This window comes from Eleginops maclovinus, chromosome 5, assembly GCF_036324505.1.
Source record: "Eleginops maclovinus isolate JMC-PN-2008 ecotype Puerto Natales chromosome 5, JC_Emac_rtc_rv5, whole genome shotgun sequence".
Taxonomy (NCBI): Eukaryota; Metazoa; Chordata; class Actinopteri; order Perciformes; family Eleginopidae; genus Eleginops; species Eleginops maclovinus.
In genome coordinates, this window is record NC_086353.1 from 21,413,728 (window position 1) to 21,557,906 (window position 144,179).

A 144,179-nucleotide genomic window follows, 5' to 3' on the forward strand; every position below is an offset into this window, starting at 1 on the left:
TCTTGAACATGTCTTCACCATGATCCTGAGTCTTCATCATGTCTTCACCATGATCCTGAGTCTTCACCATGTCTTCACCATGATTCCGAGTCTTGAACATGTCTTCAACATGATCCTGAGTCTTTATCATGTCTTCACCATGTGCCTGAGTCTTGATCATGTCTTTACCATGATCCTGAGTCTTCATCATGTCTTCACCATGATCCTGAGTCTTGATCATGTTTTCACCATGATCCTGAGTCTTCACCATGTCTTCACCATGATCCTGAGTCTTCACCATGTCTTCACCATGATCCTGAGTCTTCACCATGTCTTCACCATGATCCTGAGTCTTCACCATGTCTTCACCATGATCCTGAGTCTTGAACATGTCTTCACCATGATCCTGAGTCTTCATCATGTCTTCACCATGATCCTGAGTCTTCATCATGTCTTCACCATGATCCTGAGTCTTCACCATGTCTTCACCATGATCCTGAGTCTTCATCATGTCTTCACCATGATCCTGAGTCTTCATCATGTCTTCACCATGATTCCGAGTCTTGAACATGTCTTCAACATGATCCTGAGTCTTGAACATGTCTTCACCATGATCCTGAGTCTTCATCATGTCTTCACCATGATCCTGAGTCTTCACCATGTCTTCACCATGATTCCGAGTCTTGAACATGTCTTCAACATGATCCTGAGTCTTTATCATGTCTTCACCATGTGCCTGAGTCTTGATCATGTCTTTACCATGATCCTGAGTCTTCATCATGTCTTCACCATGATCCTGAGTCTTGATCATGTTTTCACCATGATCCTGAGTCTTCACCATGTCTTCACCATGATCCTGAGTCTTCACCATGTCTTCACCATGATCCTGAGTCTTCACCATGTCTTCACCATGATCCTGAGTCTTCACCATGTCTTCACCATGATCCTGAGTCTTGAACATGTCTTCACCATGATCCTGAGTCTTCATCATGTCTTCACCATGATCCTGAGTCTTCATCATGTCTTCACCATGATCCTGAGTCTTCACCATGTCTTCACCATGATCCTGAGTCTTCATCATGTCTTCACCATGATCCTGAGTCTTCATCATGTCTTCACCATGATCCTGAGTCTTCACCATGTCTTCACCATGATCCTGAGTCTTCATCATGTCTTCACCATGATCCTGAGTCTTCATCATGTCTTCACCATGTGCCTGAGTCTTGAACATGTCTTCACCATGATCCTGAGTCTTGAACATGTCTTCACCATGATCCTGAGTCTTGAACATGTCTTCACCATGATCCTGAGTCTTCATCATGTCTTCACCGTGATCCTGAGTCTTCATCATGTCTTCACCATGATCCTGAGTCTTGATCATGTCTTCACCATGATCCTGAGTCTTGAACATGTCTTCACCATGATCCTGAGTCTTGAACATGTCTTCACCATGATCCTGAGTCTTGAACATGTCTTCACCATGATCCTGAGTCTTCATCATGTCTTCACCGTGATCCTGATTCTTCACCATGTCTTCACCATGATCCTGAGTCTTCACCATGATCCTGAGTCTTCAACATGTCTTCACCATGACCCTGAGTCTTCATCATGTCTTCACCATGACCCTGAGTCTTCATCATGTCTTCACAGTGAGCCTGAGTTTGTGTGCTATTGAGGACGTCCTGCCTCATTCCTGTTCCTCAGACACTGTGCCCGAACGTTGTGTTTCTTTGGCTACAATTACCTTTTTTGCACTTTTTATTTACTTGAACATATGTCTATATAACTATGTAATGCAATCTAATGTAGAGCAACTGTCAATAAATGGAATTTTCCCCTATGATTAATAAAGTGTTTGATTGGTTACTTTGATTTATTGATGTTCTTGGCTGTGCTAAACCACTGGTACGATCCAAAATGTGAGGAACAATCTGGGGAACAATGAACAACTTTTGCCAGACACATAAAATAAAGAATCATTTATTTAACTTGTATTTCAATACAGTCAGTGTCATTCTGTTGATGTGATAATGTATGTAGCCTGGTACTGCTACATGTGTGATTATATATGGCACATAAATGAAATAAAATGAGTGTATAAACAAGCAAGTGAGAGAAAAACAGAGAGAGACAGCAAGACGAGAATACACATTATTCAAAATGAGTCAATGATTACGACACTCCTTGGGAAGTGGCTGATGCAGATGAGGCTCTAAAGCAGAACATGGGAAGAACAGAGCGAGAGATAATATGAGGAGAAAAGGTGGATATTTAGGTGCAGTTTTTACAATAAAGCTTGGTTTTAGAAAAGGAAATTATGTTCCACTTTAATGTTCCAACATGAACAATTTGTATTACGTCTTTTACTGTCTGACTTTCACATCGACAAGGCTGCAAGGGAGAACAGACCTCCTGGTCGTATAGGAGCTGTAATGTGTAATGGCCCTTTGTGAGTCTGTAAAGAGCTCCAACTGTTCCCTCAGCAGCACACATACTCAAAATGAAACACAGCATTGTTCACTGGCTTTCTAGTTGTTCTTTACGTTAGGAAAAATTTGAGCTGGGAAAATTAGACTGTACTTGTCTTGTAGGTTGTTTCAAAAATTGCATGGCTAAATGGCAATGTCATCTCGTCAGAATACTTCTTTAGATTTTAGAAGAGTGTCAATAAACTATCGCCATGCCTGGGGTGATGGTAGCGCTTGGATGGATGCATAGTCAGTCAGAAATAAAAGCCATGCAGTAAAACAAATAAAAGTGTCCCTGTATCATTCGGTTTGTTTGAGGTCCACTGTTGCAAAAAACAACCAACTGGCTGCAATGTGTCGGATCCAACCAGCAAAATACAGATCAGAGCTAGACATGATGCAGCTTCTCAGATATAGTTGTTAGAGTTCATCTCCAAACGTCCTAGAAATCTCCATACCTATTGAAGGAAAAACAAAAAAAGTATTAGAATAAATGCAGATATAATGTGTTTCAGGAATACAAAGTAAGTGTCATGCTATTGGTTATTGGTAAAACAAACGGCATGTGAATGTGACTCACTCTGTGTCCTCAGCATTGGGTATGTTGTAGCTTTGGAACAGCGGCTGCATGAAGAGCCCCAGCGTTCCCACCAAACACACCAGGATAAAGATCCACAGGAACAGGCGGTCAATCACCATGGCTACGTACTTCCAGTCTTGAATGATCTGGATCCAAATCAACAAGTTTCGATCGTTACAGGTTGTTAAGACTGATCAAATCAAGAGTATGAAGAATGTGCGTGCAGGAACAGACCTTCAGAACAACATCTTTGAGTCAGGAGAAGATGAGCTCAGTGAGGGGTCTCTAAAGGTTTGTGTGCTCCTTTTCCATGTTAGAATTGATTATTGGCTAGACCCCTCCCTCGAACATTGGCTGCCCAATGATAGCTTAGCATCTGTACAGCACAATAAATAGCTCATTGTAACATCACCATCAGTTGTGAGGTTATAGGTTACCTGAAGTTGACATCCTGAAATTCTCCTGAAATCACTTCTGAAGCCGTCTCTGGGCACTAATCATCAATAATAACCATCTTAAATGCAAGTAAGTTTAATACATTTTAAAGTTGCAGACTACGTAGATATCTATTACGGCCAGGATTCCTTAATTTTTATTGGTTATGGTGCCTTCACGGGATACCTGGTTTTCTCTTTGCTCATGAGAGAAAAAAGCTAGTTGGTTTGGTCAGTGGAAATTGAGGTCAAAGTTTAAATAATTTAAAGTTTAAATAATTTAAACTTTGAACTTAGTACTAGGCTAGTCGCAGTTGCAGTCTCCTGCTCTCCAAGGAAGTATAAAAAGCAGTTTCATGGTAAAATAAGTGTTTTTGCAATGCTACTTTGCATACAACTGACCTCCCAGAGGGCCTCTCATCCGAGTTGCAACTAATGTTATTGTCCAATAAAAACTTAAAATCCAGAAATCAGAAAGGTCAACTATTTTATCTTAATACAAAGTTAGAAAACGACAGTTTAAGATGTGTTTCTCTAAGATGCAGCTTACAACTGGACAAAAAGTACATCAATGTCAGCTTATGGCAGACAATTACAACAACAACACTTGCGCTAAGTGGATAGGACACCATTACAGGCAACACATTACTGTGACCTTGAGTTAAAAAAATAATAATTGGTAACATTTGGGATAATGCAAGTACAAAGCCTATCAAAATAAAGAAATAGTTCTAGTTCCAGACATTTCAATGACAAAATGTCAGCTGGAGTTACAGCATGTTTAACTAACTCTCACTCTAAGCTAACGCTCTTAGCTTAGCATTACTGATGGAATGCAGTGTGAAACGGCTCCTGTGTCTAGAAGCCACTTGGAAACCAAATGCATGTTGGGGAATAGTAAATGGACTGCAGACGATAGGAAAGGAGGCAGCTTGATGAAGAATTTGCAATGAGCAATTACAGCTGCAAAAAAAGTGTAGTATTTATTAAGTGTGGGAGTTTGGTTTAGAAACCTGGAGCAACATATCTGAGGTTCGGGTTAGACAGTCAGTTTGTGTAAAACTGTTTTCTGAGGTTTTCAGAATAGAAAGATAAATAATTGAGAGGTTGAAATAATGTCACAGAAGGACAAAAAGCAAACACTGAATGATTTAAGAAACGGTGTGTTGCGTGTCTTCTTATCTGGCACTGATAACATCTTCATTTCTTGTACAAATCTTCCTCCCTGTTGCATCTTGGTCATCGCCCATCTCCATTATCTGCTTTATGTCTTTTCTTCCCTATTTCTTTCAGATAATGAATTCTGTCCTCCTTTTCTTTCATCCTTTGATTCTATCTCTTCCTGTTCATCATCCTCCATATGTTTCTTTTAACCTCGGCTCTATCTCCTCACCCTGTCATCGTCGTCTTCTGTCCTCATGTGTTCAGCGATGTATCTCACTCCATCCACTGCCTCCTCCACATCTGCATCCCACTGAGAAGCCAAAGGCCTCCGGAAGTCTGAAAACCCACTACTCCCATCTTGGACGTCGTCCACCTTCCAGCAAAACTTGTGTGCCAAGTCCTCATTCACGTAGAAAGAGTCGGCATCTGTTTGAACCCCACCAAGTCTGACATTGGAATACTGCCTCTTGCCTGTGCTGCTTTGGGAATTGTTCGTCCCGACAGCAGTCTGGTTGGTGGCGTACTTCTTGCGAAATTTTTCACATTTGTTGGAAGAGCCTGGACGCCTCATGAAGAGGATGTCGGGGAGGCGGATTAAGAAGAAGTGTTTGACCCAGTCTGGCATGTGGTGGGTTGATGGGGAGCGGTGATGCACATTGAGGTTACAGACAGTGGTCACAATAGAGAAAGTGACCAGCACCATGGTGAACATCAGGTATTTACCTTAGAGAGAAAGACAAAATGGCCACATGAACAAATGAATACTGACCATATTTCATAACATTTAGTGTCAAAAGTATTGTTCAACATGGGCAACCAATTCTGTCTGTTTCACGCCACTAATTTTATCATTGCAACAACAGAACCATTTCACAACGGCCAATTGTAACATCAACACTGTTAAGATTTACTGAGCAATTGTAAAGGCTTCTACCATACTATGCATTTAATTTCTGTGATTGCCTTTGTCTGTTTCACAGCTTAGCAAAAAAGGAGGGGAATATACCCTTTAGGATTTCTAATGTGAGTGTGCTTTAACAGCAAATACTGTAGTATCAAGAGCTAGATGAAATAATCCTCCAATCATATTTGTTTGGATAAATGTCTACATCAAATATACTTGAGAAGAAATCATGAATAGGTCTGTTGATTAACTCATTGGACTTTTTCACACTCAACACAAGAGTGTTGTTTGTGCCTTAGCAGAAATGTTTATTTTTTTCTTTCTGAAAAAAACTATTAGTTTGACATTTGTATTTTAGCAAACTTTAGGCCTTAACTCAATGCAGACGCAACGAAAATCAGCCAGAATATTTCTTACCTGGGATCAGAGGAGCAACATTTGACTGAAGGTTATGTTTCAAATGTTTGGTTCTGGTCTTAGTGTCTTTAACAGTGTTACATGTGTGTGATTTGTTCATTTAAAGCTGTATATAAATGTAGCTGTGATCTGGTCATATTGTTGGTTTGGTTTGGGTTTATTTCACTATATTAAAGATATGCTTCACCCTCTGTCTGAAACCAGCTGGTGGCTCTGTTGTGATTGTTCAACCGCTTCGAGATGTGTTGGATATGTCCGTCCCCTTAACATATCACATAAAATGTGTTGGAGCGCTAGCCAATAGAAGCGCGGGTGTTACATATTGATGTCACTATTTCCCAAAGTAAAATAGTCCAATGGAGGCGTTTCAGGCAGGAGGGGAGTGTGTTGCAGAGAACCTTTGGGAAATTTGGATTTTAGCCTTTGCAGACCATTCACATGCACAAAAACCCACGGGGAAATATGACTCACCTATGAGTGGCACTGCAAGAGAGGTGGGTGGCACTATCTTTGATATCAACAGAAGGAACACAGTGAGGGCCAGCAGCACTGAGATGCACAGCGTATTCTTCTCCCTACAGTCTGAAGGCAGGTAGAACACCAAGATAGCCAGAGACGTGATCAGCACACACGGGATGATCAGATTAATGGTGTAAAACAGCGGCTTCCTCTTGATCACAAAATCATAGGTGATATCCAGGTAGGTGATGTCATTGGGATCCTCGTTTTTGCGCGCCGGTAGCGAGACAATGTCCCACTCTCCGCTAGGCGTGAAGTCGTCCCGGCTGGCGAAGTCGCTCGTGAGGCTCAGGTCCAGCTCTGTGTGGTCGTAGGTCCAAGAGCGGAACTTGAGAGTGCAGTTCTGCTGGTCGAAGGGGAAGTTCTGCACCTGGATGGCACAGGCCGACTTGTAGATGGCGGGCGGGAGCCAGAAGATGTCTCCTGTGTTGGAGACCACAGCGTTGCAATAGAAGGAAACTTCGTACACACCGTCAACACTGTGAAAGGTTGTGGGAAGATGTAAGATTAGAGAGTGTGAAATCAGAATTTAATGCGACACTTAAATATGACCTGTTTCAAGTCAGCCAACTCAATACAGCAACCTTGACTTCAACAAAATGACTGGATTTGCAGTACTGGATGAGGAATATGGATGAGGTTTCTTATTAAGGCTTGATAATTATTTTTTGCTATTAATAGTGCAATCTCAAGGACGAGAAAACTCCACTACGGCAAATCCTGGTGAAATATTGTCTTAATGCAAGCGTTTAATGTTAATGTCTTCATATTATCGTTGCAAAAACCCTTTTGAACTAATTAGAGACATAATACCACTACTGCATCTATCTTCAATGGGAAAGAGCTCACTGGGCAATATCATTAATGTTTCATGGGAAATATTTTTTCTCTCTGAGTTTCAATCACATTACTAACAATGAAAATGTAAACAAAATAACTAAAATAGTTGGCTAGGCTAAGTAAAAGATAATCGCATGGCTCAAAATAAGTTATGATACATTATTAAAGTTACAACAGTACACAAACGGGGGTCTCCTGGGTGAAAGTCTGTCTTTGTATGAGTCCTCAATCCACCCAGCCTCTTTATACGAACTTCCGCAGACTTTGATTCAAAGGGTTGAATTCAAAGCATGTTTGTGATGAAAAAAAAAAAATCACAAATTCTAGCCTAATGTGGACAAAATACATGTCCCTTCCGGTGTGTGGGGACGATATTTTTCTGTAGACCAGGAAAATCTATTTTCGCTTAATTGCAATTATAATAATCAAACAAACTCACACTCTCCCCCATGATTGTCTAAAAGCAAACGTTGATTAAGCACTTCCTAATCCCCTTCACCTCAGCAAAAAAACAAAACAGACTAGGCTTAGAAGAGAGAGAATGCTGAACATTTAATTACAAAATCCCTTTAGAAAAACATGCTTATTTTGGCAGGAGATTTTCTGCTTTTAGCAGCCGATGGCAATTTTGGAAAACCTCTTAATGATATACTGTAAATCCAGTAATACCATACTGTAATCCATTAATAAGAGGCCGCCACAAACAAATGCACACAGGCTGTAAATGTAATATTTGCTTTTCCATTCAGCTGGTTTTAGAACAGCATAATAGAACAAGATGAACAAATAAATTGGTTTCCTCTTTCGTTGGATGACATGCACATACTTACTTGTTGTAGAGCACTATATCCGGAAGCCAGATGTGTTTGGATGGTATTCTTAGTTTCTTGATGCCTTCGTACTTCTCTGGGTCCCATCTTAGCCTATAATCATTCCACTCCTGCAGAGAGAGTGTTAATAAACTATGTCACTGACAAACTTGCCCACATACTGTATATTGAACACTGTGTGTGTGCACAGAAAAATGATTGTACCTGAAACAGCCACAAGTTAGTCGTCATGATCTGTTCTCTCTCATTCTGGAAGAAAACAGTCACATCATTTACATAAAACTGCAACTTTACAAAATAAATGGTTGAATTATAATAGTGCTGTCTCCTGGCAGTGTTTTTAGTCAACACACATTTTTGGGCAAAATAATACATACAAATGTCACAAAGGACTTCATATAGAACTGAAATGTGTCTTATTGTGCAGGAGTTTCAGAGTGCACACCCTGCGAAAAGTGCGGTCAAACGAGAATAAAACAAATGTAACATTTTAATCTCTAAAATCAGATATCTTCATCTGAAGGCAGAATCTGTTCACAACAGGATTTGTGGTCACATACAATCGTGGAGAGCAAAAAAGGCGAAACTCATTAGCCAAAGTGCAATCTTGAAAACTATCAACTGAGGACTATTTCGCTTTTAATTGGCCTTTTTTTAAAGTATTTACCTCCATTGAAACATAAAAAAATCTGGTCCTAGACATTGCCTGCCCAGCTACATTCCAGTCTCATGACTGAAATTGCTATCTGAACTGTAAACATTGACTGGAGCATGGAGAGAATGCTGGGCGCGGCTATCTGTCATCTAGATGTCAGCTTGCTACATCAGACAGCTAAAATATAACCTGTTATCCCCAAAGTATAAAACATTGTAGGACAGACAGCTGATTGGTTCCAAGATTGTCTAAAATGTAGTACTGAGATTTATTAGGGCTGTCATGTTTCAATGTAACCCTTCCCCCCAACCCTAACCCTTTTGACTGTGAATTTCCAATTGTGAGTGAGACTCCAGCATTGCGTGAAGTAAAGGAAAGGTCACGGTATAACCAACACAGGTGTAAATAATCAAATTAATGATGGCTCATTTCCATTTAGCTGCTTTGATGCATGCTTCTCACTGTCTCTCTGACTGGGGCACTTGAATAGAGCAGAGCCATTGTAAGTGTTTTGAGTAACACCTTTGCTTTTTACCATAAAAAGTCAAACTGTCTACTATGAAGAGAGCCTTTTTTAGATTCAAGTTGTATAGCATAACATTTTTTTTTATAATTGAGTTAATGAAGTTAATTAACCTCGTAAAAAAATGTGTTAAGGATGTCACGCCCCAAAGGACATGTCAATCAAACACAGCTGCTACCCATCCATCGTGAGAAGAGCACTAATCAGCCCACTTAAGTGAAATCACCTGTGCGGGGGCCTAATGGGCCTGCAGGGGCTTTACGATGCAGCTTGCACAGCATGACTTCACCAAAGTACCACTAATATGATCCTAAAAGGCTTAATGCTGACACAGAGTGTAGAATGTGACAGAATGTTTACACGTCTGTTATGAGCTGTGATGCACAAGAACAGCTGGAAGCTTTATAACATAAACAACACACTTAGGATGTCAGTTATCAGATAGCAGACCATTTAATCAAGTACTCTACGCAAGTACAATTGTGAGATACTTGAACTCTACTACAGTATTCCTAATATTCTTATTCCACTACATCTCGGTGTTAAATATTGTACTTCCACTACATTTTTCTGCAGTAACTTTGACGATTACACAAATATATAATCAACAGATAATGTATCTTGTATTATTATGATTATAGTCAAATTCACAAAGTGCATGGCAGTGACCCCCTTTTACCAGCTGCACCATTACACAACAATGTATCAATATTCAATTAAAGTAATACAATATTTTATTCTGAAATAAGTAATTGTGCAGAATGAGTACTTTTGGTACTTTAAGTACATTTTGATACCTTTAATATCTTACTTTTTCATGCACGATAAAATTGTTTTTCCACACTGTAGTGTTCCTTCTTTAATGTTAACTGAATAGTCTGTCCACCTATGTCAAACAGGTAGAAATAGAAGCATTTTATGTGAGAGACTCTTTTCAATCTCTGAATATAATCAAATATACTTACTACACTGATGAGCTGCGACAGAGACACCTGTATGGAGATGGTGACCTGCTGCGTCTTATTGATGGCCGGTCTGATCAGCTTGTTGTAACGCTCCGGACCCAACAGGTAGTTCACCAGCCGCTCCTCTGCATTCTCCGCCCTGCTACCTACAAGCCAATCCCAATGCAGAGAGTTGGAAAACGTTTCAGTTTGAAAGGGCTTTAAATCCCAGGATCCAGGTCCCTTTTTTTACATTAAATGTATTGATTTTAAAGAGCGAAAGAGAAGTTGCAAAAACGTTACGAAAATAAAAAATAAATTGTATTTTTTTGTATTGTAATTAACAAAACAGAAGGTAAATACATACATTACATTTAAGAAATAATATAACTTATGTTAATAAAGCTGTTATTGTCTTTATATGTGCCTGGCAGAGACAAAAAAATGTCGCCGCATTATGTGTGCGTGTTAGTGTTGCTGTTTCAAGCATGACATCACAGTTTGTTTTCAGTTCAGTGTCACAATGATGAACAATAAACAAGTTGGCTGAAAATGAAGTAAATGTTTCAAAAGGGCATGAAGGTGGAATCCTGTGTTCTGTTTGTAATGCCAGTGTGTATGTGTGGGTACTTCTTGCAGTCTCACGCTTAACTGCAGGGTTTCAGAGCAAAAGAACAAACAAAAAAACCCAGTCATGCATCCTCCCCCTGTGAGAGGACCCCTGAAGCTTTGTGTTTCCTCAGCCCTAAATTATTGGTTATGTAAAAAGTGATCATATGAATAAGTCAGAAGCTAAATGCTCTCCTGACTTCCCCCAGCCATTGTGGCTACATTGTCAAACAAACTGACAACAGCTGAGAGCGCGTTAAATATTTGGAAAGCTTCAGCTCTCTGTGCCACATGAAGTGTCTGTTGTTGTCAGATCACATGCAGTGAAGGCTGAGTGAGCATTAATGTTCTTTTTCCAGAACAGCACCCTGCTGTACCAAGTTTTCATTTCACATCGAACCGCAAAAGTTTTCAGCTATTTTGAAAGCATGAGGGGCAAGGGAATCTGGTACTTAATGGAACTTCAGTCTGAAGTTTATTTTGACTAAATAATAAATTGGTTGATGAATTATTTTTGACATCACGTCGAAGCACCTGTCTATGTGCTAAGAGGGAATATGTTTGTTAAACTGAAGGTTAACCTTGTATGTGATATATATATAAATATGTAACCTATTGGGAAAGAAGACAAGGGGTTGGGTATAACTTTATTTTAAAAGGGAAATTCAACCAACTTTTATGTGAATTTCCACTCAGTTTGGATGCTATAAAATATCTCAGTGTGTTCTATGTTGACCAAGAAAGCCACGTTTGTAGCTGCACAATGTTGTTTTTCTTACACCACGTGTTGACATTTATTGTAACAGGGATGGAATCATACCCCAAAACTATGAGTGCACAGTATGTTATGGACAAGGGTTATGTCTGACGCCAACATTCCTATTTATTTTGAGTATATGGCTGAAGAAATGCAGCACAGAGAAGCCAAGGCTGTGGCTGCATTACATTTGCAAGATGATATGGCCATGGTGCACCCTTTGCCATCAGATGCTCGTGCTCAATGCACCTTGTTACATTATGGGAATGTCCCAATGTCCCAACTCCATCGTCTGATGTTCCGTCAGATATTTAGGTGTGTTATGCTAGTAGCAGCTAATGTAGCATCGAGCTGCCTGTCTTGAGGAGGCTTTAAACGTCTGTTAAGCACACCTTTATCTAACTCCAAACCCCCGGATTTTAAACAAGCAGTCTTCAGACCCAACAAATGTTGGCTCAAATGACATCTTGAGGAAATTCTCCTTTTTTCACAAAGCTCCCTCTAGGGCCACAAGGGGTCTTTTTAACTTCCCAAACAGACTGTGATGTATAAAATTGATGGAGTTGTATATTTTTTTATAACTGGTTTGTTTTTTAATCTCTGTGTTTTATGAGAGATTCAGTTAAAGCACAGATGCTGAAGAATAGTGCCGGATATTATTGCATAGAGCCAGAGATGGTCAAATCACAAGGCCGTTGGGGAAATACAAACACTCACAACAACATGGTGAAAGACACAGTGAAGTGCTATGCGCCTTCTTGGTGTATTACATAATTTTAATAATTCAAAGCTTGATTCTAGTGTATCTTTGCCCTGATGGATGCAACAGAATAAGGCTGGGCTGTGTTTCCTGTTGCATCGGATCTTTGTCAGAGTCCATTAGTTTTCTGTTGCGCAGATATGAACATCGATGGCTCTGATTTTTTTTTTTTTTTCCTGTAAAGGTTTTTCCTACAGGAGCTAAAGCGAAAGAGAAGCCTACCAGCTAATGCAATTTCATGGGGTAAGGATGCACAAGTCAAAATTCCATGGAAAAAAACCTGAAAGAAGGTCGGGTTGAAAAAAAAGAAGCTCTTCTTTTAGGACACTGGTGAAGACAGCCAAGTGTTCTGCCTAAAAGACTGTGCTCTCTTGGCGGTAGGTATAAAATAGCCTCCTGTAAATTATTCAAGGGCCCATCTGCTTTTACTTACAAGTATTTTCAAAGTATGGACCACACACAGTTTCTTATGACCCTGTCTGTGAGGGAAAAGTTGAAAGTTTGAATACAGAAACTCAACTTTGTCATCAGAGACATACCACAAGAGATTCACAGGGGTCCTCTGAGTGTCTTAAAGGGGCCATATTATGCTAATAACCAGGTTTCATAATTGTATTTCAGCTCTCTACTGTGACATGTTTACATGCTTTGATATTCAAAAAGTGCTAGCTATTTTAATTCCTTTTTTTCCTTCTGATTGGTTAGCTGGCAGGCTCTGTTGTGATTGATCAACCGCTTTCCCTCCCATTAGCCTATCACATACAATGTGTTAGAGCCAATAAGAGCTTCAGTGCTACATGGTGATGTCACTATGATACAGAAGTAAAAAAAAGGACTACAATCGTGGTGTTTCAGGCAGTGTGTGGTAGAGGAAAGTGCTTCTTTAAGTCATGAGGGCTCACTTAGCAGGCTCTATACCGACAATGTAAACGAAATGTCACAGAATACGTATGTATGCGTAAGGTAATTTTTGCAACGTTTTTATCAGCAACTGATATTAATCAGGAACTGTTTTTGTTCTTATGCTATTTAAAGACACTCATACTGAACCGTAGCTATTATTTATGAAACTCAGGTCATGTCCTTGATGTTCTCTCTGGAAAATGGGGATGAGGGCAGCTCGAGGAGTTGTTATCCTACAAATAAACTACAACTAATGGGGTATGTGATGGTTATTTTGATGTCCTTTTACACTCAATATATTTCAAATTTGACAGGTTAAAAAATCAAGTATATTGAATGGAATTTCAATAGAATAATGTGTATGACATTTCTGGTAAGTTTGAATTATATATATTGTATGTAATGTATTGCGTCACCACAAAATACAAAACAGGAGTTTGATCAGTTTGTCTTCTCAAAGACTTACTGTATCACAGTTGGATTTACAGTAAAGAACGTGTCATAGCAAAGAAGCATACTGAATGTCTTATCATTTCATTAAGAGCCAATTTAAAATTAGTGACACCGTTAATGCAAACTGTGCATCATTCATATGTTTTGGTAAGTTTGTTATCTCTTTTGCAGTTTACTGAAACCTAATTAAGTCAACTTCCTGTGTGTGTGTGTGTGTGTGTGTGTGTGTGTGTGTGTGTGTGTGTGTGTGTGAGAGAGAGAGAGAGAGAGAGAGAGAGAGAAAGAGAGAGAGAGAGAGAGAGAGAGAGAGAGAGAGAGAGAGAGAGAGAGAGAGAGAGAGAGAAATTATTGAAGTGTGTCTTTATCTTTTTGCATCATGGAAGAATTGTGCGTACATCAGCACCATGGGCATTGTTGTAATGATGGACAGAACAGTCTGTAATATATATTTTTTATCGATAATCAATAGTTTAATTTAATAGTTTATTATTATTTATTATTATTATTTTGAAAATCATAACACATTTGTGGTGAAACTGATAAACAAGTACATGTTTTTTTTTAAACACTCGTTTTAATACGTCACACACAGCCGTACTTTGACAGAGGAACTTACTTGTGAGAGAGAGGATGAGAGCAGGAGGAGAGCGCTGGAAGTCATCTCCTTTCCTGGAAGAACCTTCTACTTTCTTATATTGTCCTTTAAAAAAACCTGCATTGACAGTGAACAGCTGAAAAAGTCTTAATACTCCGTCGCGATATCGTAAGCCTTTTTACAACTCACTTCTCTTCACGCGGAGTGATCTTCCTTTACCGGAATACTCAGCACCGCGAAACCACAAAAAAGAAACTTCTCTAATATGATAACGAGGTTATTTGCAGAAAATGTTTATCTGCCAGATACAACATGTTGGTCTTTTATTTTATAGACGACTACTAGAGAAGCGGTGCTTTCCATTGTGCGCAGCCACGGGGACATTTAACCGATCCGAATCCAGCTGTCCGACTCAGTGATGCTGTTGGCGTCCGTAATAAAAATCCGTATTTAACTTCTTCTTCCGTGGTTATAGTCAGCCACGCTCATCTGTGCTGTTCCGTCGTCTTTGATAAAACGCAGACAAGTTTTAGAAAAATCGACACAGTTGGAGCAGGTTGCACGGGAAAGACGCTCATTGTAGTGTTTCCATGAAACTCCGTGTGGCCCCGAGGTGAAGCTAAGAGGAGGAGGAGGGTGTGTGTGTGTGTGTGTGTGTGTGTGTGTGTGTGTGTGTGTGTGTGTGTGTGTGTGTGTGTGTGTGTGTGTGTGTGTGTGTGTGTGTGTGTTGTGTGTGTGTGTGTGTGTGTGTGTGTTCCTCATTGAGCTCCGTCACGGCTTAAACCGATGTGGAGCTGCCGGTCTGTTTGCTGAGCCAGTAGTGCTGTTGTAGTCTACTCATCATGGCACTAAACGAACACAAACTTCGACAATACAAGGAGGAAAACGCACACGAGAGCACAGCACAGGACATGTGTTCACCTTTGATAGAATCTGTCAGTCCTTGCATATTCACATTAGCTAAATCGTATTATATAAGGCTACGATATTTTGTGCTTGTTTAGGGACACATTTACTCAAGGGAAGCTTACTTTATTGGAATATTCTTCATAGCATAAGCAGAAAGCCATACCGTGCCAGCTGTGACCAGATGTTGTCATAATGTGAGAGGGGAGGGAGCATTGCTCTGTAGGGGGGGAATAATGGAATAAAATGAAGCAAAAATTCAGACATTTATAAAAAAAAAGACAAGGAATTCATGTAGGGCAGTTTTTTTCAGTTCGGTGTGCTGTGTCACGGTTTGAAATGTCTATTTATATAAATTGTCATTGTATTTATAGTGATTAGGACCCCTTACAGGAGAAAACACTGCTACCCCTCATGAATACAATAATTTGAGTAAGCATATATAAATATGTGAAATAACAGCACAAGACAAATGTATTGATAGATATAAAAGATGTCTTGAGATGCTAAGAGGTATATGTTTCTTAACAACCATATCATCTTTTAAGATTGCCTCAATCTATTTGTTTCTATCCTTCCTGACACAAGATATCTCCTATTTCACTGAAAAGTACTTTCTTCTTATACGTGTATTTGAGGCTTTAAGTTTCCACATGACACTTGTGTAAGTTGCATACGGGATGATATCACTCCATAACGAGTTGTGATTCAGCAAAATCCTGCCTCAGCTGTATTTAAATGAGATTTAAGGTGAACACATAAAATATTCCCCCTTCAGCAGGTGAAAGTAAAAATAGCTTTTTGTCTCAAACTTTGACCGTGCATCAGTCTGCACGGTGACAGCAACAAGAACACATTTTGGACCAGAGGGCGACTTTAAAATCAGGGCGTAGTGGGAATTGCTGTCACCACGATTTCTTTATGCATCCACCATCTGCAGCCTTTCTGTAACTCAACTCAGAAAAGAATAACTTCCAGTGCTGTAATGTTTGTTGTATTCCTATTGAAGTTGTTCTATTGCTATATTGATTTTGTTATGTTGTTGTTAAACAATTTGAGCTGCATCTTTTCATAAAGTGCTATCCAAATAAAGTTATTATAATCATTACATAACCTACCTCAGAGCTGCTATAGACACCCAGTGTGTGGGCCTTGCCTCTATAGTCATACCAGGAGTCAGACTATGCGCACATGGCTATGAGTTGCCATCACACTAAGAGGAGAGTCATGTCGCATGCCACTCAGCTGTAGGATTCACGAAAAAGAGAGAGAGAAAGGCTCGGGTGTGAAAGCAATAAAGAGGAGAAGACAGGGAGCCTGCACCTTTTTTAGATATTCCTGCATGTTGCTCATGAATAACCCATTGCAGATTCACTGGCTTACAGTGGCCATAATAGAGTTCAGGGGAATTGAAAGGGTCTTTCATTTGTTTTGTCACAAGTCACAAGCAAGATATTAAAAAAAAAATTAACCATCTTGTGTCAAAAACCAAAAGAAATATACATTTTAGTAATTGAATCTAAATCAGACACACACAATCTCCTAATGCACGTGCACTCATAAAACCTCCTAAAACAAAAGTAATGATGTCCCAACAAAGACTGACGAGAGATTTATTCCTGTGTCAGTGTTCATGGCTTTAGCATGTGCATAAATCCCTCACAGTCCAGGCCATATAACTAACACATTACCCTTTTACACGGCCCAGTGGACATTTCAATCCCCCATAATGGAAGTGTGTGTCTGCTTCGGTCAAGTTAACTGGCATGAGCACGCCACAGCTTACGGCAATTCCCCAACGCCCTCCATCTGTATCTCTGCTGCTCCATCGCCCCCTCTCTCTGTGACGTGCTGCTAAACGACAGGAACCAAGATGATTCCTGACATATTTATATATTTATAGACACAGGACACACTCTGTTTGGTGCCGACAATATATCAACTTGTTACACAGAGGAGGAGTTACTCTGTCCGAGCTCTGGCTTGTTGGTTTTTAATCTTTATTTATGCTGATAAGGTCTGCTGAGTGTGCGTGTTGGAAAAATTTCTGAGCTTGCAACATACAACCTGCCTTTTCTTGTTCATAAACACACTCACACCTGGGTGAGCGTGCTAATGTTAGAGCATCTAACGGGTCCAGTGGAGGATTGAAATAATTTCATTTAACTGTTGTAGAAACAAAACAACCTGAGGATCTTGAATGCAGATATACACAGTAAACAAAGAAAATAAACTCCACCGAGCTACTTTGACTAAATGCAGTGTCAGTTTGTCATTAAAAGAGGGCCTTCCTGGGCAACTCAGTATCCCAAAATAATGATCAACATTAAAGCTGCCAACATGAAGATATCTTGATTTTACTCCTTATGGGTAAAGTTACAAACACTTTTTTTACATTTCCTTACAATGCACCTCTTATAATCGTCAAACACCATAACTGTATTTAAGAAATGGATGTACCATCGTTTTGTGTGTTTGTGTCTCCAGTTTGGCTTTTTTACTCGTCAGCATCTTGTTTTTTGGCACCAGAAGCGACCATTTGTTGAGGTTGCTGCTGAAGATTGAGCGAGGCCCAATCAGATGGTGTACCATAAGCATAACGAATGCTTGAACACCAGCACTAGGTAGCTAGCTTGGTTAGCATAACTTAAATAAACTGGGATCCAAAATGGGCTGCTAATTGTGACTAACAAAAAAACAGGCATTGTGGTAGCAACACAGTGGTAGCAGCAACACAGTGGTAGCGACACAGTGGTAGCAACACAGTGGTAGCAACACAGTGGTAGCGACCTGTCACTCAAAAATTGCCATATTTATGCGTAACATATCATTTGAATGAGTGACTAAGTGTATATGAAAATGGCATACAGGTTTCACTCATGGGTAAATTGTAGGAAAAAACCATGTAAAGTTTGTAATTTTAACCTTGATCTAAAAGCCTAAAATAAACCACACTGGCGTCACAATTAAAAAATGTACAGCTAGTTTTATTAAATGATTTATATAAACTGATACCGGGTCTTATGCCTGGTGTTAAAGGGATTCTGGTTTCCCAATTGGGTCTGCATTGAGAGTGGACCTCAGTTCTATTGCATTCATTTTTTTTCTATATGCATCGATATGTTATCCATATACAGGGCACATTTTAATCCCACACGTTATATGGGGTATATAGCATCATCCGGGGTTATTTTCTCTGCACAAACAGAATTTCAGTGGAGTGCTTCTTAAAATAAAAAAAGTCTCAAAAAAGATGTGGCAAACAGAAAGGAGGCAGGGAACAACCAAGAATGTGCATCGAAGCAATGAGCCAGCACAAAGAGTCACATGGGGAAATGTTTTGTCTGCACTATGTTTTCTGAAACCACACAAAGATCATGAAAATAAGTCACTATGGGTTTGAAAGGTAAAGGTTGTATGCAGGGCAGACTCTGCCACAGAGAAGAGTCACTCCATCTTCTTGAGAGTGAATTGGAGCGAGGGGTGTATGAGATATGAACACCTTGGCCTGGAGGGCTGGAGGTTGGGAGAGAGGAGTAGATGTGAGTGTCATCGGAATAGTAATGGTAGGTGTGGGACCTTGTGATAGGGTCAAATAAACTGAAATGAGAAGTAGTCAGTAGTCCAGGAAGGCGCCTGCAGAAATCCCCTGCTCCCCACCACATCCCCGATAAGTGGACAAATCAAACACAAAACATCAGACCCAAGGGCAACAGCTCACTGTAAGGTACAGGGGTTATATTATGTTGTTAGTCCCAATAAAACCCATATCCGGGGGTAATTCACATGGTGTGGTTTCAGTGAGTTTTATCATATATCTCCGTTTTCTGTATTTCTATTTATTATCCTCACTGATGTATGAACTTATTTTGTGGAGGAGACACAGGTGAATAGGGTAACAATATGACTGATGTATATCTCCTTGAAACTTAGTAGTTACTGACTTGTTTTATTTATGAAACAATAAGTTGTGTTTGAATCTGTTAATTAGGTATTTTCCTATTCATATGTGCATTCATTTCCAAAACAAATTCTAAACAAAGTTAAATAAAACCAGTTTAAAAATCTTATTCTTATGTTGTTGAAATATTATGGTCAAAGTGTCAAAGTTTAACTCCGAAACAAGGGGAACCAGGCAAAACAACGATAAACAAAAAACTGGACGAGTAGTCTGGGTGTGGGAAACAAGGGCAGAAAAACGAGCAGGAACACTGGGGATCAGGCAGGTACGAAATACACCACACATCAGAACCAGACAGGAACAAAGTCGATGAACAGACAAAGAACACAAGGGGAGACAGGGCTGTATACACACAATACTGATCACAAAGACAAGACACAACTGGAGAGGGCAGGCAGAAACACAAGGGCAGCAGGTGAACACCAACGCACAATCACACAGGCGGGAAAACAAAAACACAGAAATGATTGTGTTGTTTTGTGTTCATTGTCTGAAAAAAAATCAATACATTTTAAGTAGAAAAAAGAAGATGTATTCCTTTCACTAGTCTGAAAGAAGAAATCTTATTGAAGCCAAATAAATAGCAGGTATTGCAGGACACTAACGATATACCCCAGGGAAGAAGCCCTAACGTAGCTAAGCAGGCAAAGCACACACATATGTATACAGGAGGGTAAAAATAATAATAATAATAATAATAATAATAATAATAATAATAATAATAATAATAATAATAATAATAATAATAATAATAATAATAATAATAATAATAATACATTTTATTTGTATTGCACTTTTCATTTCAGCAATCTCAAAGCGCTAACAGGTGTAACATGTTATCCAGGTCCTGGAGCATATACTCTGCACTAAATCCTCCTTCTGTGCTCTCACATCATCACTTTCACTTTTTGTGAGAGTGCATGTGCAGCAAAACATGCTTACCTTTCTGTAACCATTTATAGAGCTGTTGTTGTTGTTTTTTTGTGGAGTGTTATTAATAGTTTCATTGCTGGGAAATAATTAACTTTTAATATCATATGAATGTGCATTCTACATCAACAATTATTTAATTAATAGTATGTTTTACAGAATATTAAAAAATACTACCAAGGTTTCCAGTTCATTCAACATATTAAAATGAATCAAATGTATTTCTGTGTTTCTTTGTTCTGTATGACATGAATCTGCTTTTGTGTTGTTGGACAAAATAACAGAAAGACTTTCCGAAATGAAATCTGTGAAAACTCTATGCACTTCATTAAAGTTGAATCTTGTGTAAGTATCTTGATGAAAAACAAATGTACTTTTGTCTCAAATAACTCAAGATCTCTTAGCTCACTGATTTCGTTGTAACTGATTTGACTGATTTTTGCAGTAAATTCACGTCCGGTATAGGGGAGGGGGTGTCTTTAAAAGGCTTGAAATGAACTTAAAGTAAATCTATTTTCTTTATTGGCACGATCTGACAGTGTGGATGATTACATTGCTTGATGTTGTGGACGTGTTTCATTCAGATTAAGCGGATTAGCTGACTCTCGATGCAAACAACACCTACTGCTTTACTGATGCGTGGCAGCAACGGCAGCAGCCTGGATCTGTTTCAAACCGTCACTTAAAGATTTATTTCAAAGTCATTTTATAAAATAAAGACTCAGCTTAACCTGTTAGAGTTCTGTATGTGATGGGTAGTGTTAACGTTGATTCAAATACACTCGTCATGTTACATGTAGGATTTTACCAGTGGTGTAAAATGACTAAGTGCATTTACTCTATAGGCCTACCGTACTTTAGAATTTGCAATTATACTACCTTATACTTTTACTCCACTAGAGTTTGTTGGCCAATGTTGTTATTTTTACTCTACTGCATTTATTTTACAGACTTATTTATTAGTTATTTTTGCAGATTTAGTGCAAACTGACTCAGACATTATCATATATTATTATAGGTTGAACTACCAAGAAGTGTATTTTACTTTTGGTACTTAAACTATATATTGATGTTAATACTTATCAACTTGTATTACAATTTAAGTAGAATTTTTGTAAGCAGGACTTTTACTTCTAACTTTTCACACTGAAGTATTCTTCCACCTTTGGATTTTACCTGCATTTTTCAATCGACTGTTTATAACCTGCCATGTGCTTGAAATATAGCTTTCTAAAAAAGTTAATTAATGCCAACTTTTATATAAAGATATCATGTTGAAAGATGTATATTATTTGGTCATGCATAGGCTCTATCACCACTAGATGACAGTAGGGACCTACTGACTGGCTCTTATCAATGTAAACCTACTGTTCATAAACAGTAGGTTACTGTGCCATGCCAGGAGCGAAGTAATGTTACCGGTATCGAAAAAATTTAGTTTGGGGAAAGTAACTCAAAAGTAATGCAAAAGTAACTCACCCGACACTATGTTCTTCAATAAAGCTTCCTAAAAAAAAAAGTTAATTAAAGCCAACTTTAAAAAAAAGATACGGTATGATCCTGAGAAATTGATATTGTATGATCATGCATTACACTGTATTACCACTAGATGGCAGCAGCAGCCTACTGACTGGCTCTTATCAATGTAAACAACCTGAAGCTGACTGGTTTCTGCTGCTGTTTATAGGTTGATGTTCATGCATGCACTCAAGTAGCAGTCTTAATGACAAAATGACGAAAACATTGCAAAAACTTTAAACGGATCTGTGATTTTATATTGTGTTAAAAGCTTCTAATTTCATTAAAATGTCCCTTGTTGGTTGCTAATGATGAAAAAGATTCACATATATGTGACTTTCATGATTTTTTAATAAGATACACATACATGTTCCCTAACTTGCATATGGATTCCATTCTAAAGTTCCATCAGAATGGAAGGAACTTTAGAATGCAACACTGGAAGTTCTGAGAAACACAGAGACACATCGCCTCAACGCCTTTTTCAACACAAGCTAGATTTGCTTCAAAACTATTACAGACAATGACTGACATGTCAGTCATAGGTAAGCAGAGAGTAGTAAACAAAAGTCAGTAAAGTACTGAAAAACACAGACTTAAGCTGATGCTTGCTAAATAGAGTTTTTTTAGTTTCTGGTTACAAAATAGGGACCAGGCTTAGTACTCAGTGATCAAATACATGTTTCTTGTTCACAGAAACAAATGAAAGTCTGAACATTTCTCATAAAAAAATGTTTTGTGTTTTGCTAATTCATACTCAGCTACGAAGATAGTTACATGTGATCAATCTGTTGTGATTTGTTTTGTGTACTGTGAAATGTAACTTCATTTTGTTTCCATCTCCTCCTCTCTCCCAAACCTCCACAGACGATTTCTCGATCCACGAGGGGACCCTGCTGGCATCCAGCTACGAGGTCCTGGCCTTTCTCGGGGAGGGCTGCTATGGGAAGGTGGCCATGTGTATAGACCATGTAACCAACACAATGAAGGCCGTCAAAATAAACAAGGATAGACCCATTTTCTTTCAGCGAGCACTGGAAGAGGTAGATTACAAACTCTAATAATAAAAACTGAAGCTGCATGATGGGACACTTACAATGTTGTACTGAAGGTGACAGCAAATAGTAATAATCACATTTTTTATGTCTTCCACAGATTAAAATTCTCCAAAAGCTACAGGCTCTCGATGCAGATGAATGCGGTCTGGTGAAATGGTATGGCTCGTTCTACCATGAAAAGTACATTTGTTTGGAGTTTGAGATCTTGGACCTGAGTCTCTATGAGTACACGCTGCAGAGACAACACAACGCTCTGTCCATAGCTGAGATCCGTCCAGTTTTACGTCAAGTATGTGGAATCATACATTTTTCAGAAGTATCATTTGACATTCAATGGAAAATCATACCTAAAAATGCACATTGTTGTGATACTGAAGCATCAAATTCTTTGTGCTTCTTCAGCTGACAACAGCACTGCTCCACCTTAAGGCCCTGGAAATAATCCATGCTGATTTAAAGCCTGAGAATATAATGGTGGTGAACCGTTTCAAGCATCCACTTCAGGTCAAACTCATTGACTTTGGCCTGGCTCGCCACGTGTCCGAAGCCATTCCAGGGACCACTGTTCAGAGTCTTTGGTACAGGTAGCTACAAAAAAACATGTGGCACAGAGGCTGCGGCTTTGATGGAAGTCTGTTTCTGTACTGGAAAATAAACAAAAGTGAGCTTAACAAGAAGTGTTTCTCTTCTCTCAGGGCGCCAGAGGTCATCCTGGGCATGGACTTCAGTGAACAGATTGACATGTGGTCTCTCGGTGCAGTGGTTGCAGAAATTGCCGCAGGCTTTGGTCTGTTCCCTGCAGACCACGAATATGATGCGCTCAAACTAATTGTGGACTTGGTGGGTCAGCCTCCGGATTTTCTACTTAACTGTGGACAAAAGAGCAGCTTCTACTTTAACATTGAGGAAAGTCACAACCAGCAAACCTGGAGACTTAAGGTAGCTGTCTGTCTGTCTGTCTGTCTGTCTGTCTGTCTGTCTGTCTGTCTGTCTGTCTGTCTGTCTGTCTGTCTGTCTGTCTGTCTGTCTGTCTGTCTGTCTGTCTGTCTGTCTGTCTGTCTGTCTGTCTGTCTGTCTGTCTGTCTGTCTGTCTGTCTGTCTGTCTGTCTGTCTGTCTGTCGCTCAGAATAAACGATGTAACCAAAACATTGTCTCTCTATAGACTCCATGGGAGATTACAGCACAAACTGGGCATCACTTTAGAGGAAACCCATTTTTCTATCTGACCTCTCTTGATGACCTGGTGGAGGTAGGTGGTCTTTATTTAGATAATATAATGTTATTACAAAGATTTATCTGATGTATTTTTATTTTTTTTACTGCTTTGCGTTATTCAACATGATAACTCAGACAGGTTTTACCTTCAATTTCTTCCAGGTGATACCTTATAGAACCTTGGCCAAGAGAGAGGAGTTGTTGAACTTTGTGGACCTCTTGAAAAAGATGCTGGTGCCAGACAAGTATGGGCGGATTATTCCCCTCAAAGTCCTTGAGCATCCATTCTTCGCTGTGGAGCAGGACCCCGACGTCAGCCAAAGCATGGAAACTGTGATTGTCGAAATGAGAGAGGTTGAGCCGAGTGTCACACCACAGCCTTCACAGAGCATTCAAAGTGTTGTGTTCAAGGCCATGACTCCTCCCGAGCAAACAGTCTCTGCTCATCCAGAAAGCTATTCTGTTAAGCTTGAGGACAAAGCTGCTCACATCGAGCCTGGTAAGTCACATGTCTAAAGTCCTCACTGTCTCATGTGTTTGTAGTTTTTTGATCACACTAACATCCTGCTTCTTTGTGGTTGTTCAGAGGTCATCGTAAAGACCACAGGCAAACAAAGCTGCAGAGTCAGGAGATTCCTGAAGAGGATCAGAAATGCTCTCTTCTCTTGTGTCCGCTGTGGCAGCAAATGAACCAGCCAATTGCCTGGTCTTCATTTATTGAATTGTTTTATTGTTATTGTTGTTGATTTTGTCAGTAAATGCATTGACTTCAAGTGTAAAAGTACTTGTGTGATGTGTGGTGAACTTATAGAAGAGAAATACAGCTGGCCCTATTTATTGTTTTGTATTTATTAGGTATTGTACTGCTGTTTTGTACAAAGAAATGTGATCATTATATTAATGACATTATTTTAGGTAGTTTTAGTATATGCTTTTGTTTTTAAGGCAGCTTTAGGACTCAGATCTTTGGTATTCAGAGGTGGAGAAGTGGTTAGGCACCAAAAGACGCATATTTTTTATACCATGGAAATAGTGGACGTTACGCCATTGTTCTCTGTATTGTTTGAAGATTTAAACATAAGGAAAATAAAGTGAATTAACCTATTTTTGCCTGAATAACCCTGAGTAAGATTCCATACCTGGTGCTTTATACACATTTACCTTTTTAATAAGGCAAATTTATAATCTAGGGTTCAAAGTCGTGAGGTGTTCTGATACAAGCAAGGTTTGAACAAGTGCAGTCCAATGTGAACAAATCAAATCACATAAACTACTCTTGTTTTATATGTATTTAATACAATATGTCATTAAAAGTGTTGTGTTCATCCAGATTAATTTGTATATTTATCGAAATGTTAAATGGGATCACCATGATGAATCCAATTCAAAAGGCACTACCAACAGGCTTTATTAAAAAAAAACATTGCCGAAAGCAAAATACAAATATGTGAAAACAAATCAAATCAAATAATAAGAGAGCATACAGAAGCGCTAACCTCAGCGTCGCTCACTTCTCGAAAGTTACAATTATTTCAACTTTTACCTACTTACTGCTAGGTAGAAGTGGGAGAGGTACTCAGATCTTGTACTTAATTAAAAGTTTTGAAATTGCTCTATTTCAGAATAATAAACTGTATATTATGCTTTGATTATAATCAGTAATGCATTAAAGTGTTATCACAGCTAGTTTTAATGACTTTGTATACTGCAGGGTAGCTTCTGTTATTATATTTAACATCATTAGTCCAAATCTGCAAAGTAACTATATAAAGTAAATGAGTAAAATTACAGGATTAACCTTGTATTAACCAATTGTAGTGGAGTAGAATTACTAAGTACCATAAAATGGAGATACTCAAGTGAAGTACATGGATTTTTATGTACCTTCCTAGGGACTGCAGATGGAAATGAGCTATTAGCTCAAATCTGGCATAAATCATCTCTTCTCTTTTCTGAGATTAATGTATTTGTATGCATGGACCTTAAATACAATTAAGAATCTCAAATTTTACTTAAGTAAAGTACTTGAGTAAATGTATTTAGTTAGTTTACATCACTGGTTACTGCTGACCTTTCAACCATAGCTTTCAACGTGCAACCAATAAGATGACAGGTGAATGTAGCTATGCTAGCTAGCAGAGTAGTTAGCCATAGAAACAACACCTAGCTGGATGTTTTCAGATTAACCTAGTCATTTTGCGGGGTTCAACCATATGTATTCACCATGACGTATTGGCAGAACAGGCTGGCAGAGCCCAGGACGTTAGCACAAGTTAGTGAGCCAAAGCCGCTCGTGATGCACAGCTGGTAAAGATTCAGACAATCACTAAGAAGTACTTCATTTTTTGACGCTCCACGACCTACTGAGGATTCTCCCGTTCAACAAGTCGATCATTTGTAACATTCCCCCTTAACTCTATGGTGATAAGGGGAGAGTTTTCTTTTGTTGTTTTGAATGAGACTGTTTGGTCTTTGTGTTTGGGTGAGGACTGATTGAGAGTGCCTCCTTTTAGATGTGGGTGTGGCCTATAAAGTAGGCAGTGGTGTAAACATTTAGTTAAGTACTGTTCTTCAGTACAATTCAGAAGTTAATGATGTACTTCCTCCACAAAATTAATTAATACATTTTACATACTTCTCCGATTTGGATTAATAATGTAAAATATAATCAAGATTTTAGTTACACCTGGAGTAAATCCCTGCTACTCTGCAGTATACAAAGTCATTAAAAGTAGCTGCACCTTTACCAGCTTTGAGAACACTTCACTGCATCAATAATTAGAATCAGAACATATCATATATATTATTCTGAAATGGGCTAATCTGCATAATGAGTTTTTACTTTTGGAACTTTAAGTATATTTTGTTGCTTATACTTTTGTACTTTTACTTGAGTAACATTTTGGATGCAGGACTTTTACTTGTAACAGAGTATTCCCACACTCTGGTACCTATACTTTTACTTAAGTACAAGATCTGAGTACTTCTTCCACCTCTGAATGTAGGCTTCTCTCTCTGATCACAGTTTCTCAACTCCCCAAAACAACACCCAGCTGTTTGGTTTCTCTTATTTTATCGTCGTCATTCTTCTTATGTTGCAATATTTCAGCCGGTATAATAGTGAGACAGTTACATTGGAATATAAGACAGAAACACAGAAAAAAGGGTCACAATGGCAGGACAAAACAAATGTAACAAAACAAAAGCTAAAGAAACTAAGTCTAATGCCTTTGCATTTGCACAAATAACTTACAAAATAATGTAAAAACTAGACAACACCAGACCTAATGTCAAAAATGAAATACAAAATTAAAAGAAAACCTCATTATAGCATTTAAAGATCAATGATTGAGTGTTACTTTGATGACACTTTGTCCGTTTCCCAGCAGGGTTTCCTCACTGTGATGTCAGTGTGTGTGCTTGGGTTATTGCAGAAGTGTGTGAACATACTTTTCTGCTTGAGTGTCAGGTATGACCTGTTGCACCAAAACTTCACTGCTGCTCTCAGAAAGTCTGGATTCTGACGTTTCAACTCTGCTACCAGACTGAAACACACAACACACAACGCTGACGTCAGTACTACAAATACCAATAACAATATTAATAAACTTCTTTTAAGATATGAATAAAAAAATAGTTTTACTGAAGGAAAATTGGCAGAAGTGCATTGTCTTTTAACCTAATAGCTGGGTTAAATGTGTGCTAGAAGAAACAATCAAAGTGTGTGAGGATGTCACAACTCAAGCTCTGTTGACAGTAAGCATCCTGATGTCAAAAAAAGGTTCACGTCCCCGAACACAACACAGGTATTACTTAAACCATTATAACAGGCTGTGTGTAGATCAGCAGCTCTCACCTGCATCAGCCTGTGTTGCCTCTGGAAGTCTTATTTTGAGTTTTGTCTTTTCTGTCACAACAACAAACAACAACTTTGGTTGGAACCACTTCATAGGTATTAATCTCTCACAGGACATAAATCTGAAACTACATTGGTACCTTTGTATTGCTCAGGCTTTGACCTCTGACTTTTGATGTGTTTGGTCTGTGACTCTGTGAGGAAGCGACTGATTCGGTCTGAGGGTATCGCAAAGGAGATCCCTGCTGTCACTTTCAGAGTGTTGATGCCTATCACCTCACCGTCCTGAAACAACAAAAACATTAACACAGTTAATTAAACTGGACTTTAGTGTCTGGTACATTTATTTGTCAATAATTCAATATTAAGAAGCTTCAATATCAGTGTCATAAGTAAAAGGATTATCTAAATGGAAATTATTCATAGTTTAAAAGAAGAAATATTGCCAGAAATTAGGTACTGATAAAAAACAAAGCAATTATTTATGTGAATATTAGCATGAAATACAGTCTGAGTCACGGCTTATTTTTCTTCACTTGAAGGGGCCCTGTCCTGCCTTTTCCACATTTCATATTTATATTGTGTGCCTCTGCTGTGGCATGTCTCCATGCTTTAATGTTCGAAAAGCTCTTTATTTTTCTCAAACTGCCTGTGCTGCAGCATCTCTTTTCACCCTCCGTCTGAAACCAGAGCCCAGCCTGCTCTGATTGGTTAACTGGCTGACAACACACTAAAGGAAACGGAAAACCCGTTTTGTTTAGATGATAGTTTTAGAGTTCCGAAAAAGGCCATATTAGGCCTGCATCAGACAGTTTTAAGTCTTATTAATCACTTGTGGCCCCTAACTGCTGTGTAAAAGGGGTAAGATGTCAGCACTCAATAAAATAGTTGTGTGAATCTTGGCAAACATGAGGGGCAAAAAATAATAGGCTGATCATAACACTACTCACCAAGTTAACAAGAGGTCCTCCAGAGTTTCCATACTTCCCCCAGAAAAGTTGAAAAATTTGACAGAGACAATAACATCAAAGATGTTGACACGTATGCAAACAATCAATATCACTATTCAACAAAAACCTGATGTGTTGTTGTGTGTGCTCACATTAATAATGGCGTCAGTCTGGATGTAGTCCATGTCTGAGTCCTTGATGCCCAGCTCCTTTCCGTCTCTCTGCGCGGTGCTGACGATGCCGGTGGTGACGGTGTTCTGCAGGGCGAAGGGGCTGCCAATAGCAACCACAAATTCCCCGGGCCTCAGATCAGCTGAACGGCCCAGAGACAGCACGGGGAGCTTCTTCTGCTCCGATGTGGGTGCACACAAATCAAAAATACCAGCACAGAACAGACAGGCGTGTCAAATGGAGACGCTGAAATTTATAAAAATAAATATGCAATAGAGACATACGAGGAGAGAAATGATGAAAAGTGTAATGATAACAAAACTGTCTCAGTATTTGAGATGTGGGTGTGAGAATGCACACATTGGCGCGGTGTCTCTGAGTCACACACTGGGTGTTTAGGAAAGTATCTCGCTAAGAATATCTAGCAGAAAGCTGTCAAGGACACGTGTCAGGATGTGGGTTATTATGCAGTAGTTCAGAACGTTTTTGTACTATAGGGTCAAGAAAATCACTGGGACATGATGTGTTCTAACATAGTTTGATTTGGATGAAGAGAGAAGGGTGGAGAATGTTATGATGATCCTGCCTAGACTTATTGTGCCTGTGTTGAGTTTGTAGTCTCTCACCTGGGGATTGACCTTGATGGTGGCGATGTCTGCCTTCCTGTCTACATGTCTGACCGCAGCCTCATATGCGTCACCGTCTAGGAGCTGCACGCGCAGCTGGGGCTGCCCTGTAACCGTGGCATCCGTGGTCACCACATGAGCGTTGGTCACAATCACACCTGAGGGGGTCACAATGAAACCAGAGCCGCTGGAGAGACGCACGTGGCGATTAAACAGGGGGTGTCTGGAGATGGCAGAGAGTGAGACCTACATTTGTAACACGTCTTATTTCTGTTGCAGGTTGTGTTATGTTTCTATTGACAAGATGTTTGAGATGTGTGTATAATGATATTTAGAATTGAAAATGTCATGTATTATAACATAATACCTTATGAACATTTCAATGTGGACAACAGCTGGAGCTATTTTCTCCACCACGTCAGCGATGAAGTTGAACTTGTAGCGAGGGCTGCTGGGATGGCCCGGGATGCGACCTGTACTGGCATGAAGAACATACTCCATTAGTAATACACACACAAACACTCAATCGATAGTTACTGTAGGATTAAATTAAAATTTGAGACGAGCAATGCTAATACAATTATAATATCTATTCATCTAGGAAAATCATAAACTATGGAAGATACATAGGAGGAGATATTGTATGGATTGAATATTTTTCACAAGAAATATTCACCAAATGTGTGCAAGAGGAGGAGGAGGATATTCTACCAAACTTTCTTTGTATTGATTTGGCACTGATAACTATCACAGCGTGTGTTATGCAACATAACCATTAGCCTACAATGCCGTTCAAGCACACACTGCACCACAGACAAATGTAGTAAATTTAAGATGTTTTATGAATTTGGATTCATAAAACATCCAACATCCAACAATGTGCACACTGAGCTGTCCTACCTGTGGTTGAGGGTACGCATGGTCCTTTATGCGCCTGGCTAACTGCGGGTCTGCCTTTCTGCTCCGCTTTACGGCTGGTCACTCTCATCTTACACACATTCCCGTACGTTTTCCTGTCGCTTCCGCACACTTCATGCTCCATCTTACACCGGCAGACACCCTTGGAGCCTCGCCGCCTACCCGCAGCGAGCAGCTTGCACTCCAGGCCATCCCCGCAGGGCAGGTGGTTCTTGCGGCCGCAGGGGTCTCCTTCGCGGGGGGAGCACACCATGCAGCAGTTACATCTATCCGGGACGTACCCGCCGACCGGACAGCTGGGGCTCGGACAAGAGCTCACGTCGCAGCGGGACGCGCACTTTTCTGGACGCACAGCTCCGGTAAAGTCGTGCGTAAAGAGAAACGTCGCTGCCAGTAATATTAACTGCATTGTGATAGACTTCACAAAAAGTTGTGGTGGATATTTTTGATTCGTAAACACGTCTTTCTTAATAACGTTCTGTGTTTGGACCTGATGGCTACTTCCACTGGGCTCGTGTTGTCAGCTCTCTGGAGGTTTTACTCCAGACATTGCCGAGTCATCAGGGTCTGCCTGCGTATTCTGACAACTTGGTGACTGTACATCACTTAGTTGGAGGCCACTCACTACATGAAGCTGATAATGCACGCCATCCAGTGGGAATAAAACGCATAACACCATTTCACATTTAAAAGCAGCCTCTTCCTCCATAAGTACACTGGTAGACAGCAAGTGCATGTACTAAAATACTGGACTTAAGAACACGTTTGAGACGCTTATATTGTATTATTTTCTTCCCATTTTACTTTGTTTCTTCATTACAGCAATTCAGAGGGAAATACTTAACTCGAATCAATTTACATGCTAAACAAACTGAAACGTTGACTTTAATTAAGTATATTGTCAACATAACTGTATGAGTTAGTTGAAAGCAATAATAAGAGGTTCAGCTTAATAGTATTGCTCTCAACTAACCTAAAACAGTTATGTGAAAGTAGTTGACATAATACATTTAATTAAAGTCGACATTTCAGTTTTTTCAGAGAAGACTACTGTTCAACTGTTTAAGTACCCTTGCTTTAAGACCTATCTGCACTTCTAATATATTTTATTGTTGCTTGTGTCACAGTACAAATAAAAAAATGAATTCACACAGAGATACAAGCTTATGAGCCATGTAATTAAAAGATGACTGATGTAAACAAGCGGTGTACAGTATCGGAAAAAACTTTTTAACATGATTTAAATATTAGGTTTTAGAGTTTGAAGTCAAATTGAGAGTGGTAGTGATCTTGCATTTGGAATTTTAAGAGTTGTACCATTTTTTCCACATGATGGCAGTATTAAGCCACATGTCCTCCTTTTTCCTTACACTTCTGAAACACACACTGATCAGATTGTACCATTTGTAGGCTTTGCCTCAGTCAAATGTGGATCGTTCGACTGCATATAAGACCAGTGATGGGATGTAAATGAGTACATGTTATAAGTACTTGTTCAAATTTAAGTGAGATCAACTAGGGTTTCAATGTTATGCTGCTCTATATTTGGTTGATAATAGGTCCATACTCCTACTTAAAGTTATGAATTTGGGACTTTTTTTTAATGCTCTTCCATTTTAAATTTTGATTACTGTACATGCAAGTCATTTTCTTATTGTGCTCATTTTTTTGTTTACCTATTTCTTGTAAACATTTCCATTTTTTTTTTTTGTGGTATCAGTACTTTTACTTTCAGGAAATGATCCGAGTACTTCTGCCTTCACTTTGTTAGGTTTTAGTTACATTATTTTCTACAAGGTCATTGATTTTTCTGAAACAGTCAGTGTAATAATAAAAGAGGGAACAGTCTGGTTAGTTTGCATTTGAGTTATTAATAGCTCACTGTGTGGTAATACTCCTGTCATCAGTTAATCATTAAGGTTCAAAGCTCCCGTCGTGGGAGTGGAGACTGTCTTTGCTGAACACACCTTGGTGGACAATGTTTTAAGACTTCACAAAAGACTCAAATTCCCCACATTTTATTTTTCACCTGTTAAATATACAACTTTTCTTATACAATCATTGAGTTGGAATAGAAATTTCAAGATGCATACATAAGAAATCACAACAGCATCGAGCATGTTGGAAATATTGTCCTCTGTTTAGTTTCTTCTCTGTTCATATAACATATCTTAAATGGCAGGAAAGAGGTGCTGCATCTTATGCTTCAAGAAAGAGCAATTAAATACATGTCAAACAACAAATACATTCATTTTTACGAAAAAGAAAAGAAAGCATATTTTTGACAGCATTCATTCGTATTGAAATGTTTGGGAGCAATAATCTATATAGAAAACGTAAACAGATTACATTCAAGCAATGTTTTTTTTTTTACTCAGTCCTCCTTCCCCAAAGTCTATATTCAAGTTTCAATGTTATTCGTTTTCTTGAGGCTTTTAACTACTGCTTCCACACACAGATTTTGGCAGTAGTGAGTTGAAGACACTAGGTTTGCGTTAGATGCAGAATTGAAAAACTGGGTAAAAACAGTGCTTTGACTCAGTTCTGTAGAACAAGTCAAACACTTCCAGCAGTGCAAGTGCATCTATATTTTATGAAGTAATCCTACAAGGCAAAGCAAACAGTTTGGGTCTTTCTCCCATACCAGGAACAAACTGTTCCAAATTCTAAAGAAATCACTTTCGATTCTCAAACATACTGAACTACAAATCTGTCAAGTACTTCTTCTTTGGCCATTAGCCCACTGAGAGACCTTGCAAGAGACTACCTTTCTGCCTCCTAACAATAAACAAAGCCCACCTCTGTGGAATATCCGATTATCCAATTAAGTCACCATGGTAACCGCAAACAGCCCCAAGGTGTTTTGCAGACACTGGTGTGCCTCTTCACAAAATGAGGAATGTTTCTCCACCTTACTTCCTACCACTCGAAATATGAGGGCCATATTCATATTCCTCCCTTCAGGAAAGACAAATAAATATCTGTAGCAGGAGTCCTCCCTCCCCCTGGCTTCCTCCCCCCCTACCAAGAGGAGAAAAATGGGCGCTTGCAGTGGAAGGTTTGTGTGAAGGCGTTGCCGAGTGTGACCACACGCCCCTGGCCACCCGAGCGGCTGCGCTCCACCACAACCCGCGGCATCTGCACCAGCTGGATGGGGCTCTTCCCGTCCTTCAGCGCCTGGGTCAGGTTCAACACCTGGTAATAAACAGGGGTTGTCATGTATGACTTAAAGAAAGCAGTTTTCATACCGAGTACAGGTGCATTGGTTGGGTCTGAGAGTGTATGTGAGGTTAAAGGGATAGTTCAAAGAGTATGAGGTACTCATCCATAAACAGTGTGTTATCTACGAGGATGGTGGCCACTTATGCTTTGGAAAGGGCCAACTAAAAGAAAGACCCACCTTAAATATTACATTGATCTAACTGCTTTATTTTCACAACTTTATTTTGCTCAGACAGGCCACAGGGAACTGAAGTCATAAAATATTAAAGCAAACGGACTCCATTGACCAAAACAGTCATTTTTCATGGGAGAACACGAGACTTGCTTCCTACCGCTGCAATGATAAGCTTGTTTGTGTTGTTGTGTGACTTTGGTGAATCAGATCTAACCCCTTTATAAGCACAACATTTGCTCCGTAACACAAAGGTACTCTTGTGTTCTACAGACAACATTGGCTGGCTTTGAACAGCATAGATGACACCTTCAGTTCTCTGTACTGGCTGTCTGACAGCAACATAAGACGGTGAAAATATTCCTAAAATAGCTTACACATGAACTTTAGGTGGCTAAAATGTGTTTTCCTGCCACACCTGTCCATTATAGTTCAGCCTGTTTCTTCAAACTGGGGGAGGGCTACAACTACTGTAGTAATACACTGACTTTGGATAAGTACCTCATACTACCCCACTTAAAAAAATCTAAACTACCCCTTTAAATGACTCTAAAATCAGAAGCCTAGATTACGCTCCACTGATCCAAAAATGACAATTGAATCATAAATCCTAAAAAAAAAAAGAAGAAACATTTTCTTTTAAATCAATTAATCATTTCAGCTCTAGTGGAAATACAAAACAGCATCCTGTATTGTAACCACAAAATCACAACACTGGGTAAAGTACACTAAAACAACAACATCAAAAAAGTGTCTTGACATGTTATCACTATACTTCTATGACACCTTTAGTTGTCCCAAGGAGAGACATAGAAATAGACTGGAGTGGATGGTGAGAAATTGGGTCAAGGCGGGGAGGAATGAAGTCGTTAAAAAACAACCAAAGTGACTGAAAGTAGGGCACAGGAGAGGGGAAGGACAGCAGGAAGGATATTAAAAAAAAGAACGAAATACAGGACACAATGCAGAGAAGCTTTTGAAAAGAATGTCAAAAAGGAACTCACCTGTCCCCTCATTACAGACATCTGTCTCTCAAACATGGTTTTGTCGAAGCCTTTATCCGTCTGAAAGGAAAAAGATGACGAATGTTAGCAGGAGTCCTGTGACAGCGATTTGTATACAGCTGTTAGAGGATCTCAGAGGGTGGACAAGAGGAATATCCTGCGGTGTTCTGTACCTTGAACATCTCATAGAGGTCCTCACAGAGGTCCTGAACAAAGTTCATGTCAGAGATGCGGGACAGCACTAGGTCTCGGGTCTCCTGGGAGAACGCCACCTTAGCCTGGGGGAGCCATGCCCAGTGGAAAGGGTCTGAGGAAACAGTAGATTTTGTTGTTAGCTCTCACAACATCAAATATTTACCAACCCCGCAGTTCAACCTTTCCCTAATCACAAATGTCCATATTTGCAGGGTTTACATTGTCTTTGTTTTGTGATCCACCTACAATTAGCTCTAAGCTAATTCATTACCATGTTAGTCTTTCCAGTTGTAATGCTAAGCTAAGCTAGTGGTCTGATGAAGTGTATTTCCCAATATTCCCCCAAAACGTTTCATCGTACTGATCCTTTTCCTATTACAAACAGCTACAAAATCAAAACAGTAAATCAAAATAAAAGCTGTATCATTATATTTCAAAATTAAAACCATTAATTCTAACAATATTCTTCAAAATGGTTATCAATCATTGTCATTTAAATACGTATTTCAAAATGCTGTGCCCTGTAGTTGTTCTGGGTTTGACATCTTATAGACTTAATGACAAAAGTAGTGAATTCATCATGAAAGTCAATATCTGCTGTTTCCACCGTTATCAGGAAGGACAGTTGTTGACAGGACATGAACGAAGAGAGGAAACAGATCAACGTACAGGCTCTCCACTCGTCCGGGTGTTTGAAGGGGAAGGCCAGGCCGTTGTCGATCGCCGCGATCTTCATGCACGAGTCTGAAGTATTCTCTAGCCACTCTGCATCCTACAGAGAGGGGGGGGTGAAGGATCAGAGAAGTCATTACCAATAACTCTCTGAGGGATTAATGATTCATGACCAGACACGTCATTGATCACAGTCCAGAGGCCTGATTAATTGCCACAGACAAATGACAACCTTTCCTCGTTCATCAAGACATGTCAGGTATTGATTGATGCTGGAGCAGAAGACAGGGCTCTGGCAGGGCTCCACACAGTGATGAGGAGGAGCCAGCTAAGGGTTGTGAGACACATTTTAGCCAAAAGCTGTTGGTTAAAGCCCACAACGTCTATTAATAGCTGTTTATTTTAAATCATGCCAAATCTAAACTGATCAGGACTTATGTAACAGAATCAAAAGGCAGAGCGCTCAGAAAGGATGGTGGATGCAGCGCCTTTACTCAAGGCTGCAGCTTACAACGGCATGCGATCTGTTTGAATAGAAATCAATTGAAATAAAGTGCTCAGAAAAAGGCGCTATGTGGACCAGGCCATTGGACACATTTATAATGTATTCAATACTTCAATACTTTTTTTTGGGACAAAAATAAACAAGATTTAAGGTGGAGCCTGTGTACAATCCCATGCCCTCTATAGCCCACAGAATAAAATAGGGAAGCTTTCATTTATCTATTTTTACACAGGCCTGTAACTTCGACAACATTCCCTGATTAAGGGTTTCTTTAAAATGGTCTTAGTGATGGATATGCTGTAAAAACTGCATGCAAATAAAGATAGAGCTCTGGAAAAAATTAAGAGACCACTGCAGCATTATCAGTTTCTATGGTTTTACTATTTATGCACATTAACAGGTATGTTTTTGAGTTAAATTACATTTTGGTTTTTATTGTGTTCTTTAAACTACTGACAACATTTCACTGGAATGGCTGTTATACATGTAGAGATTGAGATGAGTGGTCTCATATTTTTCTCGGATCTGTAATCCGTTCATTAGGAACATAATGTCTGTGTGACGTACTGTATTCAAGGAAAATCCCTTCTTGGTGCATACTGAGCAACAGTGAGGTTGCTGTTATGGGTGTTTTTTCCGAAGTACACTCGATGCAATTCTAAAAGTGATCCGTCAACAATTAGTTAGCCATTATTTGTCTAAGAGGACTCAAGTCTGCTGTTTGCCCTGCAGTGGGCGCTAATGAAAAGCTCTGGTTCTGGTTGATGTAGCCGGTAAAGTCACTGGGGCTCTGGTTTGTTCCAGACCTGCTATGTCTAAGCTTTTGTTTGTCCATGTTTTCCTCTGCCTATGAACGAGTGAGAGAGCAACACGTAACCAGTGTCTCACGTTGAAAATCTATCAGCATTTCAGCTGTTGAACTGCATGCAGCAGAGTGAGAATTTGTCTAAACACACCCTGAGTTTGTTTTGGTTTAACCTCACCTTTTGTCCCTGTTCTTTCGCTCCTTCTCCTGGCTTCTCATACTTGATCAACCAGTTATCATTTCCTCGATCTTAAGAGAAAGACAAAGATACATTTGGATTTAAAAGGAGTGTAAAGTAAAGTTCATACGTAGGTGGGTGAAAGAGAACAACAAGACAACTGTGGAAATTAATGGATATTCAGATGACGATTGCAATTCAAACGTAGTACAACAGTGAACCTAATGTCAACAATAACAAGTGACTATGTAATGTTAAAGAACACAGAGACAATGACTGTAAAAGGCTTGAATGCAAAAGTAAACTATTCATAAAATATTCAAATTAGCATTACCAGAAATAAGCTATAATCTTTATTTTTAAGTAGGAATGAACTGGTTATGCAACGCTGTGTTTACCCTACAGCCTCACGAGGAAGGTTTTTGGCTTTGTAACTTTTTATTAATTTGGTTTATTTAATGCAAAGGCATACATTATGGAAGGAAAAATAAAGTGTGAGCCAGACCATTATAAAAATTACAGACCGTTAAAGACAGAAATATATCTGAGATTACGGTCAAATTTGTCATTTTTCATAATTGTCCACCAGATTGATACCTTTTCTTATGTTTGGCAAATACAAAACTTCTACAAAAGGTTTCCACTAGAGGCATTGCTGCAGTACTCTGTTTGAAGCAAAGCATCAAAATGAATATTGTTGCAATCATCCCCATACCCCAAATTATTTTTAAAAAGGGCAACTCATTGAAAGTGGAAAATATAGCTAATGTATAAAAAAAGACAGAGAAAATGTTTTTCCTTTAAGGACATAAGAGTTTTTTTTTTAAAGTAAAGCCCAAGGGTTAAGTTTAGTAAACGTTGTGTTTAACTGTCAACACAGACACACCCGCACCTGTGTTTCTGATGACGTAGTCTAACACCACCAGCCGCTCAAACTGCGAGTGCAGCTGCTTCCTGATGTTCTCTGGCAGAGGCTCTGCTTCAAAGCGCCGCAGCCAGTAGTCCGCTTCACGGTGACCCTCCACAAAAAGCTGGAACGAGCCCATCTGCAAACAAACGCACATCCCAACATAAGGAATAAAGACACAGAACATCACAGCTTGTGTGTGGGAGGTTGACAACATGGTACAGTTGTGATGTCATGGAGTTGAAATGTCAGTAGCGTATGACAGTTCAAAAGGAGGCCAGCTTCTCTCTCAAGACATTCTTTTAGTCACATGTTAACAACATCAAATACGGAAAATGCTACAGATCATCAACAAGGCTGTCTCAGAAGAAAAACAGGAAGCCACGCACAACGTTGTTACTCAGGTTTCTGGTTAAATGCTAGAATTGGAGCAGGTGTTCAGCACACTACAAAGGAGATAAGAATACACAATCACGTTCTGGAAAAAAGAACACAGTTTGAAGTGAAGATGACATTTATGATTCCTATGGCCTATTTGTCTAAATAAACCTGTCTTTTGAGGTAACAGAGAGTGTGACACAATCCTTTTACTGTCCTCTGACAGGACTGCAGCAGCAGCTATTTTGAGCCCACAACCCTTCCACTGCATTATGACAAGACAGCAGACCTATGTGTGTGCAAAACAAAACATTAGGACAATAACTGTTTAAACATTTTTTTTAAAGAGGTTAGCATATGTTAGTATGTGTTATACATACTACAATTTCATAATAAGGCCATTGTAAATTAAAAAGAAAGAAATATTGACTTAAACATGGGAATTCTCTAATATGAATTGGTAATTTTCAAGGATGAAAAACATAAATCTGGAATAAACAAACTAAATAAATATTCACCGTATCCAAAGCAGTATGTGGTTTTTATCTAAGTAGGCACATTTTATTGAGATGTCTAGATGATTACAAAAATAGAGTGATTCTGTGTTTAAAATCAAACATTTTTCTTATAGCTACATCCTTTTGCAAGATATCCTTTGTTTGGTTTTGTACTGCAAGCAGGATACACGGCAAGCAGTGGCAAAAACAGGAAAAATGGGAAGGAAACCAGAAGAGGTTTACTACACTTCAGTCTGTGTTGTTTAGTAGAAAGCAGCTAGAAGGTAGGCACTCTGGGTTACCACTCTCTGTTACCTTAGGGGGCAGGCCCACTCTGTGGAAGCGTCGCCCCACCTTGGGGACTTTCTCTAAGGCGTACTTCTTCCCTCTGGATTTGGCTCTGTCGATGGCGCTGTAGTGGAATGTCTCACTGGCCAGATACACCACCTGATGAGAGAAGGAGGCTCAGTTAGCACTGCTGTAGTTGGACCTTGTGACCGCTGCTGTCTAACTTCTCCTACACCCAAGAAGAAGGACAATTCGCACTTTTACACACTGTTGCATTCAAGTGTTTACTGAGGATTCTCTCTGAATGCATGTTCACAGGATTTGTAGAGCTGTTTAAAGTCAATTCCAAGCACTTTTATTTACAAAAACCAGACAAATGTCCTGAATCAGGAAGCTTTTATTATCACGTGTAAAAGTGTTACCATAAACGCAATAGCAAAAATAAAGCTCAGGAGTAGACACAAAAAAGCTTTAATAGTGTGAAATAATATACAGTCTATAAATCATATAAAAACAGTTTACATGTTTGCTGCAGAACAGAAAAAAGCCGATGTCAGTCAATCTAGCTCCAGCAGCTGGTGTCGGACGACAGGAGACAACAAAGAAATGCCACAACCAGATCGTTTCATTTCAAATAATACAATATTTTTGGGTTTAACGACTGAATGTCTAGAAGGAACACCAGATTGAATTGAAAATAATGCATTTTTCAAGGAGTAACAAAGGTACTGTTAAATAAAAGTAAATTCCAAGCTTCAGAGAGTTTGTTCGAAACCTGTTATAGTTCAGTTAAACTAAAAGGACATGTCGCAAATTTATAATCTTACAAAAGAGCCATTACCTTGGTTTTTGGCACTACTCCAAGGCCGAGTTTCATATCAACCAGCGAAGCAGCAGCCTCTGAGAGGTAACCCTGGTTAGGCAACAAGCAGCCTCGGCCGAAACAACACGGACAGCACAGCTAGTGAGAGAGGAGGAGAGAGAGGGACATAAAGAACATTTGAGAAACACGTGGTGTTACATGTCTGCTTATACTCCTTTAAATTGTTTACACACAGATAAAACATGTGACACCATGTACCTTGTGAAAATATTTGGTCCATTTTGGGTTAAGGTGACCGTAAGGTTCCTCCGACTTTGGTTTGAAAACACCAATGACTTTCTGTGGAAGGAAAAATGGCAGAAAATGTTATGACCGTTACAGAAACCACAGGGCCAGACACTTTAAGCTGTTAGAACAGATGTTAATTGACAGAGATGATGCTAACAAGCTACAGATCAATATATTTCCCTGTAATGGAAGTTAAACTTGCTAATGTGATGCTAGGCATGCATGCTTAACGTGAAATATCAATGAAAGCTACGCTGGTTGCATTATTCAGCAAGTGGATTCTTCCTTTTACCTTTACAAATCACCTCAGAACCACAGTAAGCTAAACGCTAAATGCTAGCATATTTGATCGCAAGCAATCATTTCTACTGGCTCGCAAATAAGTTATATAAATATACATTTTAAAGCTATTGATGGCATGATCCTTCATCTGTTCCCCTTCTCATCTGTCAGTGTGACTCTTCAATCCTCTCACCTTCTGCTTTACCCTTTTATTAAAATACATTTTAAAGCTATTTTTAGTCCATGCTGCATACTCCTTCCTCTTCCCCCCTTCTTGTTTATCAGTGTGATTCCCCTGTCCTCTGCTCACCCCTTTCGGGTCTTTGACAAAGTAGCTCCCACTGGAACCCTGGGAAATCCTCTCTGGAAAGACGCCATTCTCGATAGCTTGTTCCGCCCTTTGGATAATATCCGCAAACTCGGGATCCTCGGGGAAATGGTTGAAGTCTCCACTGCCGGTGCCTAGAGAGGGAAAAATAGATTAGATTGATATTCATATTTACACAACAGTTTTTCCTAAAGTATGGAGAAAATGATAATTCGTAATAACCTTCCAAATGCGGTGTCATATAAATGTCATGCAGTTAAATACGTTGGTAATTAAGGGTGGTTAATCAATGGTAACCTGTGTTAGAGCATATACAAAGGACACAATTTCCAAAAAGGACATAACATGTCTTTTTATGTATGAAAAATGTATGATATTTAAAACATGTATGGGTCATTTTGGTAAAAAATAAAATTAGGTTGATTTTGTTTGCTATATTTAGCAGTTCTTTAAAGTCCACACAGGTTTGTAAAAGCTCTTAAACAAATGAGTAGTAAAATCCATCTTCTGCACGTACAAAATGAAACTTGCAAAGATGAATAGATTAGTTGTCAAAAATGAAATTAAGTAAGAAAAAGTATTAATTTTAATATCAAGACATCTTCATCTTCGGCTATGGAAAACACTGATTGTTACTGCTATGGCCCAAAAAGCTAATCGATTAAGAGACTAAATGTTCTTTACAGCCCTATACAACATTTGTTGAAAACAATAATCAAATAATGAACATTTCAATATGCTGGTAAGCCTACATATGGGTCGATATTATCCATCTACTCTTTCTCCTCTATATCCAAAGATAGTGCATTAAAGTGGTGCCAGAGCGATGATACACTTCCTGTTTCATAAGCGGCCGCTGTGTAATGTATTATGTAACATCTTATTTTGCCAACTTTTTATATTTACCCATCTACCAAACATATTAAGCATGATAAATATAAGTTAGCATTGATGTTAGCTTAACATGTGGACCCAGCTTGTGTAATGTTAACACTGTCTACATTAATATACACCCAGAGTTTGAGAGCTGATTCAAGCGACTCGTCAGAAGAAGGGTTTTTCTTTTGCCTTGCAGATCTAACAGAGCTCTCCGCATGTGACTGCTGTCTGATGAGTATTGGGTGCTAATTATTTCTCTGATGGAGGCCCAATCATATGACATGACACGTTCAAGACTGTTCTGCTTCTTCACACAGGAGAACAGTCAGCTGACAGGAGGCTCCATATGCTCTGTATCAGTCACGGTAACGTCACAGTGGGATGCAGGGAGAGATGAAGGGACAGACACAGCGACGAGGGGAGGGGGGGGTGGTCGGAGTAAGGACAAAGGAACCGTGGGACAGTTAACATGCCATTTGTCACAGAGAGATAAGGAGAAGCAAAGATGCCTTTGAAGCTAATTCACATGAAGGTGGGACTGAGAGAGAAGGAAATTAAGAAGAAGGAAGGGGAGAACAGAAGGATGTAGATATGCAAAAATTAAATCAGAGCAGGGCTTTACAGCAATGGTTGCCAGGTTGCTATTGGCAACCATTTTAGGAAAATTGGCAACCACTTTCTGGCCTTTGCTTACCATCAGTGGCAACCACTCGTTAACATATAAAACATAATAGGGAAAACAGAACAAAACTTGCCTCCCAAAATAAATATGTTTTAATATCTGTTGTATTTGGACATTTAAATATCGCTGTTTTTCATTTTTGAGGGAGTAAAAATTACCAGTATTTTGTATACCCAGAAATAAGAGTGGAATTGTTAACTGATTACTGTAAAGAATCGAATAAAACAACACGTTTTTGGGCCAGTCTCACAACCACTTTTAAAAGTGTGGGTTGTGCCCTGAATTAGGGAGATTATTAAAACCTAAGCATTTTGCTAAAAGTCTTTTATAGGTTCTCTTTTAACTAACTGTAGCACTTGATTGCTGAAATGAAAGGTGCAATACAAATATTATTATTATTATTATTAATAAATACAACCGTTAAGTTAAAACAGTACTCTGGTAGCCATGTGGCTGACTTACACCTTACTAAATACATTTGAAATTCCCAAGTGAACAGGTTGACTCTGAATGTATCCATCCACCTTCAAAACCACCAGCCTGGAAATCATCCCCCTAATGCATTTTTTATGTTTTAAAGGTCTGTGCATTTTAAATACGCTTCGAAAAAGTGCCATGGGGCCACCAAAATAATGTTTTATACGTGAGGCTGTGCTGGCATTTTGTGCTCCATTTGGCTCTAGGTAAGCCTAGTTTATATTATGAAATGATTAAATTCATGCCTTAAGGGGGAGCCTGAAAGTAAATAATCTGTAATTAAACTTCCCTCACGTCATCTGACAGTGATTTAACCACACAAGTGAACTATATAGTTAAATATATGTATAGTATATGAACTGACACACACATTAAAACTGCAGCATACATTCACACAATGCTGAGTAGGTTTAAGAGGACATAATATATTATCATTTTCAGTTTAAAATTTCTATTTGTTGACTCTACTGTGATGCGTTTTCATGCTTTATTGTTCAAAAGGCTCTTTATTTTTCTCATACTGCCTGTGATGCAGCACCTCTCTTCCCCTTCGGTCTGAAAAGAGAGCCATGGCGATGTCTCTCGCCCCTAAGCCTATCACATACAATATGTTGAGCACTAGCCAATAAAAGCCTGTTAAATAGTGATGTCATTATGTTACACGAGTAAACAAAGCAGTCCAATTGAAGTGTTTCAGGCAGGAGGGAACTTGGGGATTTTAGCCTTTGCAGACAATTTACAGGAACAAACACCTAATGGATAACAGGAAAAGGAAACCCCAAAAAGCATAATAGGGCCTCTTTAATATTTTTTGTCCATTCTAGTGTTCCAGTTGGACAGATCCACTGGTTTTGTGTCCTTGTTACACCATTTTTACCCAGTATGATAACAGGTTGTTTCCGTGAGTAAGGCCACTATGCAGTCCGCAGCAAACCCCCTGAAGCCGGATGTACAATTTGCACATTATAATTACTAGTAGTTGCTACAGGATGTGTCAAAGTTTATTTTTGTTGGTCTGCAGGGAAACGGATTGCCGTTTAAACAACCTCTGCATGACTTTAATATGGGAATAACATGGTGTCGACACAGACCTAAAGATAGATTGTGATAAAGTGCATCTGATTTACAGCACCAGTTATTTTCTGTATGTAAGACGGAGCTCAGCTGTCACAATATTTTATCTCCATCATTTAATTTCCAACAAAGGATCCAGTGTGTTTATTCAGCTGATGATGGATGTATGCCTGTGCTGATGTTGAAAGTCTATGATGATATTGTCATTGTGCAGGAGGCAGGAGGCAGGACGAGGGAATCTCTCCTATCTTGTTATATTCACCCCACAGAAAGCTGGAGTAGATAGGCCTACACATGCACACTTCCTGTGTCCCAAATCCCCTCCTCATCATCTATATTGGACTTGAAAAGTGTTTGCCCGTTTGTGTGTGTGCTTGCACAAAAGCCTTATGAATATTTAATGTCGGTCTTTCAGAGCGCTCGGTCAGTTAATGGGAAATCGCTGAGCTTTTTCACAGCGGGAATACAGCTCGCTCAGAGCTCCAGGGACCTGCAGAGCAAACAGTGTGTGGCATGTCGCAACACTACAACTCTGAAAAGGCTCACTGCTAATATAAGAACTTAACACACAACTTCAGAGGAAGCTTGAATTCATAATTCATTAGTGCTTGTATAGAAATCAGTGTTTGGACTTTGACATGATTAAACATCTCAATGTATGCAAATGTGTCAATCAAGATTAAATTGATTAGATAAGATAATGTGACATTGCTATGCATGGACAATGGGTTCTGTTGTAAGGAGACAGAAGGAACAGGTGAGCTGAATGCAGTTTGGCAGATTAAATGTAAATGTTAGCTGGATGGTTTAAGGTCACGTGTGCTCAAATTGAACTGCCAAAATGTGCAAAGGGAGTTTGCGTGACATTTTGCGACACAGTACAACGTCTTTCGGGACTGTGCGTTTTAATGCACTGAATAAAAACTGTAATTCTAGACCAGAAGACTATTATTCTGAAAGGTCAGAAGAAACGGGACACTTACACATGCAATTCCAGTCTCTGTGTGTCTACCTCTGGCCTAGATATCTGGCCCCGATAGAGCCCAGTAGATCTCAGCAGAGAGAAAGCAATAGAAGTTTATAAAAAAAGGAAACAAATGCTTCAAAATGGTGTCGCAAGAGGGAAAAATGGTGGGTGGTATGAGGGGGAGCGATGTTGAGTCCAATTAGTAGTTAAATCTGAATATGTGCCGCTTCCATGGTGACTGAATCACCTAGCCTTTGTTTTCTGCTATACCACCTTTTTTCTTTTTATAGTCCAAAAAAATATAGAGCTGCACATATCTAAGACTTAAAAACAAATGATACACAGGCGAGAAAATATATTCTGTTCTGAGGAAGAGCGTAAAAGCCTGAACTAGCTTGTTGTTAGACAGAGAAAGATCATACAATTATAAGTCGGATTTTAGGGAGTTTACGGGAAGGACACTGTAAACTGTACTCGTGGCTGGACTTCTATGTAGTATTGGGTCACCAGATGAAAGTGCCAGCTCATATCACACTACAGGGATGATAACAGCTGCTGATACATCAGCTGAGTGGAAAAACAAACACAGAGTGGACAAACAGGGTACAGACTTCATCTCATTGCAAAGTACACAAGTCTGACGCCTTCAGTGTAATGTATGGATAGTTATAATAACATTCAAAGAGCTGTATTGTTTGTTCAGAAATGCAGTACTTATGAAATGTGCTGGGTCAACAACTTTACACCTTAATTCCATCAATCACCAACTTTGGCTCTGCCAAAACAGGCCTAAGTAGACCCTCCAGGGGCCTCGAGGGCCTCCCGGTGGAGAGCCACAGTTAAGTTAGGGCTCAGTGATGTGAAGATGTTAGGGTCAAATACCTCAATATAGATAATATAACGATATTGTATGGTTAACTTATATTGATTTCAGAAAAATATTTACACAATTGCATTTCCATAAATTGTGATTAGTTTATATAATAAATAAAACCACTAAGAAGAGATCTGAGTCTCATATCACGATATCGATATAATATCGAGATATTGCCCAGTCTTAAGTGAAATGGTTAACACTTCTCAGTAGGCTTGAATGACATCACAACGTTTTAACCACGTCGCATTCACTGCACACCTTACACAGTATAATTTTGCGCTGAACCATATGCGGCAAAAACCTGTGTTCCTTAAGGAGTATGTGTTCCCTGTCCTAACTTAAATGTCTATGTGTGTACTTCCTTTCAGGTATCCAAGGCATTGATCCAAACATTTACCTGGGGAGGCCAGGTTCTCTTTATCCGACGACGAGCTGTGTCTGTCCCGCCTGCTCCGTTTCTGTCGTACACCCCGCGGAGAAGATGAGCTTCCTGCTAGGCACGGTAACAACAACGCCTCTTCGCCGGAACCGTCGGTCTCCAGCTCGGTTAAGAGGCTCTCACAAGAGTCCGTAATACGAACCGCGGCTCCGGGGTTCGCCACATGTCCCAAGCCTATCCCATTCCTGTCAAATAACACCTTCGGAGGGTCTGAGGAGTGAAAGTTACACTCTGAAGAAGGCACCGCTGCTGCCCCGCTGTCAAGCAGCAAGGACTCGCTGGTCTCTGTCTCTGTCGGGTCGCATTCTGACATCATTGTTGCTCAATACATACAATAAATGTACATCTAATTACACTGGCTTCCCTTTCAGCTGTCAGCCGTCCATTTTAAACAAACTCCCTTCTTTCTGCGACTAAATAAACCTTAAATAAATATCCAAAGACAGCAGCCCTCGCTCACCGATGATATGTCCACATAATCCTTCAAGAACAGTCTGCGCCGCTTCCTAGGTGGCTCACTGCGCATGTGCCCCACAAAGAACAGCGTTGGTCAAGGGTTGCCTTCAAGTGCCACCGAAACAGTTAGGCGAACCAGTTTCCTAAAAACAGTTCATTTCAAAGCAATAAACAACACTTAAACATGCAAAACTTTCTTAATAATAAGGTTTGATTTGAAAATGTTGATAGTAAAAGGATAAACGCTTTTTTGAACAGGATGAATTGGATATATTTTTGTAAATGTATCAATGGATTTATTTTCATGGTTTTTTTTTGCCGAAAGATGTTGAAAATATATATAAACATTGTGCTAGAAATGATTCATTTTGGGTTTATTTGGTTTTCTTTCTGAACATTTTTTCAAAATCTTAACACACATTTCTGTAAAATATATTAAGGAGAGGGCCGATGTAAACTTTTTTTGAGGGTTAAACGTCAATTAGCAAAAGACGCTCTATTGTTTTACAAACTGTATTGTCTTACTTAAAAGTCTTCAAGGAGGCACTTGGGGATGAAGATGCTGTTCATTCACCTCACAGCTTTCCGTCCTTTGAAATGTTGTAGTAACTTTTATGGTCACTAGATGTCGACAATGATACACAAATGAAGACAAGTGCAAAGTCAGAGTACAACACAGTGTGACTTTTGCTAAGACATTTTTTTTTTCCTTTTTCTTTGAAATGAAACTTTATAATTAGTTACTTTCCTCCTCATGTTGAATTATTCTTAATAAGAATAATACCTGACGTTACATGAGGCAGTCTCTGAATTAAAGGTATGGACCTGAAATTGGCCTTTGTTTCTTGATTAAGCCACCACTTGGGACGATATAGATAAATGTTTGGATCACTGCAAAGTTCAGAAACCTTGCTTTTCCACACTTATGCAGTTTTGCCCCTCTCTTTTATTCCATATATTTTCTCTCTTTCTTTTCCTTCAGTCCTTCCCAGTACCAGTCAATTACCCAGCACACTTCACTCTCCCTTTAACCCTCAGCCCCTCTCAACCTATAACTCGGCCCCACCACCCGTCTCCCTAATAAGGGGATGCTGAGTGCTGAAACACATGCAAATGAGCAGTCAGCCAGCTGGTATCACACCAGTCATGTGATCTATCAAGGTATGGGGTAAGGGGGTGAAGGAGACATGGAAGGATGAGGGGAGGAGGGGAGGATGAAGGAGAGGATGAAGGAGAGGATGAGAGGGGGACGGACACGTTCAAAGACGTGCTGGAGAGACACAGAGGCATCCCTCTACTAGATGTTAGAATAATCCCATCAGCCCTCTCTCCCTTTGTCCATAATCCCATTCATACCCTTTACTTCTGTAGCCTTCAAGGACAAACACCTGAAATGTCACTTGCCTGATGCATGACACTTTCCTCTTTCCTTATATATATGTGTGTGTGTGTGTGTGTGTGTGTGTGTGTGTGTGTGTGTGTGTGTGTGTGTGTGTGTGTGTGTGTGTGTGTGTGTGTGTGTGTGTGTGTGTGCGTGCATGCGTGCGTGTGTGTGTGTGTCAATGTACTTCACCCACCGCTGGGTGACAAGCCCCTGTAGCAGCCACTGCTACACTGCTTCAGGGGCAGCAGTGTGTGTGTGTGTGTGTGTGTGTGTGTGTGTGTGTGTGTGTGTGTGTGTGTGTGTGTGTGTGTGTGTGTGTGTGTGTGTGTGTGTGTGTGTGTGTGTGTGTGTGTGTGTGTGTGTGTGTGAGAGAGATCCGTCTTTGCCTCACTGTAGCACCCATTCCAGCAGATGCTGCTGGCATAAGATGTGCTTTGGCCTGCCAACAGCAACCACCCTCATCCATTCCTCCTTCCTTCTCCTTCCCCCTGACTTCCTGATGATGAGGGAGAACCCTAGAGTTCCACTCTTCCTTTTTTTTTATGATTGTGTGCGTTGTCTGCAAATACAGTATTTGTTAGTTGGTAAGTGAATACATCCACCCCAAGTGCCCAGATATGAGCATGCAGGTTGCTCCTGATTACAAAGTTCACCTCAGAGACCATCAACAATGTTTTTGACATATTTCAAAATGCATTTATTAATACCGACAGAAAATTAGTTTACATTACAAAAGTGAACAATCACATACACACTGCATCAAGTGGTCACACACATTTATAAATATTTTATTTGTGTAAATGAAAGTGGATGGACAGTTAGATATCTGTCCGTCATTTATATTTATTTATTTAGGCCTACTACACTTTTTTTTTAGTGCCTGTGTTTCTTCAGTCCATGCCGGCTCAGTGTGTGAACGAGCTGCAATGCACCACTGAGACACCGGTCACCTGTTACCTGTCAGGAGAGATTCACACAGAGAAAAGACATTCAGAAATTGCATGAGGGTGCCAGTGTGTGTGTGTGTGTGTGTGTGTGTGTGTGTGTGTGTGTGTGTGTGTGTGTGTGTGTGTGTGTGTGTGTGTGTGTGTGTGTGTGTGTGTTGATGCTCTCAGGAAGGTAGTACCTCTTGGACCAAACATCCTCAGGTAGCAGTGTGAGCAATACGGCTTTTCGTCATACTGAAAAGCAAGAAGGACATACTGTATTTACTGCATCAACCGTGTGATTTATATAATCACTTACTGTTTTTTTTAATGTAATTGCTATATTACGTTTACAGAAATTAAACAATATGTAAAAGTACCTCGGCATGTTGACCTGCTGTGAGCTGTCTCTTGCACTTTTGACACTTGAGACACAGAGGGTGGTAGTCCCTCCCTAAGGACCTCTTCTTCTCACCTGTAGCAGATGAAAATGAGAACTGCATTAATGAGAGGGGATGCACAATTCTAGTAATATATATTTTAATCTTAGCTGGCTAAAACCAGGAACGACACAGTTTTCAATATCTATATTATGGAAATAATAAATCCCAGGATTAGGACTCTATTTAAGCTATTTGATGTGAGGTGAAAGAGAAAACATTCTAAAAATAAGAAAAAACTATATACTATGAGATATTCTCTAAAGCAATCTAATTTTTGTTATCTTTTTATTCATATTTGTATTTAATGTGTCTCTTCTTTTATCCTATTACTTTACATTTCTAAAGCGTAATTGCGTCTTTATTTTCATTATTTTATTTGTATTGATTGATTATTGGACATACAGTTAAATTGTTGTCTTTTTATTTTCTAAGAAGTAACTACAAGAAAGGATCCCAATTATCAAATAAAAAGTATTAAAATGTATTATTATTTTTTATTTAAATGTAAAAGACGGTAGGTATAGGCCGGAATTTGGTGTTGTATAAAAAGAGACAAGGGGGCCGGGGGAAATCAGAGAATTTGAACTAAGCTGGTTCATTACGCGAAGAGCAAAACTATAGCTGTAAAAAAACAAAAACTCTTGAATTATTTGGTTAAAGTACTGTTCAATAATGAGATCTCAGTGATGGGAATAGGACTGCAGCTCAAAGAGACAGAAGGTGGGGAGGAAACCCAGAGAGCAGCTGAAGCTCGTCTGGCTGGACCCACATCCTGTTATCATGGATGTGTGTGCGCACATTTTTGTGTCTGTGTGCTACAGAGAATAGAGCCAGGTATTAGCAAGTAGGCCTCAGAAACCGTTGTGGTACATATACAAATAAATATCAAAGCTTCTTTAAAGTACGTTGACTTGAAGTACAAGCACAGGGGTAACAAATAACATTCACGATATGTCTCTCTTACATTCAGGTGTGTTTGTGCAGCCATCGTTAGCAAAATGAGTTGCACCTGTGTTTGGCAGGTCATAATATCTACAGTCAAACTGCCAGTAATATGAATACATTTGACCTTTTTATTACTAGACCTACCGCTTTGGGACTGTGTGTTTTCTTCTACTAATATCTTTTTAAAATATTTTTCTTTCAGATGAATCAAGTGACTGGAAGAAAATTAGAGATAGTTTTTCAAGGATGTACAGAAAAATAATGCCAGACAGAAGAACTGAGTAAACACTTAAAGAGGTCACACTCACCAAAGTAGACGGGCTTCCCGCAAATTGGACAGTAGCCTACCATGATGCTATGTAATTATTCAACGACGACTGTGTGTGAGTACATATATGCTTCATGAGCATATGTGAGTGTGTGTGTGTGTGAACTGAAAATTGACAGGAAAACCGTTAAACTGCACATATGTCTGCCAGTGCACCAAAACCAGGATGTGGTGGATGAGACGTCACCGGAAGAGAGAGAAAGATGTGATTTGAAAAGCTTCTTTCAGTGGATAAAAGATCATGATAACAGGTGTAAAGTCATGTAAATCAGCATCATTTTATGTGTGTATATTAATGCTTTGGGTGCACAGCCATGACACTGTAAAGAGAGACAGAAAGAGGGAGAGAGAGAGAGAGAGAGAGAGAGGGTGAGGAGAGGAGGGACAAAAACAGCTGTCAGCAGCTCAGGTTCCCAGCTATCTTCTCTCCCTGCCTGCTGTTTTCAACCTCTTTTCTAGATTAAAAACAAGGAGTTGAGCCTCTGAATTGAAAAGAGAAACCCGACACTTGGCCCTTTCTTCCCTTCTTTCTGTCTCTCTATCTCTCTCCCACTGTCACATACTCACACAGTTGCACACCCCCCTCACTGACTCACACACCATACACCCCTTTATATTCTCACACACACACACACACACACACACACACACACACACACACACACACACACACACACACACACACACACACACACACACACACATGCACAGACACACACACACACACACACACAAACACAAACACACACACACACACACACACACACACACACACACACACACACACACACACACACACACACACACACACACACACACACACACACACTATGCTTCCTCTCAATGACATCACATAAAGAGGCTGCAAGCCAAAGAGCAGAGGGAGAGGCAGGGTGAGGTCGGTTGGTTGAGGGACATGCAGAGGGGGAGGTGTGTGTGTGTGAGTGTGTTTGTGTGGAGGCAGATATGCCCTCGGGACAGGTGATGGAAGTAAAGCTGGGGAGGGACAGGGGTGAGGAGGGACGAGCGAGACAGAGAAGGGAGACAGTAGCCGGCCTCAGCTCAGCGGGGACAAAGAAGATGAACTCTGATGAACTTCGCAGAGCAGAACGGGAACTAGAGTCACTGTGGAGGACAGGCGAATATCTGTGTGCTTCGATCCATATCACTATCACTTGTGTCTTGCTTATGAATGACCAAAAGCGACTGAATTATAGCTGGCATTACAGTTGTACAGTGGTGGAAGAAGTATTCTAATTTGTTGGTTATAAAAGTAGCAACTTCCATGTAAAATCACTCAAATAAAACTTGTATATAAAACATTGAAGTGAAAGTTGTGGCAGTAAAAGGTCCTCAGAGTTTAACATGCTTCAACTAAAGCCAAACCTTTGTACAGAAGAGAGATTATATATATATTTTATATCTCTTAGTTTTTTTGGCAAAGTTGCAGCCTAAACAGTGTGAGTTTTCAGTCAGCAACAAAAGACGTGTAGATTGTCTGCTGTCCTCATACCAATGTGGAGCTTGTTTCACCATTTTGGGAAGGACAGCAAACAGGCCTTTTGTGGAGGGGAACCTAGGTCATGCATTTGACAGCAAATGAAACCAGACAAAGGACCAGAACTACAAATTGTGTTTTTGTAAAAGGGGGAATTTCCTGGAACCGTTCTAGTGAGAAACTGGAATGCGTATAACATTTTTGGGAAATATTTTTGGACAAATCTGTGAGCAGAATGACATGTGGTTAGTAGTATAGTCGGAATGGTGCCAAATAAGTTTTAAAAAAAACATTTCATGACTTCATTCACTCCTGGGTAGTTAAATCTATAACAATGCACTATATCCTATTGATTGATTGCATATTTAATACCTTACATATTCAAACTGTAAGAACAGCAACCAGATAAATGTACAAATATTTGAATATTTGAAGCATAAAGTTAAGGAGAACAGAAGTGAAATTCAAGAACTTGAGTAAATATAGACCTTCTTAGTTTTCAAAAACATGTCTATAGGGGAGAGTGAGGTAAGGTGGGATGTATACCGGTAGTTATGTTGTCAGCTAGGAAAGCAAAAATTAGATTGAAGTCAAATGATAACAACCTTTGCATCAGGATGTCTTTTGTCAATTAAGATGAAAGAATAAATCTATCACAAATGGCCATGAAAATATGATTTGGAAAAAAAGTTCTCTTGTACCATCTAAGGGGTGAGTTGGTTCGTGTCAGGCGGTAAGTGAGCCATCTGTGGGTGAATTGACCAATTTACTTTTTCAAAATTAAACCTGAAAAATGTATCATCCTTTCTCTGCCACTACCTGCTTTGGTGTCTGCACTGTAGTGATACCTGTTTCGTCAAGACTACAAATGATGTTTGAATGGAATAAATGGCTGTAAAACAAACGTGAAAGAGCCAGTTCAGAATCAAAATGAACTAAAAAGCCCCAAATAGTTTTAACCAAATGTGGTTAGTCTCTTCTCGTCTATCGCTTTACCAGATTGTCAAAGAACTCCTGCCAGACATATGGCAGGAAAGATGGTGGCATGCCTTCAAATTATTATATCAATATAGACCTAAAAGAATAGAATTCATTCTTTTAAGATACGGTATTTAGCTACACAAGACCAGTTAACCTTAGCTGACCTACTGAATCATGTGATCTCTTGCAGACCCTAACCCTTCTCTTTCCAGGGGGGAGTGGGGTAAGTTGAGCTGGTATTTCAGTTTCTTTAAAAGAAACTGAAATACCATTTTATATTACTGAGACTTAACTTCAGTGCCTCATGGGAGGGTTATGTTGAACCACTGGCTCAACGTACCCCATGGTATATGCCCAACAGCTACTTTTTGAGAAGAAAGTAGTCTAGCTTAGTCATTCATATTAATCTTTAACTAAAGGATTCACATGGTTTTACTTGCTAAATAATCAACAAGTATGATATATATTTTCAGATCTGGATGGATTTACTTTGAAATAACAGTAATTATACCTGACATGTTGAAAATGTACTTACATGGTTTATTGGGAAATATTTACCACTTCCCCATGTGCCTCTCTCCATCACAGCCAAATAGAAATGATGGGTGCTTCCTGAATCTATAGTGACAAATGTGCACAGTTCCCTAAATAAAAGAGCTGGGTCAACTAACCCATTGGCTCAACTTACCTCACTCCCCCCTATACACATGTATGTACACACATGTGCTTTTGTAATGTATATTTCCCAGCTTGACACACCACAAACACATGTGATGAACTTCACAAGGCTATGTAATAAGCATTTCATCATTTGCATATTTGCCAGCATGCCGCTCCTGTGTGTCATGTTTTGCAGAGGGATGGAATACCAAGTAGCTATTTCATCTGACCAGCATTCCCTACAGGATAACCCATAATGTCTCTCCATCAGCATTCATTGTGTGTGGAGCTTCATCCTGAATCCGAGGCCTATGTGCCTGCGCAAGTTTTTTTATGCAGGTGATGATGTCATTACAATAACAGAGAACAGATTAGTTAATGTGTACCAAGAAAAAGCAGAGATTTGAGTCATTAGAGCGAGAAGGAATAGCTAGAAGCAGGGAGGATTTTCACTGGTTGGATTGGAGAAAAATAGGCATATAGCATAGCATAGGGAAACAGAGGAGCTGTAATTGTGAAATGGAGAGAGGGAGAAAAAAGAAACAAGAGAAGGAGAAGAGAGGGGGCGTTAAAACCACATTTCCCTGTGGATCTTTTGGTGAGGCTGCGTTGAGAAAACTGCCAAAACTCTTAACACACACATTCCCGCACTGGCACGCACATACGCATGGTTCACTTCTGCCAAGTCATATGAGATACACCACTAACACACACATGGATTGAGGGATGTGGGAAATGTGTGTGTGTGAACTGGATTTATAGTAACTTTTAGTGAGTGGTGGAAACAGACAGAGCATGGAGGAGGGAGAAACACTGGCTCCTCTCCTCCGTCTTCTTTGGTGGGTTGGAGCTCGCCGAGGCCAAACCCTCCTGACGCCGGCTTTGAGAATTGTGTGAGGGTGGGGGGACGCAGGAAGAGGCTCAGGAAAGAAAAACGGCTGGATGGATTCCTTCTTCCCACACATAGATGCGCTGTTGATCACATGTGCGTACACATGAAAGTATACACTCACACACATTACAAAAAAAAAGAAGCCTTTGGATGGCTGCCTTTCCCCCCGCTCACTCTCACACACCCACTCGTCATCACGTTTCAGTTCTTGGCATCCTCTTTCCTCCCGCAAGCCCAGAATATGACATAGCTTTGGGGTTGCATCTCAGCAGCACACACAAAATCAGCTTTGCAATACAAGACATATGGCAAGTAAAATCAAGCAGCATCTCAAACATTTGACAGATGAAGACGACCAAAGGACCTAATGAGGAATTAATGGGTACCTGCTTTGAACTTTGTACCTTTCCTTTGATTGTTTGTTAGTGTACTAAATATCTGTTTTCCGAATGACATTTCCCTCGCTTTTTTTTTTGTTATCATCAGACTGTCAAAGCACAAAGGGACACAGCTTAAGCTTCTCTACCCAAGCCAAACAAAATCCCTCATCCTTTACAGTTTCTAAGCCATTCTGGTGCTCATCTGGCACAGCCGGGTGGATATTTGGGTGCACCATGGAGCCATTTCTGGGGTGTGTTTTCCACAAAAATCCCCCTCTGTGATGGCCTTTCCGGAGTCAGGCGATCTAAAGGCTATAATCCTCTACTTAGGGTATCAGCGGATGGAAAAGTCAGAAAAATAAGTCCTTGTTTTTCACTATTAATCTGGCAAAGCTCGTAAGTCCCCCTCTTGCCACTACGTAGTGATATGATTATAGCATGGTGACTAATACGACATGATTAGTAGCTGTGAGTAGCTGGGTCAGTCAGATTGCATTATGGGATGTTTTTGTTTTTGTTTGGTCTGTGCAGAAACCAATGGAGGAATTTGTTTGCTAATGGCAGATACTACACAGGTGTTGACACTGCTCTGGCTTTTCAATTTTCTTCCGGGCTTATATGTAATGTCCTACCATCCCAATGACTGAACCGACATTTGAAATACCATACGCAACAGATAAACACACCATGCCATAAATATCAAGAACTAAACCTCTGCTATTTGTCTTGCAATGCCATAAACTGTGAGAGTAACTACAGCAAAGGTCAGTTAGAGATTTTCAGACAAGTTTAGCCCAGCTAGAGGTCGCTTTGTCAGTCAAATGACCGGACCAATATATTTGTTAAGAACCACAAAATATTTAATGCATGGCAAGGACACTTTGTACAGACATTTTGGACAGATTGTATTTATTTTTGGTTTGGCTTTGTTGTTTTAGTAAACTGCCCCAGCAACTTTTGGATTGCTTGCAATGAAATCTGGTGCGATCTTGTCTAGGCCACCTGCAGGTCATAACTTATTATTATTTTAACTATATTCCAATCAGTCTCAGCTGTTTTTTTAGTTAGCATACTAACACGCTAAACTGAATTGAGATTTGAAGATCACCAGCAACAACATACATCAGTATACTAGCATTGTAATTGATCTGTTATGTTCAATTATATGATCAAATTAGCATATCGATGTTAGCATTTATCTCAAAGCATTCCAGGGGCTAAGTACAGCATCACAAAGCTTCTAGCGTGGCTGCGGACAGATAAGTGTGATTCGTTATCTCGAAAAATACATTATTTTATTAACACAAGTAGTAAAACACTGTGAACAGCTGACGGATAATTCCTCACAAGCTCAGACTATGCAGCAAATCACTGATTAAACGCACAGAGCTTATTATCAAACTCTATTCGAGACAGCAAAGTTATCAAATGCCATAAATATTTCAAACTGAATTTGTTATAAAAAATGTATAATTTGATTCAAAATGTTTCCATTTGATGATGCAACCATAAAGAATGTCTTCCTTCTGTTTAAATAATTCAAATATGAAAAACCTTCAATCAAGCATTGGAACAAGGTGATACAAATATATGACACAGTCAAACTGTGTTTGATAATACAATTTTACCAGCCTTAAAGCTAATTTGAATTAAAAAAAATGCATATCAAAGGGATGTTTATCTAAGTTTTAAACTTCCAGGGTCGAACTTAGTCCCTCAGCAGGGTTCTCAGTGTAAAGCGCTCGGCTCTGGTGGCCGGTCACACCTATTGTTTAGATCTGCTTGGGGAAACAGAGAGGCGGGCAGAAGGAAAGAACCTAATGTGTTGCTTCTTGCCTGTGCATTCTTGGCATAGCTCTTTGCCCTTTTCATTTTTTGACTGTGATTTTTTTTTTCTTCTTTGCTTTAATAGTGAAGCCAAGGGTCCACAGCCAGCCAAGTCCCACCGCTCCAGTCTGGCTAAGCCACAGAAAGCTTGGCTCCCTTCCTCTTTCCTCCCTCAGTCTCTGTGTATCACTACAGTATATCTCTTTTTCTCTTTGGATGTTTCTCCATGTCGCCATGTCTCTCCTGTTTGTCTCTTTCCTTTCTGTTTTATTTTTTGTGTCCGTCTGCATTGGTCAATCTTCCTCTTTGTCTCAATTTCTCTTCTTGTTTTCTCTTCCAATACACACACACCATGCTCTCTATTTCCCTGCCTGTCAGTCTGTCACAGCCAGCGGACTGGTTTAGCAGGCGGGGTTCAGCTGGGCTCCACAAACACATGGCTCTCAATCTGCCTTCTTGTGTGTGCTGGAATGGTATTTATTTTTCAGTTTGTGCCTTCTATTTAATATTTTTTATTTATTTAATGAAACATTTTGAATATGTAAACACTTGAACTAGGCAGACATTGCACCCCTTATGGCCATATGGTTTCTTTTTTGTACTCATTAAATGTAGACTAACACATTTGGATCATTTTAAATGTCTAAAAATTCAGCTGCACCTCAGAAGGATGCCTTTTTGTGTAAAGGAGAGTTTGAGTATATCCATGAGAGACAGTGTTGGTAATTTGCTCCTCTCTGTCTCTCAAGTGAAATTGAATTATAGATCAAGAACCTCTTCACAAAAACAGAATCCTCCAACTCAAACAAAGCCTGCTCCCATCTTCTACTACGCCTATTTCTATCTGATCAGCACCATTCATTCCGCCACTTAGACAGGAATCTAATTAGACCAGAATATCAACATTAAAACACATATCTGCCCCCCCCCCTCTCTCTCTCTCTTTCTCTCTCTCTCTTTGTTTCTCTGCTCTTCCCTATAGCTGGTGAGAGTATGGTTAGTGGCTGCCCCTCCCCCAGCGTTTGAACAAGCCAATAAGAAAGCACGTCAGCAAAATAACCCCCCCTCCACACACCATCCTTTTCCCTTACCACCCCATCCATTCCCAACCCCATCCCCCAGAGCCCTCTCTACACCCCATCCCCCTTTCCTACCACCCCTAACCCACTTACTCATCCTGCCTCCACGCTCCCGCACACCCATGAGACTTCCCCTTACCCTCCCTACTTTTTCACCCATGTTCATCCTTTCCTAGTCGTCTTCCCCTTTCCCTCTCACCCTTTTTCCTGGACACCCTACCTCTCCTTCATTACACCAATTCGCCATTTTCCCCACTCCCATCTATGTCACTCCTCTTCCCTCCCCCACCGCTCTCTCCTCACTCTTCTGTGGCCTTATCTTATGAATATCGGTAGCACACTGGGTGAAAAATTGATCCTCCCCGCCTGTCTGTGGACGATGCCACAGTGCATTAGCCTGTGTGTGAGTGTGTGGAGGCTGCTTGGGGGAGAGAGCAAGGGGGAGGAAGGGAGGGGGGGAGGAGAAGAGGAGGGAGGGGTGGCGATGGTGGGAGGGATATTTGCATATCATCAAAGTAGGGAAAGGGAGTGTAATGAGGATAGAATGTGTGTGTGTGTGTGTGTGTGTGTGTGTGTGTGTGTGTGTGTGTGTGTGTGTGTGTGTGTGTGTGTGTGTGTGTGTGTGTGTGTGTGTTTATGTTGATGGGTTGGGGTTGAGTGTGTTTGAAATGAGAGAACAAGACCAAGGGAACATGGTATGGGAAGCGAGATGAACGTGGATGGGATTAGGTGTGTGTGTGTGTGTGTGTGTGTGTGTGTGTGTGTGTGTGTGTGTGTGTGTGTGTGTCTGTCTGTCTGTGTGTGTCTGTGTGTGTGCGCACGTGCATGCGTGTGTGCATGTAGTTTTGTGTGTGACAGAAAGGACAGCCAGACAGAGATCACATGCATGCTTCCCTTCACATGCCATCCATCACACACACAGTCGGCCAAACACACACACAAGCACACACACACATTCACACACAAACATACAGACAGTTGATTTATAGAATATTATAACTAAACATATTTAGTTAAATGTCAGAAATGATTCACATAATACATACATATATTGTATGATGACCTTTGGCACAGCAAAAACTGCTCCCTCTAAAGCATCATTCATTGCTAAAAATTACCACATTTTAACATTTTCCTATTGAAAGAACAGAAGGAGCTGAACACCTTCACAAACTTGTTCTTACCGAAATACATTTGGCTCAGAAGTAATAGTCACACAAGCCTTTTTTAGCCTTGATGGTGAAAATTGAATTAGGCCAATTTATTTCCGATGTGGGCTAAATAAATATTTTTTATTCTTCCTGTTTGTCAATCGTTATCTTGTTTCCCTTTTTTAATCCAATGCAAAACGGTTTGCAACTTTTTGCAAACACAGCAAATAGTTATTCTCAAAGCGAACTTGCGGCTCCAGAAGAAACAGCTGCAATGGGAAGGCAAGGCTTGGTATTTGTAAATAAATAATTTAAAGCCCCTTTTAGCCTGCCTCTCTGCTATCCGCAGCTTCTGATTTAAAAGGAGACATAATCGATTACCGATCCTCAACCAATTGACAGTACTGGTAAACTCGCCGTTATACCTTACAGTAAAACAAAACAAAACAAAATCGACACTTTTAAATATAGTTCCATGTTCTTTTGTTCTCGCTGAACGTTTGGGAGAGGTGTATGCTGAGAAACCACTACAAACGCTTTCGGTTTTCATGTATCGATTGGCCATGCCTGGTGAAATCCGACTTGAGCGTTGACGGTCTGTCACATTTCACGCTGACTCCAAGCGAACACTGGGCGCATACACACACATATTCGCATACACTCACACGCTGGGCTCACCATATTATCGACAGATCCGAGGAAGGAGTACAGAACGAGGAGAGCCCATTGAAGGTAAGTCGTTGAAAAAAACTACTCTGGGCATATAAATTAGACCGGGTTTCAGCGGTATACTCAGAGGCGGGGTCATTCGTTAAGATCGTGTTAATTTTAGCTCTGCTTCTTTCTTTGTAATTTTAGGTTGACCACTTTTGATCTTTTCTCGGTGCGCTTTGCTGTTTGCCCCTTCTCAGTTGGGAAAACATTACCGGTTCACCCTAAGTCAACAAAATAAGTTATTTTTAAAAAGTGTTCTTGTTTTTTTCGATTAACCAAGCAATTTAAAGGGATTCGAGGCGTGGGAGGCTGGCTACGGGCTTTTTCTATGTGTCGGTCGGCGGAGGAGGAGGGGTTCGTTTGGATTGCCAAGCTAGTGAACGACGTTACGCAGTCTGGCTGAACAAGTTTAAATGGTTGTTAAAGTGGCCAAAGTTAATTTAAACTCTGTTTGGAGCTTAACATATTTATGAGAAATCGTCCGGGTGTGCTAACGCGGTTGTTGTACGGTCAGAATAGGCGTGATAATGCGTTTACCAAAAATAAGCTACGCGCACTACGTTAGCATGCGTTAGCTTGCTGTGAGCTAGCAATCCCTGGCCGTAAGCTCTCCTCGGTTGTTATGGTCTAAACGTTGCCGGTAAACCAGGAGACTTATCGTTACTTTCAATAGGAATAGCTATATCTTACATCGAATTCACAAACCCGTTCCCATACTTTCTTTAGGTAATAAACGCGAGAATATGGGAGATATTTGAATAGGTAACACTGTTTGACGTTAGTGGTTGAACCAGTTTGGGGAATCGTGTGTTTGGTCGTGTTACTAAGACAAACTTAGGGGAAGTAGCTACCTCAAAGTTAAAACAGAGACGCCTGACTAAAAAGTAGTTGGGGGTGAACATTAAGTGTTTATGTAAACGGCGACAGAGCTCAGTTTAGCCACTCTCCAACTTTGTATTTTCAAACAGTCACTTCTTCAGTGAGAGGAACCGAGAGGAAAAACGCAGAAAGAGAAGCAGAGGAAACCCCCCGAAAGGAAATGCCAATCGCAGCCGCTGGACAGCCAACGACTCTTGAGCATAGAGTTTGCCCCCGGCTGCCCTCCACCCCGGAGCCTGTCCCTAAAGGGGCTGATTTATTCGACGAGGCGGGGGCGGCGGAGTCGGCGGAGCGAACAGAGTACGGGGGCGCGGAGGGGGGCAGAGGACTCGGGGGCTACAGCTACAGCGGCGCTAGGGGCTTTGTACCCGGATCCACCAACGGCTCTCCGCCGCACTCCCCAGCCGCTTCCTCCTCTTTTCTCTTTCATCCGCTACACCCCCACCAAATAGCCATGGAGCCCCCAAGGACTCGATCGCGTTCTCGTTCCGGATATTACCAGCAGTACGGCGGTGGGAACGGCAATGGAATAACCGGCAGCGGAGTCATGGGATCTAACCATCACCACCATCACCAACAGCAGCAGCAGCAGCAGCAGCAACAACTACATCCACAGCAGCACGGTGCCGGTTGCGCACCACTTGGAGCTCACAGCAACCACCCTGAGAACCAGCCAAGAGCCCCAGGAAGTAACGCCTCTCCCGGCATTCAGAGGCTTTTTTCGGTTCCCGGAGCGCACCGCATCCCGGCGGAAGGTAAATGCCCCCACTTCATTGTCAATGATTGTGTGTGTGGTAGTGTAGCCTGGACCAATATTGGTTGATGAATCACACGTTTTATCTGACTTTATTAGGCTTTTAAATAAGTGATAGAAGTGAAGGTGTTTAATATGTTTTCAAAGGCAATATGAGACAAGGAGGGGGGCTGTCCTGGGGTTGGCATGACAAAAGTGCCTGTGCATGTGTGAACACATTTGTTGTATTCTAATTAGACGGGGTGTTTTATGTGCCTGCCACAGAGCTGCAGTGTGGATGTGGTGCACACAGCTCACACATACAGTAGGTAAAGGAACAACAGCAGTCTGTGGTGTGGGGACTGGGGGTTGCCTGGAGCTTATTGAACTGCTGTGAAGAGTTACTCAACCCCAGACTCTTTCTTAAGGCACAGTGGCATGTCTACTTAAAGTCAAGTACACAAATACTGATGTAGCCAGGTAACGAGCCTTTCCGTGTGAACTGTCTAATCTTTGGCAAAACTAGGCATAGGTTCAAAAATGACTGCTTGATAACCTGGGCATATTTGTGGCAGGCCTGTCAATTTGGAGATGGAAACAAGACTTGCATATAGTTCTGTAGTGACACCTTTGTTTATTTTACATACTGTCTTGTATGGCTGTTACATATGCGGGTATGTTATCACGAACTAAAATCATAGTGCTTGAATTCATCATTTAATGTGTATTTTCAGCAAGAGAATCAGGAGTTTGACATGAAAGAGGATGGCGATGGCCTCTTTAATAACAGACACACTGTTTTAGATAGGGAAAAAACCCTATCTTGGTAAGCCATACTTTGATATTCACTCCCCATTGCCAAGCAAAACTTAGCGAGGGTGTGCATGGACCAGCACTGGGTGGAGAATACATGTGAGGGCACTCACAGTGAATGCAGTGCAGTAAGCCACACATAGAAACAGCACAGCTAGAGTTTCACATTCAGCAGGGCTATGGAAAAGCTTTTATTTCAGCACAACTAACAGGCTTCTCAGGTTAGGAAAATGCTCAGCTGGTATTTGTGTCCTGCTGTGCTTTGGGGAATCTTTTTTTTAAAGTGGTAATTTATTTATGAAAGACATTGAAACGAACATTAAGAAAGACATTTTGTAAGTGTATTTGTGTACAAATCATGACGCACGTTTTTTTGTAGGATACATTGTAAAGGCTACATAAAAGGCATGGTTTAAGAGGAATTTCTTACAGTTGCTTTTTTTCTAAAACCGTCCACTAACTCATTCATGCTGGAATAACTTGACATGTATAGACTAAGAACCCAGACATTCCGCTCATTGAGCAACTCATGATGTAGCTTTGTCACTACAGATGTTTTTATTTTCTTGTATGTAATTCAAATACTAGTTTTGTTAATGCAATTTGTATAAAGAAAAACAATGCTCAAGTCTTTACTGACACAAATGTCTACATGTATTTACATGAGAGACCCAGCAACTGAGTATTGGGACTGGAATTACCTGTCTGTGAGAGTAAGAAGAAAAACAGCTGAACATACATAAACAAACAAAGGCCTCTTCTGCAGTGCCCGCCTATAGGTAGTCTAGCAATTTGTGTTAGACGTCTCCCTTTAGGTTTGCAGCAAATGTTGCTAAAAGGGAGACAAGCTGAAACAAATAATTTTTTCTAAATAGAAATCTGCGTGCATCACCATAGACGGGAGTCATCAGCAGACTATTTCCCGGTCTGCTGTGACCTATGACCCGCACTTTGTCATAGAAGCCTTGGCCATGACATGTAGGATAGCACAAATCAATGGGTAGAATGACTGTATTGTATTTCCATCCAAATGGATTTCGATCTAGAGGGGTGAGGCAGCGGCTCGAGATTCTACAGACACTCGCTCATTATCTCGATTAATTTCAATTAGACCTTAAAAGGCACTGCACACAAAGGAATAATAATAATATGGAAAGAATTTAATGTGTGTGTATGTGCATACATTTATATTTCAATCTAAGTGTAGCAAACATATGAAAAAGGTTAATTTGGTAGCTTGGAAGCACTTCAAAAGTAAAGCTTTATTTTGAAATAAAAAAACAGATGAATTTGTTTTATTTTTGAGTGCTATTTACATTGTTAATCAACATAGCCAGAGGAAGCCTCAGGGCTAACCTATACTTTTATTTTTTATATATATATATATTCTTTTGCAGGAGTGAAGCAGCTGGCCAGCCGGACTTTTCCCAACACTACACACCTTTTATTTGACCCTCTCCCATTTCCAGAGTGGCTTCTGCTTGGTGGGAGAGAGAGAAGAAGAGATGCTTAGTCCTTTCTTCCCGTGCTAGTCACCTGCGTTGAGCATGAAAGCTAATGATATCTTGTACTCTTCAACACCCCCCCCCCCCTCCCTCTCTCTCTAGTAGTCTATTCTAAATCTTCTGGCCCCTTTTGTGCCTTGTTCTTTCATGCTTGCTTTATATAGTTTGTAGCGGTCCATTTTTTTTTTCCTATCGTCTTTGACATTCTATCTCATGTACTGTTCACACGGCTTCGCTTACCATTTTAGGAAGTTAACATGGAAGTAAAAGGACTCCTGAGAGCCCACGTCTGCAAAATTTAGACTTGAGGTGCAAAAGGAAAGCATAGCAGAAGTAGCCTACTTAAGCTTAAGTTCCAACCAAATGCTTAAAACTGCTGCCAAATTGGTCCGAGCCGGTAAAAAACATCCTCTGTAGCAGCTGATATCCTATCCTGACTCTGACCCGCCTCTGTCACAGCCTGTCCTCTCTTTTAGACATTCATCTCTCCCTCCCCTTTGGTTCAGTCAACCCTTTCTGTACCCCTCCGGTCCATTTTCTCTGGCCTCCTCCCTTCCATTTGCCTAATGGAGGGATCGTTTTAATGGATTGCCCAAAGCAGCAAAGGGGCAGACACTCCTGCCACTCTACCTTTAGCCCTCCACTCCACTCCTATCATCTCTGTTCTTGTGTCTGCAGCTGAAGTGGAAACGTGCTCACTGTTTTTTGTTTCTTTCCTTTGTCTTGTCGCCTGGGCAACCCCCTTTCGGTTTATAGAGAAACCCATTCACTTAGTTCGACCGAGTAGCAGGGGTTTCCCGCTACTCCGTCACTCCAAATAACTAACAAAGCAATCACTTTGGTCAGCAAGAGAAGATCCTACGGGTGGAGGACAGTGACCTCAAATCAGCGTTAAACTCAATGGATTGGCTTTTTTTAGGGATGCACCAATCTGACATTTGTAGCTCTGATCTGGTTTTGGAAAACAACTGGGAAAAGGGAAGCCAAATGTCACTTCTTTACTCATGTCGCTTTAGGGAGAATTCATTGCAAAAAATGAAATGGAAGCAGAAAGACGCCTTAAAATAATTCATGTGTTGGATTTTCCTGTTATAAGAGTTATCGTTGGGAGAAATTGCAGTGAATGACATTCGGGAAGGTCAGGGGCAGGGAGAGGATGAGGAAGGAGCAAAAGGGAGAGATGGTTAGAGGAGAAATACAGAAAGGAGGATGTGAACCAGATCATGGAAAAGGGCTGACTGTTGAGGGGACATAGGAGTGTTATTGTAAGCAAAGCTCAGAGAGAAGGCATGGCTCACAGATATCAGTTGATGTGTGCAACCTTGGAGGAGGTGTGGATACTCGGCCTGGAAGGAGTGATGAAAATGATTGGATACCAGCAGATGGAGGCATGGTCAATGGGGAGGTCAGTTGTTTGAGCCAAGAGTTGGTGTATGTCAAAGAATTGTTGAATCCATTAATGTGTGTCTGTTGATATAACTGGAACCGTCAAACTGTGAATGTCTTGCGAGTGTCGCTGAGTTGTGATAAGGGTGCAAGTCTGGTTGTACTTCAGAATGAGTACATCTTTAGGCCGCCATATTTGTGTCAGCTGTCTCCCAACTGAACTGTAAACTTTGAATTATTACACTTTATTATGTCCAAATCAACGCTGCAGTTGTCTATGGAGTCACTGACATAATCGGTTTTCTCATGAGCTATAAATCAAATTTGAAAAATGAATCATTTCTCACAAGCCATTGATACCTATTAGAATTGCAGTGGAGGCCAATGGTTAATTGATATCCGCCTCCGTTTTCCTATATTTGGATATTGTGTTTGTGACCTTTTTTAAAGTTGTAAAATGGAAACAAGTCGGTATCCTCTTTCTAAGATGTTGTTCCAACTAGTCGTACGCGTTACCTTGCATTTTCCAAGTCGGGAACTAATTTTTTTAATTATTTCCGGCAGTACAGATTAAGCTACTGATTTAGATTCTATGTGCATGGGTTCTTTTTTGGCCAATACTACTTCCTTCCGTTTTTGAGAGTTTGGCAAGTCGTTTTATCGTAATCTTTGTCCAGACAAAATATTACAAAAAAACCCTCTTTCTCGGAGATGACACATTTACTGTTTCTTTCTGCTTGCATTCAAACCTCCAGTTGCTTAATTTGCAGTAATTCTGTGTAGCAATCTTCAGCATCTAATTGTCATTTCAACATAACCCCATGTCTGTGTCCTTCCCCATTTCCACCGCTTGTTGTCATCTTCTTGCCTTCTGTTGTAACGATCATGCAAAGTTAGTTGGAACGGCACATGAAGTGAATACCCCGCTGCAAGTCTGTGTAGATTGAGGATGTTCGGTCAGTTTTGTAGTCCATATGTTGTATCAATCTAAATAAACAGAAACCTGCTTTTTTTTTCATTTATTAGCCTGATACAGCCAGTATCCGTCATTCAACCAATGTTGATGTATACCTAAGGAAAGAATGGCGTCAGAATAAATGACATTTGAATAAAACAATTTTGGAAGAGATGTACTGACTTCTATCGTGGGGTTATAAATTGCGTACCCCAAAGACACTGAACAAGCGCATTTCTTTACAAGTAGCTCCTCAGAACGTTGGTTCAATGAGTTGATGGCTGACTTGTGGTGATAGCGCTGATATTTGTGATCGTAGCAAAGAAGTGAGACTCTGCCTTTCAGTCCCATTACTCCCTCTGCCTCTAACACTCCCTCTCAGCTGGCTTCTATCCTCACTGGGGAATAAGGAGGGAGGGTTGCGAGGATAGAAGGATGAGTGTGAAGGAGTATGTGTACGTTAATGTACATCTTGTGACGTACGTGTGTGTAGGCAGGCCTTGTTTAGTTGCCGCCTGGGTGGGCTGGAAGGAGGAACAGGAGTGTCAGAAATGTATGCATACATAGGGAATGAAGTCACCGTAGATGCATGTAGAAACAGTTTTCCTTTTGAAGATATTAACAGAAAGTTAGGGGAAAGTAGGGATATTCCTCTTAAACAAATATCATTGGTAGCAATAATACAATCGACTAACAGATTTGAATGTTATTGGCGGTGAAACTGTATGCGTGTGTTGAGCACTGAATAACATATAGGCTACTTTCAATATCGTTTTTCTAAATCAAACATTTACAAGTATGATTTTTTTTTTGATGTATCAGTGTTTTATATACCACTTTTTTAGCCAGCGTGTAAGGATTAGCCAGTGTCTCGCTGCACAGCTTCTCAGATCCCCGACCAAAAATGGAACAACAAGATGTCAGCACTGATACTGCCACTATAAGTCTATGTTGCACTAATATACACTTTCGATCTTATCTGTATCTGAGGATACCCGTTTTGCATTTTAAAAGATTAACTGCTGCATTTTGTTAAGCAAAGGTCAAAATGAAAAATACGCTTATGAGACAAACCAATGTGTTGGCGTTCTATAAGGCTTTCTAAACGCATAGTAAAAGATTCCCAGGTCAGGTTTGTGTGTGTGCGAAGAAGGGGTTGAAATGACATCATCAAAACACATCAAAACATAATAAATTGATCATTGGTAAATAGATCTGCAATGATTGTTGGGATAAAATAGAATAGTGGTTTGACAGACATTTCTGCAAGCTATTTTCTCAATCAATTTATCATTAAGTCATTTTTAATGCAAAAATAATACTGTTTTCAACATCATCTCAAATATAGAAAAAATTCTTGCTTTTCTTTGTTTGATAACATAACCGTGTAGTGTAGCATCTTTCGGTTTCGAGCTGACAAACCAAGACAATTAAAGATGTCACTTGGATGCTTTGGATGGACATTTTCTGCTATTTTTCTGACCAATTTCTACCCAAAACAATTTCCTGATTAATCAATCATAAACTATCATGGTTATGTGAAACTTTATTGGGAAGGCATTACGTATATTTTTTCAGGAAAGGGTGCAAAGAAAGGGTTTCTGGGTAGCTTTAACGCTCAGGTTTAAGCATTTCCACTGTCTATATGCAGTGCTGTGTTTCAAGCCAGCTGTGATGGTTGTTCGCAGAAGCAAAAGATAATGCATTTATTAGCCGATTTTGTGTACTTTTTTTAGGGTTAAAAACAGGCTTTCTGTTCAGTGCATTCTTATATTCAAAGCTGCCTGTGCTCATTCTAACTCCACGATGAAGTATTTTGCATGTACCTGCACCTTTTCCGCGGGACGTGTTAGCAGATGTTAGACTTCAGAGGAGCGGTTCCAGAAAAGAGAGGAAGGTAATAAGAAAAATAAATAGCTGGGGGAGGAAAATGAATTGTGAGAAAGATTAGTCTCATTTCTGTACGTAGAAATTCACGTTTGCCATCAGGCCCGTGTGAGGCCGTGCTTGCCAGGTAATGGCGGGGCAGACGCTACACCCCTCCTATTTTAAGCCCGCGCGCCAGCTTGTTACTCGACTCTGCTTTAGCGCTAGGGTGTGAAGTGTGCTGTGACATGTGTTCAGGAGGCGGGGTGATGTGAGAGGTGTGTGCGTTACACATATGCCTGGCTAAAATTACTTTTTTTGTATGTAAATTGGTACACAGCAGTCGACACAGCGTTCTGTCCTAATCCCCCCGTTTGTTCCTCATGATTTGTTAAGAGGGCCTGTCACTTCTCTATCATCTTATCTATCCTCACAGCCTTTATTCCAACCACTTCCCCCTGTTTTTTTTCTGCTTTGACACAAGAAGGGAAGTTTTCTAAGAGATTGCAACAGGCAGAGGGTGATGGAGATCATGGGCGGAGATGGTGCGATAAGGAAAGCAGGGAAATGTGGATGCTGCGAGATAGAGCAGCAGGGAAGAGAGAGAGAGAGAGACAGGCCGGCAGATAGGGAAATAGATCGGTGGCAGGGAGGGGTGGTGATGGAGAGTGTGAGGAGGAGGAGGATGTGTGAGGAGGGTGTCTGGGCTGAGTGCAAAGGGAGGGGGTTAGAAAGAGAGATAGAAGGATGAGAAAGGGAGGGAGAGGTGGAGGAAATGGATAGAAATAGCTGATGCACTCTGAGGCTTACAGAAAATCAATAGCAGTCAAGAGGGGAAGCCACAACCCCCACCCTCCTCCCTCATTCTCTCGCCTTCCCCCCCCCCTCAACTCGTCTTCCTTATGTTTTTTCCTCTCCACTCTTTATCTTTTCCCCATCTCACCCCTTTTATGTCCATTTCCATCCTCTTCTTCTGTACCGCTACTTCGCCTCTCCTTGTCCCCCCAACATTCTCTTCCCCTGTCGTTTCTCACCTTCACACACACCCCCCTCCACCCCCTGCATCCTCACCTCCCATCACGGTTGTGCTCCTGGCCTTGTCTTTGACCCTCTTTCAGGGACATCCTCTTTTTATTCTACAGGCTACTGCTTGCTTCAGGGGGGGAACATGTTGTCGGATTTGAACGACTACGACTTGTAAACATTCAGAATACAAACATGCATTTTTCTGCAGCCATAGGAATGTTTTTTTATCACACATTTATTTATTTGTTCTTCTGTTATTGTAGCTCATTTAGCAGATTACAGATATGTTTTCCACGTTCACCCTTTTCTACATTTGCATCATGCTCCACCTCAAGACCGGCCAAAACTTAAAACTGCTCTAGAACTGTTAGGTTAAAACTGTTTCATTCTCACAATCACACCTCTCTCTGTGAAGGACACCATCTCATTAGAACTACATTTAGCTTTGCACTCTTTTGTGGTCAAAGGCGTGTGCTTAAAGCATGTAACTAGCTTCTTTCAGTGTGTTCTTCTCCAACATGCGTAGGGAAGGGATACAATTTCACTTTAAATGGTTCAATTCAGTGGTAAAATAAAAGGGTAGGAGTCCTCAAATTGTTACTGTACATGAAACTTGTCCGTAACAAATATGAAGCCTAAGGATTACGATAGTAGGTTATATTAATACATTTGGATATACATGTATTAGCTTAAAGTAAAGATTGACCTGCAGATCCCATAGTTTGAGATACTTACTGTTTTAGTGTGTAATTAAAGAGGCCCTATTATGCTTTTTGGGGTTAACCCTTTCCAGACTGGGCTCTGGTTTCAGACAAACATTAAAGCATGAAAATATGTCAGTAGACTTAGCCCAAAATACAAATATGAAACGTATAAATAAGCGTAATGGGACCACTTTAAGTCCTGCTATCTACCTTTTTAATGAGATGGTTTGTGATTAAGGTTTAGGGATGGTAAGTGGGTTATAATATTCAGGAGAATTGTCTTTCTTTAAACAGCCTGGTTGTTAGGAGAAGGAATTACTGTGTCCACGGATTGGAATTCATACTGTGATCCTACTATTCAACTTTCCTGGAAGTGTTGAAGCAAAACTGCGAGTGTGCAGTGTGTTCGTCCAGCAGTGGACATGATGTCATCTGAACACTTTTAAACCTGTTCTGTAGCCTCTGTGTTGCGCTCTATAGAGTGACTCCGACTGAATGACTCGTCTCTGACTCAATTTACCGAACACTGACAATGTGCAAGTGAGACCATATTCAGGGAGGAAGCTGGATTTTTGCCTATTGTGACCGCTGAATGAGTGTTGCACAGAAGAGCGCCGAGTCCCATGAATGCCTCACCAGCACTCCATCTCAAACTATCTCGGCAAATATATAGCCTTTTTAGCCGGTTTCCACTACACTAATGTAGGCTTTACTTTACTCTGCCTTTTCAATTCCATTTATTTTGCCTTGCTCTAGGGATTGGAGAGGAATTTTTTCATGGATCATTTGTGAAAACCTCACTGTGCCTGCCTCTTCTTTCTCTTTCTTTCTCCCCCATCTCTTCTTTGTTGTCAATCACATTTTCTTGCCTGCCAAGAGCAGGAAAAATCCCACAAACAAACTCCTTTTAAAAAAGACTTTTTTGGCATCTTTTCCCTTCTACTTCAGCTCTCTTCATCTCTAATGTAAAGTTAGCCTTATCTGGAGTGCCCTTGGGATCGCTTACCCTTGGTATGTTCACCACTGCCACCATCTGTGGTGAGGGTGTCCCCGGCTAAAGACGTGCCCACGACAAAAGGGAAAACAAAAATCTAGCATGAAATAGAAAAACAATAAAAAAGATGAAAGGATTGTGGGAAAACAAAAGAGTAAAAGTCTTAGCGGTATCATCCTAAAGCTTCTCTAATCCAGGATTACTGTGTTTGTTCCGTGTGTGTGTGAGAACCTACATCCACTGCCTCTGATCTGATTGCACTCCATATGTGTTTCAGTCACTTTTGAGCAGTACACATGGTCAGCATCCCTTCACACAAACATGTTGTCATTGTGTTTTTGCCGCGGTGTATTAAAAACACGAGAACAATAAACAACAAAAGGATTAAACGTACTGTATGCAGATAGGAGGCTCCCCACAGTGCTCGGGTATAATGGTGCTATCTATTTCAACAAAAGGTATTAACAACATGTTTTTGTATTTAAAATGATACATGTTGATAGAACAGCTCATGCCAGTCAACAGAATTCAAACTGTGTGTGCTTATAAATAAAAATTGGGTAATGTTTAGAAAAGGGACTTTATATCTTGGCCTTGTTTTTATGCTAGATACACATTGATTGAGGTCCAAATGCAGGCTCGGGTTTCAGACAGAGGGTGAAAAGAGGTGCTACACCACAGGCAGTATGAGAAAAATAAAGAGCTTTTTGAATATTAAAGCATGGAGACATGTCACAGCATTTTGCTAAATGACATCCCAAACTTAAATGATCCACAGGCATAATTCATACAAAAAATAATCTCTGAGCAAGTGTTATAACATGATATAAGTGTACATATTAAACACCAGACTTACAGATTGTAGCCATATTGTTGTCTCACTGTGTGACCTTGTGTTGTATTCTGCTTTCCCTCCTCTGTTTAGGAGCCTCTGGCGGGTCATACCACTGCCATCCAGATCATGCATATGGAGAGGAGAGTGATAAGGTAAGCACCATAACATTATTCATGTTACACCATCTTAAACATATGAACGATTTCTAAGCCTGATTTACATCATGATTTGTCATGTCTAAATATTATACATCTTCTCTCTGCTGATGCTGTGTGAAGGACTGCAACGTATGCAGAGTGCAATGTGTGTCATGTTCCCCCTGTGAACCTGTATTTGTCAGAAGAGTAGGAAGCTGAATTATTCAGTAAACATGGCTGGATTTGTTTTGGTGCTGCCGTTCTACTTTACAGCTATAAAGTAAAAGTAGAAGTTATTATTTTATTTAAATTATTCTAATGATTTACTTGCAAATACAAGAAATGCAAAAATGTTGCATTTTGGCTGAAAATCTAAATAAAAAGCTTAAAGTATGTCTTATTTGTTTGGAACTTGAGCTATTCTGGCTCGGAGAATAACTTGCCGATGTTGTTCATTATGTCGTGATCTTTGGTTTGTTGTGTATACTTTTACCTTCTTGAGAAACTAAAACACAGCATAGTTGGCACATCTCTACTCTGCTTTCCCAAATGCTGAAGTATGTTTATACGGTATACATAATACAAGTGTAGAGAGACTGCTGCAGCATGAGCCTGTGGCAAGTGATCCTCCCCCCAAAGGGTGGAGAAATGTTACGTTTGCTTGTTTATTGTTAAAGCAAATTCTCTTTGTGCAATTCTGCTCTCAATACCAAACCAACCTTTTATGCTTGACCATTTTAATCTTGATTCGTAATGAAATGGTATGAGCTGATAGCAGAGGTATCAAAAAGGGTCATGTTGTTAATATGATTATAATTGAAAACCCAAGTGTTCTTCAGTGAAGGCGTCATCGTCACAAGTCAAGGCCCTGTACTGAAAAGCCAGCAGATGAAGAAGCACACGGGTGAAAAGGGAGAAGAGGGGAGGCAGGATGCTGAGGAAGGTGTTGCAGAAAGCTTGGAGGAAGAGAGGGAAGGGAGGATGGGAGGGAGGGTTGAATAAACAGGGAGGGGGTATTGCTAATGATTTCACCTCCAGCTGTGGGACTGGGTTGGAGTGAGGGAAGGAAAAGGAGGGAGGAACAGTGGCAGAGGAAACAAAATGGGCTTTGAAATCTTGTTGATGGAAAGAAAATAAGTGGGGGTGGGGAGAAGTGAGTGGAAGCATGTCTGCAAATATTAATGAATCTAAAAAAATTAAAAAAATAAAAAAGCAAATGACCATATTTGCTCAGTGTTCACATTTCAGGGTGCAATTTCTCTAAATGCTGGCGAAACGTCACCCCGGGCTCACTCTCTCCTGCGAGTGTTTGCATGCACCCCGAGGGCCTCCTCTTTATTTTGGTTCTCAGCATTGACAGCGAAGCCACAACAGCTGCTGGCCACAGTGTGTGCATGTGCACATCCCAAATGTGAACATAGCACACTAGAGCTCGGCAGGGTGTGTCTGTACTCCAGGATTGTGTGTGTGTGTGTGCGTGTGTGCTGAATGTAAACCCAGTAAAAGGAATGGGGTGTGTGTGGTCTCCACACTGATCATTGCAAAATGTGCTGTAATAGAGCACAATGTTTCTGGGCAGTACCCTGAGTCACTGTGTGTCTGTTTGTCGTGTGTGTGTACGTGTGTTTTGAGCCTGGAAGAGTCAGCATGTTTTTTTTCCCTTATTTTTCGTGTGTGTGTGTGTGTGTGTGTGTGTGTGTGTGTGTGTGTGTGAAGCACAGTTTTACAGCATAAGGCCGCGTTAAGGCATATTGCTTGAGGACACACACACTCCTTTGTCTGACACCGCTCCCCCACCCACTAACGCTGGTAGACAAGCCCATCAAACTTTCATACTAATGGCTGATAGTCTGCATGTGTTAGGACAGAGTGTCTGTGTTTCCGTGTGTCCCGTCCAATAACTTTTTGTCTTGTCCTCTCCAATTTTAAGACCGGGGTCTCGGACAGGACAGGACAGGACAGGACAGATGGAGGAAAAAGTGGGGGAGGGAGTAAGAGGAAGAGGGGTTCAGGCTTATCTGATGGAAGGAAAGGGGGGGATGGGAGGAGGTGGTTGGGGAGGGCAGGGTGTGTGTGTTTGTGTGAGGGGGGGAAATGTCAGGCTCGGGATGGAAGAGGCTGGCTTAGATATGAAAATGGGCACAGTAGATGTCCCAAGGGTGTTGGTGTTGGGGCTAGGCTGATGCAGAGGTTGTGGGGTGCAGGGTCGGAGGGGGACGGGGGGGGACGGTTGTTGTTAAGAAGAACAGAGAGGTTTGGGGGTGGGGGCATGTCGCTGGTACCCTCCAGACTGTGTGGAAATGTGCATAGATAGTGTGCCTGCCTTTCATGTCACTTTTTATCAGAAAATGTATCATAGCTCTACTGATTATCTGACTTTTTTGTTTAATTTACCTAAATAAATATGTAGAATTCAGCAAATTTTGTTTTAATGCTGGGTTTCAAACTATTCACAACATCGATTCTTGATTCACTACATAGGTAGGTTGATTTTAGGATCTTCTCCTGTTCACTACATGATAATAAAGGTGAATTATGGCGAGCAGGTATCGTTAAGTTGGTACCACTTTACAATAAGACTACCCTTATAAAGGATTCATAAAGGGTTTATAATTAGGTTATTAATTAGGTTGTAAACACTTTATTAATCATTAAGAACCATTTATAAACCAGTTGTAACAGTTTTTATACATCAACACAGGCTCACTATTTGGCAAGATGACTAAGCCTTATATTGCTACCTAGCTTACTTTGTCTTCTTCATCAGCCAGCATCCTCGGTATCTGTTGTTCACTGAGTTGATTCTCCCCCCGTCCATCTTGATGTTAAGCAACCGGTCACAGTTGCCCTGTTTATCTCTTTTCTTATTAAAGCTTATGAATGATTTGTGTTCACAACCTAATTAATATATTAATTAGAAACTATTCGAAAACCCTTTTGTAAGGGTAGTCTTATTGTAAAGTGGTACCAAAGTTTGTATATGTGCAATGTACATAGTCAACAATTATTTATGCTAACTTGCACAAATCATTAACTTTTTACCAAAACGATTGATCAACTTCTCAATTGTTATTGAAGTATAGGAAGTTTAGGGCTCAGGTGAGCTGCCTTTTTCTGTTTCCAGATAATAATAATTTCAACAAATCACTTAATACTTAATAACTTTGACTTTGTTTGTAGGATAGGCCTAGTAGTTGGTCAGTTTGAATATCGAGGTTCGTTTATAGAAAGACATGGTTTTAAAAATAGATTTAAGAAGTTATGAATCCATTCTAAATCATAAAACCGATTCATACATCAAAACTTTAAACTCAATATGGGGGCGTTTGACTCTGTACTGGACCTAAAATATGTTCCATTATCAGGGTCTGGTGGCTCCACCAAGCTTCTCCCCTCTTTCGTCTTCTTAAACTTGCTTTTTTCTTCCATCGTCCGTCCTTCATTCCAGGCCTCTCTCCTCATGCTGTCCTCCGGTCAGTGAAGTCATTGTTATTGTTTGTCCTTCCCATCAGCTGCTCAAGCTCAGGTCCTGTCCAGTGCTGGTGAGCGATACAGCCACTGTACCAGTGTACAGTGTGTTTTTGGTGCCAACAGTCCAAAAAGCTTTTTGTTTAGCAGCATCTGCCTCTTCAGAAGCTTCACAAGGTAATGTTCTTTATGGGCTGTGGAACTCAGAGGCAGCTGCCCATGTGCAAATTCACATTTGCACATGTCTGCGGGCGTTTCCATAACTGTGTGTGTGTGCGATTCTACAGCCTGCTCTCCAGCTGTTTCCTGTTAGCTATCACACTGCTCTCAAGGTTGCTGAGCTGTGTGTGTGTGTGTTAAAAGTCACAGCCGCTGAGTCACTTTTATCACACTATACGTGTCTTTCCCAAGAAGAAGGGAGGTGGAATCAGAGATGGAGGGGAAAGTTAGGGTGACTATGAAGGTGTGTATGTCTTTGTGAGTTCTTCAGAGCATAGCCTCGGTTCAGCAGAATGACTAAGAACTGACACATGAGCAAACGTGTGTGTTCTTGCCTCACCGAGTGCCAAGTGTGAGAGTCACTGCTGCGAAGAGAAGTGACTCTCAGATGAGCTGTAAGGATTGAAGCAGAGTTTATGATAACTCTTTAGTCAGTCTAAACCTGGGTGACTACATATTCAGCTATCTCACTTTTTGCGTGCGAGTGCGTGTGTCACTGCCTTTTTGTTTTGTCTCCAAGTAAAAAAGTATTTGCCGAGCTCTCCAGCCAGGGAGTGTTCGGTATGACTCGCACATGGGCCTGTGAGTGCTTGTCTTGCATTTCCTCACTCCAAGAGGAAGTGACTTTGTACCCTCAAGGCCTCAGAGCGCTGCTGGTGTAATATGCTCTCTTTCACACAGACGCGCACTGTGGACCATACAGGAAATGCCATGAGTCACAAAGGAACTTAGTGTCCATGCAGCAGTATGGATTGGAGGCCTGTGCAGCATGGTGAAATTGTTAAGATTCGAGCGCTATGGGTCACTAACCACAACACTCATCCCAATTTCCTTCCTTCTCCCTTTCCCCCAACACCCTCCTTCTGCAGAGCGAAGAAAGCCCCAGTCCAAAGCGCCAGAGGCTGTCCAGTCAGTCTGTCCTAGAACAGATAACCTCATCCGCCCCCCCACCTTCCACCCCATCTCCCCCTATCCGCCCCTGGGAATCAGGACCCCCAAGTCGGAGACAGCCTCACCCCCACCCGCACTACCACCAAGAGAGATGCCTCACCCCTGCTCGGCACAGACGCAGGTAAGTTTTCTTGTTGGTGCACAGTTCCACTCCCAAGTTACGACCCATTCCAATAAAGTGTGTATGCACTCCACTTACGCTGTTTTATCTGGTGCAAGACATAAGCAGTAAATGCCATAGCTGAGCAGATCTGCGTTGGAACTGTTGATATAAATGTATGTATTTCTGTCTACATCTTCTAGTTGCAAGTGAACAGAAACATACTTTGGGCCTTTAGCCTTTCCGTTATATAGGTTTTGATGCATGTAAAGATCTGTAAAGGCTACAATCCAATAGTTGCCCCTCCCCTCCTGAACTTTTTGAACATTAAAGCGTGTAAACATGTCACCTCAGAGGCAGACGATACAAATATGAACCTGAGGATGAGCATAAGGTGTCCCCTTTGAATGTCATATTAGTCATAGCAGAGTGTTTCTGCATATTGAAGCATGTCTGGAGGACGACTTTATCTGAGCCTCTCAATGTAACACTGTCCCCCTCTCTTCCTCCCCCCCAGCCCGCCAGCAAGGCGTCAGCGCGGCCGTCTCTCCCGACCCCCCCGTCACCTGCCTCCCCACCACCAACACCACCCTTCCACCCAAAGCCCCGGCCCTCGCCTGTCGCCATCCGAGCGCCAGGATGAGAACTACCACCATCACCCCCCCACACACCAGACATACACGACGCACACGCCCAGCGCCTACAGTCAGCCTCCCACAGCCGGAGGCGGGGCGGTAGGCTTGGAGGAGCCGCGAGCTTTCCATCCCCCCACCCTGTCGCCACGACTTCTGCACCCTGCTGCCCACCATCATCACCTTCACCACCACCATCAGCAGCAGCAGCAGCAGCAGCAGCAGCAGCACCAGCACCATCATGCAGCTCAACAGCAGCAAGGAGCCATGGTCATGGACCTACATGAACAGGTCAGTCTTAGATGGGATTTTTACTTGGGAATGGGATGGGTACTATACAGATAATCTCATTAACACAGGGTCTCCATCTCAAAAAGGACCTGGTCAAGACACATCAGCATGGACAGTACAATGAAACACATCAAATAGATAAAAACTGATAAAATATGCTTCAGAAAGTATTTACTAGACCACACTGTTTAAAGACTCTCGTAAAAATACAGTTTAAGATGTTAATAGCAAAAAAAACCCACAAACAATAGTTATATCTTGATTCATCACGCAATATTCAATTATACTTATTTTATTAAGGTAACCTTATGATTGAATTTGTCCTGTTATTCCAGTATTGTTTCATTTTAATTGAAGTTTGAACCATACTTTGGTGACTATCAGCATAATATTGCGCTGGTTATTATTTTCGCCAATAAAAAACGTGACATTAAAGGTTCTTATTGTCCCACGCCTCCCTGTGAGAGCGCAGTAAGAAATCCTGTGTGTGTGTGTGTGTGTGTGTGTGTGACTGCATATTAACTGGTGTGTTTCTTCCCCAGCTGCAGCAGGCCAGTGTACCGGTCTCCTACACGGTGACCCCCGTCCCCCCGCACAGCCTGGCAGCGCCCCTGTGTAGCGGCCAGCATCTTCCCCCTACCTGTTCCTCACAACAGCAAGTCCCCGCCTGCAGTGTGGTCTTCAGCACTGGACAACACTACCACCCGGTGAGAGGAACACAGCAGTCTGTAGGAGTGTGTGGGTTTGTTTGTTAAAAGAAGGGACACTCTGTGCTTTGCAGTCTATCTTACACTTTAACCACGGAACAAACAAAATGCTCAAAATGAAAGTGGGTTAAAAGTAAGAGGACCCGCAGAATATTTCCTGTTTAAAGGGGCTTGTTAATACTCCAGGTCTTGGCTGCCACCTTATGGCAACATATGGAATTACACCCACATTGGAGAACATGCATTAAATGTCTCTTCCCATTTTTTTTTCCTCAGATGCTACAGGCTTGTTCAATGCAACATTTGCCGATGCCCTATGCCTTCCCCTCGCTGCTGTCCGGTGACCCCCAGTTCCTGCTTCCCCATCCACCCCACCTCGCTCACCACCCGCCCCACCTCCCGACGCCCGCACAGTTCCTGCCTTTCCAGACGCAGCAGCCACGATCGGTATGTGAATGATGGGTTTTTAATCTGTGTTTACCTTCATTCATTTTCACAGTATTCTGTGCCAAAATAATAGCGACGTGAGGGCTATGGCATATATACAGGAAGCCATTAGTGCAGTTACTGTAATACCCAGAAATAAGAGAATACTATTTTAAAATATGCTGTACTGCTGATGCTTGAATACCCCCCCAAAAATAAGGGTTAAAATATTTGTAATAATTAGCTTTTATTTGATTGTTCTCTTGGACTGTCAGGAGAGTTGATGGAAGTTGATGCGCTCTATTTTTGTCTTTTCTTTTTCTACTTTTTTGTGATACATTTTCATTCATTTAGAACCTACTTTAATCAGTTAAGTTTTTCTATCAGAGAATATTGTATTAATATTTCATTATTTTGAATGTTTTTGTTCCGTTTATCACCATTAACACTGTTTGGTTTTGCTCCTCAGCCCTTACAGAGGATTGAAAACGAGGTTGAGCTTCTGGGAGAGCAGCTTTCAGTGGGCGGAGGCTTTAGCTACGCACACCACCACCATCACCACCATCACCACCAGCCTCCCACCCCCCTGCCCCCCTCCACACCGCTCCAGTTCCTCTCGCACCATGACCCCCTGTCGCAGGAGCTCTTCACAGTGGTGAGTACATTAATGAAAGCATTTGTTTTGGGTCATGACATATGAGTATGGTAAATAACGAGTGGTTTGAGAACAGCTAAGTTTTAAAGGGTAAAAATATGCTAGAATTTAAATCTACTCCTATCTTTTCTTATGTTTGTCCTCTGTTGATCACAATAAACATGATTTGCTGTGGTTATAAAGGATTTGATACATTTTCAGTATAGCATTTATAGTACAAGGCTTCAAACGAATGGAAATAAATGAATTAGGCACCTTTGAACGTTTGATTTTTTTAATCTTAAAATGATCTTTGGTGAAATAAATCTAATTTCTTCTCTTACCCCACCTTCCACAGCCCTATCCACACTTTATGCCTCGCCGATTCACAAGCCGACGTTACCGCTCTCAGCAGGCTGTGCCCCCATCACCCTACCACCCCAGCTTCCTGCCTTACTTCCTGTAAGTCTTTAAACGTCCTCCTGTTAATGTTAGAACTACATAGAGGAATTTCTAGTATGTCTAAGACAAATTACAAACAAAGTTTTCCTAATTTCTGTGTCGCTGTCTTCATGCACGAACAGGTCTATGCTCCCTGTGCCGCCCAATGTAGCCCCCACCATCAATCTGGAGCTGGATGTAGACGATGGAGAGGTGGAGAACTATGAGGTAAGATTTCCAAATTGTTCAGCCAATAATCATTTTACTGTTTCCTTTGCAAACGTAGTCCTCTAAACTCTGTGTTTCTGTGTCATAGGCCCTTTTGAACCTGGCGGAGCGTCTCGGGGAGGCCAAGCCCCGCGGTCTAACAAAGGCAGATATAGAACAGCTTCCATCGTACCGGTTCAACTCCAACAACCATCAGTCTGAGCAAACAATGTGAGTGCCTTTTTTAAAACTGTGTTACAAGACCTGTGTTTGTTGTTGGTTATAAGTTTAAGGAGGTATGAAAGATGTTGTTTTTAAATAGTACCAACCTTGCTTTCTCTTCCAGGTGTGTGGTGTGCATGTGTGACTTTGAGTCTCGCCAGCTCCTCAGGGTCCTGCCCTGTAATCACGAGTTCCACGCCAAGTGTGTAGACAAGTGGCTTAAGGTGAGAAAAGACATTTAGCTGCTAGGATATCCTTGAATCTATTAATGGTTTTCCACTGCAACCTTAAAGCCAGGTTACTCCAGTATATTTCCAATCTTTTTTAACACTCGTCTCCTTTTTTTTCTGGTCCCCTCCAGGCTAACCGAACCTGTCCTATCTGTCGAGCTGATGCCTCTGAGGTCCAGCGGGATTCAGAGTGACCTCATACGGACACTCAACACTCACAATCCCACACTCCCTTTTGGATGCACCAACCGTTCAGTGAACTGTCATACACTTCCCCTCACACATTCTGCCACATACCTGGGGACCAGTGCTCCTTAGTCCTTCTCTCTTTATCACCAAGAACAGATATACTAGCCTGGGATCAGCAAACTTTCTACTGGCTCACTTTATCACTGGACTTCCTCGGCCTTCGGTTTTTGGACTCTTACCCTCACTCTGCCTTTTGCTCATAGTCACCCCTTTCTATGAATGGCCTTCGAAACACACAAACAGTGGCATGTGCAGCTGGACATATATATGTGTATTTTTTTAATACTCAATATGAGCCCGAAAAAAGAAATGGCAGTCCAAAGAGTATGATAATTTAATCCGGTTATAATTGAGCATTCAAGTTTCTACTAGGCTTATTATAAGGACAGTTGAACAGCATCGTTAAATCTTTAATTTCTGTACGTCCATTCCTCGGTGTGAAAGTAGTCCGTATGGGGTTAAACAAAGAAAAAGTACACTGTATGACCAAGCAGCTTTGGAACAGTGAGACTTTATTAGCTCTGTGCGCGTCTGTGTGTTGTTCTTCCTTTAATATTTATACAGTTCATGTGGTACAGTGCACTGACTTCCTTAATTCAGTTTGCCCCTACTCGACTTCAGGTAGATTTAAACTCACTGAAGGTTTAAGGCAACTTCAGACCTGTCTATAGCCCAGATTTGATCACAAATCACACTTAAGGAAAACCTCCAGGGAGGTCGACAATGCCTTGGTGTTCCGTATTTTTCCTTTTTTTTTTCTTACCATTATCATCAGCACCCTCACTCCCTCACATGATGTCGGTACACTGTCCCGTCCCAAATAAGTAACAGCTGGGGGCTTTTGTAAGCCATGCTTCTCTGTGTTACAGTCTGCTGACCTGAAGGAAACAGATCAGGACTTTTTTTTTCGCAACATATCCAACCTGTATGGAAGTCCTAAAAGGCCATGGTCCATTTCTTTCATTACCCCAATTTCCCATGGTAACAATTTTTTCCTTCAAAAAATGTTATTATCTCCAAATAACACGTGTTGTTTACCTGAGATAACGCCTATTATTTCAATTCATGAGAAAATGTTTTCTTGTGATCTTAAATTAATTGTGTTATTATCTCGAAAACATTTAATCTTTTTAAAATTAGTTCAGGGAAAACAACATTGTCGTGTAGGGATAATGACATAAATAACTTAAGAAAACTGATCAATTATCACTGGAAAACAGGGTAAATAGAATGCTTGAACTATGGCGCATTAGGGCTTCCGTAGCTGGGCTTTCCTTTAAGGCAGTTTCCTACAGAGCTGAATGCATACATATTTCACTAAGACATCCATACATGCTCAGATTACTAGCTTTCTTACGGGAATGAGGCCTTTTGAAAACATGTTTCTATATCTGTCTCGAGCAGCTTTCTGTGAGTGTTGGTGGATATTGATGCAATGCTTTCTCCATCAGTGAAAGGGGACACGTTTGAAGAGACTTATAAGGTCATAGCTTAATCTACTGTTTCACCAGATGGTGGTTGTGACACTTTAGCACTTTAATATGTAAGACCTACTCTTTTTTTCTCATTCTAAAGAAACCACTGATCAGTTTTTCTGCAGCCCATGTGTGTTTGAGAAGTATTTTACGTTTTTCTCACATCCACAGCAACAATACTGTAAGGCCGAGGTCAGCATGTGATACTGTAATGGTTAAAACGTGTTCACCTCATGCACAGAGCAGGATTTATGATGTAACCTTTTCTACTCTATCACAAACGGTGTTTTCTTTCAATTGAGATGCCCTTTCTAATTTTTTGCATCTTGTCTCTATCCAATGTAGCCACATCAGACCAAACATCTGCTCAGACCTCAGTTTAGTTTTCCATGAAATTTAAATCAACATTCTCAGTGGAGAACCAGAGAGAAGCTGTTGTCTGTGTATAAAGTCCAAGGTAATGGAGAGAATTTACATTTTCTGTCTTCTTTTTTCTTTGGGTAAAAGGCCATATTTATGACTGTATGCATCCATTAAGCGTCCTGGGATTGTTTTGTGTTGGACAGTTATTTTTTCGTTGCTTGGTACAATAGCAATTACCTCAGTCCCACTATTTATGTCTTTTCAGAAAATGGCGCAGGCGGTAGGATTAGTGCTTACCAATACATTTTGCTAATATTTTCCTTGAAGCTGTTGGGTTGTTTTGAATATTTTTATTTTTAAACTTTATGAAACTCTATCAAAATGGTGTCATAGTAGTTTCATTGTGTATTATATTCGTAACCAAATGATTTGAAGGTCTGTAATGATGATGATGATGATGACATTTTTAACACACATTTGTACATTTTGTATGAGAGTTATTACTAGTAATACTTTATTAAGTAGTGCAATGATTTTTTTAATCCCTTATCCCATCTTTTGGATTTCAAAAGCTGGTTCAATAATAAATGTATAACTTCTTCTTCTAAAACTTTGTCTTTCAGTTCTTTCCTCAACTCCTCCTTTATTGTCTTTATTTATTTTTATTTATTTGTATGTAATGACTGTCCACCTGGTGGCAGTGTTGTTTTGTTATCCACAAGGCTAAAACGGGACACATTTTGAGGCACTTGACAGCTAGAAAAGTCCCTACATTTTCCACAGACATCAGAACGTGCAACAATTTACAATTTGATTATTATTATTTTTAAAGAATATTTAGCTTTTTTCTAAAAGTGCCGTTTTTGCAAAAGTGCAGCGTGTTTTACATAAAGTGATTTAAGCAGATGCCTAATTCAGTTTGAGACAGGCCAAATAATTGTTATCATAACCTGTGTCTGAACTGTTGCTCTGAATTGGCCACCATTTGTGAAGTTCCCAAAAGACGCTCCAAGGTTAGGACGATGTTGCCAAAATGAATAGCTAAAAGACGTTTCTAATGTAAGCTTTTTCTGTAAAATCATCCTAGCTGTTTGAGAAATGCCTAAAAAAAAGTTTTGATGTTTAGCTTCTTTCTGAGAGCTCAATTGTTAAGACCAGAAGAATCCGATAGCTTGTCAGGAACTTCCCTAAAAAAAGTTGGATGATTGAGTCAGAAATGGCCAAAAGTAGCCAAAAACAAAACATTAAACTAGACAATAATCTATTGCTGCCAAAGGTTCCCCTCGAGCTAGTTTGACCCCCCCGATAGACAGCAGCTCCAGTTGAGGGTATTGGTGGCGCTACCCAAGAAATGACCCTGGAAGATGTACCTTGAGTTTTTATTTTATTCAATGTCTTAATTGAAGATAACTCAGTGGGTTATCTTCAGATCTGCAGATCATTTTTCCCCTTTTTCAGCAAGGACAATATGCCATCATTTTGTCATACTAAATCTTTAATTAATTAGTTTATTCCAATACTCATAATACACGACTACAGAGAAATGAACTGTATGTTTCATGAAGCTCAAAGGGTTTCACAATAAAAGCTCCCAAACAAGTAGCTGTTCAGCATCTGTTGTCCATCTGCGCTGACGGGAGGTTTTACTCCTTTGTTTATGTCTCCACTCCTCCCTCCCAGTTCGCCTTGGAAAGGCTTTTTCCTTATTCACACAAACTTGAGCTGGCACCTAGACACAGAGGCACACACTGAGAAAGGTGCTGTTACTGAAAAAAAAATTCTATCCTCTGCTGTTTTGGAAATGGTCGTCCTCATGCAAGGGTCTGCCACTTTGAAAGACATACACAGAAGGATGATGCTAGAAAAAAGTGTGGGAGAGAAATCAAGGAAAAATGTGTAAAACGGTTGAGTGTGTGTTGTGTTTTGTGGTATTCTCAGCCAAGACATGTTGTTTAAAAGAGTACCCGACTACTTTTCAGTGCATACATGGGGCACCGCTGATTATCCTCAAGCCAATACAATTAAATCTGTGCTCACATCAAAACATCTCACACTGCCGCTCTGCAAACATTTGAGATGTGTGCATCACATATAATCATCTACAATGGTATATATACAGTATAACGCTTGTTTTCAAGCCCTAGATCAATGCGTGTATGAATGTTTTTACCTGCATGTTTTAACCCCCCCATTCAAAATATAAAAATAGCACTGTTGTTCGTTTGAGCTGGTTTGTGCTGGGGGGCCAGCTTCACGCAGGTGAATGTTTTACCATGTGGAGGCATGGAGACGAGTCTGTTTCAATTTGAACCCAAATAAGGATTCCCAAAGAGACCATTAGATGGCGTGTTGGCTATAAAAACTTGCTCCTGACGTGGCAGCTGCTGCTGATTATAAGGCTACTGTATATGAAGTGAAGCCACTGAAGCAGTCCACATAGAGCTCTGGTTTCTAAAGCTCAAGTAGAGTGCACCACTAAGCATCTAAAACTGCATAATTTACAATTACTACCATCCAAGGACATTTTCAGTGACTAAAACATACACAAACCCTGTCCCTTCAGTGTGATTGAAACAGCTGTCAATGCCGTCTCATATTTTACTGAGGGCCGACTGGCACTACAGTGACTCACTATCGCCTCTGCTTAGCGTCCAATTGGTATTAAGAGACAGGATGGGCCGGGGATAGCTAATAGGATGCATTGTATCGCTGAAACATACCGTAATACATATTGTCTTAGACAAAATGTAAAAACTGTAAAGTCTTCATATTCTATTGATAATGTAAGTTTTTTTATATAAACATTTAAAACAATCTGCACCATTAATGCTAAATGAAGCATGGTTTAGTTCCAGCAGAGGGGGCCTACAAACTAAAGATACTACACATGCACTGGATGTAGATTCTGAAAGTAAAATGTACACTTCTTGCCAGAAATGTAATCAGAAACCATTATCATTTTTAGATATTTTTTCACGACGGAAAGTAATAATGTTTCTCCCAATTTGAGAGGTTTTTTGTGAACATACTTCTTTTGCCCTGTGGACCAACGTAGTATTAGACATTTTTTTGTGAGACTGGGTTGGGCCTACCCAGGCTTTTAGTCCAGGCTTTTGGTCCAGGCTTTTGATAGAGTCCAGGGAAAGACACTCATAGGGAATATTGGACATTCAGTTCCACAAACACTTCCTCAATTGATGTCATCCATAGAGACATTTACAGTATGGCGCAATGATAATGCCCTATGTAATGTCAAACTGTAACACCTCTGTGAGTCCTCTCTAACCTCAGAACCTGATGACAGTCAGCAGCTCTTATTGGGGAACATCATCTCTCTGATGCTGCAAACAAACATGCAACAATGTGCCACACAAATTAACCTGAGATGGAATGATCTGCTGACACAAATACTGAGCTGATTATCAGAAATAATAAAGAGAACCCTCTGGATTTTTAAAAGTACATTTACTCAGGTACTGTTGTACAGTTTTGAGGTACTTGTAATATACTTTAAAGTTAGTAGTAAAATAACTAAATGTCATAGGAGAATGGTGTACCTTTTACTGAACATGTATATAGTTACTCCTTTTCAAATTCAGATTATTATTATAAGATAATATCAAAGAAATGATGATGAATTATATTACAATATAATAAGCTATCCAGCTGTGTATACTAGTACACGTATTGACCTCATTAAATAAAAATCCCTAGGATGATGGAAATTGGACAAAATGGACCTTTGTTATTAATTTATTTATTTATGGATGATATTTTGATGATTATACTGATCTGAGTGTCACTAGATATTGACTCTGTGTGTGTGTGTGTGTGTGTGTGTGTGTGTGTGTGTGTGTGTGTGTGTGTGTGTGTGTGTGTGTGTGTGTGTGTGTTCCTATGTTTTCTAATTTAGTCAAAGTAGAAAGCAGCATAATGGAAATGTTGCAAGAAGGAACAGCAAAACAGTACATTAACAGAACATGGTTTCAGTTGAATCTCTATCCTGATCAAGAGAGTGCATTGACAGTTGAGTTGTGAGCTGGAGTAAATGTGGAGGCAAGGACTGCAGACTGTGGCATCTGGCACGTCAGCAGCTCTATAGACAGATTGGTTGACCTTTTTTTTGTTAATCCTGTTACACAGTAGTACAGGTCTAACGGCTTCCATCTGTCTGGAATTCAACTCTAACTTTATGATTCAGCGACTTACTGTGGGCAGACATTTGGAGAGAAAGTAAGAAAGTCTTTAAACCCACCACACACACACCAACGTGACCTTACCACTCCATACAATACAGCTAAAGGCATCTCTTACACAACGAGGCTCCACAACTGGACAATTAGCTAAGTAGATCCATATGTTGCATGCTCTGCTTTCACCCCTGCAAACTTGATTCAATTGAAAATCTAAACATGCAAGTAGAGTCCATGAATATCCTAATGTTTCAGTTTTCCAAAGGCTACACAATGTTGAAAGATTTAATGAGGGCTGGACTTCACGGAATTCCTGGCAATGTGTGTGTGTGTGAGCTCTTCTCTGGAGATACTCTGTCTATCCACGTTGTTATTGGACTGTAAAGTGAAACAGTGGAGAACTCCTTTCTTGTTTGGCTTTCGGTTGTTTTTTTGGCGTTCTTTTTCCCTATCCATACAGTACTGAGAGATATTATTCACACCTGTTTGTCCTATTGCAATGCCTCTTTCTTGAGGGGCAGAGGTTACAACATAAAACCTGCACAAGCAATCTGTGTAGAGGACACTGTGCCCTTCTTCCCTCCCGAAAGACCTGTCATTTAATATTTCTGGGTTTGATATATACTCCCCCTGGTCAGAGAGTTGTTTAAATTGCAGCCCACCCACATATTTGTATTCTTTCTGGGCCCAATGGCACCCCAAGAGAGACTGGGAAGGTTTGCATCTGTTTAGGCTAATGTCCCAACTGCTGTGGTTCAATACTGCACAATAAATGTAGCAATCCTCTCATGGAATGCTTGGCAAGACAGATAATAAATGGTATTCCCAAAATGTGGAAGTATTATTCTGAGATAAAAGTATTTATGTTATGCTCCAAGCAAAAGTGTTCAGCAAATCTCTTTCAAAACAAAAAGAGAGGCCTGTGCTTTGCTGTGGTTTTGCTCAACTGGATGGCCTCATGTAAGGCCAGCTGAGGAAATGACACACGTACGCACAGTAAAGTGAGCCCAGAATTTTTTTGTCAGATCTCCAGTGATTGCTAAATCCTGTGAACCCTTCCTCGGTGTCTCAACTCCCTCTTACTGGCAGACTGCTAACTCATGCTTTCTCTCTCTCTCTCTATCTCTCTCTTTTTCATAAATCCAGTCCGCAGCCTTCCCTCAACTCCTCTCTCTTCATACTGAGGCATTTATTGTGATTTATATATTTCAGCAGCATTTCCTCCTCTTGTACAAGCTGCATATGTGCACACTTGCATAGATGCTGGTTAAGCCCTTGGATAGTGTGTATTTGTGTGTGTATTTATTTGTGTAAGCAGTCTTAAACACCTCCCCTGGCTGAAGAACACCGTTTTTACACCTACTAAAGCTTTAAAACTGGCTAAGTCTGTTTATGAGAGCAATAACTGTTGTGTTTTGAGCTAGAGGCCCAGTATGCTGTGGGTGAAGTTGGCACTAAAACAAAAAACAGCATTTTACTATCATGGAAAAATGGTCAGTAATGATGACAACTATTAACATTTGCTTGGTTATCCTGAAAGATTTTGCTGTAGTTTCATTGTATTTCTGAGAAGTCTCATATACCTGGTTTTCAAAAGGCAAAACAATGTTGTTTGCTGACTAACTTTTTTTTAGGATACAGCATTCAGAGACTAAAATCAGAAAGGAGACGTCTTGTGAAAGTAAACAACAAGCCTGGCAGCCAAGGAAAGCAGAAACTATAATATTGGATAAGTAGACAACCATATGATCTTTAACGGCCTGAGCCAGGGCCAGTTTTGTCAAAACACAATAAGCTCATCGCTCGATATTTAGAATGCAAAAACAGAACAGAACTAGAAGAAAATGTCCCATTACCTTTAACACTGCATATGCAAAGGGTCAAGAAAAAGTTTCAAAGTGTTAGTGCCTTTAAACACGAGATAAGCTAGCCATTTTTTGTACTGTGGCTGATCAAATATCTAATAGCTTATATCAGTTTTACACATCCCTGATGGCTTCACGTTGAGGTAATTATGGAGGATATCTTGTGGGCTCACTGACAATCTGTTATGCCTTTTTGATGACATGTCATGTTTTAGCTATGAAAGCGATCTAAGTGTTTCGAAATAAAGTAGCCTTTATTGTGTGTGTGTGTGGACATGCGAGTGTATGAATTACTGTTCTGTGCTGACATTTGCTCTGTAGCTCACAGGGCTAGGACCTATTTTAACAGCCAAATTCCCAAGCTTTGAAAACATCCACCACGACATTTGTTTCTTTTTATATAATCCCTCTCATCCCTAATTGTTTTATTCTTTCATCACTATCATTAGCGCTATCATATCACCCAGACAGGGGTGTGTTGTAATCACTAGAAGGTCCTGCTCACAGGTCTTTTGAGTGTAGAGTTGAATTGAATAGAGCAGACAGATCAGGGTCACTGCTAACAGGGAGTGACTTCCTTCTCTTAGTCACTTAGACCCTTCAGTAAAAGTAAAGAGTTGCGCCCCTCCGGTGTTAATTATTAGTTTTTCTGCCAATAGGGGTCTCTCTAAAAAAATAAGTCAAATATTAGTGTTTCCCGTGTGGGCAAATGATGGCAGAGCATTGAGCTAACCACTTATTTGCTCAGCTTGTCTTTCTGATTCCTTATGATCCAGATGTCATATGAAAAAGATCCTTCATCGAGTAAAATAAATGGTTTAAAGATATCAAGATCTAAAAAGTGTATAGTAAATATGTGGTTTGAAACTGCATGTAAAGTTAGTTTTGGAACGCTCCTAGTAGGGGAGAGTGGGGTTAGAAGATATGCCACATACACTAACGCCTTCTTGCATAGATATTGTCCAAGCGTCACATGAGGCAACAACCCAACAGCAAGTGCAGGGGGCATGGCATATCCATAGTGCGCATGATCGAGATGTAAACACTTGGAAACCTGGAAAGTCACTGACAAGTGACTGTGGACTAAAGAAGGGGGGAACTTTTTACTGGACCCCTTAAAAATGTTAATGAACACTGTTTCCAATGACTATCTTAAGCAACATGTGTTTTTAGCTCATGAGTGTTTGGGCATTTCAGCACTGGACAGCTCTCCATGCCTGTCACTTCTGGAGTGGGCGCCAGGGAAGTGACCATTTGCTGGGGAAATGAAAGCATGTGAACTCTCCACAGCACCCTCCCCACTGCTACTAAACCTCAAGAGATGAGCATCCCGCAGTTCTCCTGCAAGAGGTCATCGTGGTGTTATCCGTCATGTTTTACGCACTTTTGACTTATACACCATAATTATGAGATCTAATAGACTATTTTCATGTCAGAAATGGAAACAACATTTTCTTCTTGACTTCCTCATACAGGTTGGAGGAGTTGTCGCCCTCTGTGCACATCCCCCGGTACTGGGGGCACGACTGCAAAATGTCTGTTTTACGCCAAGACCTCCAGCGACCTGTTTGTGTAGTGCCTGCTGAGGAAGCAGTACAGGAAGGTCCTGGTTAGGATCATCAGCCACTCTCTGAGAAAGAGTAACTACTCGCTGTCTGTCCACAGCGCCAGCAGCACACTGGACACCAAGGACGAAAACAAAAGCATTTCCACAGTCACATGAGCTTTATGTGCAATATTTAAATGATTCAACATCTGCATCCCTCCTGCAGCGAGGTCAGAGGTCAGGGTCACTGCAGAGCCCAGAAGATGGACGGCAGTATTGCTCAAAGTCACTTTTACCTAAGGGTGGACCACATTGGTGTCCACTGGAAGAAGTGTGAAGGACACAAAACAATGTGTCATCACTGAGAGAGCATCAGTGTGTGCCAACAGCCTCAGCAGCCCCCACACATGCTACTGTTTCACTGTTTGACTGCAGAGGCATTGGCAAGAACTATACTACATGAAGCACATAGCACTATGTTTATTACTATCATCTGTTTATGGTTGGAGAAATTTAATTTGTTTGGAATTGGTCTTGGAAAAAGTGTCATGGTGATGATTGTTTTGAAGCTGATTATATATTTTTTTATAAATAAGTGGCATTTGTGCATGGGTAAAAACAAGTGTAGGGATGTGTGAAGATGTTATCACAGCAAAAACACAGGTTAAAGATTCCAGTCCTCTGCCAAAAGAACACAATGTGTCCACTATATACATACAAGTGCAGATTCGAGTAATATTATAATAAGCAATTTAGGTTAAAGTGGTGTTTTAGTAGTCGTTCCCAACCTTGTTTGGCTTGTGACCCTAACCACAGGAGCTGTGACTCATTTTAAGGATTCCTGAAGAGGTGATAATGCCTGATAATGCCTGGTCTCACCACTGGTAAATTAATAACATATACATTTCTTAAGTAATTAGATTGTTATATAAACCTGTTAATGTGTTAGTTAGTGTGTTATTCTAAACCACAAAACCAGACTTCTACCCCTTGTGAAACCACGGGTTTACAGCTGCCTAACAATTTATGTACTCATGACCAGTTGTTGAGATGCCTGGAAATAACCAAGTATTTTACTACTGCATGTTTTAAACTCCAAACGTACATCCAAATGTGACTTTTCTGGAATGAGAATGGTGCTAAATTACATAAATGGATGACATTACACACTAAATGTCCTTAATGAGGCATTTATACCCGTTCCCTTGTGATCACATTGAAGTAGAAAAAAAAATCAAAAAATAACGTGTATGGACAACGGATTTCTTTCTTATTCCTTTAATCACTTGGTGACCACCCCGTTCCTATCATTACCATAATAAAACAACCATGGAGATAGACTTCCCAAACAAATAGTGCAGTCCCATTTGTGCTTTGAATTTGTGAACTGACTCAGCAGTACAATGATTTTAAACAAAGAGACTTGAACTTTTCCCACTCCCACCCCCACACGCCACGTACCTTCCTTAAGTTCCCCTCCACACACATACACACACACACACACACACACACACACACACACACACACACACACACACACACACACACACACACACACACACACACACAGAGAGAGAGAGAGAGAGAGAGAGAGAGAGAGAGAGAGAGAGAGAGAGAGAGAGAGAGAGAGAGAGAGAGAGAGAGAGAGAGAGCTCTCCGCAGTGTAATATGATCGGTGCTTGTTCGTTACGCACAGCAGTGAGCCTTAACTGTGGGGCGCTGCACTTTTCTCGGGTCAGAGATGCTTCTCGCAGACAAAGGAAGGAGGTTTCCGTGCTGCGTGTGGTAATTATCATCCAGCCAAAAGGAACGGAAAAGTTGCAGCTTCAAACACACACACACACACACACACACACACACATACACACACACACACACGCTGCCACATCACACAACGCCGATACTAAACTTCAACATGCGTTTAGGACTTTCGGTGCTGCTTCTTTCTTTGACGAGAAGTTGTTGGTGCGCCCCGCAGCAGCAGACATGTCATCCAGGAGACGAGTTCTTAGGTAAGGTCACTTCAACTTAAAGCAAAATCCAAAGATCTATTACTGTACGGCGTCAAATCTGAATAGAGACAGAACTTAAAAGATCATTTGAAAGAGCAATGAGGACTATTTCACAATATATCCGTCGCTTTCATATATAAAAAAAACAACACAATTTACATATTATCATGGCTCATTTAAACGCTGTACGAAATTATTATGTGATGTTTACCGTTTAGTTTATCGCTGTTAATGCTTGCCAAAAAAAGATGGAAATACTTAAAAGTTTCATGCAATTGGGATCTTGACTTGACATTGTAAACACATTGTCAGCAGCAGTGTTTTAAACATTGTCATACACAGTTGTGAAACAGCAAAGGGCCTACTTTGGCTCAGCTCTTGCTTTTGAAAATGTCGCCTCCTTGCGTTTTAATAGTGACACAAATAATGTATGTACATGCTTCCTCATTGTTTGGCTTGTGTTCCCTCACAGGGAGATGCAGCAACAGCGTGGGAGCAGACAAACGTAAGTGGCACATTCATTTGGCCTTGTGAAATACAGGGTCTTACATTAAACAATATGTTGGATTTTGTTGGTCAGCTTTTATATCTCAGCTACAGAAAGTAATCTGCGCAAAATGACATTTCAGGTCCTTTCCACTTAGAAATTAAAAGACATGCTCTAAGGTCTGTTTCCAGGTCTTTATATCAGCTTCAGAGCTGGAAACCGTAAAGTCTGAAATACTGAGTGTCACTGCAAGATGCAACAGGCCTCCTCTAGCTGGTAATTCAGGGTAAAAGCAGCTGCAGCACCTGAGCTCAAGGATTTATGAGCTAGGAAAAAAACTTAAACTGCACTATATCTTTTTGAAGCACCAGGTGCTACACATAGGCACTATAGTACACCAGATCCTACACATATAATCAACAGGTGGATCCATGGATTATATGCTTAACATCTCCCCGCCTCTACTATAGAAGCAACACACAGACTTCATAGTTGTTAAGCATCTTTATGTTGTTGCTTTGTGTCTCATTTTGAGTGTTTGTAGTTGTTTTTGGTCCTTTTGGGTTGTTTTTTTGTCTCTATAGTGTTGTTTTGTGTCATTTGGACTTGTTTTGAGTATCCTTAATATTTCCTTTTTGTCTATTGTAGCCATTTTGTGAAACTTCGTAGTCATTTTGAGACTTATTGTAGTTATTTTTGTTTAATAAGCATTGTCAGTCTCTTTGTAGTTTGACCTATATTAATTAAAGGTTTTCTTCATGGTCATTTTAACTTGAATGATTGATACATGTTTCTCCCAGACATGTTAGGTCCTTAGTCACCAGTGTCCCCATTCAATATTCCATCCCTGGAACTTTCAGCACAAGCCCTATTTAAAACCTATAACTACGAAATAAAGGCTTTTAAAAAATATATTTTTGTCAACTTAAGCTAACACATTACTTAAAAAGAGATGTAAGTTACCAGCTTTCTCTGCCTTCTTTGTTCCACAGCTACATGCACAGAGCTGAACCTCGGCTACTGTAATGATATGGAATACTCTAGGTGGGTGGTATAGGTTGGTAGTAATGTGTGCCAGCTAAAAACATATACATTTCCTGTTTGATGTTATTCTTTTGGCTAGAATTTCATTCAAAAGCTGATTGTGATCATCCTGCTCCAGAACCATATTTCCCAACACCCTTGGCCACCGGAGTAGTGTGGACGCAGAGTCAGGGCCGGAGTACCTCCTCCTCAGCGTTATCCATGGCCTTCTCAACGGGGAGTGCTCTCCTGAGATACGCCTCCTTGGCTGCTCGGTTCTCGCCTCCCCTTGCAAGGAAGACAAGATTATCAAACCTTGCCGCAGCACATGCGACGCAGTGAGGAAGGACTGTGCCCATGCATTTGAGTCCATCGATATGGCCTGGCCTTACTTCCTAGATTGTGACCGCTTCTTTGCAAGCGACCAAGAGGGCTGCTTTGACCCACTGGCAGGGCTGAAAGGTAAAGGACATGCTGTTGTGTTGTACTGTTTGGGAGCAAAAAATAATTATACTCCTCTGTTAAACACACAAAGCATCCTTCTCTCCCTCCCTAAATCCTGGCATCCCTCCTCCAGCCAGACAGGAGCTAGAAATGTCAAGCTACTCTCCTGAAGAACCCAGCACCATCATCCAGTTCATCTACACCTCCAACACCCAGATGTACAGCTTACTGAAGAGAACAGCAGCCAAGTGCTCCCAAATCTCTCATGTTTACAGCATTGGACGCAGCACGGAGGGCAGGGATCTGCTGGTTATCGAGTTCAGCAAGAACCCAGGACAGCACGAGCTATGTGAGTAAGAAGAGTAGTGTCAATTAACTGTGGGATAAGATGTTTGTAATATGCACACAGCTTTGTGATTACATTATTCCTATGTATTACTCTCCAATCAAATCTTCCTGTTGTGTAATTTATTACAGCTAACATATTACCGCTCTCACCATGATTGTTTACAACTGTTTTTTTTAAGGAAAAAAAAACCTTAATAAATGCTCCACACTATCTTCCTGACACCAAAGCAGACAAAGTTACCGACTAACTGGTTAATATAGTGGCGCTGCTCATTTTGGCAGTTCATTTCTTTCTAGTAAATACATTACATGCCTTTTTTTCAATAGCCAAAATTAGCATTCCTTTAAACTTGAAATGACAGTTCATTTGAATGACTGACTCACCCTGCTAACCAACCTATCTAGCCATCCCTGGAGTTATCAGAATCAGAAACAGAAATCCTTTATTTGTCCCATAAAGGAGAAAGGTACATTATTACAACAGCAGAGTGCAGAGAAAGTGAGGGGAAATAAACAGCTTTCACCCTGTTTCCTTTCGCCTGTCATCCCTAGTGGAGCCAGAGATCAAGCTGGTGGCCAACATGCATGGCAACGAGGTGCTGGGCCGCCAGCTGGTCATCTACATGGCCCAGTACCTGTGCTCAGAATACCTTCTGGGGAATCAGCGAATTCAGACCATCATCAACACCACCCGCATCCATATTCTGGCCTCCATGAATCCAGATGGCTATGAGCTAGCCGCCTCAGAGGTAGAGGATAACAATGACCCGGAGCTCAGCAACCAGGAAGTAAATACTGTTAACAGAACAAAAGACAAACCGCCATTATCCGCTCTCAATCGCAACGTCTGCTCAGTCTCTTCGGCTTGACTTGTAGAAGTGGAGGAATGAGGAGTTCTGCTTAGAGAATTTGAGCATTGCTAATGCAGATGGTTTTACAATGTTGTTCAAAGGTTGTCAAATGGGACATCTTTTTTTTCTTAAACTTTGGTTTGCTGTAGGATAAAGGACATCCTGATTGTTAACAAGCAGTAATACATCAGTGAATAATGGGAAGTTGCAGCTGGATAAGGTCTTAAATCTGGTTCAGTAAAAGATTACTGCGAGTACTCAATCCTCCAGCTTCTACAACACTAATCCTCACTTTCATTGTTTGTCTAGCATTGTAAGAGGCCCTCAGTATCTACGTTGTCATCCCTTGAGCCTTTCAATGCTAAGGATAACAATACTTTGTCCTTTTGGTCAAAATGTTCTGCATTTATTAACTAATGTTTCCCTGTGCCCTCAACACGCTCTGCATGCATGTGTGCTTTGTACTGGTCACGTGTATGCTCAAATGTTTGTTGCAGTCATTTTTGGGGTTAAAAGTTTTGAGGTCTATTATTCAATTCTTAATTGACCATGTCGGCAATGTTTAATCCTAAACACACTCTACTACCTGATACCTTTGTTATAGGCATATTAAATCTATATATATATACACTCACCAGGCATTTTATTAGGTACACCTTGCCTTCAGAACTGCCTTAATTCTTTGTGGCATAGACTCAAGTTGCTGGAAAACATTGGTCCATGAAAGCATCAGGCAACATTTTTCCAATCTTCTATTGTTCTATTTGGTGAGCCCGTACAAATTGTAGCCTTAGTTTCCTGTTCTCAGCTGACAGGAGTGGCACTTGAGGTGGTATTCTGCTGCTGTAGCCCTTCAGCTTCAAGGTTCCACGTGTTGTGCGCTCAGGGATTGTCTTGTGCATACCTTAGATGTAACGAGTGGTTATTTGAGTTACCGTTGCCTTTCTATCATCTTTAACCAGTCTGGCCATTCTCCTTTGACCTCTGGCATCAACAAGGCATTTCCACCCAGTGTACTGCCACTCACTGGATATTTTCCCTTTTTCTGACCTTCCTCTGTAAATCCTAGATGTGGTTGTGCGTGGAAAAACCCAGTAGACCAGCAGGTTCTGAAATTCTCACGTATATATATCGTTACTGCAATTTATATGCATGGGTTTTAGGGTGACAGGCTGTCTGATTCCACCACACTAAGCAATGATGATCAGATTTTAAATGTATTATCTGAGCCAAACTACTGTATTTTGCATGTGCCACAGTGGTTCATCAATTAAACATACAGTGTATCACTGCAAATTTGAATCCCATATTTCTACTGTATTTGACAACAAATACATGTGATCCCACTATATAATGACATGCAACAATTTGCATAATCCTTATATATCTATTTTATTGTTTGAATATGTCCTTGATTGAATGCATTATCTGCTCACCGCTATTATTTATGATACTGCTTTTCTCTTGTCACTCCATTTCCTTTCTTTGCCTAATGACGGATATATGGTCTTGTTTTCATGTTAACAATGGAATTAGCAGAAATAGTTTAACAGATTTTTTCCTGTACTCCTGACTAATATTCATATGTTTTACTCACATAATCACTGCTCCGACTAACACCTTCACATCATCATCATCATGAATAAAGTCCTACTCTTTTCTGGCCCCGAGTAACACTCCTAGTTGTTTAAACCTTAATGTTTCAGGGTCATTTATTGAATGGTTGGACCAATGGACGGACCAACGCCCAGAATTTAGACCTTAACCGCAATTTTCCTGACCTCACCTCCATTTTCTACCGGAACCGCCGCAGTAGGCACTACCGACTTGACCACATCCCAATCCCTGATGCCTACTGGTTTGGCAAGGTAAGCAGAGATAGTCACCTTTTCTTACATATTCATCAGATACAGTATTTCAGCCTCACCTCTGTTTGGTCTGTAGGTGGCACCAGAGACCTATGCAGTGATGAAGTGGATCAGGTCACTGCCCTTCGTTCAGTCTGCCAGCCTACATGGAGGGGATCTGGTTGTCTCATATCCCTTCGATTTCTCCAGACACCCTCAAGAGGAGAGGATGTTCTCACCTACTCCAGATGAACAGGTAGGGAATGTTAAATTGATGGATTGTCTTTTGCTATAAAAAAATGTTCTGCATCTTGGATTGTCTTTTTTCAACTCACACACTTGTTTTGGAGCAAGACACGACTGGCAAAACCCTTTCATGCACTGGTCAATACTGAGGATTTTGTCACTTCTATGTCATCATTCAGACTTGAAAACATCAGAAATAACTTTGAGGTGTTTGTGTTTCTCACTTTTTCCATCCTATTTCTACTAAATTCACCAAAGCTTAGCATTAGTTATTGCTCATTTGCATATTAAACATAATATTTCAGAAAACATTGAAAAACACAATGGTCTTGTAAGTGTAAGTTATCATCCATGTAAGTGTTATGGTGATATATTGTATGTATATATGTTGTTTTTTTAATACTCTTTTCACCTGCAGTATTTTAATTATACGACACGCATCTTTAAATTCCAATATCTCAAAATATGTTTTTGCTCATACAACATACCAGAATTAACCACTTCATAAGCACTTGCAGAAACAACACTTTAGTTACTTTCATAGATCATTCATATTGTAATTGCATTCTTAAAAACACAGCAACAATTATTATTATTATTATTATTATTATTATTATTATTTATTTCTATGTTACAAACAAGATGTCCAAAATTCCCTCGGTAAAAACATTTGACTCTAATATGTTTACAGATTTAACGATTTTGAACCTGGCTTATTTAACAATGTCCAGATTTCTGTTCTGGGAATTAATGCAAAATGAACACACATCCATAATATATTTTTGCATATGTAACATTTGTACTATCAAAAAGGTCCTCAAGCAGCTGGCTCGCACTTACGCAGATGCCCACGAAACCATGTCCAACAACGACACAGAGAGGTGTGGAGCCTCCTTTTACCGCACTAGAGGCATCATCAATGGGGCCCTATGGTACAGTTTTGCTGGAGGTGAGATATATAACACTTTTCAAACTACCGAGAGACGCTGTCTTTTTCTATCCATCTCATTGCTTGTGAGGGACTCATCAGGTCTCTCTTGCAGGTATGTCAGACTTTAACTACTTGCACACTAATTGTCTGGAGATCACCGTGGAGCTCGGCTGTGACAAATTCCCCTCAGAGGCCGAGCTTTACCCTGAATGGAAGAGGAATAAGGAAGCCCTGCTCAGTTTTATGGAGTCTGTGAGTGTCCCTAATACAGGCTTGATGACCACTTTGTTTTAAAATGTGCATATTTTTACAGTGCATATAGTTGAAGGATGAGTTGACAATGAGAGTGTGAGAGTACAAGTTAACAGTAGAACAGTTTTAAAGACAAGAAAGGACACAAAGGACTAGAAAAGTATTAATTATACGTATGTGCCACTGACTTAGGTAAAAGTTTAAGGCTGAAAAATAAATAATATTCCTTGTTCCTTATCAGGTCCATCGAGGAATAAAGGGAGTTATTACGGATCTTAACGGAAATGGAATAAAAGGTGCCACTGTCTCTGTCAGGGGAATTAAGAAAGATGTAACCACAGGTAAACAATGTCCTGGCTACACATTTTCAATGTGGTATAAGTTTGATGTTTATTTCGCATGGCTTTGAGGCATATTTTACAAAGTTTACATGATATTAAACGGTTTAAGCCACGCTGACTGTTGGATACATTGTCATAAAACTTTGTACAGATATTCATGTTCCCCAGATGATGAAGCGCTATGACTTTGATAACCCTGACTTTTGACATTTGTGGTTTTGAGTTAAATGTCTCAACTCAATTTCCTTTTTTATCTACAAAAAAAAGGCTAATCCTTTTGTCTTTCACAAAGTTAATGACTTTCCCATCACTCTTAGCTGTGATAAGTTCTAATTAGCAAATGTTAGCATGCTAACAGGCTTAATTAAGATGGTCAACATTGTAAATATTACATGTGCAAAACATTACCATGCTAACATGCTTATCCCAAATGAAATCAAACCATAGCTTATTTGATATAAAAGGGTAAACAAAGCCACCAGCATGGCTGTACGCGTGCTTGTATGCACTGTAATTCAGCTCTCCCCTTTTATTTTTCATATTATTTACTGTGCTTTATGTTTATTTGTTTGTTCTCCTCTCTGACTGTACGGCCCTGCTCTCTTCCTCACCCTCCAGCTGAACATGGAGACTACTGGCGGCTGCTGAACCCCGGTACTCACATCCTGACAGCCACAGCCAAGGGTTACTCCAGGGTCAGCAAGAGGGTCTATCTTCCTCACAGCCTGACCAAGGCTGGACGTGTCGACTTTGTGTTGAAGAAGGTTGGACTTTGTCTTCATTTTCTTTTCAGATGTACTTTTTAAATGTTGCTTTCTTCATGATGGTTTAGTTTTAGTAGAGATGTTTGCACCTTTTTTAGCTACTAGCTCATTTCCAACTGGAGACCCTGGGCAGGAAGACATAAACACTTCTACAACTATTACACTTTTAAAACACATTCAATGCTTAATGGATTATCTTCTATTAGCCCTGCTCTCTAGACTTACATTTCCGCTTTCCTAAATCCAGGTTCCCATAGAGCCAGATATCGACGACCACCTCTTCCCCACAGTAGACACATGGGAGCGATTCGACCCCTACAACCAGTTTGAGCGCTTCGGCGAGCCAGATGTGAGGGAGGGAGGGATAGAGCGGCAGGAAAAACCATGGTGGTGGAACTACTTTTCCCAGTCTGGCATCTCACCTCCAAATTGGCTGCTGCGATCGGTCTAGATGCACAACAGGAAATTAAAGATCCCTGGATACCACTGACATTGGTGATGGACGGACCTGCTTCTAGTCCCACTGGTGCTTTCAGATGTAGCAAGAGCCTATAAACTCAAATTAGCAGTGCCCAAATAGATTTAAGGGCTTCATGAAAGGATGTGAACAAGCATTTTTCTACACACTTTGATAATGTTTTGCAAGAGGAGTTTTAGCACATTTTGCTTTGTAGCTGCATTTAACTTGTTTTTATTGAAAATATAACCACTGGGAAAAAAAGGGTTTATGGCTGCCTCAATTGAAATATGTTTACCGGCATAAATAATTGTATGCACTTATTTGAATATTGTGATTACATATTGCAATTTCACGGCAGCTGCTGCATAAAATGTATAAATGCACATTTAGAAGAAAATAGAATCTGTTCAAATATCAGGCAGATTTGACAGTTTTTTATTGTAACATTCCACAGGTCATTTCCCTGTATGTCTAGCCACATTGTATACATGGCAACAGTGTAGAAATGTTTGCTTTGTTTGATTTTAAAAGCTTAAGAAATAAATATGACATATTTGTGGCATATCTTCTTCCTGCTTTTATGATTTAAAAACAACAAAAAAAACCTCCCCCCTTGCCTGAAACTACTCAATTCTAGTTTAATGACGTTGTATACTGCAGGGCAGCTAGTGGATTTACTCCAGGTTTAACTAAAGTCCCATGTAAGTGTTGATTATATTTCACGTCATTCATCCAGATCTGTAAATGTAAAGATGTAAAGTACAAGTACCTCAAAATTGTACTTAAGTACAGTACTTGAGTAAATGTACTTAATTCATTTAGACCACTGCTCTCACGTTTTTATTGGCTAGTGCTCCAACACATTGTACGTGATAGGCTAAAGGGTGGGACCTCCCTAAGCGGTTAACCTATCATTACAGTGTTGGCCCGCTAACCCAATCCGAGCAGACTGGGCACTGGTTTCCGACAAAGGGTGAAGGCCTTTTTGACCATTAAAGCAAGTTTACAAGTCACAGTGGAGGCACAGTGTTGTATTATAACATTCCACAGGTTATTTTCCTGTATGTTTTTATAGCCACAACAGAGAATTGAATTGAGCACTGCATTTAGGCTTGGATTTGATACTGTTACTGTGTCAATTGAGAAAGTAAGTAAGAAATGTTTGGCTTTGTTTTTGTTTTTTTTCACAAGGCAAATCTTTTTCAACATTAAGTCATATATTTTTAGAGCTTAAAACAGTCTCTTCTTGGTTTATACCTCTATGAAGAGGCTTTTGCAGCCTTTGATCACCAGAGGGCGCCAGATAACATGTAATGCCGGAGTGTCCCAGCCGGTCCCAACCTCCTTTAGTCAATGATGAGTCGTCTGATTACATGGTGGGACGTTTGTACTCTTTCATTCATTCGTGATTTCATCTTTCTATCCACAAATGCATTGAGTTTTTTTTTTTTTAACACATACGCCAACAGGGAGAATCGGTTCAATATACAGTCTGCAGGACTGGTTCAAAGTTAAAGGTTGACGTAGATATCAGAAAATGACCAGCAAATAAAATGATCTGTCAGAGTCTTGTTTTATTCTTCTTTATTCTTTTATTCAAATTATTTTGCGGAAGGACACTATAATCTTACATATAGGGTTACTGCCCCGGCGCGAGCTGTAATCCTTGCGCCCTCGCACAGGTGTGGGATTTGTGTTGATTGCCACCAGTAGCCTTGTAGTCGAGTTTTTATATTAATAACCACTGTCGGCAAACTAAGTATAGAATACATTAATTTGACCAACTAGTCGCAACATTTCACACGACCCTTCTATAGCGAGAACATTAAGCTAAATTGCATTTAGTGTGGGAAAACGCAGCATGCTAGGTGAAGTTTTTCTTTGCAGTCAACCCCAAGGTAGGCTTCTTTCTCACAAAACTACAATTTATGAAAGCAGTTCGATACACTTTAGTAACTTTATGCCTTTTCTATTAAAGGAACCTTACTTCTCCAAAAGTTAATGTATGTCCCTGTCGTTAAAATGTTAAAAAGAAAGCCTCTGAATATTGGCTAGCACGACTGCATGCCTCTGTTTTACACATCTTGCATGTAGTTTAGCAGGGTCATTACGAACGTGTACCGTAGCATAACAGCGGTTAACGGCTTCTTGCTTTATATATCTGCTAAAATTACTCGGACTATTTCTCACAGCAGATATTTTGCCTTCTCAATTGAAAAGCCCAGGTGTAATTTATAACATTATCTCAGTTCCATTACCAAGCAAGACCTCTCAGTACGCAGAATAGGCCTATCTGTCACTGTTATTAGCTACACCTGTGCGTTGAGGAGGAGCAGTGTGTGGATTTCATATCCAAACGTGAAAACTCTCTTTGAATTGAACAGAAACTGGCAGTGTTGTCTGATTGTGAAACGCCACATATTGTTATGATTTAAGTTTTCAGTTCCAATATCATTTTGTCTTTTTGCGGCCTAAAGCAAAACTGCTCTGGTTGATGCCATATAGGGCTTTTGTTAGAATAAATGAAAACTATGGTTTCTATTACTCTCCATTAAACAAGTACATCTTACATGAGAGCAGTCCAAATGAGGATGAATGATATGCTCAGAATTAAACTACACTTTCAATTCCTACCCAAGGCTGAATGCATACACATAAGGAATTATAGATGCTAAAGAAACACATTTTATGCATGGCAAATAATTAAGCATATCAATAATTGATCATAGTTGTGTGCTCCCTGACTAATACTCAGCATGAGGATAATAAAAGGCATACAATGAATCCATGGTTGCACGAGCATCTGTTTATTTAGGTCCATCTAGTATAATCCTGCTGCACCACCTGCATCCTACAGCTTACCCAATTGTCACAGCTGGAGCTGAGAATGCGCAGCAGTCTATCAATAATATCTGCTGGAGACTGGATCGCGTGCAACCTCTACTAACCTCACCATCCATCTGCTAACCGTTTCTAAAGCACACTGACCTGTGCTTGAACTAATGTATGCAAGTGTATTAAGCCAGAGCACGATTCATATCCATAATCTATCCCATGATTAGCTGCACTATATGGAGGCATGTGTAGGCCGCCATATTATGTAAGTCAAGCAGTTAACAAGGAAGCCCAAGTAGTTATTGACCCCACACACTGGTCACATAGTTTGCTCAGATCAGGCTTTATGATGATGTTGAGCTTAATGCAAGTCTGCACTAGGTAAGTAAGGTCTTGTAAGACTCTGTATTAAGTGTTTGAAGCAATGCATCAATATCAATGTTGTTGATAATCATTTGCATATCCCAGACAGAGAAAATAGCATTTAGTATACAGAAAAATAATTCAATTTCAAACAACAGTGGCAGTATGTAACTAAAATTGTATTTAAACATTCTCAAAATGAATACATAATTCTGATGATGACTGATGTTGGTTAGAAAAGTAAAAAGACAAAATAATATTAACATATAGTTCTGAACTGTCTTAGTGAGAGGGTGTGTTTGTCCTCGACGGTAACTACTGTGAGTCTGTGTTTAATTCTGAAACTACACAAAACATAAAAATACCTCACAATCAATTTGGTTTCAAATCATTGACATGCTGTACCTTCTCATAGACTGTTCGAAATGTTCGGAATTTAACAATCTTAATATAAATATATATTTGTTTGTTTGTTGGTCAGAATGACACAGGAAAATATAATTAATATTATCAACACATAACTGTTGTGACACTTCATTAGTGTAATGCAAATCTGCTGCGATAAGTCACAATGTTCTTGTACATAAAGCTAGATGTAAACAAAAAAGCTCATAAACTGAAAGGTTAATCCTGTCATTCATTGTAAAGCTCCGTTAAGCCTGTAAACCAGCGATAACACTTGTGCTTTACTTTGAAAAAGTTGCTCTCCTTACAGGACAATCATTTACTCGTCAACACGCTGGCATAAAATGAAGTATTGTGAGGTATTTTTATGTTTTGTGCAGTTTCAGAATTAAACACAGACTCACAGTAGTTACCGTCGAGGACAAACACACCCTCTCACTAAGACAGTTCAGAACTATATGTTAATATTATTTTGTCTTTTTACTTTTCTAACCAACATCAGTCATCATCAGAATTATGTATTCATTTTGAGAATGTTTAAATACAATTTTATTTACATATACTGCCACTGTTGTTTGAAATTGAATTATTTTTCTGTATACTAAATGCTATTTTCTCTGTCTGGGATATGCAAATGATTATCAACAACATTGATTTTGATGCATTGCTTCAAACACTTAATAAGAAAAGCAATGCCCCTAGTGGAAAAGAGGAACATTGCATGTTTTTGGTCCTAAAAGGCAAACATGAGGTATAAGTTTAATCAACATGTGTTTTTTTTTAAGTTTTAAAGATATTTTTGGGGGGCTTTTGCCTTTAATCGGAGAGGACAGTGGAGAGTGACAGGAAAGTGGGAGAGAGAGTCGGGGTGGGATCCGGAAAGGACCGCGGGTCGGGAATCGACCCCGGGTCGACGGCGTACGGTGCAGCTGCCCCAGCCAGTTGTGCCACGGCCGGGGTCAACATGTTATTTTAAGATAAAAGTGGTGGTGTTTAGGATGGGTTTCAATGGCCATGCTTTTCTGCCAAAGCTTCCTGGGATCAGTTATTTGTCATAAACGTATTAAATGAGCTGAGGATGATCTCCCAAAACAAAAAATCTAAACGTCCTGTTAACCCTTTCTTATAGAAAAATGAAGCCAGCAACCATGCCGAACATGATCACCCCCAATTAACTCCAACAGGCCGTTTTGTCAGAGTTGGGTGGAATTGTACCTGTTGCTTTAAGTTGTTAGTTTTTTTCTGTAATGACTGTTTATTGAGATTATGTTGACCCAGAAGTGGAGGTGATATGCTAGGTCTACCTGTACTCAGAAGTGATTTCCCACAAACATCTATTGAGTGGGAGCTTACTCATGACTGTAGTCTTCACTCGAGCAGAGTCTACAGTATGAATGTGCTGGTTACTCTCTCTATCTAAAATCTATATCGCATGACTGATTTCAATGGGACATCCCAAAGAAATAAGATTGAGTTCAAACAAGCTTTATTGTCTCCTGAAGGTTCAGCAAAATCTCTAAGGAAATACTTCTTGCCTTGACCTCTGCTGCTCATATCAGAGCCAGAAACACACTCACAGTTATGATGCATTTGTCGGTTTTCTTTTGGAAAAGGCCATTTTTGAATCATGCTATAATTATCTTCTTTCCAAGGCAGTGTGTTCCCAGATGTCTCCTCCTTATGTTCCTGGAGTGAGTTTCCATCTGGCACACTGTTACTGAGGTCTCTCTCTCTCCCTCTTTCTCTCCCTATCTCTCTCTAGCCTCCCTAATGCACCGTGTAGTCACTTTCAATCTGACTGCATCAGTTTCTCTAGCATAACCCGTTTTAACACTCTGCTCATATAATGCAAATGCCAAACCACTTTGCTCTGAACTTCCTCCATCCTCCTCTTTTGCTCTCCCTCCTTTCTCTCCCTCTTTCTCCCTGTGTCAGTCTGTCTTTCATTCCTGTAGCTATGTAGCTGCTATGCCCCAGGAGTAGAGGCCTGCTCAATGTGGCAGAGATGATTTGTTTGCTTTGCAATTATTTTCCGTCAGTGGAGACAAATGGATTCATTCTGCATAGAAAAACCAACACAGACAAGGCCGGAGCGATGAATGCGCTGGAACAGACTAATATGTACTGCCCAAAGATAAAGATAGAGATGGGGAACATGGAGCACCTCGGTTAAGAATAGATAGCTTTATAAAAAGCTCTAAGGACAAAGAGCATCTCACTGCCCGTATGGCTGCACTGCATATTAAAGAGTTGATTGTAGCTTTGAAACAGTGTTTTAAAATGTCAGCCTGTATCGAAGTAATGGTCCCAATATATGATTGGCTAATTGGTGTTAATTTTATAATAATAAACAGTAGGTAATAAGTCATTCCATCTTTTTTACACTTCTCCACAATGTGTCTTCTGCCCGTTCATAAGTTCTAGGTGAGCATTGGCAGTTGTTTTCAAATACCTAGTTATTTATGCTCATATGTTTATACTTGAATGCAACATCAAATATTTTAAAAGAAAAATAAAACCTTTTTATTAACCTCAGGAGTAAATTTCAGTTTTTGCGCAGTATCCCCCGACTACAACCAAAGCATTATTTACATTTTCTATGATGATTTTTATGCTGCTTTTACATCAGAAATGTAACTATTTTCATGACTTGCGAGAGTTAATGTCACCTGGCCTCTCAAGAGTATTGTGTGTTTGCAGAGCTGGTTTTGTGTGGGATACAAGTAAGAATTGAATCCATTCAATTCAGGTTTAATTACCTGAGACTTTTGGCAAGGTGTCCACAGTTGTTCCTTTTTAGACACCTGCACTATTGAGCCTTAGTTAAAAATGTAATGTATCTAAGCATTTAAAAAAATCTCCATCATAATGAGGTCTTAAATGCTGATGAAAACACCGATAACATGTTGACTCAAATATGAATAGATGGCAGCCACAGTTGACTCAATGCAATCGGTCAAGGCTAAAGAAGGTTTATGGTCTAGGTTAAATGCTCAATAACTGAATGCCATCTCCTGGCACAAGAGTGTATGTCTTACGCACCATTCCTGTCACTGGTAAAGAGTTCCTGTGTTTTGTCAGCCAGGTATAGATCCTGACCGATTTATTTTAAAACAATAAATCTCTCTCTCATACTGAGAGAATACTAGCAATTTGTCTAACATAGGTTGAACTGGGCCGATAGAACGCGCAGTAGAGGACAGAATTGAGATGAAGGGGCTCCCCATTTGACCCCAATGTGTGATGGACACAACTGGGCTGCAGCCGTTTTCTGTCTCTGTTGAACTTTCAAACTCTCCACAGTAAGAGATATTAACCTTTTCCTCCCAGCTCGCATCACCTTGATTTCTCCTTCTCCTGCCTTCTGTCTTCCTTTCCTCTTCCTGACCCTGTCTCCCCCTTTTCCAGTGTCTCTGTTGACTATCCCTTGTCCTGTCTCCCCCTCCGCCTCATGTCTCCCCATTTCCCCTCCCCTTCCTCCTTCTTATACGAAGGGCAGGTTCAGGGGTCACCAATTACTCAGTGAGGGCCAAGAAAGTTGTATGGGCTCTGCCCTCGGGGCTGCCATGTTGCATTATCATCAGGGAGACTGCAGGTACGCAGCAGCCACTGGCTGCTGGCACAACAGCCTCAGCCCGGCTAGGACTCTATAGACTCCGCGAGGTTCAAACCCTCCTCATGCCTGAGTGGCTGGCTCCGAGGCAGCTCCACTCTCTTACTGACCTGCTGGGCAGAACTAATATGTATGTCTAGACTTTCTGGGAACTCCTCTACCTGAGAATAAAGAGCTGCCTGACCAGCTACTTTTCACTGATACCAATATACTGTACTGTAGCTTTAGTACTTATGTTATGCCTTTTACACTTTCCCAGCTGAAGCTTAGTTAGCTGATAGATACGAGTGATTGTCACCTTCTTCTCTCTTCTTCTGAAAGTTCTACTTCAGTACAGGATTGTTCACTTTGCAATTACATTAACAATTACATAACAGATCTAATGTCAGTTTATAATTGCAAATGTCACCATGAAAAGAGGATCATTCTACAGGGGCCATAGCTGAAGATTTAGATGTTTGATGAAGGTAAATTTAGAATTTGATATAATTCTGCATTCACCTGGCTACGATGAGAAAGACATGAAGTGAGAGTACTATGTTTAATGGTTAAGGACATGTGGTAAAGCCCATAATAACCCGATTTTTAGTAATCAAAGCACAAGTAAATGTGGTCTCCAGATGCTGGCAATCTCTCGGTAGTTCACCATCAGTCTGCGCCTTGATACCTCAGCAGCCGGTCACTAGTTGGACCAGCACATTAACTGGATCTCTAAGCTAGGGCTGGAGCTCCGGACTTCAAAAATATAGTAACATAATATATTCATTTTGTGTTGTTTGAATGTAAGCATCAATAAATTAAAGTGCTTGAATTAAATTATTTACATTCTCAGTCATTTTGCTTCAAAATATTGCCATACTTCTTTTTTATGACCTCAAATACAAACATGTATTACATTTCATTCTTCAAAAGTCCTGAATGGAACTCGTTAAAACCTGCAGAAACCCTGCGATAACTGAAGTCCTAATTCACTTAGCCTATCCAAACCCCATCAGAAGTGATTCAGGCTGAGCGAGAGGCCCAGCGCAGTCCTGTTCAGACCAGGGCCAACAGAAGCTGTGCAGCCAGTTGGAGTTTAAATGGCTTCTGAATAGAGAATCCCAGAGTCCGATTCAGTGTGCTCAGTCAAACCCTGTAATTGCAAAAACAGCACTTGGTCCACTAATAATGGGTGCGTGTCATCTCCAATCCCCAGTCCGCCTGTCCGTCCACGCCACAGAGGCAGCAATTACAGTCTCTGGCCGGCCACTGGACATGCACACAGTAAGGGCAGAGGAACAGAAGAGTGAGTGAGTGAGTGTACACACACACACACACACACACACACACACACACACACACACACACACACACACACACACACACACACACACACACACACACACACACACACACACACACACACACACACACACACACACTCTTGAGGTTGGGCTCAGGAAGCCAAAACAGTTCTTTGAACATAAATGATCTAAACATTTGCATATTTGTAGACTTGATTCTGCAGCTGGAACTCATTTGCTTACGATGAGCAGTTTCATTAAAGCTTCTGCAGGTCATTGTCTTAGTTGATTTGTCCTGAGATGAAAATTAAAATAAGATGGCAAGTCAAAACTATTTATAGAAGGGAGGGGTAAAAGAAACTAATTAATATATCCAACATTTTCCTTGAGGTTGAAACCTTTTTTTTTTTTTACTGTCTATCTGAGTGTGATAACTCGGACCTTGTGTGAGAAGCACACAGTTGGAGATCTCTCTGAGTCACTTCCTTTACTAAACACTCATGGCTACCCATCCATGACTCCTACAATGGCCATCACGAGGATTTACTAAAACATCAACTGATCTTTCCTGTTACGCTGCTATTGTTTTATTTGATTTCCTCTGCAGAGGCATGACGGACTGGTGTCGCGGCAGACAATGGCGCAGAGTCGGGGTCTGACCCCAAAACTAATTTGCCAGCTTAAGCCCTTTTAAAAAGTGGCAGTTTCACCAGTCCTGAGTTTGTTTATCCCTTGTTCTGCTTTCCCTCTATTTGTTGTGATTTTCTTTTTTGTGCAAAGACCTTAAAAGAGGGAGGAGAGGGAGAACTAAAGAAAAAAAAACTCGGGGGCTTTTTCCTTTGGTGGCTTTTTGATCCCTTTCTGTCCCTATTTTAGGCAGTATGGTATTTACACTTTTATTTTTCTTCAGTCCAAAAATGATAGCGTATAAAACTCTACAGTATATCCATCTTCCAATGTGTAATCGGTTCTTAAATCGATACTCCTGTCTTCCTAAGCTCATTTGTCTTTCTCATGAATGTGAATTTTATTGCTCATGATTTGTTAAAAGACCGTATCTGCTTTTGATTTAGTGAGAGTGTTGTTGCCATAGAATTGTACCACAACAACCAGTGTCTGGTTGTTGAAGAGGTCAGAGGTCGGGCCAGAGTAGCCCTGAGCAGCGGCAGTGCTTGTGAAATCGGACACAGCTCTGCACCATTTGTGTGTGATTACGTCGATTTCCTAGGGCAACTTCTGTCGGCACCTTCTCACAGACCGATAGCTTACACAACGTGGGAATAAATGAGGGGATAATGATTTTAAAATGCCGACTACATGGGTGTGAATTTCCTTCTCTGCTCAGGAAGGCAACATTGTAAATGTAAATATTCTTGACATGCAGGGATTAGTTTGGCGGTAATGGTATGGAAAATCTAATGTTGTTAAGAGGCCAGGATTCAGTAAACTGTCGCTACAGTGGGGATTACTAAATATGAAATTTCTTCCTTGTAAAAAATGTGAAACTAAACAGCGTCTTGTGGGCTTATCATGCTGTTCATAAAATCCTCAAACATCGGGATAGGGTCAGTAGGTATAAGAGGTCGGTGAATTGGTATAAGGCCAGTTTGAATACATGTGTACACTCTAAAGCTCAAGAACTATTTATTAAGCATATTATGCTTGGAGGCCACACTCGCTGAGTCAGGTTGTATTGCGCACAGCACTCTTATGATGTTGGCCATTGTTCATTTCATGTGCTTTAGAATCAGAATACCTTTATTCATCCCAGGGGATATTTACATCAGCAAAAGAGAAGACGGAGACTAAACAAATAAAACACTATTATAAAGACTTAAACACTGTTGGAAGGAGGTCCTTATATCTGGGTCCATTAGTACTCCAAACAAATTCCACGGCAACTATAATTGCAAAAATACAGTTGTATGTAATGTTGGCACACCCTGTTCTTTTGGGTTACACCCAGCAGACAAAGTGACATCACCCAAATATTAGTTTCTCTAAAACTCTGTTTCCATTTTTACCAAATCCAGAGAAAACACCTGCCTCTTTCACTCATTGTGATCCATTATTTTTTCCGTATGGCGTAGCTAACTATATATTTTGTTTGGTGCTGGCCGGGCAGAACGTGTGTCCTAAATACTACATGCTGCTGCTGCTTGAAATGAGCCTCAGCAGAACAATGTGGCCATACAAGCAAAACAACGAGGGGAAAGTTGCTATAATTTGAAAGGCTGTAGAAAAGGGTATTCAATGCTTTGAGGAAATGCCTTTTACGTTGCTCTCTTTCTCACTGCAAGAAGTAATCAATCCATTTATTATGTAGAACAAAAAAACATGTATGTTTGTGGAGGTTCAACGGGTCATAGGCTGCACTAACCCAAGTCATGTACCAAACCCAATGTAATATTCTGAGAAACGGGACTGATACTAGTACCCTCAGACCCCTTTTACTGCTCTTAGTATGGTGGTCTCAAGAAACACACACACACTACCTGAGCACACCTTCAGACTGGCCCAAACACAGACTGTGTTCAGTACATGTACTCACACACTTAGTTTTGCAAATGAGTTTTGTCTGTTTGTCTTGCAATAAAATGCCTTCAAGCCTTGTGACCACTGAAACAAATATAAAAGCGGCAGATGCAAACCTTTGGAAAGCTGTATTTTTAGTATTAGTTGTCATGATTCAGGGGAGAAGTTGGGAAAGTTAATGAAGAGAAGAATAACAATGCGATTGTGTCTCTTTGTAAAGCAAATTGAGACAAAATTTGAAGTGCATTTTGAAAAAGGCATTTAGTTGTAAAATGATTTAGCTGTTTACTCGGCTAATGGGATTTTATTTTGGAAACCCTAAAGACATCTTAAATGTCCCCATGGACGGCCACTCAGAAGACTCCCTTCAGGCATATTTCTGAATCCGTCTGATTCACTGTCTGACTGACGCTGAATTTGGGGTACTTGAAGTCAAATGCTAGTGTTGTCATGTCATTCAGAATAAATGTCAGTACTTGAGCTAACTATTCCCTTACTTTGTTATTTTGAGGCAAAATGCTCCATTGAGTGTACATCCCTCTAAGATATCTTTTCTCTCTCTCCTTACAGAGTGCTCTGAGATGACCTTTGCATCATTCAGGTAAAGAATGATTTAATTCCCTTTTTTTGTATCTCTCCCATCTTTTCCTCAACCTCCTATCCTTTTAGGGTTTGTGGAAAGAAGTGAAGTAAAATGCAATTCAATTAGGTGGTTGTTACCCCGAGGCCTCTGATGTTCCCTCTCTTCCTGCTGCAGCTTAAGTCCATCTCCCCCCATTCCTTATGCAAGGTTGAGAAGTAGACCATGCAATATCACTATTATTACACACTCTGAACAGTAGGGCCAAGTGGGCTCAACGGGGAAGAAGAACAAAAGAATCTGAAAGTCAAACCAATATGCAGTTGTGTGTACTATAAATGAAAGAAAAACATAATGAATAAAGATAAACACCTCATTCATTAAACTACAGAAGGAACCAAACCAGACAGAGCCACTGCCACACAGACAAACAGAGCATTATGGTATGTGCTTCTTAATAAACGTTATTGTCTGCAAAGCTTTAATTTCATATAGAAAGATAGAAACATCAGCGACCAGACAAAAAGGAGAATGTATGGTCACATGCTGGATATAGTATTTTTCTATATATTCCTGTAGCCTAGTGAGACTGTATATTGAGTACTCAATTTATTCCATCCATAAAGTATATCTGTGCAATAGACTACTTTCAAGGAAGCTCAAATCTGTTACCAAAGCTTTACAATCAAGGGACTTTTTCTGCTTTTGAAACAATATTCCAGTCACAACTGTTTTAATTCAAGAAATTCCAACTCCAATCTGTAGTCTCACATTCCATTTAATGGATGAAAGGTCTTCAAAGGTGTTGAGTGACAACATTTAAATCCAGATTTAACATATGAACTCCAACCTATATTTTACTGAACGTCGTGTACGCATGCTGGAGACTATGACTGCCACAATGCCTCCCTAAACTGACACAAAGATCTGTGGTCTTGCTCTCTCCGAAGCCAAGCTTTATTGGTCATGTTTCCTCAAGGAGAAACAAAAAAAAAAAAAACAGAACACTTTAAAAGTCAGCAAGGGCGAGAGAGAATGAGGAAAAGCCCTGAAGGCAAATGGCAGGGAACATCAGTGCCGTTAGACGGAGCTACTTTAGCTGTCATGCAAGAGTATGTGAACGCACCAGTGAGCGCGCACAGTCAGCATCACTGAACACACACAGATCACCGCGGTGATGATGAAGCACAGCCACTTCTTACGTTTAACTAGATTGAGCATTTAGTTCAGTCGTAGTTGTTTTTATGCAATCAGCATGAAGCAATCATTAAAACAGCAACATTAATACATTAAACATACCTTTGGGCTTATCTTAGACCACTTTAAACTGATACAATGCTTTCTTTACATACAGTTCTCCGGGGTTTTGTAGACTCATCAGCTTTGACCCTTTTTAAATGGTCTGCATGAACTGTTCGGACAGAAACCGACCTCAAAGCCACGCAATCTGCTCTGTAGTTAGAAGTCAACCGACAAGTCAAACCAAATGGCGCAAAATCTCTGGAGATATTTGGTTTGTCAGAGCTCATTAGACCCAGGGAGGCGTAAGCAGTCACACTGGGATAACACGTGGTGGCGTTGAGTTGAGCTGCTGGCCTCAGCCTGTTTACGGGCCGATGTGTTAGGACAGGGAGAATGAAGCGGAGAACTCGTACGGATGGAGATGATGATGGTTGATTTCTCTCACACAAGCCGGTCTCTTTTCTCTCATCGTATTTAATGACACTCTCTATTTGATTTCTCAGCCAAACCGTATTATCCAGTAATTGTGTTTGCTTGTGCAGGCATGCATGAATCTCTTAATTTAAGTCTTGTGCATGCACAATGTTTGTCATAACAGCCGTTTGTTACTGAAACATGTTTGCCTGTTTACATACAGCGGGCAAGAGAGAGTCGTTCTGTATGTCTGTGGAAGTGTGCTGCTGAGAAACGCTGTGGAGCTTTTTGTCACAGATCATCACCCTGTAAGATCGCACAACCTGATGTGACAGTGCACAGTGCAGCACAGCAAGTGGCTCTCGGATTTTAATTGATGTTAAAACCACAAAGTACTCGGAGCACCGATGGGTACTCAGAGAGAGAGAGAGAGAGTGAGAGAGAGGGGGAGATAAATGGGATCTGTGCTGCAAGAACGTTTAAATGCAGGGCAACACAATTTTAATATTGTAAAATGAGAAATATCATGCTAACATGCTGTTGTCTGTATACAGCACAATGTCTTTGTTTAATGGGAAAGCTGATCCTCTTGGATTGCTGCTTTTTCGTTGGTTGTGAAGGCCTTTTTCACATCCTTTGGTCATTCTTGATAGTGCCAGTGTGAGACGAATGATGAACCCAACTCAGTGAAGTGGTGTGCCAGTTTTATTAGATTACAGATGGGCTGTTTATTGTTTTAACAGTGCAGGTGCAACATGCTCACTAAGAATACAGGTATTAAAACATGCGGCAAACAATTTTAAGACCTCAACACATTCAAAACCTTTATGCATGTGCCAGAGTTAAGTGCAATTCATGAGGAAACCGCAAAATGTACTCTCAGGGGAAATATTTAAAAACAATGTCTTGAACTACACCTCAAGGTCTGTACTAAAATAGTGGAGACATCTTGCTCAGAAACAAGTAGGATTAAAAATCTCGATTGAAGTCATGCCTTTGGTTTATAATTCGGTTATGATTGCACTCCAGCCAAAACAGTGACACTATTCTTTTGACTGGAGTTATCATACATCTGTGAAAGGATTATGATGATTTGCATTGAACATTAAGGCTACGTGTTTGTGCAAAAACAGCTGCTTAGTTTTATTCTAAAGGCAAGCGGTAACGGTAAGCTTGTGTCCCTACACTTTTTCAGTCTTCTCTTTGGTCTCCAAACTTGTTAAACCTAAATCCTCTGCATATGACCTTCTTTAAGCTTGCATTAGACCAAAGTGGTCCTCTGTTAGCTCAGTGCGGTCAGCTAATTACGCAGATGATGAATGTCTCACACAGAGTTAAATCATAAGAAATACAGAGGTGCACCGGGCAAAATTAGCATTGCTTTAGCTTAGCCTGGCGGGGCTACTGAAAAACTCACCTTTCGGTCGGCAACAAAGCTAATATTAGCTTAGCATTAGCGTTAGCGAACAGGGGGCTTAATCAGGCCGCTGGGCTGTCAGAACGTATAACCACATGCTTCCAAGGGTCCCTTTGGAGTTATAATCCTGGGTCTCGGCAGGCGATGACCTCATGAGCTGGACTGGTGCCTGTGGGAGGATTGGGCAACTGTGTGTGTCTAGCAGGCCTCTCACTGACATCTGTGTGTGTGTGCACTTCATGGATTGTTTTATCGAGGCATACAACACGGAGACTCAACTGGCACTGGCGAGTTGAACTTTGCACACGTGCGCAGGCATGAAAGTCCTGCTGTTTTTGTTTGGGCATTTATGTGCTGTATCTCATGGAGGTGGAGTGTGTGTAGGCCCAAGGATATGAGAGCAATGATATTTCAATTGTCTCCGTGTCACATTGTATTAGTGGTGTGCGTTTGTGTTTCCTCATGGCTACGAGATAATTGAAAAGGTTAACCTGTCAGTTTTATCTCATGTTATTTGTCTTTCCTCAGACTGAACTAGTCGGTAAGGACATCTATGACTGGCAAGACGGCACACACAAAAAGCCCTCAGAACTCAGAGTTGATGACTGTGCTGTTATGAATCCAAATAGGATGCCACCGGGAGCAGGGTGACACCAACCTGCAGCTATAGAAAAAAAGGCCTTTCTATTAACAAAATGTATTTGCACTTGAACTACATCAGCAAAGACAAATGAATAACTTCCTGCTTCTCTCTTGACCATCATTATGAGCTCCTAGAGTCACAATTAAATCCTGACAGACCACAACTCTATGAGAGCGTTGACCCAAGCAAAGGGGTCTTTGAGGTTAAAATGACTCCACATCTTCACACAAAGCTTTGGAAATTGGAGGTCTGTTGACTGAGTAAAAGGCGCACACATACCGTGGACTCCAGGGACTTCTGGAGGCAGATTGCTCTGCTGTCAGTGTTGGGGTTTGTCAATAGCTCCAGCCAGCCATGGGCATCATCAGCTGGAGAGACCAGGACTCACTGGCTCCACTGAGCCCCACAGCAGAGGCAACGTGTCAGCATGATGCCGAAGGCCTCAGGATTCGGGAGTTAAGACTCTTTATGAAACGTACTGCGACGGCTTTGCTGATGGCCTCCGGACTGGTATGCAGAGAGGATGAAACCAGCAGTCATAGATACAGGACATGGGTGAAGGAGGAGATGGCTGCTACACTGAATGCTACAGTGGAGACAGGGCGGGGGATCTGGAAGCTTAATGTAGAGGGTGGGCAGGTTGATATACCATCATATCCATTTTTAGTTTTTAGTTCAAAATGACCTCCATAAAAGTTAAATGTGGTACATTTGCTGATGATTCAACAAATATTTAAACAGCATCTGCCATCAGCCAGCTTGGAGAGGAATCCCGCTAGGCAACTTTAAATCTTTTAAATTGTTGGAATGAAAAACGTTGAAACACAAGCATAAACTAAGCTTTTTTCACTGTTCTGTGTACGTAGCCACAGTTTTGACAATAACTTTTTTTTTTCTTTACTCCATTAAACAACATGTAATTAAATCAAGCTGAAGTATGTCGTTATGAGATAAAATGGGGGGAAAAAGAAAAGTTAGATTTGCTTTATATCATTTTTGCAAAGCATAAAGTGGTTGAGAGTACTGAAGGGTCATCTATTTGATATCTTTATGCGTGTGTTGGAGAGTGTGTGCCTGCTGCTCCTGCCCAGTGGATGTGTGTGTCCGTCCTCTCTCCATGAGAACCAGCCCTCTGGCCTTCCAGCTGAGTTCACAGATCCAAAGTCGAGTTAATCTGGTTTTACCTTTAGCCCAAAAAACAACACAGGAGTAATCCAGGAACAGCTGTAATCAACCATGAAACCACTGATGGCTGCATGCTAGCTGGGGTAAGGGAGCGCAACAGGAAGAGACCTCAGGAGAGCACCGGGACATTGAACTAATAGTCAGAAATCGTGTGGACGTACATGTTCTGTCATGTTGATGCACAAAATGGAAAATCACAAATCTTGGTTAACTAACGATGGGTTTGATCTGTCTTTGTGTTGATTCTTCAGATCTCTTCACTCTAAAGCAATCCACTTTCCACAAACCTACCTTTGCAAAAATTGATAGGTGAAAACATGACATGTGACTTGTATGTTTTTAACCACAAATAACGCTCCTATATTTTTCCGCCATGATAATCCATTCGTTGTCTTGGGTTATTTTACAAATGAGTGTCTTCTGCAACAGGTCTAGGAGTCTCTGTGGTTGATTGTGTGAAAGAGTTTGGACCTCTGTCAGAGAATCTCTCATCGCCCTTAGAACAATTATATAAGGAGACTCGGGACGCTGAGAGACAGAGATGAGGGCGGGAGACACAGAAACAGATAGAGAGGAGAGAGAGGGTACAAACAGATGAATAAATGAGTTAAGTGGGGAGAAGGGAATTTGTGCTTTCATCCCCCCTCCGTCCTGTTGGACAGTCGAGTGTACGCTATAAGTGCTCTCCCCCTTCTCCCTTCCGCTTCACTGCCCCTACGCTCGTCTCCCAATAGAAATTGCTCCGTGGCATTAAATATGTAAAATTAGCATTTTAAGTAGAACACATTTCTGTGTCGCACCCCGCTCCCCCCCCCCCCCCCCCCCCCTCCGTCCCCCACCTCCGCTCTCTCTGCCTGCCGTCCAGCCCTGAGCGCATAAGCCACACAAACCCATGCATGCATATGATATGCATTTGGTCATCTCCATGGTAACACTGGTGGGGGGGAGGGGCTGGAAGACACAAGGATGAAAAGGTGAAATCATTGAAAGCAGATCAGATAGTATTTATTTTTTATTTAGTGAGTTTATTCAGGGAGTATGTCACACCAGCACTCTGTTAATGTGAAGAGCTGTGGACACACACACATACTTTATACACACACACTCGCGCGCACTTTTCCACTCTTTGCTGCCTGCATACATACTCTCCTCTACCTGAACTTCTCAAGTTGTTGGATGTGTAAATGTTTTATCATTGTCTTGGTGTCTCGTTGTGCAACGTATTGAAGTTCCCAGGGAGGGAAAAATGTAGGAAAAGTGTCTGTAAGCTTTTTCTTTCATTGCTGCCTTTTTTTTCAAGTAAAACACACACATTGTAGCAAGCGGATGCAATACAAGGGCTTTCTCTCTCACACACACACACACACACACACACACACACACACACACACACACACACACACACACACACACACACACACACACACACTAGGGCTTCAATGTTATGGAAATTGCAACAACATTTGAAAAGGGTTAAATATGTGTTAAAAGGGCATTTTGAGTCAAGCATTGTGTTTTACTTAAACTTAAAAAAATAGATATGTTTGGTACAGATCCTCTTGAAAAAATATAATAATTGATTATATTTTTCAACTTATTAAAACGACCAACCCCTCTGATATCGGGAATCACATCCTAATTGCAAAATCATTCAGTTGTTAAAATAATATATATATATTCTCTTTCCTAATCATGATGCCCTAATGCACACACGCACACGCACACACACACACCATTACCTTTTGCCCTTACAATTCTGAGTCAAAAGGGCTGTAAAGTGAAATGGCAAACAGCGTCTGTGGAGCCTCGTGGCCTTTGGAACCCGGACACCCCACGTCCACCTGAAACTCTACAACACTTAGTCCAACATGCACACACACCAACCACATTGAGCTTCCTCCTCCTATATGTGGCTTTTAAAGCCCACGGGTCACATCACACAACAATCAATTACACAGTATGTCGAAGAGTTCAACTTGTATGTTATGAAAAATGTCCATCACAAGTTCCTATAGTCCTAAGCATCATCCAGAAATGTAATGTATTTTCTAACGAAAGTTTGAAAACTATATCGATACATTAAGAGTAATGATAAACAGAGAAGTGTAACATGTACTCGATACAGAAGCAGAAATCCGGAGACTATTTAACAGCTTCCCAAGATAGAGGATGATTCAGTTAAGATCGTCACTATTCATTTTGTCTACCTAAATTAATTGTTGAATAATTTGAGCAATGTTGACAAATACTGTCTGTTCTATTTTGTGCAAAGGATGCACAATACCATTACATATGTTTTGTTGAATATTGATGAAATAAATGTTTTGCTAAGTAGATTGTAATTCAGGCAGCTTCTCTAAAAAATACATATGGTTAAAGGTATACATGATGAAGTTACTTCCCCCAAACTGCTGTGAGAATGTTTACCCCCATGTTTGCATTATATCATAATATAAAGAGCCAGCTCAGCTAAGAGTAAGAAGTGAAATGGCAAAGAGAAGAACACAAAAGAAGCAATTAGGGTGTTTAATTTACAGTTATGACCTGTTTTGAGTCTGCTTTTTCTATAACAAATAAAACTGTCACAGCAAAAGGTATGTTGTTCTTCGAAACAGCTTTCAAATAGCCTCAATTAATATGATTTAAAAAAAGCTAAAAAGGGCTGAACAAGTCCTTGAAATGTGCTATTCAAACTTTGTAATTATGATTTAATTACTGCAGAAAATCAGTCATGTGTCACACGTGGAACATTTGTTTGTATGCAATATTCATGCAGCTGACGCTTCACTCATCACTTCAATAATATCTGAGCAGGCACTTATACAGGATATAAAAGCACACTGGTTCATCATGTCAGGCATCACATGTTCAATTAAGTCACGGATACATTTTTTATTAGGCCATGGACAGCACTTTCGTCAGCCATGTGCTGGACATTTTGTACAGGTTTAATTGTCTTGACACAATTCGGGAGGTCCCAGTGTTTTATGTATTTTTATTCAGCATCTGAAAGTGTTATGTGTGTTTAGTTTAGGCAAGTTTAAAATCTGCACTTGGGTTTATGTTTAAATCAAACAATTTAAACATAAAACCTCCATTCGCAGATGCCTGCAGATCTTCTTTGCTTGAAGCAGTGACTTGAAGTCTCATCTGGGTGCATTGCAGCATTGTGTTAAAGAGACAACCTCATGAAATGTTCTCAGTCGATAAAAAGGACTAGTTTCTGGATTATTTTCATGATGAATTAATGTGTTGATTATTGTTCTCAATTAATTAATGAATTGATTTTCTTGGTTGTAAATATTGTGAAAATAGCAGAAATGCCTTCACAGTAACCAAAGTCCAAAGTGACACCTTCACCTTCTTTGTTTATTCCATCACAAAGTCCAAACCTGAAAATGATTTATAGAAAAAAAGAATTTATTATAAAGAGGAAAAGCAGAAAATCTTATCATTTGTTCAGTTTGAATGTTTTACTTTTGACATTTCAGCTGTAATTATACATTGCTAATTGTGAGTAAAAATCTTAATTTAAAGAACTTCAAGCTGTCAGAAAACAGTGTATTTACGTCTGAAGTGTAGTGGAAGATGCATGAGAAGGTTATACTCATACTTTCTGAGCACTTCACAGAAAAACCTTTTTGAATCTGGGGGAAAGAACATCATCGTTTGTGGGAGGGGCCGTTTTCATCTCTAGAAGAGGCAAAGGCAGTTTTATGTTATGGAGCTCATCAGAATGGCACACTGGCCACCTTCACGTCAACAGCAGGTTGTAGGTCAACCACTGCGGCCACATGGGTCAGAGTGATGTTCAGTTTATAGCTTGTAGTATACGCCTGCATGGTCTCTGAGGTGCTCTAAAAGGGAAAGTGTTTTGCAATCTTTGGATTTTCCTGTATGTAACGGTGGATATTAGAGTTAGCAGTTCAGGCAAACCTCCAGCGTGGAATGCTAACAAAAAGAACAACCCTGCATCCCAGTCTACAGTTATTGTTGTGTGTTTTGGATGGGATTATTTTCCAACATGTTTCACATCATCCGTCCCCCCTCTAGTATGTACTGTAGATGTGGTTGGTCAGAATGTGCCGCTGCAGCCAGCCTAGCAGGCAAACTGTCACTGAAACAGAGGAGAAACTTCCTGCTGCTTCCAGTGTAAAGAGTGGTGCTATCATTGTTGGCCAACCCAGAAATATGCATTGGAGGGGCACCCTTGACAAAACACAATTTACCATTGGACTTCCATTTACATTGTTGAGTGACCTCGTGTTAACAACGCTAAGATAAAAGGCGAGCTTGTGTTCAGTGTGATGGCGTTTAGTACTCTCATTTAGTCCCTTATTAGCATTGCAGTTTTTTAAAACACATAAAAGCTTCAGACATTCACAAGCAGCGTATTTACTGCTACTCTTTATGTCGTAGAACAAAACATGAAATCAGACCTTACAGTCCTTATTTCAGGTAGAGCTGTGAATTAATTAGGCCACCAAACATACTGATGTCTTTTGATGGTTTTTTTCTGTCTCTCTCTCTCTTTCTCTGAAGACACAGTGTAAATGTGTGCCCCTCTTGAACCCTGTGTAAATAATTCCTACGCCATACGTGCACCCTCTTCTACCGCCATGTTGCCTCTAACCCACAATGCCATGACCAACATCCCATACATGAAACATTCAACAAACTTTACCGCTATCCAGATAATACCCTACATTATAGAATCGAACAATTACACTCAAATTTACAAAATCCCAAATCATGAGTTGATAAAAAAAAAAAGGCACACAAATTACCATCAAAACATACACATCTCTCAGACGCATGTAGGACTCATTCCTGCACCACTCGGAAGACAGAGGTGGGTAAAGTATGCTATTGTCCTTTTTTGTTCGACACACAGCAGTGCACTCAGGTGTGTGTGTGTGTGTGTGTGTGTGTGTGTGTGTGTGTGTGTGTGTGTGTGTGTGTGTGTGTGTGTGTGTGTGTGTGTGTGTGTGTGTGTGTGTGTGTGTGTGTGTGAACTGTCCGTCTCTCCGGGTCTTCATGGAAACCAGGCGCTGTACATGAGATCATTACAGCCTCATCCATTAGTCGTCATTTAACTTCAGATCTGCCCTCTGTCCAGCTCAATGCCACTCCCAGGACCTCACGCTTGCACACACACACAACAGCCGCTCGATCCTCCTCCGACACCCTTGGTTCAGTGTGTGTTCCTGCGCCTGTTGTGTTGTTTTCTGCATGTTCTCTAATGCTGTTCCACGTCCTTTACAATCCTTCAATATTAAACGAAACTCCCATTCTACCACGAAACAACCCTCAGAATAAACTTTGGCAGGCCTTTCCGTCCTAAGCGCCCGCATAATCAATCATAACCGGGGCGTACAAATTCATCAGCTTGGATCCATTTTGCCGTAGTTAGAGATCAAAAGGTTGCCAGTTGACTATAGGAAGTCCAGGTACTAACCCAGACTAATTTATCTAACATGGGGGGGATTTAGGCCCCTAAGGAAACGGGGACATGGTTTTTCTCCATCACGTCGAATATCCTCGATGGGGCTCGAGGGCACTTAGTCTCGCTGCAGCATATCCTGTACGCCGTTTAACATTCCATTGATCAGATTAATTGCAGTTGATTGTGTCCTGTGTGAGGAAGCCTGTGAAAGGACACATTTAAATGAAATCATTTCTAAGGTACAAGATGACATTTTATTTTCTCCTTGGAGCTGGAGGATAACAGTTGAGGAGGATACGGTGAAATTGTATCTGGTACTGTTTGATTGAAATATATTTCAACAACACTTTCGCAGATTGCCCCCCCTTTTTACTCCGCTCTTTGACTGACAATCAGAGAGAAAATATGTGTTTTTATCCGAGCCAATTCTTACCAAAAACAATAACAGTTAGACCGTCTGTCTTTCTCTGCTTTTCCCACTTGTTTGCCAATTTTTTTTTTAGCTTTTTATTGAGTTTGTCAGTTTGTGGGTCTCTCAACTTTTTTCTCTCTCTCTCTCTCTCTCTCTCTCTCTCTCTCTCTCTCTCTCTCTCTCGCACACACACTCACATGGACTGTGCAATTATGAGTAATTGTGAAAGTTGAAATGTGTGTGAGTCTGGAATCCCCTGGTTCTCCTCACTGCTCGAGGGGGCACTCACCTTTGCCGCAATAATTTCAAGAGTGTGTATGTTCACACACTTGCACACACACACACGCACTTTACACATTCAATGAAAGGACAACGTTCAGGAAGTGGCAGCGCTTTGAAGACGGCAATTCATGTTTCCAAGCGTGGAGCACTTATTGGGGGTCAGACTGAGGGTCTATTAGGCCTCTCGTATTCATTACGGAGGGTGAGAGGCGAGAGATCCCGGGAACAACAATACCCCCTAGTTACGGTGACCCCTTGACCCAGGATGTTTTTCTGTTGGTTTTTAGATGTTAACTCTGAAGGCCTTTAGAGAGGATTCAGTAAATAAGGGTTTTGGGTTATATTCCTGTTGCGCTCACCAAGAGGCCAGATAGGGATCCAGGGGACGATTACTCAGAATATTCATCACTGCGCTGCGTTCTCAGATCCTGTGTATCAGACCAATAATAGAGGACGGTTTGGTATTTTAGAAACAAGAAAGAGCCAGAGGCAGCGGCCAAGAACATTTGAAAGACGTTGGTGAAAATCATGGTGATGATTATTATCCAGACATAGAGGGAAAGGCCATTTCAATTCAGCGCCTGAGGATTAATGCCAGGGAGTATTTCCTCAGTGTGCTCTGTGTGACTGCGAATGTCTTCCAGGCCGCTCAAATGTACCATTACTATGCAGTCAAATATATCTTTAAGAGCCTCCTCGTCTCTGTTACATGCTGGCAAACGGGCAAAAACATGCACCGCTCAATATCACATATTCACCGAAACTTAGAAATACTTACATCAGATCAAACACACACACTCTCACACACCTCCCGGGCCCCTCGAGGGACGATATTCTACACCAGAGGCCAAAGCACATATCCTCACTGATGCTGTAAGCCCCTGTCATGCACACTACCTGGAGTGTGTGTGTGTTAAGCAGACACGTCAGTTTGGACTAAAGTGATCGGCCCGCTCCGACCCGGCTCGGGCCCCGCGGGGGTATCCCAGTGTCCCGCTGTCCCGGTGTGGAAAAGCAGAGTGTTGGATGGGGTGTCCCGTAGCGCCGGCCTGGCTCCTGGGCAGCAGACGGCTAAATCAGTCACAGATTGGATTATGAACAGCCAGTTATGAATACATCTTTCTTAAATTGCACACACACAAGCAGACGTGAGCGTGCAGGGCTATTTATGATGACTCAGATTACAACGTAGACATAACATGCACACCAGCACATTTTATTCCACTGAACACACACTTCCTGAGGTGGTTTACCTGTGTTTCGTTTTTTTATTTTCCTCAGGACTCTTTTTTTAAAATCCTGCTTCCCTTACCCTCTCCCTCACTATCCACCTTTCACTCTCCTCTTTCCCTCCTTTCTTCTCACCCCTCGGGTCTTAGACTCAGTTTCAAAGTGTTGATCCTCATCTGAAATCTATTGCAATCAGCACAGCGCTGGACATACAGGCCTGTGAGATCCGATACGTGTGTGCGAGCATGCCTGTTTGTGTTCCGATGGCTTTTTGTTACAGTTTCCGTCCAAAATAATCAATGGGACACCTGGTACAGGGGTCGTGAAACATGTAAGATGATGCATTTCTTTCACATTTGAGCGCCCTCACTGTTGCTGTGGTAACTGAAGACTTTACACTGCCCTTTAATGTTGTTTGGCCTCCTGAAAGAGAACTACCGTTTTTAAGGAAAGTAGACGGAACAATATCAAACGGCTCCTACCTTTTTATTGTATTACTTTTATTCTGCATTTATTTATTTTCCGCCACAATCTTATCATTTTATTTAGTTGGGTAAGTGTTAAGGTAGCCCGTGTTTATAAAGGAGGTATCGACTTTTACGGTGTGTATGCTATGAGTTTATTGGATACATTTAGCTGGACCTAATGCAATAATATAAAATGGCTCTGCTATAAATCCTGCTGTAATGGACAAAAATGGTGTAGACTTAATATTTGCACATACACTTAACTGTTAAAACACAATAAAGAAACATCTTTTTGCACTCTGACAACTTAGAATGTACTTTTTGATGGATATTTCTAAAACAGTTTTAACGTCTGATATTTTTTTTTGCATTTTATAGCGGAAAATACCAAGAGCATATTAAGCAGGTAAAACAAAAACAACAGGTACTCCTTTTGAATTACATTGTTTTTCATGTTGTTTGCTATGGGTGGTTGGAGATAGCAATATTGACTTAAATGCATAAATCTGATAAATAAATGTTGTGGAATGTCACTGAAAAGCATTCACTGGAGAGATTTTAAAGTTGAAATAACAGAGCCATTGTTGGGTGGATTATTTCTCAGCGGGGCTATTTTGACTGTCATCAACTTCCGTCAGTAGTTGTTCCCTCATTATTGTGTGTGTGTGTGTGTGTGTGTGTGTGTGTGGGGGGGGTGTGTGGCAGATATGTATGGCTTCAGGTTTGTGTGTGCGCGCCTTGTCAGTGGGGCTCTGATCCGTCCACGCTGGGTTTTGAGTATCCGTCCTGATCACCAGGAGCTGATAAGATGAATGTAGTTGTTGTCTTTCATCGCCCCGGATGAAACATTCCTTTCTAATAGTTTGGATCAGACTCTCAGGCTGTTAACACAGGTTAGACCAAAACAATCAAAAGAGTAGCAATTTATTGTACGTGGAGCAGGACGAGCAAAAACAAGAAAGAATTGTCAACACATTATATTAAAAAGGATGTTTAAATATGAATGGCTTCAGTGATTATCAATTGTATTTATTTTCCTTATTTCCTTAATGATTCTCTTTCAGAATGTTTATGGAAATCCATTATTACCTGGCGTGCTTTCTTTTTCTTTGATTAGTCCCTGATCACCTGCTTTAATAATAATGTTATAAGCACCACAAGTCGAACCCAAGAAATGACATTTAATTCACCAACAACTCCTGTTGAGTTTCTAAAATCAAGGGGTAATTCTTTGTAGTCTTTGTCCGTGGCCCGTGCCCCGGCCAAGTTAGGAAAAGGCCAAAGTAGTTCTCGGCATTGTTAACAACATTTAATCAAAGCTCAATCAAAGTAGCTACCTTTCTTCCCGTGCCTGGCCGGAGGTAAAGTATGTCTGTCAGAGGGAGTCTTGTCTCTGGCCGCTGACAGACGACCAAAGAGAGGGTCCTGTATGTTCTTATCTCCATCTAACCCTCCTGTCAAATCAACTTGCACATGAAAGAGAGACAAGAAACACCCCCAAAACTAAACTGTGCGCTCCTTCATCTTCTGTAGGAACTAAATAAGAAGAAGATTAGACGACCCCCTTTTTCAAATTTACGGTTTCAGATGTTTTACCGCAACTTAGAGTTACCTTTTTAATCCCCTCGTATGAAAGCCTTGGTTTTTGACAAGTGCTTTTTAATTTTCTCAGCTTTTTATTTTCAGTTAATTGACTTTAGCACCAACAATAGATGCGCCGGCTCCAGCGCAGATAGTGTTACCCATATGGGAGCAGTGAGACACGCAGCTCCAGTTCCCAAACCATGTGCTCACCACTCCAATTATCAATCACTTCATCGAAATAACTTAAAAGAACCATATTGATTACCAATACGGCATCATAAATCAACACAGACACCCTCCTCTCCCTCTCTCTCACACACACATGCTGTCACGCACACACCGACCTTATGAGAGCCTATAATAACTCCGTGGAGGGGTTTAACAGGACGGGGAGATGCTGATGAAGTCACTCTCTGGCAGTCTGTAACCTGATCGACGATTAGAGAATCAAAGCTAAGAGAAGAAAGAAAACACTAAATGAAATGAAGATGGTGAGAACTTGCTTACTAAGCCACGGGTAATTAAAACAAAGTCTATTTCCCACAGCTTTGTAGCATCTATTGTGTGTTTTCATTTTTATTCAGGCATGACGTTTGTCTCATCCATGTGTTCCCGCTCCATGTAATGGGACACATGTTCCTCTGCTGCTTGGCCAGAGGGCATACATGGAAACTCTGTAGCAATAAGAGCATTTCCACTCAAAAATGAGTTTTTTTTCACTTATTTATTCATCCCCACAACAGCCCTGCAATATTGATTGAATCAGAAGATGCTGTAGGATTTTAAAAGCTTTTTATCGAGATGAGCGGAAACGCCTCTTTTGTCGCTTCAAGTGAAATCAGTACAGTATTTAGCAGTACCCCCCCCCCCCTTTCTTCTGTGGCATGCGTGCTATTTGTGTTGCTTTAATTATTTGCTTGAATGTTTTCTTCGCCCTTCGGTTTTGCTGTGTAAATACAGACAACAAACACAACAAGCTCCGTGCAATAAAAGTATCTCATGTAATATTTATCAACATAACTCTACTTAGATTCTGTGAATTGAGTCGTGTTCAGCCACTCAATTTCGTGTGAAGATGGAGAGGGGAGAGTGCTGCGTACAGATGTTATTTTTAGCTGGACAAACTGCACACGGAGATTCAGTTTTTAAGTCAAGTTTGGAAGCAGAGATATGTTGACAAACTAAACTAAAAGATGAGGTTGCTGCTCTCCATTTTGTAATGATGAACAAATTCCATGAAATAAAAAAAAACATTCCGCAAATGTTAGTCAAATAATAAAAATAGTGCATTTGTTGAGCCTCTGGAGTATTGCACTGATGCCTGTTTTGTAGTCTGACCCTTAAGTAAGCACGGTAAGGAGTCCCTTAACAAAAGAAATGGGATATTTCTATTGGCTTCTGGAATGTTGCTATGGGTTACACATGGGGAAGATAATTGTACGTTTATTTCAGCAGGATAATCTCCACATATCAACCCCACCTTTTATGATATTTAAAGCATGAATTCAATCACAACAGATAAAAAGCTCCTGTTGAGCTATAGACACACTACATCAGAGTCGCTTGGCTTGCACCATCGCTAAGCTAAAGGTGCTAATGTTTGGTGCCATGACATTTAGTCATTTGTTAGAAACCGCTGCTTTTATGGCACATACAAGATGGAGACATTCACAAATGAGGTAATTACCAACATGTTTAGAACAAAACATAGGAATCTCTAAGCTTGTATCGATTCCTTATATCCTTTTTTCCACACACACTTTAAACATTAAACAATGTTCACCAAAGAACGGTTAGACGAGGGCCCATGCCACTCCTCATTTAAGAAGGATGCAGTGCTGTTTCGTCTTTCACAAAATTATCTTTGGCAGATTCTTTGACCTGTAGATTTAGACAATTTAAAGACAGTGAGCATTTTAACCAGGTAACACACAAAGATGTGTTTTTGTAGTTTTACCAACTCACAGAATTATAAGCGGTTCATTTACAGGTGTTTAGAGCAGGTCAAATCAACAGTTGCCAGACTTTCTCGTGCTTGTTAGGACACTGTTAAGCATATATGTTATAATTGAAGTGGTGAGTTTGTACTGTTCAAATAATGATTATATCAAAAGCAAATTGGTCAGCCATGTTCTACAGCCTTTAACTAAACCCATGTGCACATGGTGTCCAAAAGTATGCTTTATGATTCCTTCTATTTCTTCCTTTTTTTTAATCTCCTCCGTCTAAATTGCATGTTTTGTCCAACAAGTCTATCCTGTTGGTATTACCCTAGTTAATAGTTCTTCATTCACTCCTCACCCTGTCAGTGGGGAAGAGAGGATATGGCTGGCCCTTTCCTTCAGGCAGGCAGGGCGGGTCTCATTAAATTTGCATTAAGTAAAAAAAAGGAAACACAAACACATATCAGCAAGTATATACTTTCTTCAGGGCTCACAATACACACAATGTGTTTTGTGATGCATCTACACAATCTCACAAACGAAACATCCATAAGTCCTTTCTCCACCCTGATGCTGTGCGAGACTAAAGAGTGTTTTCCAGTGAGAGACTGCATTACACTTTATTGACACAAGTTTAGTTTTTCCTGTTCCTGTCGCTTGGCTTTCATCCATCTGGTCTCTTTTACATGTCAGAAGTGTGAGAAGTGTGAGAATGGGCCTCGGAGACTTGTTCTTGTGTTGTGAAAGCAAATATGCACATCAGACTGGATGGGTAGAGAGGTTGCAGCCAGAGCTTGGGTAGCATTATTTCATCTGAAGCCAGAAAATGGTCCCAGCAAATCTGCAATTACTGCAGCTTTTCTGGGAAAACTCATACAGTAGTTGGTGTTTTTAGGATTTATCCAGTTCAAATAACAAGTATCAATTAAAGTGTGTTGATTCTTTTGTTGGCTGGATATTCATTTAACCGACGTACAGGTGAAATAGTTATGGTTAGAGAAAATGTACACTAGAACTTCATATTATGTCATGACCACGCTTTAAGCTAATGCTAATGTTAGCATGCTATTGAGCTCAAAATGACTCTGCCTTTTGAGGTTTTTATCATCTTAGATGGAGTTTTAAAATGCTAATGATTGCTATTTAGTACTAAATGTAACACCAAGGCTGATTACTCTTTAATTTATGGAAGAGACTTTGAATTGTGGCCCAGTATCACAAAAGAGTGGCACTAAGAAATCAGGGGATCACTAAAATCAGGGAATCATCCTCAGGGGACTAGCTGGAATGCTGCTAGCGTGGTTAAAATGGATGGTTTGAATTCAGCCAGTTTTTTGGGCTTGGCACATCACAATTCAGGCCAGTATGTAAAGTGTTGAAGCACAGTGACTGTTTCATATCAGACCTGCCCCAACAGAATGTTGGCAGACCCAAAAGTGTTGCAGAATATTAGGAATTCATATCAGGTCTGACTGTAAAGTATGCACACATGCTTGTAAACACACATAAAAGGCACACAGATTACAAAGCGGGATAGTATGAAGACCTGCAGTCCATTCTGTGCTCCAATTTGAGCGTCTGATCTGAGTAGAGCAGACAGGCGAGAGTAGCCTGCCCTGGAGTCATGTAAAATGCAAAGGAATATACTACTCTATTAAAACCTCCTGATGGTAAAGAGGGGCACGCACGCACACACTCTTGCAAACACATTCGTAGGTCTATACACACATAAGTGGAATGTACTTGCGGGTATTGTTCAATCGGCAGCATTGTAGCACCCGGACACCAGCACTCGGTAATCTTTGCTTATGAATGGAACACATTAAGTGCCTCCAGGTCTGAATGCAGACGCATCGCCCTCAGCTTTTATCGGAGTGGTCATTTAGGTATGTCGGAATTGTATGATTCTGTCTAAATCTTTCAATCACCATAAAGGCATCTCTGTTTTCTTTACAGACAGGGAATTGACCCAGATTCTGAGCTGCGGTTTGTTAACCATCTACATGGCACCTCCTCGACTTGTCATCCAGTATCTCTTCCACACACACTTCTGAGTGCACTCCTAAGTGTACTTAACTCCAGCAGGTCCACATGTTCCCGTTTCATTATTAAACCCTCCCAACAGACTATCACCTTCTTCTTTTTTTTTAAAGCGCCTGCCACCAGAAGTTGCCTGTTTGAAATCTTCTCCAGCACTCACCTAAGTCGCCTAACCCCAGACTATGCTTTAAAACACTTAAGTTTAAAACCTCATAATGCAGAACAAAATATGGGGGATATTTGTCCGTCTGTCAACAAGCAGGCTTCATGTCTCTTAAGTAGCGATAGTGCCGGGAGTAGCGCAGCTCTGAACAGAGAGATCTCTGATGACGTGCTCCTTTTATCATCGCCAGAAAGAGCTGGGAGACGCTTTTATGAGACGCGCACATTATTATTGATAGACAATCTCAGCGCTGCAGGGCAAAAAGTAGTTAATGTCGACTTAGGTCTCATGTTCATCCCTACTCTGTCTGCTTAATTGGCGTGCAACGCAGTGAAGAATATTGTGTTGCGTTGGTGAGCGGGGGGTTAACCAGGGTTACTGCCTTGCTTTCTAGAGTTTCACACGGCTGAATTAAAGCAGTTAAATTGACTTTCATCTGGTTAAATGTAAGCACATATTGTACAATATCACAAATGTCCTTGCAGAGAGACCACACACACCGCCCTCTGTTTTTACACCAACACTAAACATCGTGAGGCTGATCCCAGGTAAAGATGTAAAAGACAATTGGTGATTCTCGGAGCTCTCCTGAGGCCTCGGTGTGACTATATTTGGGAATTGCGCTCATCTCGGCTCGTCTCCTCTGACTCCCTCTCGCCGCGTACAGTTTGCTATTCCTCCATCTCTCTCGCTCTCATGCTTCCCTAAAATGCTTGCTCACCCCGAGCCACTTGTTTATCAGTCTAATGTTTGTTCTTGTCAGGGACAATATGTCCTCTCTCCGCTGCAGTCTACTCAGTTATTCTTCATCTGGCCCCTGGGCTGTTCTTAGTCAGCCCCTCTCCCCAGACGCCGCTCCGCTGACCGATGGAGGGCTTTAACTGTTTATGGCTCTTGGGTGAAGGCTTCATACTAGCAAATTAGGTAATGGGGGTGCACAGAGCACTTCAGGGGAAACCAAGTGTTAAGCCATTTGTAAATGCCTATCAGAGCCTTACTTTGCTGTGTCATGACACGGGGAATATGAAGAGTATTCCTAATGTTTTTGATCAAGAACAGATCACGGTTCTTTTAAAAAGGAAAGTCATAAAGATTTTTCTCACCGGAAGCAAGTGACAGAATCCCAGTTGAGGCATCACAAATGTTGGCTTGGAAGCTTCCGGACCAGAGGAATTTTCCTTTTTCATTTCCGCCCACTTGGGATGCGATTTCACACCATTAGCCCCCCCCCTGCCCCGAATCCCCCACCCCCTCCCAAACTCACACCACCCTTGGACCATAAATATTTCAACTACTCAATCTATATTCATTATAAAACACATGCCCAATGCAGTATGTGGTTGTGAGGACACAGGGCTTTTATTTATTCATCTTATTTATTTATATTTCTTTCCTGAGGGCGAGACGTTGGTTTCTATCCATCTGTGCTGATTGCTGGCTATTACAGAGCACTTAGAGTCTCCCCTGAACTGGCCAGAGGGGAGCACAATCCTCAGGAGAGCCGCTCGCTGCAGGGCTAAGAGGTGTGTTTGTTCTCCGTGTTTCTATGAGGAACTAACAGGGTTGTCACGAGTGATAGCAAAAACAAAATGTCTGAAATGAAAGACGAGAAAAACTATAAAACCTTCTAAATAATAATCAACTTTTGTTGCAGATCTATCAGAATTTTCATTTTTAATGCAGGACTATTCCTGTCATGTTCAACAAAAAAATGATTTCAAGTTATTCATGTCCTTCATCTTCAGCAGTTTCACCTGCTACTCTCCCTCAACAATCCTATTTTAAAGATGTCTTTATCCATGTCTTCATAACCTTTTGAGTCCTTTTTATTCTATCTATAGGTATGCGTCATACACAGTCTTGTTTATATGGCAACACGGAGAGTACTTTTCTGATTATCGTCAAGGCCTTAGCAAGGGTTAGGACGAAAATAGAACTCCATTAATACATGAAAAAACAACCTTCTGCATTTGGGTGGGTGCATAGCTTCTGGCTCAGGTGGGAGGATGAAATAAAAACCAGATTATATAATAATTTAAGTTGAAGGGTTATTCATTTAGTTGACTTTACTTTTTTTAAAGCATTGTATCTTAAGTCCAGAAGATTTTGAGATAAATGGTAGAAATACTAAGCTCACGTTACATTGTTATGCATGTTTAGGTTTTTGGTACGATACCTAACATATTTTGGTAGGAGCTAACAGGTGTACGACACTGTGTCAGACTGTGAAATCAAAAGCCTGGAAGACACGGCTAATATCGACTTAAACACAACCCATCCAGCTGTTGATTATAGACATGAGATGCTTTAACAACTCTTTATTCTAACTATGTTGTAGGATACGGTAGAGCTTCTTCAGCATTGGCTGTGCTGTAACAGTTTCTTCTTCCTTTCCTTTGAAGTACTCTGTGCTAAATATGTTCAATTCCATTTTTACCAATATTTTATTTGTAGTCTTGTGTTTGTTTCAAATACTTTCACACTAAACGTGAATCTGACATGGAGAAAAGGTGACTTATAGTTAAAAACGTTAATAACATTCATAGGCACTTTTCCATGTCTTTATTCATCTCTCTCCTCGTATTTAAAGCCATTTTATATCGTAGTATCGAGACATGATGTGCTCCTTGTCCTTCAGTTTTTTATTTTTACCTCAGAGATTGCCATGGCGGAAAGGACTCTCTCTAGTCTGGTCATTAACGTATCTCTTTAGAAGTAACCTTTGAGTACACTCTGTGTTCGGGGACTGGGTTTCACTGCAGCTATTTATTTAGCAGGGTCCACAGAAGCTGTAAACAGCAGCAGGCCAGTGTCTCTGTGCTCTCCTGGGTGAGACCGTGTGTCATGGCACTAAGGAGGCATTCAGGTCATCCTCGCTACATGTGGAGCACATGTTCTGCTCGGCTTAGATCTGAATGACCGCATCCTGTTGTACAACATCATCAAGGTGTGCAGAGTAGGGTTGAGTGAGCCTTTGCACTGGAAGCTGTGTGTGTTAGTGTGTGTGTGCGCTTCCAGCCATGGGAACAATCTGTCCAGTTGTTTGTACATTTTTTAAAATACTCGAGAGCTGGCCGATTGTCATACTTTAAAGATGCTGTTTAATGCAACCTTTTTCTATTTAAGTGTGTGTGTGTGTGTGTGTGTGTGTGTGTGTGTGTGTGTGTGTGTGTGTGTGTGTGTGTGTGTGTGTGTGTGTGTGTGTGTGTGTGTGTGTGTGTGTGTGTGTGTGTGTGTGTGTGTGTGTGTGTGTGTGTGTGTGTGTGTGTATAAAGTTAGGACACTGTATTTGTTGTTAATGGACCTGTATTGACTGTCAGCATGAAACCACACTGAGTATTCCATGTCTGCATGTAGTGGAGCTCGTTCTCTGGTGTTATGGATAAGTGTTGACCCCCCCACCCCCCCCCCCCCCCCCCCACACTCTCCCTTGCTCAAACGCCCCCCAGACTTAGAGCATCACTCCCCCGCCTCCTGTCCTCTCCTTCCTTCTCCTCTTTCCTCTGCTGTTATCCCTCCATCTCACCTATTGATTGGCCAATAATGTGTTTTCAGTGGGAGATTAATGGCACATTACCCTGACACGAGTGTCTGAGGGGACAGGACGTGAGGGAGGGCGTGGGAGACGATGCTCTTTAATTGATACACGGTTTGTTTGTGTGTGTGTGCACGTGAGTGTGTGTGTGTGTGTGTCTGATAGAAAAATATGTGATTAAAAAATAACAATTGTCCTCACATTATTGTAGCTGTTGATGAAAAACTTGTATTTTGAATAAACAAGATAATATAGTAGGATATCCAAATATAGATTGACATCATAATTATCTATTTATTTATTTATAATCATAAATCTTAATTTCTAGTCCTGATTTTTTTAGCTCTTACATGTTGTATTTAGTAATAAAATAGAACATTTCTATGAAGTTAAAGCTGAATTAATACCAGAAACACTATGAGTTCCTACACGACAAGGGGATATGGTAATAAGCATTGTTTATAAATGTCACATTTGACATTTCTGCAATGAATTGGATTAATAAACCAGGATAGCTCAAGTATTTTGGCCTAAACATGTTTAACAAATGTATCAAGGTCTACAGAGGATCAATCCTTTTGACTGACATTAACTATAGCATCATAATGAGGAATGTGTCTTTTAGTAAAAATATCTTCATTCATCACTGTGATTGATTGCCCTTAGATTTTACACAGGCAATGATGTTCTGCTTGGGATGAAATGTAAAAGCTAAGTTGTGACTCTTCCTTTGGCACCATCACATCAAAAAGTCTCTCTACTCCAATGAAATATTTCACATCTTCCAGATGGATTAAAGAGTCACTGTAGGGATGCAAATACCGGCCACACAACTCCACACACACAGCTCCAACACCATCATCAAGTTTGCTGACGACACGACCGTCATCGGCCTGATCACGGCGAAGAGACGGCGTACAGAGAGGAGGTCAGAGCCCTGACATCTTGGTGCCAGGACAACAACCTCCACCTCAACGTCAGCAAAACAAAGGAGCTGATTGTGGACTACAGGAAGAGGGAGAGAGAGGCACACACACACCCATCACCATCGACGGGAATCCTGAGGAGAGAGTCAGCAGCTTCAGGTTCCTCGGGGTAAACATCAGTGAGGACCTGACATGGACACATCACACCAGGGTCATATCCAAGATGGCTCGACAGCGGCCCTTCTTCCTCCGCAGGCTGCGGAAGTTCAACATGGACTCCAGGATACTCTGCAACTTCTACAGGTGCACCATCGAGAGTATCCAGATAATAAAGGACCCCCATCACCCCAGCAACAATCTGTTCTGTCTGCTGCCGTCTGGCAGACGGTACCGCAGCATCCGGACCAAGACCACCAGACTCAGGGACAGTTTTATACCACAGGCTATAAGACTGCTGAACTCCTGAGCTCTGTGAATGTCTACTCACATCTGTTTATAGTACACACATACATATACAGTGGGGCAAAAAAGTATTTAGTCAGCCAAAACTTGTGCAAGTTCTCCCATTTAAAAAGATGAGAGATGCCTGTAATTTTCATCATAGGTACACTTCAACTATGAGAGACAGAATGGGGGAAACAATCCAGGAAATCACATTGTAGGATTTTTAATGAATTAATTGGTAAACTCCTCGGTAAAATAAGTATTTGGTCACCTACAAACAAGCAAGATTTCTGGCTCTCACAGACCTGTAACTTCTTCTTTAAGAGGCTCCTCTGTCCTTCACTCGTTACCTGCATTAATGGCACCTTTTTGAACTCGTTATCAGTATAAAAGACACCTGTCCACAACCTCAAACAGTCATACTCCAAACTCCACTATGGCCAAGACCAAAGAGCTGTCAAAGGAGACCAGAGACAAAATTGTAGACCTGCACCAGGCTGGGAAAACTGAATCTGCAATAGGTAAGCAGCTTGGTGTGAAGAAATCAACTGTGGGAGCAATTATTAGAAAATGGAAGACATACAAGACCACTGCTAATCTCCCTCGATCTGGGGCTCCACGCAAGATCTCACCCTGTGGGGTCAAAATGATCACAAGAACGGTGAGCAAAAATCCCAGAACCACACGGGGGGACCTAGTGAATGACCTGCAGAGAGCTGGGACCAAAGTAACAGAGGCTACCATCAGTAACACACTACGCCGCCAGGGACTTAAATCCTGCAGTTCCAGACGTGTCCCCCTGCTTAAGCCAGTACATGTCCAGGCCCGTCTGAAGTTTGCTAGAGGGCATTTGGATGATCCAGAAGAGGATTGGGAGAATGTCATATGGTCAGATGAAATCAAAATAGAACTTTTTGGTAAAAACTCAACTCGTCGTGTTTGGAGGAGAAAGAATGCAGAGTTGCATCCAAAGAACACCATACCTACTGTGAAGCATGGGGGTGGAAACATCATGCTTTGGGGCTGTTTTTCTGCAAAGGGACCAGGACGACTGATCAGTGTAAAGGAAAGAATGAATGGGGCCATGTATCGTGAGATTTTGAGTGAAAACCTCCTTCCATCAGCAAGGGCACTGAAGATGAAGCGTGGCTGGGTCTTTCAGCATGACAATGATCCCAAACACACCGCCAGGGCAACGAAGGAGTGGCTTCGTAAGAAGCATTTCAAGGTCCTGCAGTGGCCTAGCCAGTCTCCAGATCTCAACCCCATAGAAAATCTTTGGAGGGAGTTGAAAGTCTGTGTTGCCCAGCGACAGCCCCAAAACATCACTGCTTTAGAGGAGATCTGCATGGAGGAATGGGCCAAAATACCAGCAACAGTGTGTGGAAACCTTGTGAAGACTTACAGAAAACGTTTGACCTCTGTCATTGCCAACAAAGGGTAAATAACAAAGTATTGAGATGAACTTTTGTTATTGACCAAATACTTATTTTCCACAATAATTTGAAAATAAATTCTTTAAAAATCCTACAATGTGATTTCCTGGATTTTTTTTCTCATTTTGTCTCTCATAGTTGAGGTATACCTATGATGAAAATTACAGGCATCTCTCATCTTTTTAAATGGGAGAACTTGCACAATTGGTGGCTGACTAAATACTTTTTTGCCCCACTGTATATATATATATATATATATATATATTATACACATCTGTTTATAGTACATATATATATATATATATATATATCTATACATTATACATATCTGCCATATACATCTGTTTATACGTAATATATGCATCTGTCCATACCTCCTCATTCAACAGTGTAAAGTATTTAAATTACTGTACAGTGTATTTAAATAATTTCAATACATATGTATATATTTTACATCTTTACATCCTTAGTGTTGTTATTGTAAATATTCTTCTCTCTTTTTGCACTATTTTATTTATCTTATTTGCACTATATATGTTGAGTTGTTGGAGGAGCCTGGGATATAAGATTTACATTGCCAACATATACGCTGTATCTGCTGTGCATATGACCAATAAAACCTTTGAACCTGGAACCTTTGTTCCAATAGCATTCCCATAACTCAGTCATTTATGTTAATCTTGGTTGGCCGTGTAAGCATGCTTTTATAGACAACAAACCAGATGGTTAACATGGTAAGGATTAAACTCCCTAAACATCAGCATGCTAGCATTGTCATTGTTAGCATGTTAGCAGCAGCCTTACTGAGATGCAGGCGAGGCTGTAAACTCAGTTTAATAATATTTGGGACAGAAATGAATACTGGCCAGTTCTCTACACACTTTGATCCTGTTCATATTGCATGACCTAAATCTATTATTTCATTTGACTTCATTTGTTTTTACTCTCCCACTTAGCGGGCTTTGCAATTACATTTTTGGCTGTGCTCCAATCTGTTCTCATCCTCTCTTATCTCTGTCTCTGTATCACTTACCTTTATCTGATTTCATCCCCTCTGACATCTTTCAATTTCCTCCAGCAATTTGCATCATGGAGAAGAAAGGGGGGTGGGGTGACTAAATTAGCTGATCAATAGGCCATCAAACAGTCTTTAAGTGTGACACACACACAGGCCTCCTGTCTCAGGTTCCCCTCTAACTAATAGCCTTGTTGCTTACCTTACAATGTGCTGTGTCATGTAGTCTTGGTCTCAGCTTGCCCCGCAGGGCATGGGGACACCCCGAGGGAATCCTCGGACAGGGCTATTGCTGGAGACACATTCTGTTTCATCGTAATGACCAGCGTTGTTAAGGCAGTGTTGAACTGAGTCGTCTCCCCCCATCTGACGGATCCATACGCCCAGAGCCTAAGACGAGATCCTTCCTATGAAATCTTTACACTTTTTTCCAATAAAACAAGTTCCGCTCTAGTTCTATGATGGGGCTACTGTAAGTTTGCAGCTGTTTTATGATTTACACTACCTTCAGACAGTTTGGTTTTTCCCTCCACTGTAGAGCACCAGAGGAGCCACTTTACTTACTAACCAGCGTGAATTTCCCTCTCAGTCACAACAGTGTCAGTCTGCGTCAGAGCTGTGCTTTGTCTGCTACTTAATAAGCCAGATTGAATTGTACAAACGTCTTTTCTGACCGCTTTTTAATCTTGATCGTTGAACGAGTAAGTACTTGCTGGTATCATTGTGTTATTATCCCATTTTTACAGGCAAATGGTATTAGTATAGCAAGTATTTTCACTATTTTCAGTTATTCTTTATGTGCATTCATGGTATAAACACACACAAAAACCTTCAAGCACTTGAAGCAGGAGTGAATGCACTGTTCAAAATGGCAAATGCCACAATAACAGCACATTGGTAGAAATTATAGAGAATAATATAGGATGTTACATGTATGCCTTGTTACTGTTCCACAACGTTTAGGCTATATGATGTGTGATCACATTCAGGCAACTTATTGTACCTCAGACATATACAGCTCTTGATTCCAGCCAGGGCAGAGAGATGGTGAATGAGTAAGTTAAAATACACAAACTGCTTTTCAATTGTTCACGGCTCAATACTGGCCCTGGGAGAGCCTGGATGGAACGGGGTATTTGTGACAGTCTCTCTGTGCTTTCTTGTTCAGGGACAGTCTCTCCCGTCGTCTTGGGCGATGACCTTTTGTCAGATGACTGGGAGAGGTCAACAGAGGTTAAAGTAACAAGCGAGCTGAGAAAGCGGCCCCCCCTCTAGTCATGCAGAAAAGAGCTGCTGGAGAGTTTTACTCTGGCGTATTGTGCGCACACGCACACGCACGCACACACACACACATGCAGTTGCTCTCCATCCAACAGGAACAGCACTTCCTTGCTTTTGACCAGCCAGACCCCGGCTATAGTGAGGTGCAGACCCATGCAGAAATACAAACTTGATGGTATTTTTTCCAACACAAACACACACTCATCAACTGTTTCTGACATCTCTCTCTTTCCCCTCCCTTTGTTACACACACTCCTCCTCTGTCCTTCTCATTCAGTCATGGTCGCACACAGTCAGGCTTCAGTGCACACACTGCTGTGATGAGCTATGACAAGGCAAGAGGCGGGGGGGGGGAGTACAGTAAGAATGGGAGAGGAGTGACAAAATGAAAAGAGCACGGTGGTAGAAACAATTAGCACTTCTGATGAAAAGCATTGAAGTTAAGAAGTGCATTTACAAATGGCGACATTCATAACAAATACATCTTAGTATTAAGATTATTTTCTTCCCCATTGTCTGCAGTCCAAAGATCCAGTCTGAGTGCTTCTAATATCCTATGATCTTCCATTTATGTCTCCATAAAATACAGCTTAAATGTTAATTGCATGCCATTTGGCCACACCTCAAATCTTGACAGTCTGCCATCATGTCTGAGCGTTCAGCCGCAAGGGATTGTGGGTAGTGAGCCGAGCAGGAGTGTGACTCTCTAGTAGCTCTGATTCTCTAGATGAGACAGCCATAACAGGCCTCTCTACGTCGGCAAATACACACACACACACACACACACACACACACACACACACACACACACACACACACACACACACACACACACACACACAATCAGTGTGTCTCTGAATCACAGACATGATAATGCATGCAAATGCCATAGAGATTTCTGTTTTGCTGGTGGATCGATAATGAACATAAGGTGTCCATATTTTTTTAATGTAAAATCCCATCTTTGAAATTCCTGTAAGCCTTTAAAGTTCTAATTTTCAGTTCAGTACGATTGCGGTCTACATTGATAAAATGTGAAGGGTAAGTTTACTGGCAAAGGGCACAGGGGGTCAAAGGGCAGCACTGATAAGGTCAGCTCAGTCAATGCAGGAAGTGGATTTTAATTACTGTTAAAAAAAGAGGCATACGTGTTATTCTCATCCTTTATAATTAATGTAGAAACGTTTTGGTTTGGATTCGGTGTCTGTCTGGGCCACTAAAACATCCTATATATATATATATATTATGGTATATATATATATTATATATATATAATAAAGTTCATGTCAAGAGGATAGTGAGGGGGAAACAGTTCCATGCAGGGATCAACAAAATGTAAAATGCTTGTGTGTGGTCCCTGTTAAGACACTACACAAATGTACACTGTTAAGCTTTTTATAATCACACGAACATACGGGCTGTATTTATAGAAATATACAAATTGTCAAATACATTATGTGGTGTAGATCATATTCTGCAACCTCAGTATTTATTTATTTTTTTATCTCAGCTTGTTCTATAACATAATGCATACATCCTCGATCTGCAGGTAACATCACCGGTAACCTAAATATACTCTCCATCACCTTCTGATATTGAACTCTCTTTGCTAGACTTTTTTTTCTTCTATTCTTTGACTGTTCTCCATCACCACATTTTACAGTTTCACAATCACAAAGCAGACGAAGCAACAACTGAGACACCTAAGTCCACAAAGCCAATAACTGTGTTTTTTTTTGGGGGGGGGGATTAGCACGGTGCGTTAATTCATTCTCTGCCGTTTGAGGTGTTTTACTAAAGCGCAAACTCAAATCTTTGGTAATATGCTTGAGTTTACTTGAAGGTAGTGGAAAGGAATAAGCCTTGGCTTGGTTTCACAGAGCACAGCTTTCCATGGTGTAGTACTTTGTGTTCCTCTGAGGCTGCTGCTAAATGTTCAGTGTCTGGGGCCTCTGTTCAGGAAGAGAGCTAAAGACCCCCTCTCACAAACTTCTCCTCCAACTCTGCATGGTTTACTATTTTACAAATATTTCTTTCTAAGGAACTAAATGAGTGGCTTACGTTGCTCACAATCTTGTGCTTAGTATTAATTTACCAGGTATATGGTAGCTTTTCCATTTTATTGTCCATTTAGTTTCATCTTATTCTGTCTTGTGCATAGCTTACTTATTCCTCCATTTTATCACTCAAACTATTTTTTCTTGCACTTTTTTACTTCCAAAGACTCTTTATTACTTTACGTACATTATGTCTTACAGTCTTGGCACAGGACTTGGATATTCATTCCCAACAACATCGCTTTAGCTTTCGTGCATATGAGAATTAAACATTTGAATTGTTGAATTTAAACTGAAAATGTAAAGTGGGATATGTGTCCCCTACCGTCTGCTTTTCACTTCCTGTGTGCAAGAATGGCAAAAGATCAGTGTTAACCAAAATGTTGTGTGGGTTCTCTGGTCAAATCTGGTATATCTGATCATTTATATCCTGAACAGATACATATTTTTTGATATTCCTATTGATATCCACTGTTTTTTTACATGTTACACAAACGCATTGACATCATTACAACTTAAGTGGTATTGTTTATTTGTATCAAGCTGTTAGTAATGGATTTAATGAAGGTTTCAGAATTTGTTTTATAATTGCCTTGATCCTAATTTAAAACACAATAATACACAGTGCATGCTGTTGTAAATGTGTTGCTAAAAAATAGGAGTGTGTCAATTTGGGCCTAAGTTTGAGGAGCCCACATTTACATCACATTGTTTACGTTTGTGCTTTGATTTATGTTTTTTTCAGCTCCTGGTGTAGTTACACTTGTAACATGACATGAGTCTTCTCATATTATTTTAGCCTATACCTAAACAATCCATGTTAGACGTTATGCTGAAATGAATAAGATTCTGCAATAACAACACCATGTTCGAATTATAAAACTGACTGAACGTACATAGTATCCTCATTTACTGCAGTGTCATGTAGACATAAACTGGTCCGAAACACAATCAGTTCAGTTCAAAATAGTAAATAAAAATATTTCTTGAATGAAGATGTTTTAATTACAGTTTCAATAAATGGTGTAATGGGCCTATAGACAAACGTGGAATGAAGTAAGAATAGTAGGATACTCAGAAAACAAAATAGACATGCGTGAGATATATAATAAAATGTTAATTACATTCATTTAAATACATAGATAATTTCAGTAATTCAAAATTCATTATGATACAGTAAATGCATGCAAATAGCTAGGCTATAATTTCTTTGGTGGCGCAGGCTGCTGGAAATGCTGTTGTCGTTGATGATAATAATAATCACAATAATAATGATACTAATGCCATGTCATGTAAACAATAAAATGTTAGGATTAATAATGTTTTAGGCCTCCCTCAGGCTATTATTAGCTTAGCCTGCTATATCCTAAAAACTGTTATCTGCAGTAGGTTTAGTGTCAGGCGTATACAAAACCCATAACTTTGACGAAAGAAAATAAATAATACCGAATCAGCATATTTTTAAAAAAGGTTTGTAACTACTCCTCTGTCGTTTTATCTGCAGTCTCCACAAACAGTAAGGCCGCAGGTCCGGCCCCCAATCTAACACTTTTTTAAATGCTTGAACCTTGGCTACAGTCCACCAAAAAGTGTCTCTTTCACGTGGGAATAAATGTCACCATCATACGTCCCCGTCATACAGGCTGAAGTACTTGCTGGCGTTAGTGAAGCAGAGGTAAGGCGTGCTGCTCCCCGGGTAAACCACGGGCAGAGGCATGGGCAGCAGGCACCTCCCCAGCAGGTTGCTCTCTTTGTACAAGGCCGGGAGCTGCCCCACCACCACGGGCTTTCCATTCTCAGGGAAATCGCTAACAGGTCCGTCGATTTCGGTTGAGATTTGCCGTTTCAATTTATTCCTGCGATTCTGAAACCATATTTTGACCTGGGTCTCCGTGAGCTGGAGGGAACTGGCGAGGCAGGCGCGCTCTGCGCTGCTCAGATAGCGTTTCATGTCGAAGGTAGACTCCAACTGAAAGATCTGTCTCTTGGAAAAAATAGTGCGCGTTTTCTTTTTCGTGATCATTTTGCTCTTCTTGACAGAGCTGCCACCTTTGTGGGTGTCCGTGGCCGTGTTGGTGGAACTGCTGTCGTCGCAGCTGCTGTCCCCGCTCTCGAAGCGCACCTCGGTCGCCTTGTTCGGGTCCACGCGGCTGATGATGACGGAGTCCGCTGCTCCCCTGCAGTCTGTCAGCAACTCTGCGAACAACATGAAACTTTCTTTACCCCCTGTCAACTGTGCAACTGTACGCTATTCTGTCGCGTACTGGTGGCACATATCACCAAGTCTCTGCACACACCTACAGCTCCAAATTCACAAACCCGTCTTACCTCTGTCGTTCAGTCTGCTGCCCGGGTCTTGTCGCTGCTGGGCTACGTGCTCCTCGTGGTGGCTCTGGAAAACGTCTCTACGCATGGCAGTGGCGGAGTCATCGTGCAACCCGGCGGGGTGACAGCTGTCCCGGTTCCTCCCGCTTGTTTTGAGATTCAGGATGTTGTCAATGGTGAATTTCAGAGAGGCGACGGGTCGGCATGGTGCGTCCACTTTGTTCATATTCTCCAACGCTTAAGTCCTTTTTCTTGTTTACTTCCGCGTCTATCCTCGCATTTAAGTCTCACCCGGGACGTTAATTTGACCACTAACGTATCGATGCTGCACGCACCATTACCATAGCAGCAGCCACTGAGCAGACACTGCTGGGCTGGCGATGCTCTGCCTCTATCGCCAACTACGCACCGGATGGGGCAAGCGCTGTCCTCACTCATTGGTCCAGATGCGCGTGCATTACGGACCAATGGCAGCGAGGGAATGGGATTAGAAAGGAGGGTGGGAGTCCCTCTTCTCCACTCAACCTCTTTATCGTTATTCATCTGTTGCAAGGAGATACGGGATCCGCCGCCCTGCAGGGCTCCCTCAGGAAAATAAAGAGTTTTATGTCACTGTTATTTCACACCACACTGTATGTGCGCCTTGGCACACATTTGATGGTGGTTTTAATTTAGCCTGCACCATCTTTGTGAGGTTCGGCCGGGCGGCTTGATTCGAGTCACACTGATTTGTGTGTGTAACCTAAAAGCAAATCAGATCCTCTTTCGTGTCATTTCTTTGAGTGTGTCTTGGGAAAATTGGCGAAGTATTTCTAAAAAGACTTGTACTTATTCACATGGTTTAAAATTTGAGTAATGTGTTTTTCTAAGTAAGTTTTACTTGCTGGCTTTTAGTATTTTACATATCTCAAATATAAAGTAACGGTAAACATAATGTCATAATAGTTGCATGTCCAAATGTATACCTTGTTGCA

General features: G+C 40.7%; 7 protein-coding genes across 11 annotated transcripts; 2 read left to right on the forward strand and 5 right to left on the reverse strand.

Moving 5' to 3' along the window:
- Nucleotides 1-1,943: 1,943 nt before the first annotated feature.
- On the reverse strand, nt 1,944-14,929 carry LOC134865190 (neuronal acetylcholine receptor subunit beta-2-like). The gene is made up of 8 exons (XM_063884647.1): nt 14,356-14,929; nt 10,279-10,424; nt 8,340-8,384; nt 8,136-8,245; nt 6,418-6,944; nt 4,855-5,348; nt 3,028-3,173; nt 1,944-2,905 (listed from the first exon to the last, which is right to left on the reverse strand). The coding sequence occupies exons 3-8, from the start codon at nt 8,364-8,366 to the stop codon at nt 2,890-2,892; spliced, it is 1,320 nt and encodes a 439-aa protein (XP_063740717.1). The 5' UTR covers nt 8,367-8,384; nt 10,279-10,424; nt 14,356-14,929; the 3' UTR covers nt 1,944-2,889.
- Nucleotides 14,930-21,982: 7,053 nt separating this feature from the next.
- LOC134864618 (serine protease HTRA3-like) lies at nt 21,983-31,652 on the reverse strand. 4 transcript variants are annotated; one of them, XR_010165856.1, is made up of 9 exons: nt 30,426-31,652; nt 29,893-29,998; nt 29,526-29,748; nt 28,881-29,075; nt 28,729-28,761; nt 27,919-28,063; nt 27,779-27,829; nt 27,373-27,467; nt 21,983-24,253 (listed from the first exon to the last, which is right to left on the reverse strand). XR_010165856.1 is itself a non-coding variant. In XM_063883744.1 (8 exons), exons 1-8 carry the CDS (start codon nt 30,850-30,852, stop codon nt 27,460-27,462), a joined length of 1,188 nt encoding a protein of 395 aa, XP_063739814.1. In that variant the 5' UTR covers nt 30,853-31,651; the 3' UTR covers nt 25,306-27,459. The 4 variants fall into 4 exon arrangements, 3 of the variants coding, with proteins under 3 accessions (XP_063739814.1, XP_063739815.1, XP_063739816.1); XM_063883744.1 differs by lacking the exon at nt 21,983-24,253 and having other exon boundaries at nt 25,306-27,467; nt 30,426-31,651; XM_063883745.1 differs by lacking the exons at nt 21,983-24,253; nt 28,729-28,761 and having other exon boundaries at nt 25,306-27,467.
- A 793-nt stretch (nt 31,653-32,445) lies between these two features.
- On the reverse strand, nt 32,446-46,897 carry pi4k2b (phosphatidylinositol 4-kinase type 2 beta). Its single transcript, XM_063883743.1, has 11 exons — nt 46,341-46,897; nt 40,970-41,121; nt 40,348-40,428; nt 40,108-40,227; nt 39,294-39,425; nt 38,089-38,242; nt 37,197-37,267; nt 35,706-35,808; nt 35,015-35,148; nt 34,842-34,901; nt 32,446-33,638 (listed from the first exon to the last, which is right to left on the reverse strand). The coding sequence occupies exons 1-11, from the start codon at nt 46,696-46,698 to the stop codon at nt 33,465-33,467; spliced, it is 1,539 nt and encodes a 512-aa protein (XP_063739813.1). The 5' UTR covers nt 46,699-46,897; the 3' UTR covers nt 32,446-33,464.
- A 1,991-nt stretch (nt 46,898-48,888) lies between these two features.
- zgc:195282 (uncharacterized protein LOC100192223 homolog) lies at nt 48,889-51,016 on the reverse strand. Its single transcript, XM_063884176.1, has 4 exons — nt 50,845-51,016; nt 49,529-49,623; nt 49,349-49,403; nt 48,889-49,179 (listed from the first exon to the last, which is right to left on the reverse strand). Exons 1-4 carry the CDS (start codon nt 50,885-50,887, stop codon nt 49,169-49,171), a joined length of 204 nt encoding a protein of 67 aa, XP_063740246.1. The 5' UTR covers nt 50,888-51,016; the 3' UTR covers nt 48,889-49,168.
- An 8,943-nt stretch (nt 51,017-59,959) lies between these two features.
- Nucleotides 59,960-83,104, forward strand: rnf38 (ring finger protein 38). Its single transcript, XM_063883350.1, has 13 exons — nt 59,960-60,064; nt 61,015-61,680; nt 71,833-71,894; nt 76,436-76,638; nt 77,135-77,540; nt 78,083-78,247; nt 78,524-78,694; nt 79,143-79,328; nt 79,666-79,769; nt 79,892-79,976; nt 80,065-80,186; nt 80,302-80,401; nt 80,539-83,104. Exons 2-13 carry the CDS (start codon nt 61,086-61,088, stop codon nt 80,599-80,601), a joined length of 2,262 nt encoding a protein of 753 aa, XP_063739420.1. The 5' UTR covers nt 59,960-60,064; nt 61,015-61,085; the 3' UTR covers nt 80,602-83,104.
- An 8,703-nt stretch (nt 83,105-91,807) lies between these two features.
- On the forward strand, nt 91,808-100,666 carry cpz (carboxypeptidase Z). Of its 2 annotated transcripts, none has more exons than XM_063884600.1 (13): nt 91,808-92,110; nt 92,583-92,615; nt 93,590-93,641; nt 93,760-94,082; nt 94,198-94,413; nt 94,965-95,161; nt 96,970-97,131; nt 97,208-97,366; nt 98,170-98,305; nt 98,400-98,539; nt 98,781-98,880; nt 99,499-99,644; nt 99,892-100,666. In XM_063884600.1, exons 1-13 carry the CDS (start codon nt 92,014-92,016, stop codon nt 100,093-100,095), a joined length of 1,965 nt encoding a protein of 654 aa, XP_063740670.1. In that variant the 5' UTR covers nt 91,808-92,013; the 3' UTR covers nt 100,096-100,666. The 2 variants fall into 2 exon arrangements, with proteins under 2 accessions (XP_063740670.1, XP_063740669.1); XM_063884599.1 differs by having other exon boundaries at nt 91,809-92,110; nt 94,965-95,200.
- A 40,387-nt stretch (nt 100,667-141,053) lies between these two features.
- On the reverse strand, nt 141,054-143,579 carry hmx4 (H6 family homeobox 4). The gene is made up of 2 exons (XM_063884447.1): nt 143,209-143,579; nt 141,054-143,076 (listed from the first exon to the last, which is right to left on the reverse strand). The coding sequence occupies exons 1-2, from the start codon at nt 143,429-143,431 to the stop codon at nt 142,502-142,504; spliced, it is 798 nt and encodes a 265-aa protein (XP_063740517.1). The 5' UTR covers nt 143,432-143,579; the 3' UTR covers nt 141,054-142,501.
- Nucleotides 143,580-144,179: the final 600 nt, after the last annotated feature.

What these genes read in the sequence shown, in the direction of transcription:
- zgc:195282 (XM_063884176.1), bottom strand. Translation starts at nt 50,887, where the DNA reads ATGGTAGGCTACTGTCCAATTTGCGGGAAGCCCGTCTACTTTG. An exon ending in CGGGAAGCCCGTCTACTTTG is followed by an intron (nt 49,624 to 50,844) that starts GTGAGTGTGACC and finishes CATCTGCTACAG; the next exon opens with GTGAGAAGAAGAGGTCCTTA. An exon ending in CAGCAGGTCAACATGCCGAG is followed by an intron (nt 49,404 to 49,528) that starts GTACTTTTACAT and finishes CTTGCTTTTCAG; the next exon opens with TATGACGAAAAGCCGTATTG.
- LOC134865190 (XM_063884647.1), bottom strand. Translation starts at nt 8,366, where the DNA reads ATGACGACTAACTTGTGGCTGTTTCAG. An exon ending in GATATAGTGCTCTACAACAA is followed by an intron (nt 6,945 to 8,135) that starts GTAAGTATGTGC and finishes AACCTTTCACAG; the next exon opens with TGTTGACGGTGTGTACGAAG. An exon ending in CAGAAGACGACGATGACAGG is followed by an intron (nt 3,174 to 4,854) that starts GTGAGGAGATAG and finishes ATTTGGATCCAG; the next exon opens with ATCATTCAAGACTGGAAGTA.
- hmx4 (XM_063884447.1), bottom strand. Translation starts at nt 143,431, where the DNA reads ATGAACAAAGTGGACGCACCATGCCGACCCGTCGCCTCTCTGAAATTC. An exon ending in CAGCAGACTGAACGACAGAG is followed by an intron (nt 143,077 to 143,208) that starts GTAAGACGGGTT and finishes TGTTGTTCGCAG; the next exon opens with AGTTGCTGACAGACTGCAGG.
- rnf38 (XM_063883350.1), top strand. Translation starts at nt 61,086, where the DNA reads ATGCCAATCGCAGCCGCTGGACAGCCAACGACTCTTGAGCATAGAGTT. An exon ending in CTGGACAACACTACCACCCG is followed by an intron (nt 78,248 to 78,523) that starts GTGAGAGGAACA and finishes TTTTTTCCTCAG; the next exon opens with ATGCTACAGGCTTGTTCAAT. An exon ending in GAGAGGTGGAGAACTATGAG is followed by an intron (nt 79,977 to 80,064) that starts GTAAGATTTCCA and finishes TCTGTGTCATAG; the next exon opens with GCCCTTTTGAACCTGGCGGA.
- cpz (XM_063884599.1), top strand. Translation starts at nt 92,014, where the DNA reads ATGCGTTTAGGACTTTCGGTGCTGCTTCTTTCTTTGACGAGAAGTTGT. An exon ending in AATGATATGGAATACTCTAG is followed by an intron (nt 93,642 to 93,759) that starts GTGGGTGGTATA and finishes ATCCTGCTCCAG; the next exon opens with AACCATATTTCCCAACACCC. An exon ending in CCCACTGGCAGGGCTGAAAG is followed by an intron (nt 94,083 to 94,197) that starts GTAAAGGACATG and finishes TCCCTCCTCCAG; the next exon opens with CCAGACAGGAGCTAGAAATG.
- LOC134864618 (XM_063883744.1), bottom strand. Translation starts at nt 30,852, where the DNA reads ATGCAGTTAATATTACTGGCAGCGACGTTTCTCTTTACGCACGACTTT. An exon ending in ATGCGTACCCTCAACCACAG is followed by an intron (nt 29,999 to 30,425) that starts GTAGGACAGCTC and finishes ATGCCAGTACAG; the next exon opens with GTCGCATCCCGGGCCATCCC. An exon ending in GAGGACCTCTTGTTAACTTG is followed by an intron (nt 28,064 to 28,728) that starts GTGAGTAGTGTT and finishes TTGTTGTTTCAG; the next exon opens with GACGGTGAGGTGATAGGCAT.
- pi4k2b (XM_063883743.1), bottom strand. Translation starts at nt 46,698, where the DNA reads ATGATGTCAGAATGCGACCCGACAGAGACAGAGACCAGCGAGTCCTTG. An exon ending in TTGTCAAAGACCCGAAAGGG is followed by an intron (nt 40,429 to 40,969) that starts GTGAGCAGAGGA and finishes TTCCTTCCACAG; the next exon opens with AAAGTCATTGGTGTTTTCAA. An exon ending in GAGTAGTGCCAAAAACCAAG is followed by an intron (nt 39,426 to 40,107) that starts GTAATGGCTCTT and finishes TTCTCTCATCAG; the next exon opens with GTGGTGTATCTGGCCAGTGA.